The sequence below is a fragment of the Vigna angularis genome, chromosome 8 (assembly GCF_016808095.1).
Source record: "Vigna angularis cultivar LongXiaoDou No.4 chromosome 8, ASM1680809v1, whole genome shotgun sequence".
In the NCBI taxonomy this organism is placed as follows: Eukaryota; Viridiplantae; Streptophyta; class Magnoliopsida; order Fabales; family Fabaceae; genus Vigna; species Vigna angularis.
In genome coordinates this window covers 10328388-10472566 of record NC_068977.1, presented here as the reverse complement: position 1 = coordinate 10472566, position 144179 = coordinate 10328388, and the positions used below count along the sequence as shown (strand labels likewise).

General features: G+C 37.1%; 11 protein-coding genes and 2 pseudogenes across 12 annotated transcripts; 6 read left to right on the top strand and 7 right to left on the bottom strand.

The window, feature by feature from the left end:
• Positions 1-9887: 9887 nt before the first annotated feature.
• Positions 9888-13283, top strand: LOC108344442 (pentatricopeptide repeat-containing protein At3g09040, mitochondrial-like; annotated as a pseudogene).
• A 229-nt stretch (positions 13284-13512) lies between these two features.
• On the bottom strand, positions 13513-17028 carry LOC108344443 (uncharacterized). Its single transcript, XM_017582888.2, has 4 exons — positions 16800-17028; positions 16510-16714; positions 16247-16412; positions 13513-16173 (listed from the first exon to the last, which is right to left on the bottom strand). Exon 4 carries the CDS (start codon positions 15902-15904, stop codon positions 14618-14620), a length of 1287 nt encoding a protein of 428 aa, XP_017438377.1. The 5' UTR covers positions 15905-16173; positions 16247-16412; positions 16510-16714; positions 16800-17028; the 3' UTR covers positions 13513-14617.
• Positions 17029-20713: 3685 nt separating this feature from the next.
• Positions 20714-21684, top strand: LOC128193707 (pentatricopeptide repeat-containing protein At5g47360-like; annotated as a pseudogene).
• Positions 21685-45467: 23783 nt separating this feature from the next.
• LOC108344445 (DEAD-box ATP-dependent RNA helicase 36) lies at positions 45468-47010 on the bottom strand. The gene is made up of 3 exons (XM_017582889.2): positions 46782-47010; positions 46190-46682; positions 45468-45750 (listed from the first exon to the last, which is right to left on the bottom strand). The coding sequence occupies exons 1-3, from the start codon at positions 46922-46924 to the stop codon at positions 45490-45492; spliced, it is 897 nt and encodes a 298-aa protein (XP_017438378.2). The 5' UTR covers positions 46925-47010; the 3' UTR covers positions 45468-45489.
• A 9999-nt stretch (positions 47011-57009) lies between these two features.
• On the bottom strand, positions 57010-60993 carry LOC108343717 (DEAD-box ATP-dependent RNA helicase 36). The gene is made up of 6 exons (XM_052866907.1): positions 60869-60993; positions 59237-59440; positions 59069-59150; positions 57859-57957; positions 57522-57689; positions 57010-57425 (listed from the first exon to the last, which is right to left on the bottom strand). Exons 2-6 carry the CDS (start codon positions 59416-59418, stop codon positions 57252-57254), a joined length of 705 nt encoding a protein of 234 aa, XP_052722867.1. The 5' UTR covers positions 59419-59440; positions 60869-60993; the 3' UTR covers positions 57010-57251.
• Positions 60179-62966, bottom strand: LOC128193321 (pentatricopeptide repeat-containing protein At2g44880-like). Its single transcript, XM_052866905.1, has 2 exons — positions 61086-62966; positions 60179-60997 (listed from the first exon to the last, which is right to left on the bottom strand). The coding sequence occupies exon 1, from the start codon at positions 62922-62924 to the stop codon at positions 61116-61118; it is 1809 nt and encodes a 602-aa protein (XP_052722865.1). The 5' UTR covers positions 62925-62966; the 3' UTR covers positions 60179-60997; positions 61086-61115.
• A 2199-nt stretch (positions 62967-65165) lies between these two features.
• LOC108344446 (uncharacterized) lies at positions 65166-65972 on the top strand. The gene is made up of 2 exons (XM_017582890.1): positions 65166-65781; positions 65899-65972. Exons 1-2 carry the CDS (start codon positions 65166-65168, stop codon positions 65970-65972), a joined length of 690 nt encoding a protein of 229 aa, XP_017438379.1.
• A 9220-nt stretch (positions 65973-75192) lies between these two features.
• LOC128193706 (uncharacterized) lies at positions 75193-76559 on the top strand. The gene is made up of 4 exons (XM_052867787.1): positions 75193-75339; positions 75419-75574; positions 75705-75756; positions 76351-76559. Exons 1-4 carry the CDS (start codon positions 75193-75195, stop codon positions 76557-76559), a joined length of 564 nt encoding a protein of 187 aa, XP_052723747.1.
• Positions 76560-81176: 4617 nt separating this feature from the next.
• Positions 81177-117353, top strand: LOC108343910 (uncharacterized membrane protein At3g27390-like). 2 transcript variants are annotated; one of them, XM_017582351.2, is made up of 11 exons: positions 81177-81403; positions 113372-113780; positions 114450-114558; positions 114647-114842; positions 114931-115067; positions 115263-115551; positions 115812-115918; positions 115992-116136; positions 116226-116421; positions 116544-116787; positions 116895-117353. In XM_017582351.2, the coding sequence occupies exons 2-11, from the start codon at positions 113687-113689 to the stop codon at positions 117130-117132; spliced, it is 1755 nt and encodes a 584-aa protein (XP_017437840.1). In that variant the 5' UTR covers positions 81177-81403; positions 113372-113686; the 3' UTR covers positions 117133-117353. The 2 variants fall into 2 exon arrangements, with proteins under 2 accessions (XP_017437840.1, XP_052722866.1); XM_052866906.1 differs by lacking the exons at positions 113372-113780; positions 114450-114558; positions 114647-114842; ... (5 more) ...; positions 116544-116787; positions 116895-117353 and adding an exon at positions 84560-89662 and having other exon boundaries at positions 81326-81403.
• Positions 99315-99917, bottom strand: LOC128193705 (uncharacterized). Its single transcript, XM_052867786.1, has one exon. It carries the CDS (start codon positions 99915-99917, stop codon positions 99315-99317), a length of 603 nt encoding a protein of 200 aa, XP_052723746.1.
• LOC128193704 (uncharacterized) lies at positions 101574-102878 on the bottom strand. Its single transcript, XM_052867785.1, has one exon. It carries the CDS (start codon positions 102876-102878, stop codon positions 101574-101576), a length of 1305 nt encoding a protein of 434 aa, XP_052723745.1.
• Positions 117354-117432: 79 nt separating the features above from the next.
• LOC108343911 (early nodulin-like protein 1) lies at positions 117433-118878 on the top strand. Its single transcript, XM_017582352.2, has 2 exons — positions 117433-117998; positions 118379-118878. The coding sequence occupies exons 1-2, from the start codon at positions 117617-117619 to the stop codon at positions 118699-118701; spliced, it is 705 nt and encodes a 234-aa protein (XP_017437841.1). The 5' UTR covers positions 117433-117616; the 3' UTR covers positions 118702-118878.
• Positions 118879-128352: 9474 nt separating this feature from the next.
• LOC108345023 (cystinosin homolog) lies at positions 128353-131520 on the bottom strand. Its single transcript, XM_017583579.2, has 8 exons — positions 131338-131520; positions 131108-131240; positions 130898-130987; positions 130667-130791; positions 129910-129952; positions 129420-129537; positions 129284-129333; positions 128353-128753 (listed from the first exon to the last, which is right to left on the bottom strand). Exons 1-8 carry the CDS (start codon positions 131454-131456, stop codon positions 128562-128564), a joined length of 870 nt encoding a protein of 289 aa, XP_017439068.1. The 5' UTR covers positions 131457-131520; the 3' UTR covers positions 128353-128561.
• Positions 131521-144179: the final 12659 nt, after the last annotated feature.

The following is a 144179-nucleotide window of genomic DNA, read 5'->3' as shown; positions in this document are numbered from 1 at the left end:
TGGATCTTAACGGTCGGTTTTGATGTATTAGTGATTGTAGTGTTCGGTTTTAATTCGATAGTCTCCAATGGTTATCTAGAGCGTTCGTCTGGGTGTATAATTGAATTTGAGCGTTCGTTGTTAAATTGGTACACTTAGGTTTCAATCTTGAGCGTTCGAACGATCGGTCTTCATGTATTAGTAATTGTAGCGTTCGGCCTTCATCTGATATTCATAAGATTGAATCTTGAACGTTCGGTTTTGATGTATTAGTCTGCGTTCGGTTTTAAATTTATATTCGTAAACTTAGATGTGGAACGTTCGGTTGTAAATTGATATTCTTTAGTTTGATATTGAACTTTCGAAATTGTAGTATTCGGATTAAATTAGTATTCTCAGGATTTGATTTAGTACCGAACGGTCAGAATGGATTTAGTACCGTTCGGTCAGGTGTTGATTTAATACTGTTCTGTTAAATGGATTTCGACCTTAGCGTTCGGCCTCAGAGTGTTTCGTCTCATAGCGATCGTTAATAGGGAGTGATCGGTCTGGATGATGAATATTTCAGGAAACGACCGTTCGTAAATAGTGCTCGGAAAATAGTGCTTAAGCTTAGCGTTCGTTCGAATAGTGTTCGGTCATAAAGTATTCGGTCTAATAACGTTTGATGTTTTAGTGTCGAGCCTATGAGTTTGATCTTAACGTTCGTCCAGGCAGTATTCGATTTAAGTGAAGTGTTCGGTTATAGCGTTCAGCCGAATGGTGTTCAATCCAGTGTGGTGCTCGGTTTTTAGTGTTCGACATGATGTGGTAGGATCCGATAACGTCCGTCCAAATAGCGTTCGGCCTGGTGTTTGGAAAATAGCGTTCGTTCAGTAGCGTTCGTCTAGCAGTGTTCGGTGAATAATGCTCGTCCAAATAGTATTCTACAAATAGTGTTGAGTCTAAGTGCATTTTCTCTTGAATTGAATCATGTGTACAAATGTTCGGAATATATACTGGGATGTGATGTATGTGAAAATATGTGAATGTATGAAATATGATAAATTACGGTGAGGATATGATTGTAAATGTAAATGATGTATGTGAGTATGAAGTGGACATCTCAGGGAGAGATGACTATAAGTGGTTATGTGGTGTTGTGGTTGTTTTGTATAACTGTAGTGAACTTAGGATCGGTCTGTCTATCCCTACACTCAAAGCATTGTTCATGCTCACATAGAGAAGAACAGTGTCAGTGGTGAGAGTAGATGGAGGTCCTCGTCTATAGCCTTTAATGGCAGATATAGGCAGGTTGGGGATTTACCTTGCTAGTGTTGGAGAGTGCCAGCAGAACTATGCAAGTGTAAAGACGACTGTTAGTTCGACAGTTATACAAATCCGGATGAGTTGTGTGTTGTGGATTTACCTTGCATAGTATTGGAGAGTGCCAACAGAACTATGCAAGTGTAAAGAGGAGTCGTGTGACGTGGATTTACCTTGCATAGTGTTGGGGAGTGCCAGCAGAACTATGCAAGCATAAAGATGTGTGAGTTGTGGTTTAACGAGCATGTTTTAATTGTTCCTTTATATGTATCTATGTATGATGACATGAATCAACTATGATATATGTATAACATGCTTTTTATATCTAGCTCACCCTTGCATTGTTTGTGTTGTGTGCCGTTTGGGTATGTTTCGTTGGCGATGATCATCCACTTGGATGGGAGCAGATGTTGTCGAGGAGATTCCCTTGGAGCAAGAGCTAGAGGATACCGAGGTTGCGGTTTAGACTGTTAGGAATTTTCCTATTCGAACACTTGTAGTGTTCAATAATCTAAACTGTTAAGTTTAAATTTTCACTCCTTTTATTTGGATGACTGTAATTTCGCACTTAAATTACACGTCATATTCTGACTGTTCTCTATATTTGAATGTTGACGTCTTTTTATATAATATTGGTTATTATATAATCGGGATGTTACAATTCTCCTAAGTTTTTGTCTTTTGCTGTGAATTATAAATCTTATAACTGAATGACTAAATAAATAGCCAATAAGAAGGATAGAGGAGAGGAGTACCATCTTTTGCAACCGAACTTTTTTGCTATTTGTTTGAAGAAAGAGCAGGGACTAAAGGTGTTGGTTTTGTTCCTTGTGTTGTTGTGGTAGAGACTTGTGCAGTTCCTTGTATCAGGTGGGATAAATCATTATTAAGAAGGAGCAATATGGTGATATTTCTCAACCTAGAATAGTTCTTTGGTGTAATTAAGCTGCGAATTCAGAACGGAAAAGTGGCTAGAGAATTTCAATCAGAAAATGAAAAGGAGCCTGAGGCCGAGGCTAACACGTTCATAATTGGAAGATTTTATCTGCTGATACATTGTAAAAGAGAGAAAGGAAAGATGTTTCTGTAATGGGTTACTATGAATAATATCACTCTTTTTCACTTTTAACTTCATTACATTTGGGTATTGCTATTGGAGAAATAAATCTAAGATAGATGAAGGGCCTGAAAATCTCGGCACTCATTTTCTTAGTCATTTTTAGTTTCTTCTCTGGTGTTGCCGCCCAATTTGAACGAGTGTTTCCTGCATTTCCAAGTAAAAACACTTGTGTTTTTCATATTAGGATCTATCTAATTTCAGTTTTTGGTATGAGTTCTAGACGGATTGCTTAGAATGCAATATACATATGCATTACAGACCACTTGGTCATGTTACTAACTTAAGCGTCGGAGTGCCTTTGACAGGTGCACGACCGCCCGGCTTGGAGAGCGAGGAGGGAGAGGACGAATACTACAACCAAGACTTGAAGACGAGAGCCCGTTCGGCCCTTCCCAGTGCATCCAGCCCTCAGCCAAGAGCTCGTCAGAAGGCGTCCGTTCGTCACCAAGCGTCCGTCCGATCCGTAGCATGAGATATCATCCGTCCGCCAGTCTTTACCGTTCATGAGTGTTTTAATAGGGTCCCACCAGATCCGACCGAAACATTTGGCGCCCACCGTGGGGCCGAGTGGGTATTCCTCATTGTAGACACAAGGAACCAATGAGCAATGAGGGGCACCTCAAAAGAACGTCAACTTCCATCGTTCAGCCCTTTGCACTCGGCTACATCAACCCAACAACTCAGTCTCCCGACCGTTCGGCCTCAACTCTCGGCCGTCCGGCCTCAACCAAATTTGGTATCTGCCATCCGGCCATTTGGCCTCCAAGGTACGTGTTCGACCTCTACCATTCGGCCATTCGGCCTTAGGTACTTAGCCAAATTTGGCATTCAACATTCGACCGTCCGGCCTCAACCTCTTGGTCGTTCGTCCAAAGTTACTCGGTCGTCCGACATCAACCATCCGGCCATTTGGCCTCCAAGGTACGTGTTCGACCTCTACCATTCGGTCGTTCGGCCTTAGGTACTTAGCCAAATTTGGCATTCAACATTCGACCGTCCGGCCTCAACCTCTTGGTCGTTCGTCCAAAGTTACTCGGTCGTCCGACATCAACCATCCGGCCATTTGGCCTCCAAGGTACGTGCTCGACCTCTACCATTTGGCCGTTCGGCCTTAGGTACTTAGCCAAATTTGGCATTCAACATTCGATCGTCCGGCCTCAACCTCTTGGTCGTTCGTCCAAAGTTACTCGATCGTCCGACATCAACCATCAGGCCATTTGGCCTCCAAGGTACGTGTTCTACCTCTACCATTCGGCCGTTCGGCCTCACGGGTTCAACCGTTCGGTCTCCCGGGCCCCACATACCTTCGTCCATTTGACGCCCCATTAATTTGGCCATTCAGCCTTTCACGCATTCATTTCGGCCATTCGGCCTCACATGCCTTCGGCAATTCTGCCTCCCATGCATTTGGTTCGGCCGTTCGGCCTTGCAGGTGTCCGGTCACTCGACCTCTACTGTTTGGCCTTCTGTGGCCTCAACATTTAGGTATTCGGCCATTCGGCCTCACCAGAACTCGACCGTTCGGCCACACAGGTACTCGGCCTTCAGGCCTCAATCGTCCGTCCTTCAAGGCGTCAAGAGTTCAGGCATTCAACAATTCGGCCGAATAGATTTCATCTACTAGGATGTTCTTCAAGAACTTCTGGGCCACACACGGTCATTAACGTCTGCTAGGAAGTTCTCCTGGGCTACGGACGGTTATTCTCAGAAGCGCTCTCTAGGAACAATCCTTCTCATTCGAGCATCTTCAACTGACCGGTCTACCTTACAGGGTATAATCATCTACTTTCTTTAAACTTCAAATTCGATTACGTCTTCTTCCTAATAAAGAATACGAGAAGATGAAAGCAGTGAGATATATAAACATTATGCCGAGCTATGTCAGGTATGTGCTTTAACCGTGAGAAATATAAACATGCCCACATAACTAGTACTTTGTATCTGGACTTATGTATGAAACACTTACTGTATCGTAGGATACCTGAACAGTCCAACTGTCGACCGGTAAACCGGGCGACCAGAATACATCGATAATCGACTGATAACCCCGCGCAATGACAGACCATCTTACGTATCGTAGGATACCTGAACACTCAAACTGTCGACCGGTAAATCGGGCGACCAGAATACATCGATAATCGACTGATAACCCCGCGCAATGACAGACCATCTTACGATCGTAAGATGGCGGTCGTATATATATATGTCGAGCGTATCAAAGGCCAACGTCGACCCGCAACTTACCCCTTGAACATCAATCGATAAAACGATCATATTATAGCGATCGCATGTGTCGACAGCAATAAACAAGTTGTCGAGCGATGTCGCGACAATTCAATGATACGAGCGACCTTTAAGGGGACGTGTTACGATCGTAACATAGCGATCGCATGTGTCGACGGCAATAAACAAGTTGTCGAGCGATGTCGCGACAGTTCAATGATACAAGCGACCTTTAAGGGGACGTGTTACGATCGTAACATAGCGATCGCATGTGTGGACGACAATAAACAAGTTGTCGAGCGATGTCGCGACAGTTCAATGATACGAACGATCCTTAAGGGGACGTGTAGCCTAAGTTCACCAACGGTCAACTGGTAACCCGGCCGACCATTAAGAATCTGAGATACATTGCAGTCGTAATATGGCGATCGCATGTTTCGATTGCAGTAATCAGTTGGCAAAGCCATACGTCTGGTCAAATTTAGTCAAGTTGAACATACTAAATCCCAATAAGCAAAAGAACAAATAGTTAGTTCCACAAATCACGGGATTAGCTGGCCTAGTATCAACTACGATTTAACGCTTGTCTTTTCCGGAAAGACAAAAAGCTCAACTTACCGAATTTTAAGAAAAACGGTTTGTCTTCATTAGGAAGATAAATATGAAAAGGAGAGGTGGAATAAGGTATGATTTCCTTCTATGATTGAAAAAAAAGAACACCAAAAAGAGATCCTTCTTTCTAACTTGGGCGGTGGAGTGCCTTCGCAGGTGCCCACCCAATTCTCCTGGAAACACGCTGAAAGAGAAGCGGACGCAAAGATAAAAGCACTCTAGGAGGAGAGGGCGCGATTCATCAGGTTCGTATTTCGGTCCCAACTTTTATACTGAAACACTTACCATTGCTTGCTTCAAAGAAAGCGCTGTCAGAGGTACAAATCTCTCCTTTAGTTTAAGTACATGTTGGGTTGATTGACATGTTATATTTTTAATAAGAAATGACAAAGAAATAAATATGAAATGAAGCAGATAAAATAGCATCTTTATTAGGATGTGATATGCATGTTTGCTGCCAAAATGTAGTTTTTACTGCCTTTATCCTTGGCATGCATGCAGGGACCTGCCTTGGAACTTTTCCAAAATGACTCTGAGAGGGAGCAACACTACGCAGATGCTTTAAGCATGAGTTCATATGTTGGAAGTCCCACATCGACTAGAGATAAGGTCAATTCTTAGTTTATAAGTGGATGCAAACCTCACCCTACAAGCCAGTTTTGTGGGGTTGAGTTAGGCTTAAAACCCACTACTAACATGGTATCAGAGCCATGGTTAGAGCCTATCCTAGTGAGTTCTAAGTGGGCATTCTATTCTTCTATTCCACCCGCTATCGGGCTGTTATCGGACCACCCAATTTCTACTATCACGCACGAGATGTCTATACCTCGGTGATGAGTGCATATTTATGCCCACATTTATGTTTGAAAATTAAAATTTTGATGGGATAATTGTGTTTAAATGGTTGATTTTAAGTGAATTTGTGATGATTGGGTTTGGGAAATAAAGAGACGTAAAAAGTAAGTTTTTGCGCATAAATTATTCTTGGATGTTCTAATGTTTATTTGTGCAGCTGAGAATATAAGTTTTATTGGTCCAAATGGCAATTCAAGGCCCAAAATGAGGTTTTATTTGGAAAGTAATGTACAGATGGACCAAACAGACAAGCTTTACCCTTGCATCCCCTAAAATCCCTACATACACTCCTATTTCTGAAACAGGCCAAAGACCAAGTCCAAACACTAAGCCATTTCTACTACACCTCCCTAAGTTTCCTATACACACCCCTCCTAAGCTAGACTCCACCATATCATGCCACGTGTCCAAATCCTCCCCACACAGATCTAGCCAACCGCATCTCGCCACCTCAGCCCTAACCCATGAGCATCATCTTCCACCTTCTCCAACAGAACCCTAGCCGCCACCACCTTCCCGCCGCTCCGCTCTGTCATCGGACAGCCACTGCCATGCCGCCGCCGCAAGCCCAACGCCACTGCCGTGCCGCCGTCACCACCACGTCGCGGCCTCCGTTCATCTTCTCCCTTCTCGACACCAAAGCGCGACATCCATGGCCGCCGCGACACCAACTTCTTCTCCCTCCTTTCCCGCCGGATAGCCACCATCAACCATCACCACCGGCGCATCAACGGACCACCACGGTGCCTCAACCAAGACCGCCGCCACCTTCCTTCTCCTTCGCGCAAGGGTTCGAAGCCACCACGACCGCCATCCGCGAGTTCGTCTTCGCATCACCAACATCTCGCCGTCGTCGCACAGAGTCACCATCCTCTTCTCCACCACCATCAACCCCAAAATCGCGCCTTCCTATTCGCGATTCAAGCTTCTTCGCCACCGGACCTGCAACAATCAACCACACCGCGGTACCATGGGCACCGCCAGCCGCCGCGATAACACTCTCTCCTTCGTCAATCGCAAGGCCGCAACATCCACCTTCATCGCGCCATTAACGGCGACGCCGCAGCATCATCGCCTCCGGCACGCACAGTAACCGTGCTCACCTCCTTGCCGCTGCCATCCATCTTCGAACCTGCAATTCAAAAGAAAAACCCAAACAGACGCAGGCAGAGGCGGAGGGGGAAGCCCTTTCCCCAATTCTGAACCCTAATTTTGGGTAGGAAGGAGCCTGACACGTGTCGAGCTCCCATTGGTGCGTCCTCCTCTGGTCAAAGCTGGTCAATAAGCCTTCTCTGGTCAAAGTCTGGTCAACTGAGGGGCTTTCTTGCAATTTCAGAAACTCAGAAGGGGCTAAAGTGTAGATAGAGGAAATTTCAGGGCATTTGTGCAATTTTTGAATTCAGAAAAGCCAAAAGATAAAATTCAGTTGTTGAATTAATTTAATTTGGGAATATCAACCGAAAATATCTTCCAAATAATGTTATAATTATCTAAATCTTTTAGTTATTTGAAAGATATAAGATAAAAGATTCTATCAACTGAATAATCAGAGTCCAAGCCCAATCAAGCCCTATATAAAGAGACCAAGGACTTCACTTCATTAATTCTCTCAGACTCCTCTCACTTTTCTTTCATCTTGTATTCAACTCCATTCATGGAGAGCTAAGCATTTAGGGCTATTCTGCTGTAATTCCCTAATGGATTCTAAGGTTACGTTAAGTTAATGCAATTGTTTATTTTGATTACTGATTTAAGTTGTTCTCTCTCTATGTCTTTCATCTCTCTATCTTGTTAAAAGCAAAGATTTTTGCATCATAATATGTTTCAATCTACATGCATATTGATTATATGAGTTTTAGGGTTTCTAGGTTTAAATTGAGAATCTACTTTGATTTAATTTAAGAACTTTCATATGATTTAATAGTTTTTACTATCAATTGAGAATGTACTTTGGTTGGTAGTAATAATTTCAACTATAATTAATTGAGAATTTACTTTGATTGATTAACTTTTAACTTGGTTAGGAGATTTAAGAATAGACATGATTAAACACAATAAAATTTGATTGAGAATGTACTTTGGTTGAATTTATTGTGAATAATCTAGAAAGGTTTTGCATTTGATTGAGAATTTACTTTGGTTAAATGCATGATCGCCCTCAAATTGATTAAGAATGTACTTTAATTAATTTGAAACTTAAACAATAATCAATTGAACAATTATCCGTGAATAACCGATGATGAATCTATCTTGGAAAAACAGTGGAATTAGCCTATTTCATCGTAACTGTTTTTAAGTTTCTTATTTATTCTTTAAACACTCTTCAACCATTACTTTTATTCATAAGCATTGCATAACATTAGTAAGAGTCACAGATATTCAAAAGCAATTCCGTGTTCGTTGGGAGACGACTCAAGGTTACTTCAACCCTGTCTACTTTCTTGAATACTACTTGGCAATACTGAAGTTGCCTTGAAAAGTAGTATTAATTTGATAGCTTCAACGACGGCCTATCACTCGGCGTGAAGGGGGTGTGTGTCTACTTTCTTGAATACTACTTGGCAATACTGAAGTTGCCTTGAAAAGTAGTATTAATTTGATAGCTTCAACGACGGCCTATCACTCGGCGTGAAGGGGGTGTGTTGGAAGTCCCACATCGACTAGAGATAAGGTCAATTCTTAGTTTATAAGTGGATGCAAACCTCACCCTACAAGCCGGTTTTGTGAGGTTGAGTTAGGCTTAAAACCCACTACTAACATCATATGAAATTGTTAATGATACTAGCGTTGCGACAGAAATGGAAGCAGCTCTAAAGGAGTATGACCAAGTTGGTGCGGACCTTGGGATCATTCCCAGATCTTGTAAATTCTTTGCCGATGATCCGAGTTGGCTTACAAGATGGTTAACTGGGGAAGAAAAACTACAAAGGATATGATGGGTTATTATTTTGACATGTATAATTTGAACATTTGTTTCTGTACTATTTTAACTCGTAGTTCCTTATACAAAAGACGTTGTCAGTTTTCTTATCATTTGGTCAGGCCTTATATATATAATTAATTTTTCTTTTTTAAATTTGAGCACATTTTTTCTCCATAGGATTGCCTTGGTTATTCCATACTCAAACTGAAGTTTAGTTCTGGTACTTTTACTATACTTAGGTTTTAGTTCTTATAATTTTATTCTAATTGTTTTAATCCTTATAATATATAGAGATGGGTTCTAATGAATTTGCTTTGAAGTGCTATTGTTTTGCTTTTTCAGACATTTTGGATATTTAGGGATGAACGAAACTATTAAGGATGAAATGTTCTATGTTGTTTTCCCTTATTTTAAAGTGGGATACAATGATGCATGCATAGACTGAATTTTTCTTGTAACTGGATAGTTAGGAAATAATCTAACTAAATAGGACAAAACAGCAGAACAGAAAGGAAAAAACAAAATAAATAGGAAGCCTGACAAATAGTTCTTGAACCATCCAGAATTGGCAAAATTAGTATGACAAACTTGTTGTGCTTCTTCTCAATGAAGTGGGACAACTAATGGTATTTTGATATCCCACATAAATCGGAGGCGAGAATATTGATTCCAGAGAGGTTTGGAGAGACACTTTTGTAGAAAAGCGTAACAATTTCATATGACTTTGTTGAAGTTCCTCTTGGACCGAGAGAAAATATCTCTAAATGTTTGGTCCTCTGGTAAACCATCGGAATAACAGTAACATGAGTTGCATTCTAACTACTATAATAAGTGACCGAAAGACGAGAGCCCTTGTTATGAAAATCATGTAAAAGAGACTGAATTATTGTAGCTCACAAAGGGTGGAATGCAAGGACATAAGACAATAAAATGGTTAAAGCTTCCTACACCCTATCAAAAGCTTCCGAAAAATGTTTCCATAAAAAGAGAGTTTTCCTATGCAACTTCGCTTTTTTCGATTTCCGGTTGCAACAACCAAGACGTATCTTCTTCGCCGCGTCAGGGCCGTGTCTAGCCCTAAAAACGGTGTCCGACACCATGTTGTGCACGTCCCCGAAACGTGTCCGTGTCAGCAAAGTGTCGGAAGCGGGGAAGCGCGGCCTCCCAGCCGTCTTGGAGCTTCATAGGGAAGGATGAAATGTCGTCTGTCATTTGGCCTTAATTAAAAACGTGAATAGAATGTTCCATACACAAATTGGATTTTACTTCTAACAGAAGAACAAAAGAGAAAGAATGTGCGGATAGTTGGAAGGGGGAGAAAAGGGAATCAAATCGAATTGATTGATGCGCGTGAGTGTTACAGTGAGAGGTGTGGTGAGAGGGAGAGGCTACCATGGGCGTTGGAGTGTTGAGAGTGAGTGTCAGGGGAAGGCGAAGGGGAATGCCAGTGCCTGGAATTCGCTTCTTCGCATGCACTCCACCCATGGATTGCCCCAAAGTGTCCTTCGATGTTTTGCTTCTTTTCTCAACTCTGGCCATTCCCCTGATCAGTTTACTTTCGCCATCACTCTATCCGCCTGTTTAGCCGCCCTCCATCACGGCTTCCTAGTTCATGCCCTGGCTATCAAGCAAGGTTTCGATTCCAGTATATACGTTGCAAGTTCTTTGATCAATATGTATGGCAAGTGTGCGATGCTGGATGTTGCACGCCAAGTATTTGATGCTATATCTCACCAAAATATGATTGTCTGGAACACCATGCTAGGAGTTTATTCACAGAATGCCTATTTAAGTAATGTCATGGAGTTGTTCTCGGGTATGACAATATGTGGCGTTCACCCAGATGAATTTACCTACACAAGCATTTTGAGCTCGTGTGCATCCTTTGAATATGTACGAATTGGTCACCAGTTGCATTCAACTATTATCAAGAAGGGTTTTACCTCCAATTTATTTGTCAATAATTCATTGATAGATATGTATGCCAAAGCTGGGGCTTTGACGGAAGCTGCTAAGCAGTTTGAGCTCATGACATGCTGAGATCATGTTTCCTGGAATGACATTATTGTTGGTTATGTGCAGGAAGAAGAGGAGGCTGTTGCTTTCAGTTTGTTTCAAAGAATGAATTTGGACGACGTTGTACCTGATGAGGTATCTTTGGCCAGCATACTTAGTGCATGTGGAAATATTAAGGTGCTAGATGTAGGACAACAACTCCATTGCCTGTCAGTTAAGTTGGGTTTAGAAACTAACCTTTTTTCTGGAAGTTCTCTTATTGACATGTATTCAAAATGCGGAGACATTGAAGATGCACAAAAAATTTATTCTAGGATGCCTGAACGGAGTGTGGTCTCCTTTAATGCTCTGATTGCAGGATATGCTCCAAAAGACATAAAAGAAGCTATTAGTCTTATTCATGATATGCTGATACTGGGACTGAAGCCATCTGAGATTACATTTGTGAGCGTCATAGATGTTTGTAAGGGTTCTGCAAAGGTAATTTTAGGCATGCAGATCCATTGTGTTGTAGTAAAGAGGGGTCTCTTATGTGGTAGCGAATTCTTAGGAACCTCTTTGTTGGGCATGTATATGGATTCACAAAGGCTTGCAGATGCAAGCGTTCTTTTCTCGGAGTTTTCTAACCTTAAAAGCACGGTAATGTGGACTGCTTTAATTTCAGGATATACCCAAAATAAGTGCAGTGATGTGGCCTTAAACTTGTATCAGGAAATGCGTGGCAACAGTATTTTACCCGACCAAGCAACTTTTGTTACTGCTCTTCGAGCTTCTGCTCTCTTATCCTCACTGCATGATGGTAGAGAGATACATTCTCTAATCTTCCATACTGGTTTTGACTTAGATGAGTTAACAGGTAGTTCCCTTGTAGACATGTATGCAAAATGTGGCGATGTAAAAAGTGTTGTTCAAGTTTTTCATGAATTGACTATTAAAAAGGATGTGATTTCTTGGAACTCAATGATAGTTGGATTTGCCAAAAATGGTTATGCAGAAAGTGCCCTAAAGGTCTTTAATGAGATGGCTCAATCATGCATTACCCCTGATGAGGTAACATTTCTTGGAGTGCTCACTGCTTGTAGCCATGCAGGGTGGGTTTATGAGGGTCTTCAAGTTTTTCACATCATGGTAAACTGTTATGGAATTGAGCCTAGAGGGGATCACTACGCTTGCATGGTTGATCTACTTGGTAGGTGGGGTTTTCTAAAGGAAGCTGAAGAGTTCATTGACAAAATAGAAGTTGAACCGAATGCTATAATTTGGGCCAATTTATTGGGTGCTTGCAGAATACATGGGGATGAAAAGAGGGGACAGAGAGCGGCTAAGAAACTTATTGAGTTAGAACCCAGAAACTCTTCTTCATATGTGCTGCTTTCAAATTTGTATGCTGCATCTGGACTTTGGGATGAAGCTAGATCTTTGAGGAGAACAATGATGTAGAAAGATATCCAAAAAATGCCCGGCTGTAGCTGGATCGTTGTAGGACAAAATACAAACCTATTTGTTGCGGGTGATAAGTCACATCCTAGTTGTGATGAAATTTCACTAGCATTAAAGCACCTGACGGCACTAATTAAAGACAATACATTCCATGATTTCCTGGGTTAGTTACATGTAGTTATTCTATGTGATTGGACGTTAAGATTATTTGAATCTCATCACTTGAAGGCTGTTTTAAGGATTTGATTCTTCCCAAATCATAACGTGTTGGGGAGTTTATTCAACCAAATCTCATCACGTGAAGACTGTTTGTGCTATAGGTCGTATTTGTTATGACCTTTTAGCCTTGATGTCTGGACATCTACATCCTCATCTACTTTTAATGGGGAACTTTTGTACACATTCTTCTCTGCTTGCATCATGTTCCAAGCGTTGAATGACATCTATGTGTCTTTCAAACTCAACTCTTTGGATAGATTAAACAGTTTATTCTGTAAGTTAGCCCCATAAACAATTATTTGCTATGATTTGTCCAAGGAAGGATTGATGGAGGAGGATCAACAGACCAGGTTAGACTCTTATTCTCTTATTATAATGAATACCTCTATAGGTTATACTTTATTAGAGAGTCTGTGAAGATTTACATTGCTCCTAATTCATGTTAGACACACAATGATATGTTTCTCTCTTTCTTCCTGTTAGAGTTCTTTGCTCTTGTTTCTCATCATCTGTGTCCCTCATTTAAATGATCGTGTATGTTCTGCAATCTTAGTTATTCTAAATTATCTTGTATTTGAGACTGCAATTGAATACCAACACAGTCATTGCTTTTGACATTTGAACTCATGGATGATTATTTTTCTCCCTCTTTTTGCACACTGATGATACACTTTAAAACTGTTTTCTTTTCTCTAGTTGATTTTTCTTATGTTCCTATTAGGTTCCTGGGTTTGGAACCTAACAAGAAAACACTCAAAAGATAGAAACAGAAATAAAAGAATGAGTTTTGCTATTATTCACCGTAAACGAATCTCTTTACAAGGACTGAGTTTGGGAGCATAACCTCCCTCTAGAGAGCCTAACCTCCCTCCTTAGGATGACAAACCCTGTTAGACTACAATCAAACAATCGACCCCCCACTACAATTGATTATTTGCTATTTATACAACCAATAACCCCGCTCTTCCTAACTGCTAAGGCAGTTGGGCATTTAATGTTTTATTCCTTCACTCGTAAACTCTCCATCCCTAACATTACACCCTGCTGCCGAACAACCTTGTCCTCAAGGTTGGAAATGGGAGGCTTGATCTCATGGCTCCTCTTCATCATTGTGTACTCATATGAATGGAACCCTCTAGCAACTGCCCTCCAACTCAGGTCTGGAGGTTTGGGTGGTGGCAATTCCTCCTCCAATGACTTCCATTCTTCTTGGATTTTATTAGCTTCCAACATTCTGGTCACCTCTTTTCCAGAATTATAAGCTTCCACATTCTGGTCACCTCTTTTCCAGAATTATAATCCCTGAAGAAATGGTCTTCGATGTCTTTCAAAGCTTCAAAAAGTTCTCTCCCCTCTGCAGGTGCCTCACGAATGGCAAGGCCCTTCTTTTGTTCGTTGGTCCACCTCTTCACAAAATCCATCCTTCTCTCCCGACCATTGATTCTTCCATCCACCTTTCCCTCCTTAGCCTTCATTCTAATTGTAAGCCCGTTCGGCCAATTACTAAGAGATTGTTTGGACTGTAAGATCGTTCGGCCTTTGAATGTAACTGTAAGACCGTTCGGCCAATGACTAGAAGATCGTTTTGAGTGTAAAACCGTTCGGCCTTTGACTGTAAATGTAAGATCGTTCGGTTCCTCCTGTCCTTTCACGTTCGGATTCGGCAGTTCTTTCCCGTTCGTTTCCGGACCGTTCGGTTCCTTCAGTCCTCTCGGGTTTGCAGCTTGTAGTGCTAACCCGTTCGGCTTCGTCAAGCCTCTCCCGTTGGGTCCAACAGTCTTCTCTTGTTCGGATCCGACCGACCACTCGGCCACTCTCGATCGACCTGGGCTATAGCGCTTGGCCTCCGACCGTTCGGTAACTCTCGATCGGCCTGGGTTATAGCGATCGGCCTCGGACCGTGTCACCTCACCGTTCGTTCGTCTCTAAGACAACTTGTCTTCTATGGCCTCGGACCGCTCGGCCACTCCCGATCGGCATGGGTTGTAGCACTTGTCCTCAGACTGCTCGGCAACTTTCGATCTGCTTGGTTTATAGCAATTGGCCTCGAACCGTGTCACCTCACCGCACGTTCGTCCCCCAGACAATTGTTCTTCTATGGCCTTAGACTGCTCGGCCACTCCCGATCGGTATGGGCTATAACACTTGTCCTCAGACCGTTCGGCAACTCTTTGGAACTCCCCAACATCCCTTGCGATCCGCATCGCCACCATCCATTCCTGCGGTTCATGCTGTTGGACTTGATTCCGGATGTCCTCTTTCAATCCCACAAGAAAATATCCCAACAGTTGCTTGTCCGGTACCCTCTTTGTTCGACCCGCCAATATCTTGAAGTATTGTACATACTCGTCCACCGTCCCCGTCTGTCTCAATGCTGTCAACCGCTCAACAATGGTTCCAAACCTTATCACCAAGGCTTCCTTCAAACCATCCCATGAAAAATTCTTGGCTTTCTCCTTCCAAGCTTTGAACCAGTAGCCAACGCTCCCCTCCATGCTCACATATGCTAATCGTACCTTCTCCTCTTCCTCTACTCCTTGAAATTCGAAGAATCGCTCCGCCCAATTGATCCAGTTCAATGTATCTAATCCTTCGAACACGGGCAGCTCCACCCTCTTTCTCCAATTGAACCACTCACCTTCTCCACCCCCAATTTCGTCCTTGCGTCTCGTACTCCTATTGGCGTTCACAGGCGTCTGACCGTCGTCAGATAGTTCCCCTTGAATGCGGTGTCGTCCCCCCGATAATCGCCTCACTTCTTGAAGATCCTGGCGTGTGGCTGCCGAGTCTTGTCGAACTGCCGCCGTTTTCACCTTCATTTCCTCCCTTGACGACTCCATCTCCGCCTTTCGTCCATGCATTGACGGCTCCATTGCCGCCATTCGTTCCTCCATTCTTCCTTCTAGTGCGTTTAATTTTTCCCCCCTTTGTCTTCGCTCTCGTTCCTCCCCCGAGCTCTCCCTTCTCCTTCTCTGATTCTCGTTAACAGTATGTTGATCTTCATCTACAAACCCTGGACTGCCTTCTAATCCCTTTTCCTGGTTCCACACCCTTCCTCTAAGAACTCGCAAGAGTTCGCTGGTTTCCTGCCGCATTTCTTGCATATTTCTTCTCCATTCTGCTAGCTCCCTTTTCTGTTCACTAATCCTCCTTTCCCAAGAATTGTCTCTTCCTTCCATGCTTCCCCCTTTCTTGACCACTTCTTGATCCATTCTTGACCCCTCTCCTAAGGATATCCGGCAGGTCGGACCAATTGTTAGGTTCCTGGGTTTGGAACCTAACAAGAAAACACTCAAAAGATAGAAACAAAAATGAAAGAATGAGTTTTGCTATTATTCACCGTAAACGAATCTCTTTATCATACGACATCCCTCCGTCTTCGCTAGGAGAAACGTTCTTTTGCAAACTTTGCATTATAGGGTAAGTGTAACTATAGGAAAAATCCTTGGTCAAATCGACACTAGACAAAAGCTTTTTGTACCTGCAATGAGACGTGGTGATGGTAAGAAACTGATGTTGTTAGATGTGGTAAACGTTTTGGAAGGGTTATCTACCTGAGCTCAGTCTTAGAGTGAGCTAAATCAGATTTGATTGAAACATGTGGAATGGTTATCAATTGGCTCTCCTTGATGTTATAGATTGCATGGCCACATATAGCACCAATCTGTCTACGTTTAGTAACGAGAATCAAGTAGTAAGACTCGAGAAACTTGATGCAGCCTTGAAAGGATAGAGAAATTGGTTGAGATATATATAGTACACATGTATATACACATGATGAGACAGAAAGAGAGAAGAGAGAGAGAGAGGTACTAACCAGCAATTCCGAAAACCTTGGCGACGAAAGTGAGGCCGTCAGTGGCTCTGTTACCCTCAGCAATCCGTTGAAGCAAGCTCTTGATCTCCTGGGGTGAATACAGGACGGGGTCTTGGCGGATATTCAGATCCGACGACTCTGATCGATCGATTTTCAACACTCAGAAGAACCTCTTGCTCCGATCACTTCTGATCAGGTAGAACCTCTGCGATTGCGATTGCAATTTCAAAATAGGTTAATTTAATCGGTTGTGTAAAATATTATTGCGTGACGAATGAATGGATAATTACTGCTCTGGTTTCGTAGAGTCTGAACTTCTCGAGGGCGTAAGAGTCCGGGTCCAGTTCGGGATCGTTGGAAGGGTGAACCTTTGCAGAGGCAGTGACAGGGGTTGATCCCGATTTCCCCATCTAGTCTCTTCTATTGTCTTCTATTCTCTATCTATTTCACTCCCAATTTTCATTGTCGCACTCGTTCCCTATCCCATTTCATCTTTCTCCTTTCAACTTTAAATACCCTTCTGCTACGATTCCTGCGGATTATCCCAAATAATCCTAAATCATTACAATAATGATAAATAATACAAATAAATTGTATATATTTATAAGTGTCAACTATAATTGTTTATAATTCCTGGTCCACTAAAATCTAATTATATTTTTTAAATTAAAGTTTCTAAAAACTATCTGTGAGGTCTCGAAAACTTAAACAGCTTCCACCTGTCAAATCATGTCTTTAATGCCTAAAAACCCTGTTCAGATTTTATTAAGAAACGCACCCAAACCCCCCACATTCTGAGCACCATTAAATGCACCGCGCCACACGTGCAGTGTCATTAAAACGCACTCACACCCACTCTGCATGCAACTACCAAGTGTCACTTTGGAACATTCGAAAACGTTAGTTGAATCCAAGTGGCAGCAGGCGAATGGACGCTCGTCCTACGTGGGGAGAGAAATTGATTTTCTGAAAAACACTCTTCCCACTCTTCTGCATGCTTCGTCTTCTTCCCCAAACTCTTGATTCCCAAATTCTCTACCTTCTCTCTAGAACCTCCATCTTCTCTCTACCATAACTCACTTTCTTCTTCTCCGATCCAATTTCAGAAACCGTAGAAGTAATCCAGACGTCCTAAGCTTTCCGTCAAACCGAACAAGTTCAAGTTTTGGATCTGGTAAGTTCGTCCCTTAGTTGTTCATTATTAGGTTTCATGCAAAACCAAATCTGGTTACATGCATTCTCTTTATCTGAATCAAATTTTGATTCTGTAAATGGTTTTAGTTCGCAAGAGTTGAGTGGTCTGAGGATAGAAGTGATAGTGGGCGAATCCAGATTTGCACGTTAGGACGTTCGTTCACTACTGATCCAGGTAAGGGAAGCTTATTAAGTTTAATTCATGTGTATGTGTTGTGCTGTATGAAGTATGTGAATTTATGAAGTATGAAATCTGTATTATTGATCTTTGGTGTATGATCTGGATGATGAGATGATATATGAAATTTATGAAATGTGCTATGATATGAGTAGTTAAATGCATGAAGGTTTATACTGAAAAATGAGTTTACTGTAAGTGAGATTTTAAATATGAAATGCTATGATAATGCACGTTCGCTATCGAACGGTCTTTGACCGTTCGGTATTTAGTACTTCCCTTGAAAACAGAATTCTTTCATTTGGAAAGAATACTGAGTTAGGACGAACGCCCTCTTATATTAGTCTTACGTTTGAGCGTTCGGCCAAACGTAGGTGCTCTGAGTGTTATGTGAGAAATTGAGAAGCTTGGAAAAATACAACTTTATATACTTAGTCATTCCTAAATAATTCTCTTCCCTATGATTACCTTATAAATTTCTAATTCTATTAATATTCCGTATCAGAGATGGGTCTCGACCCAAAGCGTTCGTTATGAGTGGCGCTCGGTCTTATACCGAACGCTCGTCCTTACACTTGATTACCACACGTATGTAAATAGCGTTCGTCCAAACAGTTAATAAATATCTATTACCGCGTTCGGTCATTGACCGGCGGTTAGTATCTTTTATAAATTCGTATCCGGTATCAACATCTAAAAGTCTTGCGATGTCTTTATTCATTTGGATTCGATCTAAAGTTCTTGAATTTAAATTAGGTTTAATCATTCACTAAGTCCCTATTTTCGCATGGAATCTCAATTTCGTCCCTTTCTTTCTGAAAATCTCAATTGGGTCCCAATTTTATGAAAATTGCAACAAATCGATCCTTTCCGTTAAATAGTGTCAAACGGCGTTAAAAAAATTGATGAGTGAATGCTGAGATGACGAACGAGCGCTCGTCCAGCAGCGAACGAGCGCTCGTCCAGCAGCGAACGAGCGCTCGACCACCGAACGAACGGTCGTCCAGTGTGGAACGAACGGTTGTCCACCAGAGAACGAACGCTCGTCGACCTCTTACTGCTGGACAACCGTTCGTTCCACACTGGACGACCGTTCGTTCGGTGGTCGAGCGCTCGTTCGCTGCTGGACGAGCGTTCGTTCGCTGCTGGACGAGCGCTCGTTCGCTGCTGGACGAGCGCTCGTTCGTCATCTCAGCATTCACTCATCAATATTTTTAACGCCGTCCAGCCAAATTAACGGAAAGGATCGATTTGTTGCAATTTTCATAAAATTGGGACCCAATTGAGATTTTCAGAAAGAAAGGGACGAAATTGAGATTCCATGCGAAAATAGGGACTTAGTGAATGATTAAACCTTTAAATTATTCTAAGTATCGTTTGAATCGTTCTAGAATCAGTTCATTTAACTGATTCAAGTGGTCATGACGTCCGTCTTTGGAAAGACGTTCGTTTTCTTTCTTTCAGAAACGAGTACTTCTCTGTATCATGTTAACGTTCGTCCTCATTATGAAGGGGACTGAACGCTCGTCTTTTTATGAAACTAAAATGGAGTATGAAAATGATGTTAAGTTGGAAAGTTATTGAGAATGAACAGTATTTGAGGTGGAACTATGGTTGTGGAATTTGGACGAGCGTTCCGTGGAGGAACGACTCTTGTATTGAATATTGGGAATTGTATAGTATGACTATGGTAAAGCTACTGATGGCAGTTCATCCTGATGTTCCGTGAGTGCTCGTCCTCACATAGAGGAGGCCAGGTCATATGTGGGAACGGCAGGAGGTCCTAGTCCTTCTGAGTACTTTGGACTGATAGGGCTAACTTCGGGTGGCAGCTGATGGACGTTTCCAGTTACTACATCACCTGGGTGCAAGAACGCCTGTAGATACATAGAATCATACAGTCCGGACGGTTTGTCTTATGAGAGTTTTGAATGATAGTATGTATTGTGATATTAATATAAATGCTGATATGTTGATGTGTATGAATGACTTGTGAATTAAATTCAATAAGCTTACCCTGTGTTATTTTTTCCTTGTGTTGTCGTTCGTACCTGTATGTCCGTCTTGTCTATGCAATGATCATCCCTGTGGATGTGAGCAGACGGAGAGGCGTTTCTTGAAGAAACATTGGAAGAAGAAAATTTGGAGGACGCCAATCTGGTCGAAGTAGAGGTTAAAGCCGAGCCCTAGAGCGCTCGTTAAGTTGTAGCCTTTAGTTTTTCTGTTTAGCTTTTTGGACGTTCGGTTGAAGTTTGTAAAACCGTTTGTCTTTAAACTTTGAAATACTGCTGTATGGTATTTATCTCTGTACTTAAGCATGTCCGATTTTGGGATAATTGTTATTAGTGTAAGATTGTATGGTTTAACTGTTAATTGTAATCAATTCTAAATTATGGTTATTACTGTATTTTGGGATGTTACTCTATCTAAATAATATATACTTTAAATTGTTTACATAAATAAAAAATTATAGATTTTTGTCAAACTAAACAATAAATATTTAGTATCTTTTGATTTTTATCCAGAGGATGTTTGAAAAAACCATTGAATTTGGAAGCGGTGTGAGAAGGAGGAAGGAACCAACTCAACTCATTTCTTGGCTGATGGAGTCTCGTCCTCACATACACAGGCACTGGTAATCAAATCAATTAGACCCTTTTCTGTTTCACGCAACCTTCGTCGTTCTTCCTTTTTCTTTCTCGTCCACTAACCCTATGCCCCAATTTGTAAAGTTTCGGCTTTTCTCGCGTTGCGACGCACTCAAAACTCTTCCTTTCTCCACCCACCGAATGGGCATGGTCGATACCCTCTGTACCCATCTCCACCAAAACAATGGCAGTGTTGAGAACTCATTGTCCAAGGTTAAGCCTAAACTCGATTCTCAATGTGTCATTGAAGTCCTCAATTCCTGTCATCCCAAGCGACATTGAAACGGCTGAGAAGTTGATCGGGGAGATGAGTTTGAACGATCTTTACCCTGATCTTATTACGTACATGGCAATAGTGGAGGGATTATGTGATGTGGGTCGCCCAGAGCATGCTTATTCTTTGCTTAAGGTTATGAGAGTACATAGATGTTCAACCAATTTGGTCCTTTTATCAGTCATTTTAAATGGCTTGTGTAGGTCTGGATCTATGGAAATGGCATTGGAGTTGTTGGATGAAATGGAGAAAGGTGGGGATTGTCGTCCAAATGTTGTTAGTTATATATCTGTGATTCAAAGTTTCTGTAAGAGAGGTCAGTGGACGAAAGCATTGGATATTCTGGATAGAATGAAAGCTTCGGGTGCCATGCAAATCATGTTACTGTTTTTACTTTGGTTGATAGCCTTTGTGTTGAGGGTCGTGTAGGAGAAGCTTACAAGTTGATTGATAAGTTTGTGGTGGAACATGGGGTTTCTTATGGTGATTGTTGCAGTTCACTTGTGATTTCATTGATAAGGATTAAAAAGCTGGAGGAAGCAATGAAGCTCTTCATGGAAATGCTTTCTGGTGATGCCAGACCTGATACTTTGGCATCTAGCCTTTTGCTAAAGGAGCTAGAACGCCAGTTTGCGTGGGCGTCACTACGAGTGCAAAAACGTCGAAGGGGTGCTCAGCGAGAAGATGCAGGATCAGAAGAGCGAAGGCCACCATTTTTCCACTCCCAGTCTCGTCAGCAAGGCGGTATGCAACGCTGCTGCACGTGTCGTGGCATTCGCATTCCGAGCTCCCGGCACGTACTAACGACCCACTCTGCCAAGGTCATCGAACGTCTTGCCGTCTGTCGCGGCTTCGTCGAGGTCTTCGCGACCGTGCAATGACATTTCCATTAACTTTAACAAAATTAGGGGTGAAAAACGAGTCTGGACTCTCATACTAGTCTATGAACCCCATTTTTTTAATAACGTTTACAAAAATAATAATTTAAAACGTTAGTTTCTGTGTATTATATTATTTAAAACATAAAAATATATAATAATATTAAAACTTAATGTATATAATAATTAAGTTCTAATTACTAATTATAATAAAATAATTTAACATGTAAAAATAATAATTATTTTGATTTATGGGATTATTTATAGTATTTTATGAATATGTTGCATTATTTATAGTATTTTTTCATTTAGGTGGCATCTTCTAACTTACAACCAGTTGTTGGACTTATACAGTATTCACGGACTCATAATTTCTTTTTGTGCATCATACTTTTTTTTCGCATGAAGATCTCTTATTTATTTTTTTAATTTATTTATCTTTCTCAAAAATTTTTAATTTGGAAACTTTTTTCATTGTATAAGTCGAAACTTAAAAGTGACTTATATTCATCTTCTATGAAAAAATATTTTTTTTCATAATTTTTTTTTGTAAATTGTGTAATTTAGAAGATACGTTTGAAGTTCGAATTAAACCATCTAAAAGTTATATTTTGATTAAAAGGATGCTTCTAATTTTCATAATTAAAAAATATTATTAATTTTTTTGAATTATATAATTCTAAGAATATCTTCTTATGTAAATTTAGAAGTCACTGTGAGTTACATAATTTAGACTTATTGTTGAGAATTATTTTTATCTTAATGCAAATAATGAAAAGAAGGCTGTGGAAAGAGATGAGGAAAAAACTAGCAACCTAACATAGAAAATGATTGAAACTAAGGACAGTTTTGTCTTTTACGCACTACATGAAAATGCAGGAATAAATCATGGGATGCAAAAGAAATTTGTTATTGTATGTCAATGTGGATATAACACTATTGGGCCGGAGGTCCATAGTGTTTTTTTTACATGTTGCTTCTATATCAAAAACTTTAAAATACAGAAAAGATATTTGAAAAGTTTAAAATGGAGTTAATTTGCAAAAGTAATTAGTATACTTATTTTATAAAATGAAGAGTGATAAAAAATATTTTTAATATTTTTTGAATTGCAATATAAATTATATTTAAATCAAAACAGAAAAGTTATTAAAGAAGTTATAGTAAATAAGATAGTGAGAAAAAAATGTTGAAGAAGAGCTCACACTGATAAACAGTGAACTCATGATGAATATGGTAATTATGGATTAAAAAATGTGAATTATTATGCATTTGTTCCCCACAATGGAAAAGAAGAAAAAGTTAAACGATGATTTATCCTTCAATGAATGAAGCTTCTTGGATTATAAAACTTTAATAGATTAGTCTTTGAAAAACAATTATTATGGGCACAATTAAATAATGGTGAAGTTACAAACAAATACAAGTATATTATTGGATGCAGGGAGGAACAAGAGACAAATTTTAATAATTAGATTATATATTAGGAAGCATTTCTTTTTATAGGGAAGATCGTAGATATTATTTTAAACATCTAACATTTAAAATAATACTCACTACTTTTATGTGTCAGTGACAACCTTTATAAATTTACTTTAAAAATTAGGTTTAATACGTATTTTGGTCCCTCTTCTCGTAGGGTCTGTTCAAATTGGTCCTACTTTTTTTCAAAAGTTTACTAAGATCCCACTTTTCGCAAAAACGATGCACGTTAGTCCTTTTTTAGGTTTAATACGTATTTTGGTCCCTCTTTTCGTAGGGTCTGTTCAAATTGATCCTACTTTTTTTCAAAAGTTCCCTATTTTGATCCCTATTTTGATCCCTCTTAGTGAACTTTTCGTATTTTGGTGAGCTGTACATTTTTCGTTGAGGTGAACTTTTGAGGGATCAAAATGTACAGCTCACCAAAATACGAAAAGTTCACTAAGAGGGATCAAAATAGGGAACTTTTGAAAAAAAGTAGGACCAATTTGAACAGACCCTACGAAAAGAGGGACCAAAATACGTATTAAACCTAAAAAAGGACTAATGTGCATCGTTTTTGCGAAAAGTGGGATCTTAGTGAACTTTTGAAAAAAAGTAGGAGCAATTTGAACAGACCCTACGAAAAGAGGGACCAAAATACGTATTAAACCTAAAAATTAATATTTTTATTAAACATATCCATTTTATGAATATTCGTATAAATTATATTTCAAAAATAAAATAAATTTGAACGAATCGTATTACTGATTAAATTATCTTTTAAGACAGTAATAATCTTTTTTTTTTAAAATCAGAGAATAATTTGTTTTAAGATTGTGTAAATATTGAAAAAAAAAATTCGTATCTTAGCCAAGACTAAAGCAAATTACGGTGATCATTCAATATTTAATTGTTTTTTCTTTCCTAAGATTGACCTAAAATGTAATTTTTATGCATATACTTGATACCGAAAATATATTAAAACCGTAACAAGACATAAATAATACCAACAAAGTATTAAACATATATAAAAAAGGGACCATAAGAAAATAAAAATATTTGTTAACTAATTTTACTAGTCAATTAGGTATACAATGTTTATAAATTTGATCCACTATTAAATGTTAGTAAATCATAATTTCTCGAATCATGTTGATAAAATAGTTTGACGGAGTATACTTTATGTTTCTTTGAATAGTGATAACAGTAACATTATAAGAGAAAATTAATAAGTAGTTAATAAATAATATTTTAGTAGTTATAAGAAATCACAAAACGTATATTATGATATATAAAATAAATAAAACATTAATAATATTATTTAAAATCCTCAATAAAAATGAATATAAAATTAATATATATTAACTACTCAGAACATGTATATAATTATATAAATAAATAACTACTTAAATTATTAAATAATAATAATAATAATAGTAATAACAATAATAAAAATAATAAAAATGAGGGAGGGCCAGTGTCAGACCCAGTAAAATCCAAGCACGTCCCGCTTAGTGGAATTCACGTGTCAAGAGGGGAAATTGACACTCAGATGACGGACGTCAGGTGTCAAGCGAAGGGGATCCGAAAATCAGTTAGTGGATGACAGGTGTCGACAGGAGAGTGTACATCCGTTGGACGTGGGGTAAACAAAAATGATTTTTCTGAAAACCCTGCCCACTCTCCTCTGCATGCACCCTCTTTCCAAAATCTGATCTTTCATTTTCCTCCTTCTTCTCTCTAGAAAACCCTTCCTTCTCTCTACTGTAACTTACCCTTCTCTACTCCGATCACCGTTCAGGCACCGTGGAAGCATTCCCGGCGTCCCAAGCTTCATCTTGAACCGATTGAGTTTCCAGTTTGAGCTGGTAAGTCTTCTCCCCTTAGTCGTTCGTTCTTTTGTTACATGCAAACCACATTTTGGTTTCATGCAAGGGTGTAGTCTAAGTTATCTTGGTTTCTTACTGTTTGGTTTAGTTTGGAAGAGTTTGGTTGAGCGTTGAGAGTAGAAGAAATCTTAATTCCGTGAAGTAAGATTTATTCTGAAGGACGTACGTTCACACTAGAGGTAAGGGAAGCTTATCTAATTTAATTGTATGTTGTTGTACGCTTGTTGAAAATGAATGCATGTTGTTGAATAGGTGAATGTATATATCAAGTATGAATACTGACATGATGGTTGATATGAATGGATTTCATGAACGTTCGTTTATTTAATGAGTGGAAATGAAATATGGTTGAGTTATGCATGATGTATGAGTTATATGAGATTTATGTGATATGAATTGTTTGAAGTATGAAAGTTGAATCTGATAGGAATGTATAAAGTTATGAAAATATATATATTAAGAAATGATTGTTGGAAAGAAATAATTCTGGTATGAAAGTCTCATATGAAAAAGTACGTTCGTCACTGAACGGTCATTGACCGTTCAGTTTTCCTGTTAAACATAGTAAAAATGGGATTCTTTCATTTGGAGAGAACCCTAGTTGAGGACGAGCGTCCTCGTGTGGTAATACTTTGTTTGAGCGTTCGGCCAAGCATAGTTGTATCCGAATATCCCTTGATAAAGTAATATATATATATATATATATATATATATATATATATATATATATATATATATATATATATATATATATATATATATATATATAATGGTATAATTTCGTCGTTCGTAAGTGTTCGGTCTTATACCAAGCGCTCGTATTGAACAGTGCTCGGTCTCATACCAAGCGCTCGTACTAAGTAGTGCTCGGTCTTATACCAAGCGCTCGTACTGAGTAGTGTTCGGTCTTACACCAAGCGCTCGTATTCGTTTCTTATATAATCTATATTGATGAAAAATAGCGTTCGTCCAAATTCAGTAAATCCTTTTACTATGTTCGGTCATTGACGAGCATTAGGTTTCTGTAATTAAATTATTCTAAATATGATTCTTTAACATCTTGATGTGTCTACATTCATTTGGATCCGGCCTAGAGCCTACGTACTTACTCTATTCTTTGAGTGTGGGTCTGAACTCATGAGAGTCAGTTCATTCAACTGATTCACGTGGTAAATAACGTTCGTCATATAGGGTATATTATTGTAATCGGTCTTATTCTATTCTGGAACGAGAGATTTATCGGTCTCGTTCCTACGTTCGTCCTCATTACGAAGAGGGCTGAACGTTCGGTATTTTATGTCCTTGGAATGGATGATGGAAATGATATTAAAGTGAAAGATTATAAAAGATGAATTTGAGAAAAGTGATAATGAAAGATGGAATTGAGAATGATTATGTATGAAATAAGAAGAGAATGTGATATGAATGAAAGGATGTGAAGTTGAACGAGCGTTCCAGGGAGGAACGACTCTTGGATGAATATTGATATCGTAAAGTATGAATATGGACAAAGCTTGGCTGACGATTCATCTTGATGTTCCGTGAGTACTCGTCCTCACGTAGAGGGGGTACGTCATGTGTGGGAACGGCAGGAGGTCCTAGTCCTTAGGAGTACTTTGGACGGAACGGACTAACCTCGGGTGGCAGCTGATGAGAATTCCAGTTACTACATCACCCGGGTGCACGAACATCGTAGCTACACGAAATTCATACAGTCCGGACAATCGGTCTAGTATCAGGGTTTTGATTGAATTGTTTATTGGAATGTATTTGACTGTGCTTGTATATGAAAATGTATGTTATTACTTGAATTAAATTACAGAAGCTTACCTTGTGTTTTTCCTTGTGTTGTCTCGTTTGTACGTCCGTCCTTGTCTTAGCAATGATCATCCGTGTGGATGTGAGCAGAAGGAGACGCTCTACTGGAAGAGACGCTGGAAGAGCAATATCTGGAGGAAGAGAACCTCGTGGACGTTGAAGTTAAGGCCGAACCGTAAGACGTTCGGTTTTGTACTTAGTAGTTTAGCATGAAGTGACCGTTTGGTCACTTCCTTTCCTTTTGTTATCTGACCGAGCGGTACTTTGACCTTGTAAGTCGTTCGGTCATGTTTCTCTTAATTTTGTACAGTTAAGTTGTAATTCTTGTAAGGTCGTTCGGCCATTGTAGTACACTCTTTTAAATGTTAAAACTGACCTGTGTTATTATTAATCGTAATTATTCTATTATATGATTTTATTACTGTATTTTTGGGATGTTATATATATATATATATATATATATATATATATATATATATATATATATATATATATATATATATATATATATATATATATATATATATATATATAAAGGGAGAATAGGAGAATTACTTTTATTGATAAAATTGGGGAATCCAATTTCATTGGGTTTAGAAATAACCCATTAAATATCAAGAAAAGATGAGATAAGTTTAGGGTTTCTAAAAATCATCAATTTAATCAATTATGAAATAAAATATCAGATAAATTGATTAAATGAATAATGATTGTAAAAAGGTTCATCAAGGCAATAAATCATTTTATTTATTAAAAAATTTGAAGAAGATGTATCACATATAAAATATAAAATAAATAACAAGATATATGCTATCTAGTCGAGAATGGGACAATTAAAGTGAGGTCTCCTAGGTGAGGCTTAGACTTTGGATCTAAGACACACTCACCAACTACTCAATTTTAGGTTGTGAGACTTCTTTGAGTCTAGTTACAAATGAGGGAAGAGCACTTGTGAACTCTAGCACCTCACTTGCTTGGATTTGGAACTTACAACCAAAGAAACCAAAGGAAATTACAAAAGAAATTTGGTAAATTGTAAGAAAAAAATGCGAATTGGCTAAGGAAAGATGTGTGCAGCTTTGGCTTCTCAAAAACAAAGAGTGACTATGCTTAATTCACACCAATCCTCTCAGCTGCAAGTGATCACTCAAGAACACAACTCTGCACTTCCAAAGTGTGCTGCAGCAAGTGCCGAGACAGCAACCAGTAGACTTGTTGTTGCAGAGTTGTCACGGTTTTCCCATCCAAAGTACCATCTTCTTGTCTTTGCTCCTCTTCATTGAACCTTCTTTGATGCTTCCAATTGTGATACACCTTCTGAGGTATAAACCACCTACCCAACAAGCCAATTAATCACTGAAAATATCACCTCAAGTGCTGTAATTTTTCACAACCAAAAGACAGCAACACCAGGAAATTTTTCAAACAGTTGGTGTGCAGAATGTAGAAAAAATCGAAAATCAAGCAATGAAAGGGTTTTCAAACACGGTGGCACCTCAAATAGATCCTAAGAAGGGTTCTAGATCAGATTTAACACACAAGAAAAGACTTTAGATCAGAATCACACACGAATTGGCTATGTATTGAAAATTGACAAAACTGTTTGATGAAATGCCTGAATGAGTTGCACCAGATTTCTGCACCAGATTTTAACAGCAAAAATACTATACACTTTACTTTCGAAACTGATGATGCAATGGTCCTAAGTGCCTTTTAACATATGTAATATCTCTTTTGAATTGTTATCTTGATATTTTAAATGGACCATGGCTTTTACTGCATCTAAACGTGATGAATCAAGCAAACTAATACAGTGCAGAAATTGACAAAAACCAGCACAGTTTCTCACCAGAGTCAATTTTCAATGCAGGAAAATATACCAAATGAACAGTACTGCGCCTAGTTATTTTCCAATGATTCAAACATGTTTTGATGATGAATGATGACTTGTTGGAACTAATTGGATGCATCAAAACTATATAAAATAGAAAAATCACTACTGCAGTACCAGATTTGAGCTAAATTTAACAACTAGCTGTTAGCAAAATGATGAAGATGAAGTTTTGATGATGTCCAAATCAAGTCAAGAGAAATCAAGATTCAAGATGTTATGAAGACTTGTATTGCTATGGAAAGCTTTTGTAATAATTATGGTTTAATATCTAGGACTTAGATAGTTAGTAGTTTTATGTATGATTCAAAAGTGATGTAAAAATAAGCCAAACAGCAAAAACTGTGCAGTGCTAATCGATTAACAGAGGGTGTTAATCGATTGTTCCAGTGCGCCATGAAGAAGCCCAGCATTGCAGTGTTAATCGATTAACAGAGGGTGTTAATCGATTAACGTTAATCGATTAACAAGGGCTGTTAATCGATTAACACAGGAGCCGTTTGAAAAACTAGCTGTTTTAAGAGCCGTTGGACTATCCGTTGGGGTGCTAATCGATTAACCACTGTAGCTAATCGATTAACACAGTGTGAAAGGCTGAAAACAAAAAATGGAAGAGCTTTTGGATGAGTCTATAAATAGACTCTCATTTCCTCTCAAGAAGAACAAAAAAAAGACACAGAAACTCTTCCCTTGTGCTCAAATACTCAGAAATTCTTGAGACTTGTGTGTTCTTGTTCGGCTTGTGAAACTCGTGTCTGTGGAGCTGGTGAAGTGCTGCTACGGTGACAGAGGAAATAGCCGGTTCATCCTTGGTGTGTCTAAGGAGGTGTTCGGAAGAGAATCATCCTTCGTGAAGTATTCGGAGGAGGTGTTCATCCTTCGTGAAGTATTCGGAGGAGGTGTTCATCCTTTGTGAAGACTCAAAGGAGGTGTAGTTTCATCTCTTGTGGTATCAAGAGAGGTGGTTTCTAAACTCTTACAAATTGTTTCTTTGTGATTGTAATTTGTAATTGTTTTGTGATTAGTGAATTGTTTATCTTGCTTTGAGATAAACGACTGGACGTAGGATTGGTAAGATCCGAACCAGGATAAAATCATCTGTGCAAATTTCTCTCAACCTTACTCTCTTTATTTGTCTTTATTAATTGCTTGGTAAGTTTAATTGAGTAGAAATTAAAAGGCACACGTTCGTATTAAAAACCCTCTTGGTTTGTTATTCCACGCTAACCATTCCGCTGCAACCGCTTCTGACAATTGGTATCAGAGCTTGCTTTGATAGTCATTCAAATGGCGGGATCACATCAAACCTTTGCAGAGGGTGCTTCTATCAATAGACCACCACTATTCACAGGTGAAAATTACGCATTCTGGAAGGTAAGAATGCAAATTTTTATGGAATCTATTGATATAGATATTTGGGATGCTGTTGCATCTGGTCCTTTTGTTCCAACTAACAATATGCAGGAACCAAAGCCCCGTGACCAATGGACTGCTGAAGAAAAGAGAAAATTTGGTAATGATGTAAAAGCTCGTAATATTATTTCATCTGCTTTAACTGTTGACGAGTTTTACAGGATTTCTATTTGTAAAACTGCACAAGAAATGTGGGAAGTACTTAAAGTAACCCATGAAGGTACAGATGATGTTAAGAGAGCTAGAAAGAATACCTTAATCCAGGAATACGAAATGTTCAAGATGAAGCAAGGGGAAACAATAGTAGATGTTCAAAAACGCTTCACCAACATTGTCAATCATCTCATTGGACTAGGGAAATCTTTCGATACTGATGAGCTTAATATAAAAATTCTGAAATCTTTAGACAGGTCTTGGCAACCAAAAGTGACTGCAATTTCTGAGTCACAAAATCTGAACACCATGACTATGGCGGCACTTTTTGGAAAGTTGAGGGAACATGAACTTGACCTCGGAAGACTAGATGAAGAAGAAGCAAAAGCAAAAACTAAGAAAAAGAATCTAGCCTTGAAATCTGAGGTTGAAAGAAGCAAAGGTAAATCGGAAGATGAAGACTCAGACGAAGAAGAAGAATTGAGACTCATGATAAAAAGGCTCAACAGGTTCATGAAGTCTAAAGGCAAAGGAAAATTTAGATACGAAAAGAAAGATAATCCAGTATCTTCCTCAAATTACCGATGCTATGGTTGCGGAGAAAAGGGGCATCTAAAAGCAGACTGCCCAAATCAAAAGAAAGGTGAAGAAAAGAAATTCTTCAAGAAAAAGAGAGCGTACATCGCATGGGAAGACGACAATGAGACCATTTCAGATTCAAGCTACTCAGATGAAGAAGCAAACATCTGTTTAGTGGTAAACGACGACGCTGGAAGCCAAGTAAGTACATCTAGCGATTCTGATAATTCTAGTCAAATTAGTGAAAATGAATTGCATGAAATTTATGCTGCTTTAATAGTAGAATCTGAAAAATTAGATAAAGCCCATCAAAAATTGAAAAAGGATTTCAAAAATTTAAAATTAAATTTTGAAAATATTTTTGAAGAAAATAAAGAATTGAAAAATAAAGTTTTATGTTTTGAAAAGGGTAAATTTACTAATAGTGATAAATGTGCATCTTGTGTTAATCATAAGAAACTACTAGATGAAACAACCTTAGGAGAATGTAGTAAAAATAATGAAAATAAGGTTGTTAAAAATAAGTATGTTCCTAGAATTAAAAATAAACACAATCATAGAACCCGTAGAACTTGGGTAGAAAAAGGAACAACTTATAGGAACACAAATGTTGTATCATGCTTTTATTGTATGAAAAAGGGTCATACATCTAACAAATGTAAAATTAAGCATTATGGTGTTCCAAGTGGTAGATATATTTGGGTTGTAAAATGAATTCAAATTTTTAAATTAACCCAAAGGACCCATACAAAATAGTTGGGTACCTATTATTTAAAATTTAAAATTTCTTTAAAACAATTTTGTTTTAATTTTTTGAAAAGAAGAATTAAGAAATTTTATGTTTTTATATACAAAGCATATATAGTTTTCAAACGGAAAATAGTTGAAATAGAAGAATGTGTGCATGTTGTCTTTGATGAAATTGTAGACCTTGAGGCAAAACCTCTTGAGTCATTTGAATTACATGCAGACAATGATGAAGATTTGTAGAAGCAACAAATGAAGTGAAGAATGATGACAATCCTCAAGATGAAGATCGAAACAAAATGTGGAAACAACCTAGAGGATTCTCATTTGAAATCAAAGGCATATCTAAAGGGGTGCTTTATGTTTCTATGTTTTTATTAGTATGTTCCCTTTATATTTCATTGCATGCTTACCTCTTTAAAAATTCAATAAAATATATATTGTTTTTCCTTAATATGCATACATGCTTTTATTAAGGGGGAGTATATTTTCTAATAAATTTAGGGGGAGCTATACTACATCACTTTTTAATAATGATCAAAAAGGGGGAGAAATATTTAAAGTCTTAAACTTCTTTCTAAGTTTACTAACTATTGTTTCTTCCTTAAGTTGTATTTTAAATACAGATTATTATCAAAAGCTTTAAATCAAGAAGGTTTTGATCATCATCAAAAAGGGGGAGATTGTTAGCAAAATGATGAAGATGAAGTTTTGATGATGTCCAAATCAAGTCAAGAGAAATCAAGATTCAAGATGTTATGAAGACTTGTATTGCTATGGAAAGCTTTTGTAATAATTATGGTTTAATATCTAGGACTTAGATAGTTAGTAGTTTTATGTATGCATTCAAAAGTGATGTAAAAATAAGCCAAACAGCAAAAACTGTGCAGTGCTAATCGATTAACAGAGGGTGTTAATCGATTGTTCCAGTGCGCCATGAAGAAGCCCAGCATTGCAGTGTTAATCGATTAACAGAGGGTGTTAATCGATTAACGTTAATCGATTAACAAGGGCTGTTAATCGATTAACACAGGAGCCGTTTGAAAAACTAGCCGTTTTAAGAGCCGTTGGACTATCCGTTGGGGTGCTAATCGATTAACCACTGTAGCTAATCGATTAACACAGTGTGAAAGGCTGAAAACAAAAAATGGAAGAGCTTTTGGATGAGTCTATAAATAGACTCTCATTTCCTCTCAAGAAGAACAAAAAAAAGACACAGAAACTCTTCCCTTGTGCTCAAATACTCAGAAATTCTTGAGACTTGTGTGTTCTTGTTCGGCTTGTGAAACTCGTGTCTGTGGAGCTGGTGAAGTGCTGCTACGGTGACAGAGGAAATAGCCGGTTCATCCTTGGTGTGTCTAAGGAGGTGTTCGGAAGAGAATCATCCTTCGTGAAGTATTCGGAGGAGGTGTTCATCCTTCGTGAAGTATTCGGAGGAGGTGTTCATCCTTTGTGAAGACTCAAAGGAGGTGTAGTTTCATCTCTTGTGGTATCAAGAGAGGTGGTTTCTAAACTCTTACAAATTGTTTCTTTGTGATTGTAATTTGTAATTGTTTTGTGATTAGTGAATTGTTTATCTTGCTTTGAGATAAACGACTGGACGTAGGATTGGTAAGATCCGAACCAGGATAAAATCATCTGTGCAAATTTCTCTCAACCTTACTCTCTTTATTTGTCTTTATTAATTGCTTGGTAAGTTTAATTGAGTAGAAATTAAAAGGCACACGTTCGTATTAAAAACCCTCTTGGTTTGTTATTCCACGCTAACCATTCCGCTGCAGCCGCTTCTGACAATTGGTATCAGAGCTTGCTTTGATAGTCATTCAAATGGCGGGATCACATCAAACCTTTGCAGAGGGTGCTTCTATCAATAGACCACCACTATTCACAGGTGAAAATTACGCATTCTGGAAGGTAAGAATGCAAATTTTTATGGAATCTATTGATATAGATATTTGGGATGCTGTTGCATCTGGTCCTTTTGTTCCAACTAACAATATGCAGGAACCAAAGCCCCGTGACCAATGGACTGCTGAAGAAAAGAGAAAATTTGGTAATGATGTAAAAGCTCGTAATATTATTTCATCTGCTTTAACTGTTGACGAGTTTTACAGGATTTCTATTTGTAAAACTGCACAAGAAATGTGGGAAGTACTTAAAGTAACCCATGAAGGTACAGATGATGTTAAGAGAGCTAGAAAGAATACCTTAATCCAGGAATACGAAATGTTCAAGATGAAGCAAGGGGAAACAATAGTAGATGTTCAAAAACGCTTCACCAACATTGTCAATCATCTCATTGGACTAGGGAAATCTTTCGATACTGATGAGCTTAATATAAAAATTCTGAAATCTTTAGACAGGTCTTGGCAACCAAAAGTGACTGCAATTTCTGAGTCACAAAATCTGAACACCATGACTATGGCGGCACTTTTTGGAAAGTTGAGGGAACATGAACTTGACCTCGGAAGACTAGATGAAGAAGAAGCAAAAGCAAAAACTAAGAAAAAGAATCTAGCCTTGAAATCTGAGGTTGAAAGAAGCAAAGGTAAATCGGAAGATGAAGACTCAGACGAAGAAGAAGAATTGAGACTCATGATAAAAAGGCTCAACAGGTTCATGAAGTCTAAAGGCAAAGGAAAATTTAGATACGAAAAGAAAGATAATCCAGTATCTTCCTCAAATTACCGATGCTATGGTTGCGGAGAAAAGGGGCATCTAAAAGCAGACTGCCCAAATCAAAAGAAAGGTGAAGAAAAGAAATTCTTCAAGAAAAAGAGAGCGTACATCGCATGGGAAGACGACAATGAGACCATTTCAGATTCAAGCTACTCAGATGAAGAAGCAAACATCTGTTTAGTGGTAAACGACGACGCTGGAAGCCAAGTAAGTACATCTAGCGATTCTGATAATTCTAGTCAAATTAGTGAAAATGAATTGCATGAAATTTATGCTGCTTTAATAGTAGAATCTGAAAAATTAGATAAAGCCCATCAAAAATTGAAAAAGGATTTCAAAAATTTAAAATTAAATTTTGAAAATATTTTTGAAGAAAATAAAGAATTGAAAAATAAAGTTTTATGTTTTGAAAAGGGTAAATTTACTAATAGTGATAAATGTGCATCTTGTGTTAATCATAAGAAACTACTAGATGAAACAACCTTAGGAGAATGTAGTAAAAATAATGAAAATAAGGTTGTTAAAAATAAGTATGTTCCTAGAATTAAAAATAAACACAATCATAGAACCCGTAGAACTTGGGTAGAAAAAGGAACAACTTATAGGAACACAAATGTTGTATCATGCTTTTATTGTATGAAAAAGGGTCATACATCTAACAAATGTAAAATTAAGCATTATGGTGTTCCAAGTGGTAGATATATTTGGGTTGTAAAATGAATTCAAATTTTTAAATTAACCCAAAGGACCCATACAAAATAGTTGGGTACCTATTATTTAAAATTTAAAATTTCTTTAAAACAATTTTGTTTTAATTTTTTGAAAAGAAGAATTAAGAAATTTTATGTTTTTATATACAAAGCATATATAGTTTTCAAACGGAAAATAGTTGAAATAGAAGAATGTGTGCATGTTGTCTTTGATGAAATTGTAGACCTTGAGGCAAAACCTCTTGAGTCATTTGAATTACATGCAGACAATGATGAAGATTTGTAGAAGCAACAAATGAAGTGAAGAATGATGACAATCCTCAAGATGAAGATCGAAACAAAATGTGGAAACAACCTAGAGGATTCTCATTTGAAATCAAAGGCATATCTAAAGGGGTGCTTTATGTTTCTATGTTTTTATTAGTATGTTCCCTTTATATTTCATTGCATGCTTACCTCTTTAAAAATTCAATAAAATATATATTGTTTTTCCTTAATATGCATACATGCTTTTATTAAGGGGGAGTATATTTTCTAATAAATTTAGGGGGAGCTATACTACATCACTTTTTAATAATGATCAAAAAGGGGGAGAAATATTTAAAGTCTTAAACTTCTTTCTAAGTTTACTAACTATTGTTTCTTCCTTAAGTTGTATTTTAAATACAGATTATTATCAAAAGCTTTAAATCAAGAAGGTTTTGATCATCATCAAAAAGGGGGAGATTGTTAGCAAAATGATGAAGATGAAGTTTTGATGATGTCCAAATCAAGTCAAGAGAAATCAAGATTCAAGATGTTATGAAGACTTGTATTGCTATGGAAAGCTTTTGTAATAATTATGGTTTAATATCTAGGACTTAGATAGTTAGTAGTTTTATGTATGCATTCAAAAGTGATGTAAAAATAAGCCAAACAGCAAAAACTGTGCAGTGCTAATCGATTAACAGAGGGTGTTAATCGATTGTTCCAGTGCGCCATGAAGAAGCCCAGCATTGCAGTGTTAATCGATTAACAGAGGGTGTTAATCGATTAACGTTAATCGATTAACAAGGGCTGTTAATCGATTAACACAGGAGCCGTTTGAAAAACTAGCCGTTTTAAGAGCCGTTGGACTATCCGTTGGGGTGCTAATCGATTAACCACTGTAGCTAATCGATTAACACAGTGTGAAAGGCTGAAAACAAAAAATGGAAGAGCTTTTGGATGAGTCTATAAATAGACTCTCATTTCCTCTCAAGAAGAACAAAAAAAAGACACAGAAACTCTTCCCTTGTGCTCAAATACTCAGAAATTCTTGAGACTTGTGTGTTCTTGTTCGGCTTGTGAAACTCGTGTCTGTGGAGCTGGTGAAGTGCTGCTACGGTGACAGAGGAAATAGCCGGTTCATCCTTGGTGTGTCTAAGGAGGTGTTCGGAAGAGAATCATCCTTCGTGAAGTATTCGGAGGAGGTGTTCATCCTTCGTGAAGTATTCGGAGGAGGTGTTCATCCTTTGTGAAGACTCAAAGGAGGTGTAGTTTCATCTCTTGTGGTATCAAGAGAGGTGGTTTCTAAACTCTTACAAATTGTTTCTTTGTGATTGTAATTTGTAATTGTTTTGTGATTAGTGAATTGTTTATCTTGCTTTGAGATAAACGACTGGACGTAGGATTGGTAAGATCCGAACCAGGATAAAATCATCTGTGCAAATTTCTCTCAACCTTACTCTCTTTATTTGTCTTTATTAATTGCTTGGTAAGTTTAATTGAGTAGAAATTAAAAGGCACACGTTCGTATTAAAAACCCTCTTGGTTTGTTATTCCACGCTAACCATTCCGCTGCAGCCGCTTCTGACAATTGGTATCAGAGCTTGCTTTGATAGTCATTCAAATGGCGGGATCACATCAAACCTTTGCAGAGGGTGCTTCTATCAATAGACCACCACTATTCACAGGTGAAAATTACGCATTCTGGAAGGTAAGAATGCAAATTTTTATGGAATCTATTGATATAGATATTTGGGATGCTGTTGCATCTGGTCCTTTTGTTCCAACTAACAATATGCAGGAACCAAAGCCCCGTGACCAATGGACTGCTGAAGAAAAGAGAAAATTTGGTAATGATGTAAAAGCTCGTAATATTATTTCATCTGCTTTAACTGTTGACGAGTTTTACAGGATTTCTATTTGTAAAACTGCACAAGAAATGTGGGAAGTACTTAAAGTAACCCATGAAGGTACAGATGATGTTAAGAGAGCTAGAAAGAATACCTTAATCCAGGAATACGAAATGTTCAAGATGAAGCAAGGGGAAACAATAGTAGATGTTCAAAAACGCTTCACCAACATTGTCAATCATCTCATTGGACTAGGGAAATCTTTCGATACTGATGAGCTTAATATAAAAATTCTGAAATCTTTAGACAGGTCTTGGCAACCAAAAGTGACTGCAATTTCTGAGTCACAAAATCTGAACACCATGACTATGGCGGCACTTTTTGGAAAGTTGAGGGAACATGAACTTGACCTCGGAAGACTAGATGAAGAAGAAGCAAAAGCAAAAACTAAGAAAAAGAATCTAGCCTTGAAATCTGAGGTTGAAAGAAGCAAAGGTAAATCGGAAGATGAAGACTCAGACGAAGAAGAAGAATTGAGACTCATGATAAAAAGGCTCAACAGGTTCATGAAGTCTAAAGGCAAAGGAAAATTTAGATACGAAAAGAAAGATAATCCAGTATCTTCCTCAAATTACCGATGCTATGGTTGCGGAGAAAAGGGGCATCTAAAAGTCAATGGAACAGTAAGGAAAGCTCTCTGTTCAGTGCTGGAGAAATTGTAACAGAGAAGGCTCTCTGTTTTGGTTAGATAGTATGGAATGTTGGCAGCGGATTGAAGTGATTATGGTGAAGTGAAATGGAAGTTGGCTTGAGGGAATGGTAGGCTATCTCAGGCGGCTTCCACAATGGAAGAAGATAGCAATGGAAGAGCAAGCAAGTAGAGATGACTTTTGGATGAGAGAAAATTGCAAAGTGCAGAATTCATCTTCTATATATTTCCAAAAGTGAAATACATGCTTAGCCCAGGAGATTATATAGCTAAATCTCAAGTCCATGCAATGCTTATGCATGTGAGGTAAGTAGATCCATAAAATACGGATCAAGTGCCACCTCACCCACATGTGCAAAGTGTGATGGCTTTCTAGAAGCCATATTATTCACGTGGCTTATTACATAGGCGCATAAGGGGAATTAAAATAAGCTAATACTACCCCTTAGGCTACTATGCACACCCCCCCCATGTGCCAAAGTCCACTTTTACCCTTCTCCATGTTTTGGCATCTTAAAAGCATCTTCTAGATCTCCAATCTTCCATCCAAAGATAGAAAAGAGGGTTTGGCCTTTGGGAGAGTACTCATCTTGTAGCTTCTTGATCATCCCTCTTGTGATAGGCCCAATGGTGCTAGGCCTTCTTGTATCATGTTGTCTCTTTGGTGGTTGGAGCCCTCAAGGTAATGCATGGAGCACTTAAGGTGATGGATGGAGCACTTAAGGTAATGGAGCACTTAAGGTAATGGAGCACTCAAGGTAATGGAGCACTCACCTCCTCCCTTTGCTGGACTGACACAGAGGAGTAAACCATTTACTGGGAACAGTACAGAACGAATATTAACAAAGTAAAAACTATACGTGAAAATAGACATCCAGACGAAACTATGAAAAAAAATTGCACAGAAAACGGATAAGAATTGAACAAGACACACAAGTTGACATAACATTCACGTAGTACTGGACTGACATAGGAGAGTAAACAAATTACTGGGAACAGTAAAGAATGAATTTGAACAAAGTAAAAACTATACGTGAAAATAGACATCCAAAAGAAACTATGAAAAAAAATTGCATGGAAAACGGATAAGAATTGAACTCGAACGAAGACACACAAGTTGACACAAAATTCACGCAGCAACCAGCGAAAATTTAAATGGTTGAGATGAAATTGGCTCAATTGTTATTTTTCATTTAACCTTCAAATGTCCCAAAAAGTTATCCAAAAATTTCCCGTAATTAATAATGCAAAATAATAAGCTCAGATAATTCAAATTAATTAAAATAAGAATTTCCGATCAAATTACGAACAATTAGCAAAAATGGAATAATACCGGACATTTTAACACAATTTCCTGATTAAATTCGGTACAATAAGCTAAGTGAAGTTGACAAAATATTGACTCATCAACGCTCATAGTATTTTGGCCGACCACTAATTGGTCGAGCCATTTGGACGAACGTGCGTTCTGCAGAATTCAGCAGAATCGCACTAGATTTTCCAGAAACCCAGAAACCCCATTTTTTTTTCATCCCTTTTTCTCATATCTTCTTCAACAACACAATTTTACAACCACTCATACAGATTCATACACAACAAAGTCACTCTAAATACGAAATTTGTTCATCAACGGCAGTATATTATAGATTTCAGTACACACATGCATGGTTTATACAATCCAGAGAAAGGATCTAGCTCCCCTCACCTTCTACCCATCATACAATATGTTATATCCCAAGTTAAACCCCTTGCCTTCTACCCATCATACAATATACATGCACCATCAAATATACATATATAGTCTAGTTTTTAACTACCCCAACATGCATACAGTTATATAAATCCTAGTTTCCCCCCCTTACCTCTAGTTCCAGTGAGTTTCCAAAATCCTTTGAGTTTCAAAGCAAAGACCAACAAGATGCCTTCCTTTCCTTGCGTAGCAATAATGCTTCCCACAATTCAAAACTACACTCCCAACCTATGATTTAGCATAGTATCTGTATATTCCTCCACTCTCTCACATAGACTAGAGTTTATATAAGAAAAATGGTAGGGTTCTTATCTAAGTCACAACTCACGTTTTTAATATGCCCCTACTAAACTTAACCATATGTTTCTTTTACTTAACTCTACAACCTCTCCAAAACCAAGCACAACAAAACAAAACAAATCATGGAAAATCTTGCAACACCTTTTGTCAACTACTGTCACGTTCACAACCTCAAATCATGCAAAAAAAAAGAGGAAACACAAATGTTAAATACATCCAAAACTAAGTACTAAACTATGTTTCCTTTCTTATCATAAACATGAAAAGCCAAAACACATAAAAACTTTAGAAAATTAAAATAAAATTAGTACTCATTAAATTTTTTATTCACTTTCTTAATATTTTCATTACACAAATACATATTGTGAGACCTTGGAAAATTAACACTGCAAATCAGCTGTCAAATCACAATTAATGCACCCCACATCACTTGCACAGAACCATTAAAACCCACTCTGCAATCCATGCATGAGCGCCACTTGTCACACTAGAAGCTTCTGAAGTCAATAGTGGGGGTGCAGGTGTCGGGCAGGGGATACGCTCGTCCGTTGGACGTGGGTTGAACAAAAAAATGATTTCTGAAAAACCCTTCCACTACCCTGCACGCACTCATCTTCTTCCTCAGAACCCAACCCTTCATTTTCTCTAACTTCTCTCTAGAACCAGTCCACCTTCTCTCTACTGTAAACTCATCACTTTTTTCTCCGATCACGTTTCAGAACCGTGAGGACGTTCCCTGAGACGTGGGCGTTATTTTGGACCGAACAGAATTAGAATCTAAGCTGGTAAGTTCTCATCTTTGATTCGCTCGTCCATTAGGGTTCATGTGAAACCAGGTTTTGGGTTCATGCATGGGTTATATCTGAGATATCTGATTTTTGGTGTTTAGATTTAGTGGAAGTTGTTAAGTGAACCTTGGAGTAGAACGCTGTAAGAAAGCAAACCAATCCTTTGCATTAAGACAAGTTGCGTACGAATCCGGGTAAGGGAAGCTTATAAATTTAATTTATACTTGTATGTGGTATGATATACTTGGATGCATGAAAAGTATGCTGATTTAACTGTTAGGAACGTTCGCTGATAATGAACATGGCATATGTTGGTTGTAATGTATGAGTATGTTTGATACGTATGGATTGAAGGATGGATGATTACTGTAATGTATGAGTTATTAATGTGATGAATTCTATAAAGTCTGTGAATTAATACTGGATGTGAAGTTATAAAGTATGAATCGTATGAAAATTTTGAAAGTTAATACAGTTGAAATAAATCTGGATATAATGATTTTCTCTATGATAAAGTACGCTCGTAATCGTACGGTCTTATACCGTTCGGTTTTCCTGAAATTGACTTAGAATGGAATTCTTTCATTCGGAAAGAATTCTGATCGAGAACGAGCGTCCTCTTTTGAATTACTGACTGAGCGTTCGGTTCAGCTCAGTTGTATATAAATACCTTAAACTTTAAAATCAGTAACGCTCGGTCTTATACCAAGCGTTCGTTTTAAATAGCGTTTGGTCTTATACCGAGCGTTCGTCCTAATCAATGCTAGGTCATCTACCTAGCGTTCGTACGAATGTAGTGTTCGGTCTTATACCGAACGCTCGTCCTTACCTTTGATCTTTTAACGGACGTAAATAGCGTTCGTCCAAATACTTAGTAAATGGTTATTGATGCGTTCGGTCATTGACTGACATTCGATTCCTTTAAACTAATGATTCTCAGCGTATTCAATTTCTCGTCTTTCTGGTATATTCATCCAATTGGATTTAGCTTAACTTCTTGGTACTTAGAATATTTTGAAAAGTTGTTGTATCACTTTAGAGTCATTTCATTCAAATGATTCGAGTAGCTGTGTCGTTCGTCAAATGATCAGTTGTCGTTTTATTCTAATTGGTGACGAGTCCTTCTCGGGTTAGCGGTTCACGTTCGTCCTCGTCCTTCAGAGGATTGAACGCTCGTCTTTTTAGGAAAGTGGAACAAAGAATGAAAATGTACTTAAGAGGAAGTATTATGATGTGCGAACACTATGAGAACTAAATTTATGATTGTGGAATTTGAACGAGCGTTATAGGGAGGAACGTCTCTTACATATATATATTGAATATTAAATTTGGTAAAGTATGACTGTGGATAAGTTAAGACTCGCTGTCCATCCTGATGTTCCGTGATGCTCATCTTCACGTAGAAGAGGGTAGTTCATGTGTGGGAACGGCAGGAGGTCCTTAGTCCATAAGTTAACATGGGCGACGTAAGAACGGACTAACCTCGAGTGGCAGCTGTTTGGTGTATCCCAATTACTACATCACTCGGGTGCAAGGACGCTTGTAACTACACAGGTTCATACAGTCCGGACGGTCTGTCTTATATATATATATATATATATATATATATATATATATATATATATATATATATATATATATATATATATATATATATATATATATATTACTATGTTTTTCTATATGAAGTTACATGCTGTGTGTGTGAATTGTATGGTTAAATGTATGTGTTGATTGTATGAGTTAAATTATATAAGCTTACCCTTTCGTTTTTCCTTGTGTTGTCCCTTTGTCTATGTACGTTCGTCCTGTCTTGCAATGATCATCCGTGTGGATGTGAGCAGAAGGTGAGGCCACCTTAGAGGATGTGATCGAAGGAGAGAACTTAGTTGAAGTTGAAGTTAAAGCGGAGTAGTAGGACGTTCATCCTTTTTATAGAGTTTAGATTTCGCTTTTGAATTGGACGTTCGGTTATTTCTTTTTGTAAAACCGTTCGTTCTAGACTTCCTCTGTGTACGCTTTATGCGCGTTACTTTTGTACTGAAGCCGTTCGGCTCTTGAACTTCAATTATGATTATAAAGACTGTTTATTATACTGTTAATTGTAATTAATTCTAATTTATGGTAATTACTGTATTTTGGGATGTTACACATATCATAATTAATTATTTAGTAACACAAAATATAGTAAAATAAAAGTATATTTTTATTTTACACAGGTCTTACAGAATAGGAGAATTACTTTTATTGATAAAATTGGGGAATCCAATTTCATTGGGTTTAGAAATAACCCATTAAATATCAAGAAAAGATTGTAATTAATTCTAAAAATCATCAATTTAATCAATTATGAAATAAAATATCAGATAAATTGATTAAATGAATAATGATTGTAAAAAGGTTCATCAAGGCAATAAATCATTTTATTTATTAAAAAATTTGAAGAAGATGCATCACATATAAAATATAAAATAAATAACAAAACATAATTCAAAATGAATTATTTTATATCTTTATATTTAAAAATTTACAATAATGATTTTATACTTAAAAATAATAGATCTTATGTCGTATATTTAAATTAGAGGAATATATAACTTGAGAATTAAACTGTAAAATAATTCTAGAGGGCTTAATTAATCCCTCTTACATGATAAATAGGGTAACCCTAGACACAATATAATCATGATAAATAGGAGAATTCTAGACACAATATAATCATGATAAATAGGGAAACCCTTAACACAATATAATCATGATAAAATATGATAAATATAGTAACACTCCTCCTCAAGCTAGAGCATACAAATTGTATGTACCAAACTTGGAACAAATAAACTCAATTCGAGGACCCCTTAATGACTTGGTCAATACATCTGCGAGTTGGTCGTTTGACCCAATAAACTCAGTGCATATTTCTTTAGTCAACAACTTTTCACGAACAAAAGGATAATCAATTTCTATACGTTTAGTCCTCTCGTGAAACACTGGATTTGATGCAATGTGGAGAGCAGCTTGATTGCCATAATACATCTTCATCGTATGGATGTCACAAAATTTAACCTCTTGAAGGAATTGTTTCACCCATATAAGTTCACATATTAGTGATGTCATTGTCCTATACTCGGCTTCAGCGGTTGATCGAGCTACTACATTTTATTTCTTACTTTTCCATGAAATAATGTTTCCTCCCAGAAGAACACAATATCCTGTAGTAGACCGTCTATCAATAGGTGAACCTGCCTAATCTACATCACAATACCCAGAGACTTGAATGCTTCCTTTATCTTCATATAACAATTCCAATGGTGAACACATGGAGCCTGCATGAACTTACTAACCACTCCAACTGCAAAGGATAGATCTGGCCTTGTAATAGTGAGATAAATCAATTTTCCAACTAGCCTCCTATACTTCTCAAGATCGAAGAATAATTCACCTTCTTCTGTCCTTAATTTCTGGTTTGGGTCCGTGGGACTGTCTACCGGTCTACAATCAATCATGCCTGTTTGTTGTAATATATCAAGAACATACTTCCTTTGGGAGATTACAACTCCATCTTTTGATTGCGCTACTTCAATGCCTAAGAAGTATTTGAGAATCGCAGGCTATTGATGTATTGGGAGATTGAGATGGTTGTGCTAAGCTGTTAGACTTTAAGCTTAAATACTCTTGATATTCATCCTCAGAAAACATAGAAGTGGACGTTTCATTCTTCGAAGTGGAAGTTTCTGTCTTCAAAATATTGGCGGTTTTGAAAGGGAAACCTTGTAAGGAGTACAAATTCTCTTGAGTGTGACCCATCCTTTTACAGTATGTGCATTGAGGACGTCCCCGACCTCCTCGTCCTCCTCCTCTAGTGCCATGTCCTCCTCTTCCTCGTGTGGCAACCATGACAGATGGTTCCACTAGTTCATGCGCTTCTTGAGTTTGAGGTACTGAGACACGCAGAAGGCGAGTGGTCAATGTTTCCATGGAGGAGACCTCATGACTAGTTAGAAGTTGATCTTTGAGATGATCAAAATCGGGATGCAGGGCACGGAGGATCAATACCATATAAAATTTGTCTAGTTTCTTTTTGATATTTTCTAATGGGTCCACTTCCAAAAACATCCTGAGTTCTTTGACAGTAGATTGGGCTTCAGCCATGAAGGATACCATATCATGGTCTGCCATTTTAAGAGATGCAAGCTTGTTCGTAGTGTCATAGAAACGTTGAATATCGTTGGCATAAATGCTTTGGGCTTTCTTCCAAAAGGAGTGACAAGTTTTGAAAGCCCTCAAAGATACAAGAAGTTTGGGTTCCACTGATTGCCATAACAGGGCACACAATTGGAAATCTGCTTGTTTCCACTGATCAACTTTTTCAGTAGGCACATGGCTTCCATCTCGCTCAAGGTGGTCATAATGTCCTTGGCCAAGGAACCACATTTCAACGGCAGCAGACCATGGTAGATAATGTTTTCCATTTAGCTTATCGGAGGTAATTCATGGACTTCCAGAGAAGGAAACAGTACTACCAAACGCCCTTTCTGAAGAAGACGAATAATACGAGCGAGGAACAAGAAAACCCTAAGCGTTTAGACGAACGAAACTATGATAGCGATGGATGACGGTGGCCAGCGACAGCAGACGACGGACAATGGCTGATGACGACGGCAGTGGTCGGACGGTCATCGACGGTGGACAACGTTGGCCAACAGCGAACAATGACAGGCGACGATGGAGTGTGGCGTTGGACAGATATTACGAGACAGAAACCAGAGCGGGATCAACCCGCTCTGATATAATATTTTATAGAAAGGCTTTTTATATCGATATTTTACATATGTTGAAAGTGGCGCGATGACAGGATTGTAAATATCCCATATTGCTTAAGTGATTCAACTGTTTTAAAACCTTCATATGCCTTGTAGACATACATCTTATCTTGGTAATGTTCTTGCAACTTTTGCAGATTACTTGTAGTTGTCGTAGAAAAGACCAGATTTTGTCGATTTTCAGGTAAGCACTGAAAGATAAATTTCAATTCCTCCTGAAAACAAGCATCCAAAACTCGATCTGCTTCATCCAAGACAAGAAACTTCATAAGCATAAGTTAAATATTAATTCATATAATTATGAACAATACCATAGGTAAAAGAGTATAATTAAAATGCTTATCTAAATCTGCTTTAAATCAGGGCATTCATTACCTTGTTTCAGGAGAAAACGGGAGGAATAATTAGGGTTTATGAACCCCAAATCCATTTAATGAGTTCCAGCACAAAGTTGTGCGTTAGATTAAAAGTAATAGTAGAAACAAATCTTTCATTAAACGGTTCATATATTCGAACGCTCAATGCGCAACCCTAAAGAAAAAAAATGCATATATTAAAACTAAGTTTAAATGTTGCCAAAAGAGATTAATTTTGTTTGAAGTTTTGGTTTTAAATCTACTTTTGGACCTATAAATTGAAAACCAGAACAACACCGAACTGCTTATCCAAACGCAGCTCCAAATCGAATTACAAGCTCACTACCTTGGTTCTGGAGAAAACAGAAGAAATATCAGGGTTATCACGGAGCAAGACGTGGATTCTCCCAAGTGTGGCAATGACGAGGTGCGGCCTCGCAACCAAATCCTTCGCCTGCTTGAGCATATCCATGCCGCCTACCACAACCGTGATGCGGAGGTGCACGACAGAGCCTAGAGCGCGGAACTGCTCTGCTAGCTGGAACGCCAGTTCGCGCGTGGCCGTCACTACGATTGTGAAAACACCGAAGGGGTGCTCAGCGAGTCGATGTAGGATCGGAAGAACAAAGGCCGCCGTTTTTCCGCTCCCAGTCTCGTCGATGCCAAGCACGTGCCGACCCTCTAGCATAGGCGGTATGCAACGCTGCTGCACGTGTCGTGGCATCCGCATTTCGAGCTCCTGACACGTATTAACGACCCACTCCGCCAGGCCGAGGTCATCGAACATCTTGCCGTATGTCGCGGCTTCGTCGAGGACTTCGCGGCCGTTTGCGACGGAGCTAGGGTTCATGTAGGGTTAGTTAATAAGGGATGAAAAATTGAATTTAGAGTTGTATGTGAATTGAAGAGATTAAAGAGTGAGTAATAATGTTACCTACCGTTGATTTGATTCTTGAGTTTGAGGAACTGGGAGCGTGTGACCATGAGAGTGGTGGCGTTCTACTTGCTCACTTGCTTTATTTTTTCCACCTCCCACGTCGTCGCCGACGCCGTCGCCATTGCCTCTGTGCGAACACTTCATTCTGTCTATACCCAAAACCCTAATTTCAGAAGGAATTTTTGTTAAAAGTAGACGAAATACAATACCATTTAAAAACTTTACAAATTATATTTGATTTCAAAGGTATCAATTTCTCTCCATATACAAAGGTTTTTTTTTTTATTGTTCGGATTGTAAAGAAGCACTTTGTGATCTTCACACAAGAATAATTTCAATGCTTACATATATTTTTTAAATTAAAATCACTTTATTATTGTAATTTTTTTAATTCAAAAATAATTATGTTTTGTCTTTTCATTCACAATTTATTATTATCATTATGTATTTTTAATATTAAAAATTTACTTCTCATTTATTATAAGTGTTCAATCATCAAAATATATATATATATATATATATATATATATATATATATATATATATATATATATATATATATATATATATATATATATATATATATATATATATATATATATATTAAGGGAGAATAGGAGAATAAGTTTTATTGATCAAATTGGGAATCCAATTTCATTGGGTTTAGAAATAACCCATTAAATATCAAGAACAGATGAGATAAGTTTAGGATTTCTAAAAATCATCAATTTAATCAATTATGAAATAAAATATCACATAATTTTATTAAATGAATAATGATTGTAAAAAGGCTCATCAAGGCAATAAATCATTTTATTTATTAAAAATTAGAAGTAGATGCATCACATATAAAATATAAAATAAATAGAAACACATTATTGAAAATGAATTATTGTACATCTTTATATTTAAAAATTTACAATAATGAATTTATACTTAAAAATAATAGAACTTATGACATATATTTAAATCAGAGGAGTATATCACTTGAGAATTAAATTGTAAAATAATTGTAGAGGGCTTAATTGATTCCTCTTACATGATAAATAGGGTAACTCTAGACACAATATAATCATGATAAATAGGGTAATTTTAGACACAATATAATCATGATAAATAGGATAACCCTTGACACAATATAATCATGATAAAATACGATAAATATACTAACATTCCCCCTCAAGCTGGAGCATACAAATTGTATGTACCAAACTTTGAACAAATAAACTGAATCTGAGGACCCCTTAATGACTTGGTCAATACATCTGCGAGTTGATCGTTTGACCCAATAAACTCAGTGCATATTTCTTTAGTCAACTACTTTTCACGAAAAAAATGATAATCAATTTCTATATGTTTAGTCCTCTCGTGAAACACTGGATTTGATGCAATGTGGAGAGCAACTTGATTTTCACAATACATCTTCATAATATGGATGTCACAAAATTTAACCTCTTGAAGCAATTGTTTCACCTATATAAGTTCACATGTTAGGGATGCCATTGCCCTATACTCGGCTTCAATGGTTGGTCGAGCTACTACATTTTGTTTCTTACTTTTCCATGAAATAATGTTTCCTCCCAAACGAACACAATAACCTGTAGTAGACCGTCTATCAATAGGTTAACCTGCCCAATCTGCATCACAATACCTAGAGACCTGAATGCTTCCTTTATCTTCATATAACAATCCTTACCCGGGAACCTTCTTTACATACCTTAGAATGCGAATGAGAGCATTGCAATGGTCAACACATGGAGCCTGCATGAACTTACTAACCACTCCAACTGCAAAGGATAGATCTGGCCTTGTAATAGTGAGATAAATCAACTTTCCAACCAGCCTCCTATACCTCTCTAGATCGGAGAATAATTCACCTTCTTCTGTTCTTAATTTTTGGTTTGGGTCCATGGGACTCTCTACCGGTCTACAATCAATCATGCCTGTTTGTTGTAATATATCAAGAGCATACTTCCTTTGGGAGATTACAACTCCATCTTTTGATTCCGCTACTTCAATGCCTAAGAAGTATTTGAGAAACGCAGGGTGTTGATGTATTGGGAGATTGAGATGGTTGTGCTAAGCTGTTAGACTTTAACCTTAAATACTCTCGATATTCATCCTCAGAAAACATAGAATTGGAAGTTTCAGTCTTTGAAGTGGAAGTTTCAGTCTTCGAAATACTGGCGATTTTGGAAGGGAAACCATGTAAGGAGTAGCAATTCTCTTGAGTGTGACCCATCCTTTTACAGTATGTGCATTGAGGACGTCCCCGACCTCCTCGTCCTCCTCCTCTAGTGCCACGTCCTCCTCTTCCTCGTGTGGCAACCATGACAGATGGTTCCACTAGTTCATGCGCTTCTTGAGTTTGAGGTACTGGGACACGTAGAAGGTAAGTGGTCAATGTTTCCATGGAAGGGACCTCATGACTAATTAGAAGTTGATCTCTGAGATGATCAAAATCGGGATGTAGGGCACTAAGGATCAATACCATATAATGTTTGTCTAGTTTCTTTTTTATATCCTCTAATGGGTCCACTTCCAAAAACATCATGAGTTCTTCGACAGCAGATTGGCCAATTCACATCACATTGTCACGTATTCATCAAAGTGCATAGGCCATTTAATTTTGGCCACAGTGCCAATTGCACCGTTATGTTTTTAACGTTGTAAGCCAAAAGAACCATGTTGAACATTTTTGAACAAAATATGGGACCTTACTGAACTTTTTTAAAAGGTAGGAGGACGTTGAACAAATACCCCAAAAGTATGGACCAAATGATGTATGAAACCTTATTATTAAAAGCATTTTTTTTATCTAAATAATAAACTCATGTACTCATAAAAGTAAAACAAATTAAACTAAACAAATATTAGGGAAAAAATCTCTTCATTAATTAAAATATATGTATATGTTTTTAAATATTAGATTTCTTGCTTCCATCAGGTTTCTATTAAACCTTCCAAACATGTTCTTCCTGCTCCTATACTTGATGGCAACCTCCTTAGTTAGGTTGGGCCAAAGCTAGAAGAAAAATTTATGGTGAAGAGGGAAGGGTGAGTGTTTGCGGAAGTTGGTGGAAATAAGCAACGTGTTTCATGGTTTTGGTGCTATTATGGATGATGAAGGTGGTGTTTATGATGCTCTAAGAGAGGATAGGCCAACTCTTGTAGGAAGGTAGCTAGAGATGGCTACTTGGGTTTCTCTAACCTAGGGTGACCCTACAAGAGTATTATGGCACAAAAATGGCAGCATAACTTTACTCTATTTCCAAGGTAATTACATAAAGGTGATACACCTCTATTTATAGGCTAAGGTGTCTCCAAAGGGGCAAAAACTTAGACCTAAAAGAGCCATCTTGGCTAGCTTGGAAAGCACGGAGAAATCCTCTCCATTAGGAGAAGGACAAATGGCATAAATCCTCTTTAATGAAAGGGGGACATGTGGCCACTACTTATAGAGAAATCATCTTCATTCCTAGAGTGACATGTGACCACTAATTAAGAAGAAAAATTCTCCAAAGGGAGGGTGACACATGGCATGGACAACCCATCCCTCCTTGTCCATCAAGTTAGATGAAACTTTGATCAGCCCAAAATCACATCCAACTTTGGTCAACATTGGATCTTGGCCCTTTGGTGACTCAAATGGTCAAAACACTATTCTACTTAGCCCAAAATAAATCCTACACTACTAGACTTATAATACAAAGCCCTAATAAATTGTAGACTACTTGGCCCAAATTACTAGACCCAAAGTTATTCTTACTCTACTATAAGTTTCATGATGGCTAGAGATAGCCGAAGAGAGAGAGTATAGGCCCTCATCTTCCACAAATGACTTCAACTAATCTTGAATTTGTTTTGGGTATGCCTAGGGGTATGCCATCAATACTGATGGGGTGCCATGAAAAAGAGACGTTGCTTCATATCTCAAGTTGGGGAAGACAAAGATAGTGTGTGCAAAAAAGATGGGAAAGGGGAGTGTTGTTGACAGTGCAAGCGACGTTATTAGGCACATCGTGAGGCAACGAATTTGGTCAAAGGTTTTAGGGCTAAGTTGCTTTGCTTTGATAGAGAAGATGGCCATAAATAGAGGGAATAAAAATGCTACACTGTATGAATGGTGAGGAAGGAGGTGCACCACCAACGGTTACAAAGTCACCAACTATTATTGTCGTCGTCGGTGATAATGACTAGGTTTTTAGGTGGAAGAGAAGATGACCTAGGTTTCTTTGAAGAAAAGAGAGATGTGTTGGTACAAGATTGTTTAAAAAAACTAGATTGTCTAGCAACCTATGTTTTTAAGTTTAACAAACAACACTCGACGAAATATTGATCATAAGATATAATGTTTAGTGATGACATGTACTAAAGGATAATATTGGATGAAATATATCTAGTATATCGAACAAGATAAACATAAATAATATAATGCTTGAAGTTAACTCTATTTAAATGAAATACAATAGAAACACAATCTATGTAATCGTTGATGCTTAAAAGTTAAACATACAAATATGGAAAGTCATCAAGTGTTTGTCAAGACAAGCTATCTAGGATATCAGAATAACACACTAAATGTTATCAAAAGATGCATAATTATCTGATATCTCGAACATATCCAAGGCACAAGGTACATGTGGTGTCAAACGCTATAAAATTTTCAACACTTTAACAAAAGTTATAGCATCTGAAAAGAAGCTCTTTCAAACATGTCTAAACGATGTACTTGAGGCTAGAAATCATTTTGAAACAAAAGGCTTAAAAGATCATATCATAACATACCAAACGATTTGCCTTCGAACAATACAGTTATTAAAACATGCTAAGATGTGAGAAAATATTTTGAACACACAACATGCTTAACGATCATCAACGTTTAAAACATTTAATGTTGTATGAAAAATTACCTTTTGGCTTGCATGATTTGTTCTTGTTATTTGCACAGGTAATGTCAATACTAAAACTTTATTCAGGAGCGTCACACAAAGGACAAAAAAATGTTAAGTGATAAAAAGAAATTCTTAAAATGTTTCCTCAATCTTTACACTAAAAGGTCGTACAAGCTACATTTGAATGAAAGCACTGTTTTGCTATAACGTAGACCTGAATTTAACTAGCTGCCTAAAAAGCCTATGAAGTCTATCCAGAAGTCAATTATGTGTTCAACGATCATTTCTCAAGAGGATTATATAAAGAAGATTCATTGAAGTTGAAGAAGGTGAAAATAGAAGAGAGAAAAGGAAAAGGAGAAAGAGAACATATTCAAAAAATATCATAAGACAATATCTCTACTCTACCTCAAAGCATATATCGTTTGATGTTCTTCAACATAAAAGGAAGAATCCCATACGTTCACAGATTGTATTGTATTGATCCTCTCTGCACAAGTTATTCAAATTTGTATTTGTAATCAAACACAGATTGTGTTTATATTTAAACACTTCTATTGAGCTAGTCAAGATTAACTAGGAAACCAGGAGTGGTTGACAATACTCAATGTATAAAAAGAGTGGTTATAATACTTGAAAACTATGAGTGGATAAACTCATTATAATCAAGATTGATTAGGAATGATTAGGGGAACCATGAGTGGTTAAAATACTTGATGTATAGTTTCTACTTGATTGTACTCTTAAATAAAAGGTTTAATCCTTTTCGACATCCCTATTTATGTACGAATGTCTCAATTGGGTCCTCGTTTTTTAAAGTGTATCAAAATGGTCCCTAATTTTGAAAATTGATATCAATTGAGTCCTTTCCGTTAAGTTGGCTGGACGGCGTTAAAAAAATTGATGAGTGGATGTTGAGATGACGAACGAACGCTCGTCCACCAGCGAACGAACGCTCGTCCACCAGCGAACGAACGCTCGTCCACCAGAGAACGAACGCTCGTCGACCTCTTACTGCTGGACGACCGTTCGTTCCACACTGGACGACCGTTCGTTCGGTGGTCGACGAGCGTTCGTTCGCTGATGGACGAGCGTTCGTTCGCTGGTGGACGAGCGTTCGTTCGCTGGTGGACGAGCGTTCGTTCGTCATCTCAGCATCCACTCATCAATTTTTTTAACGTCGTCCAGCCAACTTAACGGAAAGGACTCAATTGATATCAATTTTCAAAATTAGGGACCATTTTGATACACTTTAGAAAACGAGGACCCAATTGAGACATTCGTACATAAATTGGGATGTCGAAAAGGATTAAACCTAAATAAAATTAGTGAAACTTCTCAAAAGTTTTAAAAAAGACTAAACATATTTCAGAATTGAGTAAACTAATATAAAAACATGTGTTATTACCTTTTTTATTTAAAATATTTTCCTAAAATAATTTATTAAAAATACAATCATCTAATAATTATAGCAAATTCTCTAACTCGTCCTATAATTCATAAGCAATATTATTTATGTAAAGTTTCTAAGAATTACCAAATTCCAAGAATTTGGTTGGAATGTTCACATTTGCTGAGCTTAGGCAACTATAATTATAAAACTATGAATCTTATTTTTTTGAGATTCCTCACACACACTTATACAATTCAACTTTTATAAGAGTTGTGAAATAATTCATTATTTTCATTTTTATCTAGTTAAATATATTTTTATTTCTAAATTTTGGTATAAAATTAAAATTTATACATATTCAAAACTTTAATACATTTTCTCCAAACTTTAAAAATAAATTAATATAATCTTTTTAATTTAATGTCATAAACAAATTAAAAGTTAAATTTAACATAATACATATTTAACATGTAAAAAAATTATATAATTAAATTAAAAAAAACTATATTCATTTATTTATTAAATTTTAAATTAATATATATCAAAAACTTGAGACAAAATCAATTCTAATTTTGTGTCAAAATTCAAATCATATTCTATTTTTGTTTTTCAATGTTTTCCTCTTCTATAGGCACACCTCTCTTTTCCTTCTTCCTCCACTGGTGTCCCTTCTCTATCAAGCCTCTTCTTCTTCCAGCTCACCACTAGAATCTCTTTATTTTTTCTCCCCCTCTATTCTCCTTTTACAAAATAAATAATACATTCTGAATTATAAATTCGAAATACTAAATCTGTATTAATTCATAAACGATTTTTCTTGATTCCAAATACAAAAACTTCCCTTGGAACATAATCATCATTTACCATTTTTCTAAAACATTAATTATCATAAAAAACACTTTACAAGTTGTGAGGCCTTGGAAAATTAACCGTAAGCCATCTGTCCAATCCATTTAATGCACTGCTGAGTCACCTGTCTGCTCTCATTAATGCACCGCGCCACACACTCAGTCTCATTAAAAACGCACTCACACACTCTGACGCACGCCTGCCAAGTGTCAGTTTAGAACCTTCTAAATTTGTAGTGGAAGACAAGTGTCCGTGTGTGAGAGAACGTCCGTTTGACTTGGGAAGAAAACCAATTTTCTGAAAAACCTTCTTCCCACTCTCTGCATGCAATCGTCTTCTTCCTCAGAACTCAACTTTTCATCTTCTCCACCTTCTCTCTAGAAATCCTTCAACTTCTCTCTACTGTTACTCACCCATTTCTTCTCCGTTCAACATTCAGAACCGTAGGAACGTTCCCTGCGTCGTGAGCTTCAATCTGAACCCAATAGATCCAAGTTCTGTAACCGGTAAGTCGCTCGACTCTGGACGCTTGTTTCTGAGTTACATGCAAACTAAGATTCAGTTGCATGCATGGGTTTAAGCTAAAATTCTTCTACGTTTCTTTTGGTTAGATTTAGTGAAGAGCTTAAGAAAATCGTTGGGGGTAGAAAGCCATATTTGAACGAGACCAAGTCATACTATTAGGCTTACACTGTTATCCAGGTAAGGGAAGCTTAGTAATTTAATTGATACTTGTATGTTGTATGCAAGCATGATATGAACTGAATGTATGAGATGTATGCTGATTGAGTATGCATGAACGAACGTTGTTGTACTGAATGAATAGAGTATATGTTGGTTGAAATGTATGTTTATGGTTGATACGTATGAATATGAGATGAGTTATCACTTTGAAGTATGAATGATTAATGTGAATCATATAAAGTTTGGAAATTTATATTGATATGAAGTATAAAGTATGAACTGATATGTTGAAAATTGATAGTTGAACTAGATGAAAAACTGAAATATGAAATCCTTATTATGATAAAATACGTTCGTCATCGTACGGTCTTATACTGTTCGGTTTCTAATCAATTGCTTAAAAAGGAATCCTTTCATTTGGAAAGAGTTCTGATCGAGAACGAGCGTTCCGTGAAATCCTATGTTGAGCGTTCGGCTCAGCCTAGTGGTACCCATATATATTTTAAATTAAGTCATACTGTACTATTCCCTTATACTTACAAATTAGTAGCGCTCGGCCTTATACTGAGCGTTCGTCCTCATTAGTACTCGGTCTTATACCAAGCGTTCGTCCTAATTAATTATCGGTCTTATATCTAGCGTTTGTCCTAAGAAGTGTTCGGTCTTATACCGAACGCTCGTCCTTACCTTTGATTTCTAAATAGGCGTAAATAGCGTCCGTCCAAATTACTAGTAAATGTATATTATCGCGTTCGGTCATTGACTGTCAGTCGATCCCTTTAAACAAACTGTTCTCAATATAATTAATTATTTGTCTTGCTGTATCTTTATCCATTTGGATTAGGCCTAGAGTATTTGTACCTAAATTATTCTGAACATTGATTTTATATCTCTAAGAGTCGGTTCATTCAACTGATTCGAGTAGCAGTGACGTTCTGCATATAAGTATGTGTCGACTTATTCTGATTGACAACGAGTCTTTTTAAATCTAGTATTTAGCGTTCGTCTTCGTTCTTCAGAAGTATGAACGTTCGTTATTTTATGCCTTTAAAACTGAAGATAAAGATGATGATAAATTATAAAACGTTGAAGTGTGAACACTATATTAAGTGATTATACGATTATGGAATTTGAACGAGCGTTCCAAGGAGGAACGACTCTTATATATATTGAATATTAAATTTTGTAAAGTATGACTGTGGCTATGCTAAGACTCGCTGTCCATCCTGATGTTCCGTGAGTACTCATCCTCATGTAGAGGGGGTATGTCATGTGTGGGAACGGCAGGAGGTCCTTAGTCCATAAGTTAACATGGGCGACGTAAGAACGGACTAACTTCGAGTGGTAGCTGTTGAGTGTATCCTAGTTACTACATCACTCGGGTGCAAGGACGCTTTTAGCTACACAGATTCATACAGTCCGGACGGTCGGTCTATTATATATATATATATATATATATATATTTCGGATGATGTTAGATGTTGAATTATGTGCTTGTGTGGATTGAAATGTTTATTGTATATGTTGTTGTATAAATTAAATTACATAAGCTTACCCTTTCGTTTTCCTTGTGTTGTCTGTTGTCTCTGTACGTTCGTCCTGTCATTGGAATGATCATCCGTGTGGATGTGAGCAGATGGAGGTGCGTCACTTGAAGAAATGCTAGAAGAAGAAAATTTGGAAGACGCTAATCTGGTTGAAGTAGAAGTTAAATCCGAGCCTTAGAGCGCTCGCTAAGTTTTCATTTAATTAGTCTTTCAGTTTTATTATGAACGTTCGGTTAAGGTTTTGTAAAACCGTTCGTCTCTAAACTCCTGTTATTGCTGTGTTTGTATATATTTCTGTACGTTAAGCCGTTCGGCTTTTTGAACCTCGTATCTTAGTGTAAAGACTGCATTGTTTTACTGTTAAATGTAATTAATTCTGATTATGATTATTACTGTATTTTGGGATGTTACACAAGTCATTTAATGTCTTTCTTCCCTTGGCCTCCCGCACTTCAATGGATAGATTATTTTAGTCACTTTTACTATTAGCCATCCTATTCATTGTTTTCACCTCATCCTCCCAAAATTTGCAATAAATGATATAATGCTGAGAAAAACCTTTGATAAAATGTCCACCATCTCACGTTTTTCCATTCACAAACTTGAACTTACGAACTTGCTTAAAAAAGCAAAATACAAAGAATCAACACATTAATAAAACAATTGAATTCACAAAATATGACAATTTTGTTCCACCTGTACAATTTTCTGAAACTAAATCAGCAACGTATTTAATTGGCTACAAAATTGATTGATGACACCCTGCTTCTCAACGGCTAGGAATGTTCATCAGGTTCAAATTCAGTTCTTTGGTCCTTTTTTTCACCTCAAATTAAACAAGTAAAGAGGCAAAATCAGAGCTCAAAATCAAAGGAAGAATATTGCCTTGATGTGTTTAATCTCATCTCTACAAACAGTCAGGAAGACACGAATACAATAACAAACCATTTACCAAAATACCTTTAGCTTCTCTACGTCCACCGGGATACCTCTCTTTTCTTTCGGCTTTTGATTTTAAGCTCTTTTCTTTCCATAATTAGAAATCATGGTTTACTTAAATATACTAATGTACTTCTTACCCTTTTTCTTTGGAGTTTGCTATATCAGCTGATGCCTCTATTCTCTTTTTTTCTGTTTTTTTCCTTCCCCTGTGCAAATTCTTTACTTCTTTGATTTAACTTTTTTTCATTAACAAACCTTTTTCTTTTAGCACTAGTTTTTGTTTCCCTCTCAATGCTACCCATCTTCATTTCCTCGACATTCTTCGCACCGAAAACCTACACAATACATCAAAGTAAACAAGTCGATTGGAAAAATGGCCAATTATGCAAGTCAATAACGGGAAGAGAAAGAAGATATTCGGTGTTTTATACCTCTTTCCCTTGCTCTGAGAATTCTTTATTTTTTTTTCTCCTTTTATTTTTCTTCAACAGTCCTTTCTCTGCAAGCATTTTCAGTTTCTGTTTTTTCCGCTCTTTAGCTTTCTCCTCAAAGCCATCATCTATCATTCTCATTTCTGCTACATTCTTAGCACTGAAAACCTACAATACATCACAGAATTAAGAAGTCAAATAGAAATTTAGAACAAAAAAACCAAACCTTTACATAGCTCATAATTGAAAATGCAAAAATTATTTAGACACAGAAAAGGAAACAAATTAAATATATAATTCAATAGTTAGAACAAAAAATCGCCTTGCAAAAACATACCTTCTTCATGAGAGAAAGCGCCTCACTTTCTTTGTATTCAATCATTTCAAGTTGTTTCTCAATAAGTGCTTCTATTTCATGAATAAGTTCAACATCATTCTGAAAATGTCAAACAAATAAGGAAACCTTTGCAATAAAAATAAAAATATCAGAATCCTAAAATGATTTCATTTATACGAACATGAGTAACAATTGAAAAAACTAACACACTTCCTCCGAAAAAACACAGCAAAACCACAGATCAACAAATATTTTCTGAATATGTTTGAGTAATAACTCCTCCCAATAGAATGGAATTATTTATATTTAGAGGCCACACAACCTATTTCATCACACTTAAAAATGGTTATACATCAAGATATCCTAGACAATGCCATCCACAAGACAAGCAGGCAATTATCTAGAGTATGAATATTCAGAGGCCACACAACCTATGTCATCACACTTAAAAATGGTTATACATCAAGATATCCTAGACACTGCCATCCACAAGACAAGCAGGCAATTATCTAGAGTATGAACTCATTTTTCTAAGGTTTGCACAACACCCACAATCAAGTTTAAAAGTACAGACTTACATCGGTATGTCTGGGATACAGATTGTACCGATTTAGATACTAACATAATTCAAAAAGGAAGAACCTAGGGCATTACCCCAGAATCCATGCAGTTTAAAAGTACCTATGGTCCCCCTATAAATCTCAGAAACCAATTCACGTCAACCATAGCAGGTATTATAGTTTAGTTGGTTAGATTCATAATATTCCTTTAAGCTAAATTTAGATGGTAATGGTCATTAAGTGTCAAATTAGTGAAATGACACCTTTAATAACTTTCAGAGATGCAAAAATTTATCAATTTAATTGTTGAATTATATAACTGTCTATGGTAACATTGTTGATTTCAAGCTTGGGCAAATGAGGAGGGTTGTGTCATGCCCATTTCCATGGCTCACTCAAAATGAATGACGTGCTAATCCTAGGTTTTACCCAGAATAACAAGTTGTATCTCTCGACTATAGTATTAAATGAGTTTAGTCGCCACATCAACACTCAAGTGTGATGTTGCATAAGCAACAGGCCTCTCAAATTTAACAATTTATTACAAACAAAAATTCTTAGGTATTAGGTACAAATTCAGTACTTGCAAACTTCAATTCAAATAACAAACAAATATACAAGCTTTAATATTAAATATAACATGTGCTAACCTGGGTGACAAGGCTCAAAGCCAGTCCACCTCTACCGGCTCTTGCCGTTCGACCAACCCGATGAATATAATCCCGTGGAAACCTGGAGATGAATAGTTGCAATATGCTAATTGAAATGCTTCAAATGTCTATTAAGAAGGTAAAGAAATTGGCACAAGAAAAGGTAACCTTGGAACATCATAGTTGATAACAAGGTCAACTGTAGGAATATCCAATCCACGACTGGCAACATCAGTTGCTAGCAGTACAGAAACCTTTCCTGATTTAAATTGATGAAGAGCTTCAAGCCTCTGAGTTTGTGATTTGAATGAATAAAGAGCTGTTGCTTCTTGATCAAGAACTTCCAGCATTAAACTTAAACGATGACAATCTCTGAAATTTGGAAACATTTAGGAACATCTAAAAACTATTTACAAGAGAATGACAATAGTAGGGTAGGATCACTTTTATTATTTTACTTATCATTGTGTTACCTAACTTTCAGAAATTCTATCATTTAGGATCCTTATTCAAAGGGATTTTCTTTAGCCAATTACAGCAAGTTAATTGACCCTTTGATTAGGGTTAGCATTTCAGTATGCAATCTAACTTGAAGTATAAAAGGCGTAAGTGCGTGAGCATTGTTTTATGACATCACATCAGGATACACTATATAAATTCAAGAACCTATTTACCTCCTTCATTATCTAATATCATATTTCAACAGGAATAAAAGATGAACGTAACTGCTGCCATTTTTTAACTTGGGATATCTGAATACGAATTTAGAAACAAAATAGCCTTTCTATAAAGAAAACAAAAATAGCCAACAGAGTCAATGACCTCATTTTCAGAGTCCTGTCAAATTCATGATAGCAGAACATTGTTCATTTACATTGCAAACACCTGAGCACTAAGATTTGGTCACAGTTAAACAGTTCCAAATAAATGAAATAATGAAATGCATGTGAATCAGGTATGCCTCTCATTATTCAACTAAAGATGTCTATATAAGCTATTGTTGGAGGAAAAAGAGGATGGCAACAAATGCCTAATAATTATTTACCTAGTTGAAATAATAACCGCTTTCAAAATTTAATAACAATCAAATTATATTTTGCACACATAAAGGCCTAAATTTAGCTTAGTAGAACAAAAACAGCTTGGATTGTCAACAAAGCCATGCTAAACATCGGTTGGTGTGGGGAGTTACACACCAAAAGTGAAAGCAAAGCAAGCAATTATTTATATATACAAATTATAGGGGCCATTTTTCATTCCTTGTATACATAGCATATAGTTCTCAACTGTGTATCATAAAGCAGATTCCTATATGAGATTCCTATGTGAGAGCAGACGACAACGATGATGACATGTGTCCGATGGATGAAGATGATTTTTTTATTGGTTCACCAGTAAAATCTGAATCTCTATTAGCTTCTGATGATACGAAGGTGTCAAGTTTGTTTTATTCATCCACTGTTTTAGATGTTTCTATTTAAGATTAGTAGTTTTTTAACACTGGGCCGATCAATTTGCTGGAATAGAGGTGCAATCCTTCAAGCAAGCCTGCCGATGATCATCCTTGCAATTTTAATGAAACCCAAAATTTTGAGAAAAACAGGCCGCACTTATCACTGTCAACCGTTGCAGGAAATTCAACCACCTGAGCTTAATGAATCAAAGGAGACTCTTCATGAATCTGAGTTGGAATCATCTAGTGTAATGTATGTATCTGGTGCTTGATAGTAACTGCAATTTTATGGAGAAAGTACTATAGGTACTGTTTGTATTCTTCTCTATATAGATTTGTAGTTTTACCTCAGGATTCTATCTGAACTGTTGACTGGAATTAACACATGCTATTGTTTGTTACTTTTGGAGTTGCCTCCTGATAATAAAATCCCGGGTGTGTTTCCAACTTGCGCACCATTTACTTGAGTCAGCAGCCTGATTATCAAATGGACAACAAATTATGAAAGGGATACAGAAATACACATGTTGTGACTCTTTCAATTTTCATTTACTTCCTTTTGACCTTTCCTTTCAGCTTTCTGTGTTTCCATTGTCAACCGACTAATTCAACTTTCATGTGCTTGCTTAACTGCCCCAAGGTTAACTGAATAGCCTCCATATGTGAATGCAAGTAATCACCAGCCACAAATTCTCTAAAGCTTCCATCCACCTCAATAACACTGCAAGCAACCTCTTTACTTGTTCCTCTTTTCTTCATCATTTGTTTAACACCCTCCACATCTCTCCACCTTTGCTCCGTAGCATACATGTTTCTCAACATCACATAGTTTCCCGCAACATCCTCATCCATTTTCACCACCTCTTTAAGAACTTTCTCTGCCCTCGATACATCATTGAAGTAAACACAAGCAAAGAGAAAAGAACTCAGTATTATCCCGTTAGCATCATAAGGCATGGCTTGAATTAATTTTTCAGCCTCATCCAGGCATCCAGCTCTTCCTAGAAGGTCAACCACACAACCATAATGCTCAATCTCAGGCACAATTCCAAATCTCTCCATTTCGTTGAACCATCTTCTTCCTTCCTCCACCAAACCACAATGGTTGCAAGCAGATAGTACACTAATCATAGTTACCTCATTTGGTCCAAACCCTTCTTCCATCATCCTAGCAAACACCTCCAATGCTTCCTTGGCACAGCCATTGACTGCAAAACCATTTATCAAAGCATTCCACGAAGCCGTTTCCCTCTCATTCATCTCCTCAAAAACCAATTTCGCTTTCATAATTTCACCACATTTTGCGTACATATCAATCAAAGCAGTGCCAACACGAACAGACCTATCAAACTTTTTCCTTTGGGCTAACCTGTGAATCCAGCCCCCCAAATCCAACGCACCCAAATCAGCCGCAGCGGGAAGAACACACAAAACAGTTACCTCATCTGGCTCCACCAATACCGTCGGCATTTCACGAAACAACTCCAACGCTTCATGAGACCTTCTATTCTGGCAATAGCCTCCAATCATGGCATTCCAAGTAAACAAATTTTTATCCGGCATAACGTCAAACATCAACCTAGCATTTTCAACATCACCATTACCACAATACCCAGAAATCATACTAGTCCAAGAAACCACGTTCCTCTCCTCCATCTCATCAAACAACTCCCTCGCCAAATCCACACATCCCGTCTTTACATACCCATCAATCATTGCGTTGAAAGCAACAACGTCCCGATCCTCCATCTCATCGAAAAGCCTCCTAGCCTCACCCATATTCCCACACCTCGCATACCCCACAATAACCGCGGTCCACGAAACCATGCTCTTTACAGACATTTCATCAAACACCTTCTTGGCATCATCCAAAATCCGAAACTTCACATACATATCCACCAAAGCAGTTGACACGTACAAATCAAAGCAAAGCCCGTTTCTTAAAACCACCCCGTGAAGCTGCGAACCCTCCCGCCTGGCCACACGAGCCGAGCAACCCTTCACGAGCGAGGTGAAGGTGTACCCATCAGGCGTAAAAGGCGGCGTTTTGCGGCGAAGGTCTCGGAAGAGGGTGAAAGGCTCGGAGAACTGGCGAGCCGCGAAGTGAGTAGCGATCATGGAGTTGCAGAGGAAGGTGTCGCGGATGCGGACGAGGTCGAAGAAGGAGCGCGCGTGTTGTACGAGCGCGTGATGGCGCGTAGGGGAGACGACGACGAGGGAGGCGCAGGTGGTGATGAAAGCGGTGAGGAGGTTGAGGTTGTTGTGGAAAGAATGTCGGAGCATAAAGGCGTGGATTTGAAGAAGGGTGGTAACGCTCTTTGTCTTGCATTGGAGAAGGTTTAAGCATCTTCTCTCTGCGTTGCTCCATAGGGTTCTTTGTGGAAGTTGGTATTCATCTCCCATTATTCTTCCTTCTTCTACTTCTTCCTCAACTCTTCCATTTTACATCTTAAAAACAAGGATAAAAATAAGGTGAAAACATTTACATTTCACATATATAAAAAAATATTTTTTTATATTTTTCAAAAAATAAAAAATAATCAAATAAATATAAAAAATTGTGAATTTCTACCGCATCTTGAATCTTCCTATTTAATTCATTCAAGAGTCTAGTCATTATAGCCATAGATGTTTCTTCTACGTTGATTTTCATCAAAGTGACTTTCCATTTCTTGGACATACTATTCAATGGTCATATTTTTTGGAGTAAGATTTTGTAATTTGTTAAAGATCTCCTTTTTATAATAAGGAGACATAAAGAAAGGAGACAAAGACATTAAGTCTAAAAATAACTTTAAATTTAAAAAATATAAAAACAAATTGTTTGTAATTAAAAGAATTATAAATATTTTTAATTGTCTAAACTATTGTATAATTATGCTTCAAACTATGATTTTTATATTCCTTGAATTTCAATTTTTATGGAGTATCGTGAGCCTCGAGAAAATATGTTCTTCCAAATGTTTATTTTTCAACTTTATCATAGGTTATTTAAATTTCAACGTGTCTTCTTCAAGTTCTTCTTCTTTAAAATCAAGATATAGTTCTTTATGACACATGCAAATTTTCCTCTTGCACCCTTTTCGCCTTCTAAATTCTCTTCCAACATTCGTTTATTACTTCCATTCATGTAAAGAACAAAAACAACTTTATACATTTCCAAACAACAACACAGAAAATAAACTTTTTTTTTATTTTAAACAACACAGTAATCACACAATACAAGATGAATTAGTTTCTGGTAAGGAAGAAATCAATTTTATAAAATAAATAGTATATTTTGCAATAATTTTTAATAAATAAAATAAAATAAATTACAAGTAAATTGAATTCAACATTGTTCAACTTTTTAAAAAATAATAATAATAATTCAATTGAGTAAAAAAAATGGTTTAATATCTTATTTTGTCTCTAGTTTCGCTCTAAATGTTAAATTAATCTATCCTTTAAAAAGTGTATCAATTAAGTCCTCACTTAATAGAATTTATGTCAATGAAATCCCTTTCGTTAGATCTCTACAAACGACGACGGTAATTATTTTTCTTTCTCTTTTACATTTTTTTTATTTTTATGTGCAATACAGGTTTTTGTCAGTTTCTTTTTCGCTTCTATTTTTCTTTTACTTTAAATACTCTCTCCTCTCACTTTTTAAAGGATGAAGCATAGGAATTTGGAGTTGCAATCTCAAACAATGTGGCTTTACTATTTCAGTGGCCAGCCTGCTCAATGTTTGCCGATCTTTTGGGCCTCTCTGGCATGCCAAATTCATTTCACACTAGTTTTGAAGCCCAAGGGTAGATTTAATGTTAGAAAGTGGTAGTAAATAAAGAAGTCCTGTTGCAGAGAATCTCCGATATTTTAAAGAAAGATATAGTTACCTTTCTATCTGTACTTTGCCTACCATATGATGTCTAATGGTGAGATGGTATTATTGAATCAGAGAATTCAAGGTGCTACTGTGCTCTGCCTTAATCTTTATATATATATATATATATATATATATATATATATATAGATATATATATGTAGATATATATATATGTAGATATATATATGTGTAGATATATATATGTGTAGATATGTATATGGCCAGGAATGAAGAATGACATTGCTCGTTTTGTAGCATCCTGTTTGACGTGTCAACGTGCAAAGGCAGAACACCAGAGGCCGGGCGGCCTACTGCAGCAACTGGAAATTCCTGAATGGAAGTGGGACAGCATCTCCATGGATTTCGTGACCCACCTGCCACGTACGGTCAGAAATCATGACTCAATTTGGGTGATCGTGGATCGACTGACGAAGAGGGCCCACTTCCTGGCAGTCAATTTGAAGATGTCGATGACCAATCTAGCCAAGCTCTACATTCAGGAAATCGTTCGTCTACATGGAGTGCCTTCAAGTATCATTTCTGATCGAGACACGAGATTCACATCTCGGTTTTGGCAATCCTTGCAAGGTGAGTTGGGAAGCAAGTTGTAGATGAGTTCAGCTTATCACCCTCAGACGGACGGCCAATCTGAGAGGACCATCCAGACGCTCGAAGACTTACTGAGGACGTGCGTCCTAGATCACTTAGGCGTTTGGGATGAAATCTTACCACTCTTGGAATTCACGTATAACAACACCTTTCAGTCTAGCATCGGAATGGCGCCGTTTGAAGCTCTCTATGGTAGGAAGTGCCGAACGCCACTTTGTTGGTTTCAAGACAGAGAGAACGTCCTAACTGGACCCGAACTGATCCAGCAGACGACCGAGAAAGTGAAGTTGATCCAAGAGAGATTGAAGACGTCCCTGAGCAGACAGAAGTCCTATGCGGACAAGCGAAGAAGACCCTTGGAGTTCGCCTCAGGAGATCATGTTTTCCTTCGACTCAATCCGATCACGGGAGTAGGCCGAGTTGTTCGTCCAAAGAAGCTATCCCCCAAATTCATCGGACCGTATCAAATTCTGAGGAAGATCGGACCAGTGGCGTATGAACTAGCCTTACCACCTCAATTGTCGAACCTTCACCCAGTCTTCCACGTTTCTCAACTCCGGAAGTACATTGCCAACCCTTCTCATATATTAGAGTTGGAAAACGTTCAACTTTGCCAAGATCGAACGCTGGAGTTGCAACCAGTTCGTGTGGAAGACAGCCGCATCAAGTACTACAAAGGAAAAGACGTTCGTTTAGTGAAGATGGTGTGGGACGCAAAGACTGGCGACTCAACGTGGGAAGTGGAAAACGCTATGAAGGACTTGTACCCCCATTTATTTCCAGGTAAGATTTAATTTTCGAGGACGAAAATTTTTGTAGTTAGGGAGAATGTAAGGCCTTGGAAATTTAAACCAGCCTCCACCTGTCAAATCACATTTAATGTGCCATAACCCTGTTCAGATTTCATTAAAAACCCACTTCCTCAACTCTACAACTCACGCCAAGTGTCACCAGGAAAGAATGGAAGTCAGTAATGGGGGTGCAGGTGTCGATAGGAGAGACGCACGTTCGTGTGGACGTGGGGAGAATAAAATGGTTTTTTCGAAAAACTCTCCCACTCTGCTGCACGCACCTTCTTCTTCCCAAGCTCAGACCTTCCATTTCTCCTCCTTCTCTCTAGAAACCTCTTCCTTCTCTCTACTGTAACTCATTTTCCTCTACTCCGATCACGTTTCAGAAACCATAGAAGTACTCCCGACGCTGTAAGCTTCAATTTGAACCGAACAGATCCAGAATCTGAAACTGGTAAGTTCTCGACCCTGTACGTTCGTTTCTGGGTTGCATGCAAAACCAAGTTTTGACTGCATGCAAGGGTGTAGTTTAAGTATTTCGTTTTTTTTCTTGTGGTTAGATTTGATTGGAAGAGTTAAGTGGCCGTTGAGGGTAGAAAACGATAGTTGGGCGAGCTGCAAATCTGTGTTTAGGACAAATTGTTCACGAATCCAGGTAAGGGAAGCTTATTGTGATTTAATTGATACTGAATGTTGTATGAACGTTCGTTATTGACTGAATGTATGAAGTATATGTTAATTGACCTATATGATAATGTTTGATATTTATGAATATGAATATGAGTTATCATTTTGAAGTTTGAATGAATGATGTGAATTCTAAAGTTTATAAATTGATGTTTGAGTTGAATTTATGAAGTATGAACTGATATGTTAAATCTGGGATTTTGATAATATTGCTATGATAAGAAATGCCTTTATGATTGTGTACGTACGTTACTGGACGGTCTTTGATCGTTCGGTTTTCCAGTGAAAATGATTTGGTAAGGGATTCTTTCATTTGGGAAGAATCCTATTTTTAGGACGAACGCCCTCTTGTAATAGTATTACGTTTGAGCGTTCGGCCGAACGTAGACAACCGAGTGTTATGTAAGGAATTGAGAAGCTTATAATTATAACTTTGGACACTTAGTCATTTCAAAATTCTATCTTCACCATCTCGTACTACCTTGAATTCTATTTCTATTATGAGTACAAGTCTGCGATGGGTCTCGACCCAAAGCGTTCGTTATGAGTGGCATTCGGTCTTATACCGAAACGCTCGTCCTAGTATTAAATTACCAAACTGGTGGAAATAGCGTTCGTCCAAATTTCTATAAATCAGTATACCGCGTTCGGTCATTGACTGGAAGTCGGCTTCGATAATTAAATTGTTCTCGGTATGGTCTTCTACTCGTCTTGAGGTGTCTTCATCTATTTGGATTCGGCCTAGAGCCTTCCTACTTAAATTATTCTTTGAGTAATGATTTGATTTTCCTAGAGTCAGTTCATTCAACTGATTCAAATAGAAAATGACGTTCGGTAAATTTGAAGTGTCAGTTTTATTCGGTTCTGAAACGAGAATCTCTCGATCTAGTCTTTCACGTTCGTCCTCGTTATGAAGAGGGCTGAACGCTCGTTATTTTATGAAATTCTAATGGAAGATAAAAATGAGGTTAAAGTGAAGAATGGTAATGAACGAACAGTATATGAGATGAAGTAATGATTATGGATTTTGAACGAGCGTTCCAGGGAGGAACGACTCTTGTATGGATGAATATGAATATGGAATTTGTAAAGTATGATTGTGGGAATGATAATGCTGGCTTTCCATCCTGATGTTCCGTGAGTACTCATCCTCACTTAGAGGATGGTAGGTCATGTGTGGGAACGGCAGGAGGCCCGAGTCCTTAGGGGTACTTTGGATAGGGCTAACCTCGGGTGGCAGCTGATGTGATTATTCCAGTTACTACATCACCCGGGTGCAAGGTGTAAGACCCGTATTTTTTAGGAGTGGTGGGCACACGGTGGTCACCCACCTTTTGTATTATTGGAGTGCAATTATGAGGGGAGGGGAGAAAAGGAGAGGGGCATTTTACGGGGGAAGCTTGGCAAAAGAAGGGCCTCATTTTCTTGGCACCAGAGAGAGCTTCCACAAGGAAGGAACTCTTCTTTCCATTTTCAACTGTCCAAGAGCACCCAAGGGAAGCAGTACCAATTTTAGAAGAGCTGAGAGGAGGATCTGGGGTTGGGCTTCTTGTGAGAGTGGAGTTGTTGCAGCAAGATCTGGGAGAAGAAGTAGAGAACTATTGAAGTTGCAAGGAGATCTTGATCTGCACGTCTGGAGGAAGATGGATCACAAATTTTACAAAGGAAGTCTTCAAGAGGTAAGGGGAGTTAGATCTTTTGTTTGATTGTTGATATATATTGTGTTTGATGCAAATCTGGGAAGAAGGGGATGAAAAATTGGGGTTTTCTGGGTTTCTGGAAATCTGGTGCGATTCTGCAGAATTCTGCAGATCGCGCGTTCGTTTAATTTGATGAGCCAAATTGGACGTTTGTTCAAGTTGCTCGGTGGTCGGCTAAAATAAGTTGAGCGTTCGGTCTTTAGTTTGACGAGCGTTCGCGTTCGTAATAAGTGTAGCGTTCGGTATTAGTGCACTAGGCATTTTGAGCGTTCGTTCCTAAATCGGTATTTACAAGACGTAATATTGGGCGTTCGGTATTGGATATTAGTGATTGCAGTCGTTCGTCCTTAATATGGATTCTTAGGTTTGAAACTTGAACGGTCGGTTGTGGTGGATTAAATGAGCGTTCGGTCTTAAGGTGGACATTCTTAGAGTTCGATGATGAGCGTTCGGTATTAAAATAATACTCCTAGGTTTGGAATCTTAAACAGTCGGTTTTGATGTACCTGTGATAATAAGCGTTCGGTTTTGATTCAATAGTGCTTGTAGGCGTCTGTCCTTAAATTGATATTTACAGTTATCTTTAGCGTTCGGTCTTGTTTCTATATTAGCAATTGAGCGTTCGGTTTTGATGAGGTACTCTCGCTTGTGAGCGGTCGGTCTTAATTTGGATTGTAAAGTTTGGATTATAAGCGTCCGTTCTTAAATAATTGTGATTGTGAGCGTTCGGCCGTAAATCGATATTTTAAGTTTGAGCGCTCGTTCTTCACTTAGTATTTTCGGGTAGCAATGTTGAGCGTTCGGTCTTCATTTGATAGTCTTAAGTTTGGATCTTGAGCGTTCGGTCTTGATATCTGTTAGTAATCATTAGCGTTCGACCTAAATCGCGTATTCTGAGGTTTAGATTGTAAGCGTTCGACCTTGATGATGTTCGATCTTTTAGCGCTTGTTCAAGCAATGATGAATTCAATATGGTGTCCAATGGTTTAGCGTTCGGCCAAGGAAATTGATCTTAGCGTTCGGCTTAGAAGTGTTGAATCCAACATTGTGTTCGTTTTTGAGCGTTCGGCCTAGTATGGTGTGATCTCACTGCGTTCGTTCTAGAAGTGTTCGGTCCATATGGTATTCGGTGAAATAGCGTTCGGCCAAATAGTCTTGAATCCAATATGACGTTCGGTTTTAGCGTTCGACCTAATTGTGTTCAGGCGTTCGGTTTCAGCGTTCGGCCAAACAGTGTTGAATCCAATATGACGTTCGGTTTAGCGTTCGGCCTAATTTCTGTTCAGGCGTTCGGTTTTAGTGTCCGGTCAATTTTTGTTAAATCTCTTAGCGTCCGTCCAATTGGCATAGTGGCGTTCGGCTTATAACGCTCGGTGGAATAGTGTTCGTCCATCCAATGATGTGCAAATGGTAATGGGTTTTAAGTTCATTTTCTCTTAAATTGAATTAAGTGCAAAATGTCTGGAAATATATATATATTGTGATGTGATTTATGTGAATGTATGAGATATGTTAGATTTGATGTGATATTATGGGGGTGTCTGGTTATTCATGACTCGGGATAAGGTTTAAAGTAACAGTATAATTCATGGACGTAATTCCATGATCCTCGAGGAGAGGATACATGGTGGTGATTTGGGGTGTACAGAATGATTTCATGGTAGCTCAGTCTTGGGGGTTTTCCTGACGCTCCAATGGTCTTTCATTCTCAATTAGAGAGGATTGATCCATGTGGTGAGGAGTAGCAGGAGGTCCTAGTCTTGGAGGCTTCCAAGATGCTCCAGGGCGCGGAACGGACTAACCTCGTGAGGGTGGTAGGGTGAAACCCATTGGCAATGGCTTTGCAAAGCAGTAGAGGCCACCACGAGTGCATAACCCGCCATAGCTCGGTAATCATTCTAGTCCGGACGAGTCGGTCTATAAAGTAACAAGTCGGGGTATAAAGTAACAAGTATTGTGATGTTAGTCTATCATGTTTGAATGACTTTTGCATGTCGTGTAAGTGGGTGAATTGTGGTTTAATGAGTATGCTCTAATTGTTCTTTTATACGAATCTAAGTATTATTATATGAATTACATATGTTATATGTATAACATGCTTTTATATCTAGCTCACCCTTGCATTGTTTTTGTTATGTGCTGTTTGGGTATGTTTCTTTGGCGATGATCATCCACTTGGATGGGAGCAGATGTTGTCGCGGAGTTTCCCTTGAAGCAAGAGCTGGAGGTTGCTGATGTTGCGGAGTAGTCTTCTTATAGTTTCCTGATTAAACACTTGTAGTGTTTAATCCTTTCAACTGTTCAAGTTTAAATTTTCAGTTTCTGTTATTGGTGAATGACTGTAATTTCATATTTAATTACACGTCATACTCTGACTGTTCTCTATATTTGGATGTTAACGTCTTTATTATATAATATTGGTTATTATATAATCGGGATGTTACATTAATGGTATCAGAGCAGTTTGTCCTTAGGATGACCTGTGAGTTGTGGGTTTGTCGTGTCTTCTCTATGAAGAATTGAGTCTAAATGGTATAATTTACCATTTCCTCCAAGTCTAGATAGTAGATTATTGTTTCCAACTAGAGCTTTTGAGAACAGAAAACGTCTTGATAGGAGTGATGAGGGTGCACACTCATGACTTTTACCAGAGATGACTTTCCTTTCTTAATTTTGAAGGTTTGGGAAAGATAGGGTTGTGGTTCCAGTGTGGTTGTCTTTAGAAATCTTTGTCTTGTTCTTGCCTTTGTGGTAGTGTACTGTGCTCTATAGTGGTAGAGGGATGCAGATTCAAGGACAACTTGATATGTATACCTTCATTAGAATTGGTTAGAGCCTTTAAGGCAAATTTTGCCTCAAAGATAAGGAGATAGAAGACCAAAGTTTAGGTTTCAAAGGATGGGTGAAGATGTTGGAGTTGGAGTTTATAAGTAATGTTTTTGGGGTGAAGAAGTTTTCAAGAATAGAGTCAGAAGGTCAGATACCGTGTATTCCACAAGAAGAGTTGGGTTTGAAGGTTAGAATAAGATGAGCTTTGGGTAAGCATGGGTGTGACAAAGTTTGAGAGATCAGTTTAGTTCAGTGTATCAATAACGTCAGAGGTTAGAAGAAAAGGGTTTGAGGAGCAGTGTGTAAAACATAGAACGGATTTAAGGAGGGTGTAATAGAAGCCGGATCTCCAAGTTGAGGGAACATGAAGTGTGTGAGGAGAATTGGAGTATTATAGGACTGTGAGTTGAATAACCAAATGGAATGGTTAAGCATTAATCGCAATTGGATAATGCATAGTCAAGTTTAAAAGAATGTTTCAAGATTAGTGGTTCGTATAGAATAAATGTTTGATCATTGGCTGAGATGAGAGATTTCAAATGTTGAAGGAAGGAGTACACCAGAATGCCAGTTTGGTAAGAAAGTATAAGGTCAGAGAATTAAGAGCACAGTGGATGGAGAAAGGTTTTAGAATAGATGATAAAGGGTGGTTGTAGTATAAGTTGCTAAAGAGGGTATCGAGAATGATCAGAGAAGTTTGGGTTGGTTGAGATGTTTAGAGTTATGAAGTTGCATGTTGTGATAAAGTTAATTTTCTTTAGGTATGGTTTTATGGTGATGTTCAGTGTTCGGCTGAGTTTGATCAAGAGAGAAGTGGATGTTGAATGATGGATTGCAGAAGGCAGTGAGTTGGTAAGTTCAGATAAGGTCAGAAGATTGATGTTGTTGGTTAAGAGTATCTTGAGGTTTAGAGGATTAAAGATAGGGTTTGTATTTTGACGATTCCGAGTTGAAGAGGGCAATTCTTGAAGAAGAAGGTTTTAAGTTAATCTGGACGGGATGAGTGCAAGAAGAACTATGAGTGATGTGGCGTTTGTGGAGTTAATCTAAGGGTTCAAGTTTGAAGTTTATATGGAGTGGTTTCTTGACAGGGAAGGAAAACGAAGGTGGTGCATCAAGTATAGTTGAGCGAAAGATGGAAGCAAGTGTTATGAGAATTCAAGATGTCTGCAAATTGTAAATGAAGAAGAGATGATGTTGTTCTTTCGTAAGTTTGAGGTGTGATTCAAGGGAGGTTTGTTGTTTCAAACTAGTTCTCTGGTGCTTTATAGTCTTTAATAGAAGCTTCGTATTTCAAGAATAAAAGTCACCGGTTATATATCAATTGTGGATCAAATTAGAAAGTGAAAAAAAAAAGTGTTAGAATCGAAAGAGGTTAGCATGGATATGTGAAAAAGATAAGATAAATCTTTATGGTGTAAGGGTTTTGGTTGGTTTTCTGCAACAAGTATGGGATTTTATAACTTGGAGAAGTGGAATTCACTTTGGAGTGGGGTCTTAGGCAACACCAGCGTCCGGACGGGATGTTACACAAGGGACGCCTGTAGCTACACAGATTCATACAGTCCGGACGGTCCGTCTAGTAATAGGTTTTGGATGCTTATTCATGTTGAAATATTCTGGTGTGTTTGAATTGTTGAATTTCATGTTAAGGTATAAATTAAATTACATAAGCTTACCCTTCGTTTTTCCTTGTGTTGTCCCTCGTCCTTGTACGTCCGTCTTGTCTTCGCGATGATCATCCGTGTGGATGGGAGCAGATGGAAGTGAGCCACTTGAAGAGGCGCTGGAAGAAGGAAATTTGGATGATGTGAGCCTCGTAGATGTGGAAGTAAAGGCCGAGCCCTAGCGCGCTCGTTTGTTTAGTTTTGAATTGTTTAGTCTTATTAGTGGACGTTCGGTTATTTGGTTTTGTAAAACCGTTCGTCCCTGACTCTTCTTAGCTCTGCTGTTTTGTATTTTTGGCTTCTGTATTTTAAGCCGTTCGGCTTTTTGAACCCAGTTTTAATGTAAGACTGTTTTGTTTAATTGATTAATGTAATTAAATTCTAAATTATGGTGTTTACTGTATTTTGAGATGTTACAACTATTTTGTTCATACTATTTGAAGACAACTTAAGATAAATAATTCCCAAGAGATCAAATAACTATACAAGATATACAGAAAGTTGAGATACAGGACTGCGCTACAATCCAGGACAATATTCAAAGTTGAAATCTCATGAAAACAGTAGTTTCATTAATTGAAACAAGTTAAAAATCGATTTTCATAAGTGAAGTCATGAATTTTCCAAAGAACAATGAGAAACCACCGTTACTGCTCCCACACGACCTAGTTGATGAAGACGACGAGCTCCTTCCTCCATCACTGCTCTCCTCCGTCAACTGCAACACGCCAGAGTTTGACGGCGATAGAGTCGCTATTGACGATGCCATAGTGGGTCTCACCAACCTCTTCTTCATCAACTTCTTCTCTGGCCCCACCATTTCAGGCCACACTGCGCCACCATCACCTACTTGAAACACAAAAACACCATGGGAAACTTGTTGGGTGTCGCAACCAGAAAATAGCTGTCAACACCCAATTTCGTCCGGATGGACCAATTGTTTTGTTTTCATCATGAGTGTGAAAAAAAAAATAATAAAATAAAAAAAAATAAAAAAAATAAATAAATAAAAAAAAAGGAGAGCGTTCGTCCTCCACCGTTCGTCCTTTGCCCTGCGCGACCGTTCGTCCTTTGCCCTGTGCGACTGTTTGTCCTTCCCCTGCACGCGAACGTTCGTTCCTTATTGAATACTGTCACAGACGTTCGGCTTTTCGTCCATCCTTGACCACATTCCAACACTCGGCCGTTCGATCTCAATGACACTCGTCGTTCATGTTCAACCGTTCGTTTATCCACAAGCTTTCCAACTGTTCGGCCGCTCGTCCAAAGTCGTTCGGCCATTTGGATTCATGGATGTTCGGCAATTTTCAGCCTCCAGCGTTCGTCCGTCCAACCTTGTAGTGTTACCGTTCGTCTTAATTTTATTCAAAACCGATACATGTTGCTCTCATGTAGAGAGCGTTCGGTCTTGATGTACTGGTGATGACTAGCGTTCGGTTTTGAGCGTTCGTCCTAGTATCTCATGATCTCTGGCCGTTCAGCAAATAACGTTCGTTAGTGTTCTTATTCATCAAATAACGTTCGGTCTTGACGTGTTGAACGTTCGGTCCAGATGTTGTTATTCTCATCTGAACACTCGGTCTCATGTCTCTCTTCAGCCGTCCAGCGTTCAGTTTTTGGGCGTTCGACCCGTTTTGGTTTGATCATCAAATGGCGTTCGGTGAATTGTGTGGTGGGTCGCTCGTCCGAATAGTGTGGCGTTCGTTTTTTTTATTGCACTTTAGTTGTTTTAATAAAATATATAATAACAATAAAAAATAGGAAAATGATACTCGAACAACCAAATTTGACAACATTTGAACACGGCACACGTGTCAGCGTTCGAGCGATCCACGTTTTAAAGAGAAAAAGCTGCTGCATTTTGAGAAAACTTGCTGCAAGTGTGACGTGGCGAGGGATGGGCACGGGCAGCTTAGGGTGTGCGTTCCAAATTTGAAATGATATTCGTAGAGAGAGAAGCGGCGCGAACATTGGAGACGCTCAAACGTGACCTAGACAGAGAGACGAGAGAGTTGGAGAAAGGGTTGACGAGCGAGAGAGAGAGAGAGAGACCGAGTCCTTGCCGGAGTGCCGCCGTTCACTGTTGAAGGCCGTGTCGGAGAGATCAAACGCCTCCAGCCCGTTCCGTTTGACGGCGCCGCAACTCCGACGTCGAGCGCTCGACGCGAACACGGCATCGTGTTTCCTCCGTTCCGGCCCAGCGACCTAGGGAGGTGTTGTAGGTGTCGCTTCGTCCTAGGTGGTTCCGTCCCTGTCCCGGAGTGCTGCCGGAGGTTCGCCGGAGTCTCGCCGGAGTGTGGGTTGTGAGGTGGACCAAAAAGAGGGGTTTTCCGGGTTTTCAGTCCCACCCACACCGTAGGCAATCGTCTCTGTTCCAACCGCCACACCTCGTGTTCACTCAAGGTTAGTTTTTTTTTTATTTCAGTGGAATGAAGGTTTAATACGTGCATGATGTTGTTTGTGGATGATTTTGGTTATGTATGAGCTGTTACTGGATACGTAAAAGATAGGCAGGCAGTGATGTGTGATATCTTGTGGCAGGATAGCGAGAATTTTGTCGATGACGGGATTCAGATTGAGCCTTTCAACCTAGATAAAGAAAGGGAAGAAGGTTATTTTCATGCAGCAGCCAATTTTGTTGAATATGTAAGAGAGAATGAGATTAAGGTGAGGGATTTATGTTGTTTTCTTTCTTTATTTGTGATATTTCATTTGAATTCTGTTAATAAATTAGGGATCCTTGCAGGATGCATGGCTTGATAATATTGAATTTGATCCAAAATATTCTGCATTAAAATCTGTACCAACTAATGATGTGGATGAGGGCATGCCTGACCTTTCTTCTAAAGATATTGCCATCATGAAGAGGCGGATTGCAAATGTTCTTGAACCTGGGGAAACGGTATGTATGTATTTTATCATTCTTAATTTTCTGATTTTTTATTTCTTTGTTCTACTGAAGTATCATTGTAAAATACAATATTTATTTTCCAATTCACTCCAGAGTAGTTGTAGATCATCCATTTGTTTAGGCAATCATTGGTTTTTTATGTGGCCAAGGAGTTGTGGAATTTCTTGCTAAGGGTAGTTCATATCCTTAAAAAATATTATCCAGTTAAAAATATTTTACTCTCAAATCTGAACGTGTAAGGAATGTGTAATTTTGACATTGTGCTTTTCAAGTTGGAACAAATAAATACAGAAAATAAGAGAACCCGAATCTGCTGTTGACTCCATAGTTGCGTATGCAAATTTACTTTTAACTTGAGTTGAGTATGGCAACCCTAAATCGTTATCAGAGAAAGCCTGATAATTGCCATTTTTTCAAAATAAAGGATTAATGGTGTTCATAAAGATAAAAATATAAGAAACAATATTTAAAGTTATATTTGGCTTGTATCTAACTGCAGTTATTAATTTTATATCATGTTCATTTACATGTTCTCTTTATATCTTGTAAATCTTTATTCTTAGTGTTTGGAGAAACTATCTTTGGGCCTCCATATTAGTTAAGTGTTGGATTTTGGGGCAGGTTATTAATTGTCAATTTTTCCTTGGCTCTTCTTTCTTCTTTCTATGATGTTGTCGATATTTAGGTTTATGAGAAGGAGTGAAGGGTGCCTGTTTCGTGGTATTAACTGCTTAATGCTTATGCCTTCTACATTCTCCCCTTTTCAGAAGGATATGAGAAGTTAGCCCGGGCAAAAGAAGGCCCATCAAATCAACATTTGGCTAGTGGAGAAGCCTCTAGCACTGGTGAAGGTGATTATGATATGTTTGCTGACGAGGATGATAACAGTAAGCCATCTACAGATGAAAATAATACAGTTAGTCAATCTTCATCGGACGCCATATTGTGTGGAGGAATTAAGTGTTGCAACATTTAAGGTTGTTACAAAATGGATAGTACGAATGTCATTTATGGATTTCTTATCACTATTTGAAATTGTGATGATTAGGTTTGAATGTACATATTTTTTGTTACAAATCATCAAAGAAATGTTCAATAAATGACATAATCAATGGTTGAAGATCATTTGCATGTCCAATAAGTGTTAAAAAAAATTCATTAAAAAATCAATGTCATTTTGAAAGTTGAACTATCTCTGCAAAAACTTTGCTTCAACTCCCCACTTATTTGGTCTTTGCTACTAATGTTGTTTCTGTACAACGATTTTTACAAAGAATGGTTCCTTGGGCATGGAGTAAAATATAAAGGTGATAATCAATGTCTGAACATCACTTGTATGTCCAATAAGTCTTTAAAAAAATTGGTTCACTTAAAAATCAATGTCATTTTCACAATTGACCCGTGTGTGCAAAATCTTTGCCTGAACTCCCCACTTATTTGGCCTTTGCTCCCAGTGTTGTTTCTTCATAATGAGTTTTAAAAAGAGTAGTTCCTTGGACATAGATTTCAATATAAATGTCATAATCATTGCCTAAACATCATTTGTATGTCCAATAACGATTAAAAAAAAATTTGCACTTAAAAATTAACGACATTTTCTTTGTTGACCTGACTGTGCAAAACTTTTGCCTTAAGTCCCCAGTTATTTAGCCATTGGTACCAAACACCCCTTATAAAGTTTGTGACAATTTTTTCTCTAATATTAAATTTATATTTTCACGTATAGAAAGTTGAAGGTATAGAAATAATTCAAATCATCAATAACTCATTAAATGGATTTAAAATCTTAAACAAAAGATGAACATTGGGGCACCTATTCCTGCACCAAATTCAATAAACTGGCCGTAAAAGGTTATCATATGACGCTACAAAGGCGTACATTAACATAATTACAATTTGCTTCTTAGCTGGGCGAGCGATCTCCGTTAGCTGGGCGAGCGATCTCCGCTCTCTGGACGAGCGTCCACTTGCTGGACGAGCCTCCTCTGCGCGCTGGACGAGCGTCCTCTGCGCTGCGCGCTGGACGAGCGTCCTCGCTTGCTGTTCGATGGGCGTTCGTTATCTGGTCAACGAGCGTCCGCTCGCCGGGCAACGGGCTTCCACTCGCTGGGCACAGAGCGTCCGCGCAGGTTTATTTCATCCTTCTAAGTCGCGCCGGCGCCCCTTTTCTCGCGCCCGAGCGCGAGACTCTCTGTCAAATCGCACCCGGCGCCTTCTCTTTCGCGCCTGGGCGTGAAACTCTCGGAAGAACAGCGTCCTCTTCTCGTTGTTGACAGCCAAATGATGCGCTCCAAGTCTTTGACAGTATCCAATCCTTATTCTACTTCGAAATAAACAAACAAAAGCATAAAAAAACATTTAAACAATCAAAATTATACTTAGGTTTAATCATTCACTAAGTCCCTATTTTCGCATGGAATCTCAATTTCGTCCCTTTCTTTCTGAAAATCTCAATTGGGTCCCAATTTTATGAAAATTGCAACAAATCGATCCTTTCCGTTAAATAGTGTCAAACGGCGTTAAAAAAATTGATGAGTGAATGCTGAGATGACGAACGAGCGCTCGTCCAGCAGCGAACGAGCGCTCGTCCAGCAGCGAACGAGCGCTCGTCCACCGAACGAACGGTTGTCCACCAGAGAACGGACGCTCGTCGACCTCTTACTGCTGGACAACCGTTCGTTCCACACTGGACGACCGTTCGTTCGGTGGTCGAGCGCTCGTTCGCTGCTTGACGAGCGTTCGTTCGCTGCTGGACGAGCGCTCGTTCGCTGATGGACGAGCGCTCGTTCGTCATCTCAGCATTCACTCATCAATTTTTTTAACGCCGTCCAGCCAAATTAACGGAAAGGATCGATTTGTTGCAATTTTCATAAAATTGGGACCCAATTGAGATTTTCAGAAAGAAAGGGACGAAATTGAGATTCCATGCGAAAATAGGGACTTAGTGAATGATTAAACCTTATACTTATATCAACAATTATATACCTTTCATGAGAATTAACACTAAAACTTACTCAAAAGCACAACAATTTAAGCAACAAAAACAAGTAAAATTTACACCTATCACTCCTCTCAGCCAAAGGTGTTAATTATACAACTAATCACCCTGCATGTTTTTATGCCACCAAAGATGTATAAATTGACGTACACATATCACATCTCTTGATATAGTTTCCAACAAAAAATATCACAAATCAAAATTATATTTTAACAAACAACTAAACACACATCCAAATCCACATCTATGTTTGGCACCACTTACTGTAAACAAAGGCTAAAAGATGTCAGCATAAAAATTGACAAACCACACGAAAAGATGATAAAGGAATGTGTTGTACCATTCTTCCTCCATCACACTACACCAACACAAAAACTGAAATTACATTACACCAACACAATCAACTAAAACAACAAATTAGAAATCATAACAAACATTGTCAGCATTTGTTAAACCACGACAAAAAAGAGAACAAAAAAATAATAGTCATTTACTAATTCATATAATTCGTGCCACATAAAACAACATTTTCTAACACTCATGGTACAAGAACAGAACTGGTACCTTAGGCAAAATAAGTGGGTACCTGGGTGCCAGTGTTTGCACAACAAGGCCAACTACGTCCATCACTCTCATTTTGGGGTGTCTTGTTTGTTTTCCCTCATTTTATCTACTTCTAAGTAATCTGGGAACAATTTCGTAACATTTTTTTAACATATTCGTGCCACATAAAACAACATTTTCTAACACTCATGGTACAAGAACAGAACTGGTACCTTAGGCAAAATAACTAGGTACCTGGGTGCCAGTTTTTGCACAACAAGGCCAACTACGTCCACCACTCTGATTTTGGGGTGGCTTGTTTGTTTTCCCTCATTTTATCTACTTCTAAGTAATCTGGGAACACTCATGTTAACATTATTTCATATAATTCGTGCCACATGAAACAACATTTTCAAACACTCATGCTACAGGAAGAGAACTGGTACCTTAGGCAAAATAAGTGGGTACCTCGGTGACAATTTTTGCTCACCACGGCCAACTACGTCCACCACTCTGATTTTGGGGTGGCTTGTTTGTTTTCCCTCATTTTATCTACTTCTAAGTAATCTGGGAGCACTCATGTTAACATTTTTTCAACATATTCGTGCCACATAAAACAACATTTTCAAACACTCATGCTACACGAACAGAAATGGTACCTTAGGCAATTTAAGTGGGTACCTGGGTTCCAGTTTTTGCACACCAAGACCACCTACGTCCATCACTCTCATTTTGGGGTGGCTTGTTTGTTTTCCCTTATTTCAGCTACTTCTAAGTAATCTGGGAACAATTTCTTAACATTTTATTAACAAAATCGTCTCCCATAAAAATACATTCTCTAGGACCCTTGGTTCACCAACATCACTGCTACCAAACCCGAATGAAGTGGGTTATTGGGTTGAAGTTTTTTGACAGCAAGGCCAACTAGGTCCATGACTACCAATCGAACAGAATTACAGCAACAATGTAAGATTAACCACAGAACTTGTATAAAAATGAGTAATAGAACAACACCAAATCCAATCCAAAAACAACATCATCCATGTATTCAACATTCATTCCACTGAAAAATCAAAAAACAAACCAACCTTCAGTGAAGACGACGTGTGGCGGTTGGAACAGAGACGGTTGCCTAAGGTGTCGGTGGAACTCACAGTGCGGAAAACCCCTCTTTTTGGTCCACCTCACAGCCCACACTCCGGCGAGACTCCGGCGACACTCCGGGACAGGGACGGAACCACCTGGGACGAAGCGACACCTACAACGTCTCCCTAGGTCGCTGGGCCGGAACGGAGGAAACACGATGCCGTGTTCGCGTCGAGCGCTCGACGTCGGAGCTGCGGCGCCGTCAAAGGGAACGGGCTGGAGGCGTTTGATCTCTCCGACACGGCCTTCAACAGTGAACGGCGGCACTCCGGCAAGGACTCGGTCTCTCTCTCTCTCGCTCGTTAACCCTTTCTCCAACTCTCTCGTCTCTCTGTCTAGGTCACGTTTGAGCGTCTCCAATGTTCGCGCCGCTTCTCTCTCTACGAATATCATTTCAAATTTGGAACGCACACCCTAAGCTGCCCGTGCCCGTCCCTCGCCACGTCACACTTGCAGCAGGTTTTCTCAGAATGCAGCAGCTTTTTCTCTTTAAAACGTGGACCACTCGAACGCTGACACGTGTGCCGTGTTCAAATATTGTCAAATTTGGTTGTTCGAGTATCATTTTCCTAAAAAATAATAATAAAAATAAAAAATATAAGAAAATAATAATAATAAAAAAAAAGGAATAAAAATAAATAAAGGTAAGTGTTGGTATGTGCCAAAATAAAAATCTAAAATTAGGGATATTGTCCAGAATTTCTGAAAAGTTGTTTAAAAATAATAAAAGAAGACAAAACCAGATGATGTGGAACTCCTAGAAAGCAGTGAAGCAGTGTTGGTATTTCTCAAAAGGGATTTAATTATTTTTGGCTTCACGTTGGCTTTTGGGTTGTAAAACACAAACGGTGGTATCCCTCTTGCACGGCTGCCCATCTTGCAACTCTGTAAAGTCTCTTTACACCACTACAAGACTCTGAATTCTCACCAACTAAGCGGGGGGCGACCTTACGAAAAAAGAAGAATCAGCTGAGAGAGGCACAAGGGTGGTAATAAAAACGGGTCTTCAAGAGGATTATAAAAAAAAAAAGGAGGAAGGAGGAGAGAGAGGAGGCGTTTTTTTGGGAAGAGGAGGCATCATTTGCAGAAAAGAGGAGGAGAACAGAAAGGTGAAGCATCTTGAAGCTGCGGAGGTAAGTCTCGTATACCTAAAACTCTTTGGTCATGCCCAAGCTCATTTATATGTTCATAGATATGATTCCTTTATGCATACGGAGAGATGATTGAAATATGTGTTCGATCAATGTACATGGTTATATTCACTTTCCTCTGTTAATCAAAACTGCACCCAAAATGTAGTCTCAACAAGATTCATCAGTTATAAGTAACTATAGGATACAAGAGTTGTTTTCCCTCAACACAAAAAAGGCTTCAGTATCCATTCACTTATACCCAGAAAACACACAACCTCTCCTTATTGTGTCGGTGACCCCAACCTATAATCTTCATTTTCATCTCCAACACTGGACCTCTAGTACTTGCTATGTCATGGCCAGCACATGATCTTCATCCTTACCTCATGGCTAACATCCGCCTCGTTTTCCTTGCGGGCCTTCACCTCCAGCTCTGGTCTTACCCGCAAGCCACCATGGTCGGGTTTTCAACTAGGCTTTGACTTTCATAACCCAAACACCAAGCCCCATTCGCTCTGGATACAACATTTACCATTCACTTACAAAAAAAAACAAGGGAAAAGCCAACCCATTCCAATACACCACTATCACAGAATCAGCCATCACCCTTTTGCGCTCATATGCATACTCACACCAATACTCATCCAGCTCCTATCACCCTCATTATCAGTATTCACCCACTGCCACGGCCACCCTCGAGCACCTCGTAACCACCGCCCATCATCTTCATCCATTTTCTCTTCATATCCACCTCCAACATTTGATACTACTGCCTAACTCCCCTCACCCATCATTATCCAACACCCACTCCCAACAGAAAACAACAGAAAGCTCCATCACCATTCCATTATCACCATCATCATATTCTCCAAAGTTTTTCATCCCCACACAAAAAACTGAAAATAGATAAAAGAGAAATAGGAGAGCCCATTGTGGTGGCCTCGGTGGCGACAGTTTATGCCTCTTTGGTGGCGGCGTCCATGGTAGAAGGGAGGGATAGGAGAAGTTTGACGCGACAATCAGTAATCAGTGGTATCCGTGGGAGCGATCGGCGCGACGGTGGTACCTTTGGTCTGCGGCTGGCGGCGGTTGGATTGGCGGAAGCGGTGACGCGGCTGAGCTGGCGATGGCCTGACGGCGACACGCGGTGGTTCGGTTCGAAGAGGCGGCGGCCCGCGTGCTCGCGTTGGCAGAGACGAAACCCTCCATGGGTTTCCGTTTTCGAAGTGAGGAGAGAGAGAGGGCGGTGGCGCCGTGGTATCGCCGACGACGAGGTGGTGTCAAGACTGGTAGAAGGTGGCGGCGGCGGTGGACTGCCGGGAGAGGAAAGAGACCTTGGGTCTCTAGAGAGCTGAGCATGAATGTTGGGAATGAAGGGGAAGATGTTAAACTTTTAGGGGTTTCTGGACGAAAAACAATTGGGCCAAACTAAAAAGAAGGGAGAAAAGAAAGATTTCTTCTTGGCACCCCTGCTTTACTTTTCATATTCCTCTCCGTTTGGTTCTAGGCCCAGTCCGTTATTAGAAAGAAAAGTGGTGTAGACACCTCTGTTTTCACTTTCGCCACTTTCGCACCCCTATCTTTGATTGGGTTTGTGACTGTTATATTCTTGGATTTGTTTTTTTTGTTTTGTTTATTTTCTCTGTTTATTGTTTTGTTAGTTTTGATATTTGTTCTATTATTGCTTGTTTGCTATGCTATTACTCATTTGTTAATAAAAAAAATAATCAAAAAATATGTTTTAAAGATTAAGCACATGTGTGATCGCTCGCATCGTCCTTGTGCTAAAAACCTTTTCTTTTTTAATAAAAAATTACAAAAATATATTTTAAAGGTTAACCACACGTGTGATCGCTCGCATCGTCCTTGTGCTAAAAACCTTTCCTTTTTCTTAAATAAAAATTACAAAAATATGTTTTAAAAGTTAAGCACACGTGTGATCGCTCGCATCGTCCTTGTGCTAAAAACCTTTTATTTTTTAATAAAAAATTACAAAAATATATTTTAAAGGTTAAGCACACGTGTGATCGCTCGCATCGTCCTTTTGCTAAAAACCTTTCCTTTTTCTTAAATAAAAATTACAAAAATATGTTTTAAAGGTTAAGCACACGTGTGATCGCTCGCATCGTCCTTGTGCTAAAAACCTTTTCTTTTTTTAATAAAAAATTACAAAAAATATGTTTTAAAGGTTAAGCACACGTGTGATCGCTCGCATCGTCCTTGTGCTAAAAAACCTTTTCTTTTTCTTAAATAAAAATTACAAAAATTATGCTTTAAAGGTTAAGCACACGTGTGATCGCTCGCATCGTCCTTGTGCTAAAAACCTTTTCTCTTTCTTAAATAAAAATACTAAAAAATATAAAATCTACAAAAACTATAAATACTTTTAAACGAACAAACCATATTGCTGGCCAGAACTATGTGATCCTTGATTCTCCATCAAAAATGGAGGTACGTAGGAGCAAGGCTAGTCCTTGTCAGGTTCATTTCCCCAAAAATCCAAAATCATTTCAAAATGAATTTTCAAACAATTTCCAAACCAATTTTCAAGCAGTGTTCTAAACGAACTACGGAACCCTGATTTCTCATTCTGAATGAGAATACGTAGGAGCAAGGTCAATCCTTGTCGGGCCAAAAAAAAACTAAAAAATATTGTTTGTTTCTTTATATTTTTTATTTTAAGGGAAAGTTAAACATTTTGAAAACCACCTCATATTCGTGTATTTAATTAAAGGTACTGCCTTAAGGCAGGCGTCGTAGGGTGCTAATACCTTCCCTATACGTAACCGACTCCCGAGCTTAGAATCTGGTTCTTGTAGACCATGCCTTATCATTTTATGGTTTTCCCGTAGTTTTCCAGAATAAACTATGGTGGCGACTCCAAATCTCTTTCCGATACCACGTTTCTTTGGATCGTCGTCCCGTCGTGATTTTCCGGTTGCGACAGATGGCGACTCCACTTGGGAGATATCTTCTTAGAGAGTCGAGCCATTTAATTAGATGCGCGAATTCGATGTGGTTTTGCTTTGTGTCTTTCTTTCCCTTTTCTCTATCTATGCTTGATATTTGGAATAACTGCAATAACTGTTGAATATTGAACCCTGGGGTAAACAATATGTTTATATCTGCTTGGGAATTTTTCTGGTTGTTTTGCAGGTGAGGGTTTGGATGTGCATGATGTTCTCCCTTCACACACACACTTTTGGCATATCATGAGTGAGGCCCTATACCCGGGTCTGAGGGTAACTTAGAATTAGAGGAGTTGTGTAGCGGTGTCACTCTGGGATGTACTTCCTGTTTGGCTATCGTGAGAACTCCAGCTAGAGTCTGTTCTCTTCATATGTGTTTCCACACCTAGTTGATTACTCGACTGTTGTGGAGATGCTATGAAGGGGACCATAGCTCTAGTAACCTTTGACCTTTAGGTTCAGGGAACCATCCTTGTGAGATTGCATATACTTGACCTTGAACTCAAAACAGTGAACCTTTGTTAAGGCACGATGGGAGGAATATGTACTTCTGTAATCCTCGCGCTGTTCGTTTTTTAATGATATTACATTTCATACCATGCATGTGCTTTGTTTCGTCATGTTGTTTTATTATCATGCATCATATTCATACATCATTTAGTAACGTGTTAATTTTAAAGGAAATTACGGGTACCTACTTGACTTCATACGAGATGGATGTTGACACAAGGTCCGATGCTACACGGCACACCGACTCTTCCGATTTAAGAAAAAAGTATAGTCTAAGGACCCATGTTGAAAATTTGACCGGGCTGATAAACTTAGGCAAAAGGCTTAAGACTATAAAGAGAGAAACCTTTCAGAGAAGATATGGAAATTTGTTGAATTTAATGGAGGTTGAAGTACAAATGCCTGCTATCACAGCCTTGGCACAATATTATGATTCTCCGCTTCGATGTTTCACATTTCAAGACTTTCAGTTGGCGCCAACTATAGAGGAGTTCGAGCATTTCTTGGGTTTGCCACTGGAGGGCACCACTCCCTATCAACATTTAGAGCATCATGCCTCTATACCCACCATTGCTGCCATCATGAAACTACATCCCAAGGAGCTTGAAGATAGGATGATGATGAGGAATCAATTGCATGGGTTATCACAGGGATATCTAGAGCAGTATTTACATCACCTGGATGATAAAGAGGATTGGGAAACTTTCATGGATGTATTAGCCCTCACCATATATGGCATTGTCTTGTTTCCCAAAATAGAAGAATTCGTGGATTACACCGCAATAGACGTCTTCGTGGCGAGTAAAACCAGATCGGAGAATCCTGTAACAACAGTTCTTGCGGATGTTTATGGGACCTTGAGTTTTTGCCAGGAGAGAAAGGGAAAGAAGATTCTTTGTTGTTTACCGGCGTTGTATACATGGATGACAGCGCGCATGTTTAAGGAGATGGTCGACGTCAAGAGTCTATCAGAAACTTTGTCACACCAAAGGCTCAAAGGAAAGGGAGGAAACGATTGGGCCCGATTCCTTGCTGGCTTGAGCGAAAGAAGTATAAAATGGCGCCTTCCTTGGCTCGGAAATAAACGGGCTATACAACATTGTGGTAGCTTTCCTAATGTGCCTCTCATAGGGGCCCGGTACTGTGTCAATTACAACCCCCTTTTGGTGCAAAGACAATTCGGGCATTCCATGAGAGGGGCACCTTCATCAGATTACCTTGCTACCCTGTTCATTTATTACGAAGACGGACATTTCATCGAACCGTTAAGAAAGGTTAAAAGCGCGTGGGAAAATGTTGTTCGAGCAGAGAAGGACTTGAGGGATGGAGTAGTGGATAGCAGGGTTAGTTATCACACCTGGATTCTGGAGAGAGTGAAAGTAGTCAAGTTGCCTTTCAAGCCAATCAAGGATCAATCAGCTAGTGAAGGACCATCCCAAGCCCCAGAAAGTGAAGAGGTGCAACAATTGAAGGCTGAGATGAAAAAAATTGAAGGTGAGGAATGCTAGGTTGGAAAACGAATTACAAAGGGCGCGTAGTGATCTTGTGGATATGAGAAATGATAATGAAGAAAAGTCGCAGGCTTATGATAGCATTGTCAAAAGCCAGAAGGCTGAGAGGGATTGATGGCATATGCCTTAGCCATGGTAAAATTGTGTGTATTTTAGACCTTGTATTAAGGGTCAAATAGTATAGTATTTAATTTTAGGCCTTGTATTAAGGGCTAAGTATTGTATGGTTTGTAATCTTATTTTTAAAGAGTGTGTCCCACCATGGGACATGATGGCCACATGGCAAGCTCTTAGTGAAGACACTTCTTAAAAAGGAAGTGGCCATGTGTCACTTTCCAAGTGGAGCAACTCTTCCTAAAGTGGATTGCCACATGTCACTCTAAGAGTGGAAAGCTCTTGCAAAAGTGGATTGTCACATGGCACTTTAAGAGTGGAGGAACTTTGCAAAAGTGGATTACCACATGAGTGGAGAAGACTTTACAAAAGTGGATTGCCACATGGCACTCTAAGAGTGGAGAAACTTTGTAAAAGAGGATTGCCACATGTCTCTTTAAGAGTGGATAGTTTTTAGGGTTTCTTGTCTACTTAGGAGACACCTTTCTCTATAAATAGAAGGGTCTCCTTCCTTGTAAAATCACTTGATGAATTTGAATGTTATTATGCCAAAATGTGTGCAAACATATCTTGTCTCAAGTCAAGGCTAGAGCATCCCATGAGGTCCCTCTAACCACCCTTCTCTAGAGTTGGCCCAACCTCTCCGGAGATCCATCAAACACCTCCATCCTACCACAAATACTCACCAAAAACATCACCAAAATTTTGAGCCCACCACCATATCCATCGCTTCCGCACAAATTCCACCTCCATAGCTTCATCTTCGTGCTTTGGCCCAACCTAGCTCGAGGAGGACGCTATCATTTGGTATCAAGAGCTTTGGGTCTACAAGAGCTAAGTATCTTGGTCCTTTACCTATCTTTGTGTATTTCTTGTTGTTATTGTGTTGTTCTTTATTGTCTTCCATTGTTTACATCCATATATGTTATTTTTATGGTTCTAGTTTGTTCTTTTGCGGAACCATTCGGTTTTTACCACTAAGTTTCCATATACATGTGTTGTGGCGTGCTTTTATATTTTTTTTTGAGTCTTTCTTCATATATTTGGTTCTGTTTTAATGTCATTTTTGGGTTATTTTTTATTTTTAATTCCATCCATGTTGTCTAGAGTCATGTGTAGTCATTTTTATGTCATTTTCTCTTAGTTAGGGCTTTGCAAAAATCATAAAAAAATATGTCCCATTGGGATTTCGAAATTACAGTATATACATCCATTTGAGTGCTTTTCTATTTCATATTTGAGTTCATGCTTGTCATTAGATCATTGTCAAGTTCTTAGAGTTAAGTTTCTCTTGTGTTTCTTTGAGTTTCATGCTCTATTTTTGATTCTAGTAAGATTTCTTCCATTTTTTTTCTTTGAGTCATGAACTTTGAGTTACACAAACAAATTGTCCAGATCTAATTTGTGTTGAAAAACAAAAGTGTAGACAAAAGTAAAAAGTCAAAGTAAAAAAAAAAGAGAGAAAAAAAAAGTAAAAGTACAAGCAAAAGCAAAAGTGAAAAAAAAAAAAGTTACTTTGACTTGAGACTTTGACATGAGACTTTACCATGACACTTGGAGATGATACTTGGACATAATACCTTGACATGACACTTGGACATGACCCTTGGATATGAGACTTGGACATGACACTTTTGGCAAAATATTGTTTCTGCCTACATTGCACCATTAGCTAAGTGTTTGTAAAGATAAGAAGTAATAATTCTCTATTCTAATTGTTTTTGGTTTTATTCATCTATTCTAGTGCCTTTCTTTAGGTAATTCTTTTGAGTGCCTAGCCTTTGTTTTTAAGCTTTATTTTCTTGATTGTCTTGTTCATTACTCTTTGTTTTGTCTCAACATAACTCCTTTTGAAGAGCTATTGTTCAAATTGGCCCTTGATTTGCATTCTCTTTGGATTCCTACCTTTCGGATTTGGTTTGATATTTGGTGTAGGATATTCTTTGGAGGAAAAACGAAATTGGACATAGTATATTGGGTGATCGGAGACCTCTATGGACCTTGAAACCTTGAGGAAGAGACAAGAAGAAAAGGAGTGAAACACTTTAGAGAGGAACACACATTATTTATTTGTATTACGCATTTTTGAGTTGTAAAATTGTATTGCTTTTGGATTTGTAACTCATAACCTTGTTAGGTATCTTGGGGTAGTCTGTGATACTCAATCCCATATCCTAACAAAGACTTGTAAACCATATTGAAAACGTTTTTAGTTGGTTAAAGTTTGAAGGTTCCAAAGTGCCTTCTAACTTTACCATTAGGCCGCATAGTCTAGTTTAATTGTTGTCTTTATCTGCTTATAATTTATTGTGTGTCTACTTGTGTATCAAACCTAATTCCATTTGAGAAGTTTGGTGCAAGAGAACTTGAGGTAAACTTTGGCTAGGAAAGGCTTGGATTTTAAGTGATCCTTAGTGATTCTCCTCTCTTTCCTGGAAGTGAACTTGAGATTATTTTGCCTCCTTAAATCTCTAAAGGAATTTACTTTTGAAATACAAGTTTGTGTGTGCATTACATATTTTGAATTTTTTTAAGAATGTCTAAGGAACCTTCTTACCAAATTGATAGTGATTATAGTGAAGAGGCCCAACCAAATTTAGAACAAATGGCCAAGGAACTAAAATCACTAAAACTTTGGCAAAAGCAAGAATCCATTTTGAAAGAAAAAGAGAGAGTTGAAAGAGAACAATATCTTGAAACCTTAGAAGAAGAACTTAGAGTTCTAGCCCAAAAACAAGGAAAGGTCCAAGAAGAGATAAAGAAAAGTAGAAGTAGGAGTCACTCAAGGAGAAGTTCAAAAATTCCCACAGAAAACACATACCCTGAACAAGATAGTAGGACTGCTGCACAATTCTACCAACATCCTCCACCTAGAAGGTATAGAAGGGAGAGTGAACAACCACCAAGAGAGATTAGGATAGACCTTCCTCATTTCCATGGGAAAGAAGATGTTGAGGCATACCTAGGTTGGGAAATGAAAGTAGAACAACTTTTTGAGTGTCATCAAATAATAGAGGAAAGGAAAGTATCCCTAGCCACCCTAAGCTTTCAAGGGAATGCCATGTATTGGTGGACTGCCCTAGTGAGAGAAAGAAGACTCTCCAATTCCCCTCAAGTCCAATATTGGAATGACTTGAAGAGTGCTCTAAGAAGAAGACACATACCTTCCTACTACCATAGAGAGCTTATGGATAAACTCCAAAGGCTCCAACAAAGAACCATGAGTGTGGAAGAGTATAGGCAAAAGATGGAACTCTACATGATGAGGGCGGGAATTAGGGAAGAAGAAGGAACCACAATTTCTAGATTTCTAAGTGGTCTTAATCTTGATATTAGAGATAGAGTGGAATTGTTGCCCTATCAAGATCTCAATGATTTGGTACAAATTTGCATAAAAGTTGAGCAACAACATTTGAGAAAAGGTTTGAAAATTAACCACTTTAACTCTAGTGTTAAGAAAGACCATAGGAGGGAAGGTAAGCAAGTGATGGAAGAGGAACCCTCTAGGAATCTATGGAAGGAGAAAGAAAAAGATAGATCAAGGGAGGGAACATCATTACACACTCGTACTAGTGAAATTAAATGTTTTAAATGTCAAGGTAGAGGTCATATGGCATCACAATGCCCCACTAAAAGGACCATAATCTTGAGGGATGTTGACTCATATAGTAGTGAAGAGGAGGAGGAGAAAGACACAAGTAAGGATGAGAGTGAAGGAGAAGATTCCTACCCATGTGATAATGCTAATTCTTACCATTATCTAAGCATGAATTTAAGAGCAAAATCAACTCCTTTCTAGCTTGTAACTCGCTAAATCCCCTCTTTTATCTTAGTTTCATGAATAAATGTGTTTTAGGCTATATTGATGAGATTTCATCTATAATCCCTTTATTTTGTAGTAATACAATGATTGGAAGAACCTCCACGAAAAGTATAAAGCTGAACTAACCACAGAAGCAAGCAGATCTGCACAAAATAGAAGAAAACACAATGCTGCTGCAGAGACTCACGCCGGGCGCCTACTGACCTGGGCGGCGCCGGGCGTGAGGTAGCTGACCCATGGCGCGCCGGGCGCCGGTCTGTCGGGCCGCCGGGCGCGACTTTTTGCTGATGTGGCAGAAACGCTTTATTTAACCCTGGAACGCGAAGGGCTTGGGGTCTTTGGTTCTTTGGAGGTCCGATTCTTCTACTGGAGCTCATGGAGGGCGTGAGGAGCTGCTGGGTTCCTCTACTTCTCTACCTTTGGGTCTCCTTCTTCTTCCATCTTCCACTTTGTAAGCTTTAGGGTTCTCCATGGAAGTGGAGAACCAGATTCGTTTTGTTAGGGATTGTTGTAGCCTATGGATTCTTGTGTAATGGATGATTGATTTGATTATATATATGCCTTTTCTATCAATTGCTAGTATTCTTGTTTCCAATCTTAAAGCTTGCATGTAATAGGAATGTTCATGACTTGAATTTGGGGTTTCATGGATTATGGGGACGTAAGATGGAACCTAGAACTGAAACAAGAGTCCTTGTGGTCATTGATTCTAGGGATGGAAGATGATTCACATGTTGTCTTAAGATCCTAGCTCTTTAATGCGGGTTTGCTTGTTAGATTGTCCAAGGAATTGGAGTTTAATAGGGAAAACCTAGGCTCTTTCACTTAAGGGATTGAGGCTAGAGTGTTTTAGTGGATTGACTTTAGTAAATTGATAGAGAGGAGATGAAAGTGGTTATACACAAGAGTGCATTGGTGAAAACTAGCCTTAGCAATGTCATTTCATACCATTTCTAGTCTTTTCCATTTCCAAGTGCCTTCAATACCAAAGTCCAACCTTGTAATTATGTATCAATTTATCTTTTTGCACATATTCTTAAATGATGAGTTGTTCTTGAGTCTATATGAGTTGTTAATCGCACAATTCTCTAGTATTACGAGTCTCTTGGGAAAACGATACCCGGTCTTACCGGTTTATTACTTGAACGATTCGGTACACTTGCCGAAGCCTCAACAAGTTTTTGGCGCCGTTGCCGGGGACTCGTGTCAATACTAGACTTTTGTGAGGTTTCTAACTTATGTAGACTTGATTTTGTATATAGAACTAACTCTTTTGTTGTAAATAGATTTTCAGTTTTGTTTGGGCTAATTTGTGGCTTTAGCCTAGCTGTGTCTAAGTGTATATGCAGGGAGATGTTCATACAAGGAGGACTGCAGCCTCAAAAGCATCATGAAGACCCTGAGATTGAAGGAATTATAGGACACAAGGAGACAACTATGTTGAGCATCACAAGCTGCCCCAAATTCTTCCTCCCTTGAAGATGCTCCAAGTGCTAAGTAAGATGAAGAAAGGGAGAAGAAAAAGAGAAAGACTAGTCACCACCACCCTTGGATGAGAGACAAAGAACTCAAGCCTAGCAAGCAAAATTTGATCAAGAGGATTGAGTGTTTGAAGATGTCAAGGTAGTGGAAGGGCTAAAAAGAAGAATTCAAGCTATGAGAGTTGATTTGGTGGCTAGAATGTGATTCAAGAGGAGTTGGTGGAAGGAGCACACCAACATCAACATTTGCACTTCATTGAGTAATCCGTCAAGCTAATGACGTTAAACAAGCGCTTTTGGGAGGCAACCCAGTTTTATTACCTATTTTACTTGTGTTTGTGTGATTTTTGTGTTATTTGCATTTTTGGCTTATGTTTTGCATGTTTGTGTAGTTTTGCATTGTTGTGATTTTTGAGTTGTAATGTGTTTTTGTGGTTTGTTTGGTGTGTTTTCAAGTGCTTAAATCTGTTATGACATGTTACAGTGTGTTCTAGGATGTTTTGGTGTGATCTTAAGTTCTTAAATATGATTTGGATGCATAAGTACAGTTTTGAATTGTAGAGTAAAAAGCTTTGGAAATGTGCATTCAATTCACCCATTCATGCATTCAATTTCATTCCTTATAGTTTAGACAAGTTTCAATGATGAAAACATGATATTCTGGATTGATTTGAGTGTGAATAAGGGTCATATACCAAAAATCACAAGTTGGGAAGCTTAATTTCGAAAACTGCAGAATTCTGCAGTTTTCTGCATAATTCACGCCCGGCGCCTTCTGATCAATAGGCGCCCGGCGCAAGCAGCACCTGGCTCAGTTGGCGCCCGGCTCAAGCAGACCTCTGCTCAGCAGGCGCCCGGCTCAAGTAGCACCTGGCTCGGTTCACGCCCGGCGCCTCCTGCTCGGTAGGCGCCCGGCCCCAGCAGCACTGGTTTAAGCACAAAAATTTGTTTTGCTTGTTTTTTTTTGTTTTTGATTGTTTTGCTACTTTCTTTTGCATATTTCTTTTAGTTTGTTTTATGGATTCTTCTCTCCAGTTGTTGACTATGGGATACTAATTTTGCTTTGAGCTTTCTTGTTACATGATAAGATCTTCCTTAGGAATTAAAGAGTCAAAACCACCACTGGCCAACCTTTGAGCCAAGTGTGAGCTGAGCACCCTATGACTTGAAGATTTGCTGCTCGTGTACCATGGCCTGGGGGCCAGGCCCCTACTGATGGGGGAGGTGGAGCAGTTGCGGAGTATACGCTACTGTTGGAGGAAGATGTTGCAGATGAAAGTGAAGCTAGTGTCCTACACTGCTGGAGCTGCAAGGAGTCCATTTTAATCGGTTTTTCAGTTTTAATTTCTTGTTTTATCTGTTTTCAGCTTTTGTGTTTTTGATTTCTTTTTGACTTGCCTAGTGGATAGTTCTTGTGCAATTGGTCTGGTGATTTGAGTGAATCATTTTCTATGCTTGAATTGAATGCAAATCTCTTGTGCTTGCTCTTTATCTATGAGAATTGTTTTGAAAATCTGATTGAGATTATGTGGTTGAGCTTGTTGAACAGAGATTGTGGTTGCTTGTATCTGTTTAGATAGATGCTTGGTTTTAATTGTGATCAATATTCTTGGCATGATGTTTATCAAATTTTGGAACCTTGAGTAAACCTGTGAGATGTTGTGCCTCAGAGTTTATTGTTGAATGCTATTACTTTGGACGCACAGTTGATTTTGCCTAAGTTTCTCTATTTGAACTATTTGCTTGCTTGTTACAAATGATCAAGGCCATCTTGTTCTTCCACCTCTTCTACATTTTGAGCCTAAAAGCCAATGTATAACCTTTGAACCTTAAAAAGAAAACTTTCTCATTCCCGAAACCTTAAGCCTATTGAAAAATCCTTAACCTCCTTACCTTGAGTTGAGATGAACATATATGTTAGAATGAGGAGAATGGTTTAAGTTTGGGGGAGTTCTTGTCAAAAGGGGAGCATTGAGAAAAACAATAAGTTGAGTAAAAAGAAAGAAAAAGAAGAAGAAGAGAAAGAAAAATGAATTCAATGAAAAAAAGAGAGTTGGGAAATAAGTTGAGAGTGGTTTATTCAAATTTGGAGAAAAAAGAGATATTATGCTATATCATGAACTAAATTGTTTGGTCTCTTATCTCAAGGTGCTTTGTTGTCCAGAAAAACCAATTTTTCTTCTTAGCCCAACCACAATACAAGCTTCAAAAAGTCCTTGTGATGTAACTTGCTTGTTGATATGTTTGATATTGTTGAAACGAAAGGCAAAGTTGATTTGTGTAACATTGTGATATTTGAGAGTTAGACACACATCCTTATACACCATTGTGCTTGAGTGAAACACTTTCCTTGGTGAGGATTGGTTCCATGCACTCATTGAAAACAACTTGCCATGTTTATTGATCTATCATTTGCATCTATCTTGTGACTTTTAATTTGTGAGCACCATGATTGAAGTTTAGCTTGCTAAGACTATATTGTCTCTTGAATGTGATTTATAAGTTGAGCAAGCATGATTGATTTTGTTTAATTGATTGAAAGTGTGCTTAAAGTTGCTAGAACATTGTGATTGAATTATTTGCTAGGTGAAGTACTTTTGCTTGAGGACAAGCAAAGTTGTAAGTTTGGGGGAGTTTGATAATGCTAATTCTTACCATTATCTAAGCATGAATTTAAGAGCAAAATCAACTCCTTTCTAGCTTGTAACTCGCTAAATCCCCTCTTTTATCTTAGTTTCATGAATAAATGTGTTTTAGGCTATATTGATGAGATTTCATCTATAATCCCTTTATTTTGTAGTAATACAATGATTGGAAGAACCTCCACGAAAAGTATAAAGCTGAACTAACCACAGAAGCAAGCAGATCTGCACAAAATAGAAGAAAACACAATGCTGCTGCAGAGACTCACGCCGGGCGCCTACTGACCTGGGCGGCGCCGGGCGTGAGGTAGCTGACCCATGGCGCGCCGGGCGCCGGTCTGTCGGGCCGCCGGGCGCGACTTTTTGCTGATGTGGCAGAAACACTTTATTTAACCCTGGAACGCGAAGGGCTTGGGGTCTTTGGTTCTTTGGAGGTCCGATTCTTCTACTGGAGCTCATGGAGGGCGTGAGGAGCTGCTGGGTTCCTCTACTTCTCTACCTTTGGGTCTCCTTCTTCTTCCATCTTCCACTTTGTAAGCTTTAGGGTTCTCCATGGAAGTGGAGAACCAGATTCGTTTTGTTAGGGATTGTTGTAGCCTATGGATTCTTGTGTAATGGATGATTGATTTGATTATATATATGCCTTTTCTATCAATTGCTAGTATTCTTGTTTCCAATCTTAAAGCTTGCATGTAATAGGAATGTTCATGACTTGAATTTGGGGTTTCATGGATTATGGGGACGTAAGATGGAACCTAGAACTGAAACAAGAGTCCTTGTGGTCATTGATTCTAGGGATGGAAGATGATTCACATGTTGTCTTAAGATCCTAGCTCTTTAATGCGGGTTTGCTTGTTAGATTGTCCAAGGAATTGGAGTTTAATAGGGAAAACCTAGGCTCTTTCACTTAAGGGATTGAGGCTAGAGTGTTTTAGTGGATTGACTTTAGTAAATTGATAGAGAGGAGATGAAAGTGGTTATACACAAGAGTGCATTGGTGAAAACTAGCCTTAGCAATGTCATTTCATACCATTTCTAGTCTTTTCCATTTCCAAGTGCCTTCAATACCAAAGTCCAACCTTGTAATTATGTATCAATTTATCTTTTTGCACATATTCTTAAATGATGAGTTGTTCTTGAGTCTATATGAGTTGTTAATCGCACAATTCTCTAGTATTACGAGTCTCTTGGGAAAACGATACCCGGTCTTACCGGTTTATTACTTGAACGATTCGGTACACTTGCCGAAGCCTCAACACCATGCGAGGGAGATCTCCTCATGATGAGAAGAGTTTTGAAGAATCAACCTAGTCCCCAAGTCCAAACCCAAAGAGAGAACATCTTTCATACAAGATGTCAAGTTTTAGAAAACACGTGTTCTCTTATTGTGGATAGTGGCTCATGTTGCAATTGTTGTAGCACTAGGTTGGTTGAAAAGTTAGCCTTAACTATATTGCCTCACCCCCAACCTTACAAACTTCAATGGCTTAATGATGGTGAAGACATGATAGTTAATCAACAAGTGAAGGTTAAGTTTTCCATAGGGAATTATGAAGATAGTGTGCTATGTGACATAGTACCTATGGAAGTTTGTCACATCTTGTTAGGAAGGCCTTGGCTTTTTGAAAAGGAAACCATACATCATGGTCGTACCAATGAGATAACCTTCAACCATAAAGATAGAAATTTTGTACTTCATCCTCTCACACCATCTCAAGTTGAAATAGACCAAGTACAAATGAAAAATAAGAGAGAAAAGGAAAGAGATGACATTAACATATACAAAATCAAATGTTCAGAGTGTCAAAGCAATACACACATGTCCAATGAGTGTCCCAACAAAAGAGCCTTCATGTTAAGGGCCACAAGCTTGTGTGAAGATTCAAAAGGGGTATTCTTTCCATCTTCCTTTAGTAGATTGGAAAGACAAGACCAAATGAGACTTGGTGGTAAAAAAGGAAGTCACTCCAAATGCATATGCATTCAACACAAGATAAGCCGGGACTTAAAGGGAAAATACATAATTGGGTTGATTATTCTAATAACACTTACTTTATCTCTTGTTTTTTGCAGAAAGTTATTTGACCCCGGAGGGTTTTGTTGATACATAAGTTGATCAATATGAAGAAGAGGGTTTTTGAAGAAACTTAAAGATTTGAGGACAAATCCTTTTTAAGAGGGAGGGTATGATGGCATATGCCCTAGCCATGGTAAAATTGTGTGTATTTTAGACCTTGTATTAAGGGTCAAATAGTATAGTATTTAATTTTAGGCCTTGTATTAAGGGCTAAGTATTGTATGGTTTGTAATCTTATTTTTAAAGAGTGTGTCCCACCATGGGACATGATGGCCACATGGCAAGCTCTTAGTGAAGACACTTCTTAAAAAGGAAGTGGCCATGTGTCACTTTCCAAGTGGAGAAACTCTTCCTAAAGTGGATTGCCACATGTCACTCTAAGAGTGGAAAGCTCTTGCAAAAGTGGATTGTCACATGGCACTTTAAGAGTGGAGGAACTTTGCAAAAGTGGATTACCACATGAGTGGAGAAGACTCTACAAAAGTGGATTGCCACATGGCACTCTAAGAGTGGAGAAACTTTGTAAAAGAGGATTGTCACATGTCTCTTTAAGAGTGGATAGTTTTTAGGGTTTCTTGTCTACTTAGGAGACACCTTTCTCTATAAATAGAAGGGTCTCCTTCCTTGTAAAATCACTTGATGAATTTGAATGTTATTATGCCAAAATGTGTGCAAACATATCTTGTCTCAAGTCAAGGCTAGAGCATCCCATGAGGTCCCTCTAACCACCCTTCTCTAGAGTTGGCCCAACCTCTCCGGAGATCCATCAAACACCTCCATCCTACCACAAATACTCACCAAAAACATCACCAAAATTGTGAGCCCACCACCATATCCATCGCTTCCGCACAAATTCCACCTCCATAGCTTCATCTTCGTGCTTTGGCCCAACCTAGCTCGAGGAGGACGCTATCAGGGATTATACATTTCGAGTGAGACAGGATCTAGCGGCCGCGAGTAAGGAATTATCCTTGAGGGAAAATGAGAAGAAGGTGGTTTTAGAAGAGGGCAGGCAGTGGAAACAACTCTATGAGGAAGTCAAGAGGGATAAAAGGGAAGCCCTAAAAAGACTAAGAGAAGCGCAGGTCCAAGTACAAGAAGTGGGGCATCAAATGAAGGAGATGGCTACATCATTTGAGGCAGAGTTGAATCAGGAGCACTGGAAGTTGGCGAAGGCCGAAAAGGAGTACCGGGCCATGTTAAAGCAAATGGAGGATTACATCGAGGAGCAGGAGGAGCGATGGAGGTCGATGGAATTTGAAGAAAGGCATCAGGCCTTGATAAAGCAAATGAAAGAGCACATCGCAGAGCAAGAAATGGCTGTAAAGCACTAGAAGGAAAGCTTCTCTCAGTTGGCTGCTTTGGCAAATGGGGCAATTGAAGACATCCCCAGGATGGTGTCGAATGCTGAAGCAAGTACTCATTTTCGTAACTCACCAACGGAGATAGAATTGTTTATTAATCATTGTAAATGGTTGGTGGGAGAGATGAAATCTTTCATTGCCCGGGCACGGGATTGATGTACATCAGAATTGCTTGTTTTGTTCCTTAGACGATGTAATGGATCAAATTTTCTTTAAATGAAAGATAAGGGATGTTTGTCTGGTATCGGCTTGTGTTAATTTTCCATCAGTATTGTCATCGTCATCCTGTGATTTCCACTTATCACTAGCATTCATCATGTTTTGCATTTTTCATCTTTATCTAATCTAATAAAAATAATCATTAGTACAAGTGAGAAGCCACGACAAAACTTCCACGACATCCTTACAGGACCCAAGCTAATTCAAGAATTATGGAAGATTGGGAGGAAGCACACGAAGTTGTCAAAGCCGATATCAGTCAGCTGAAGGACCAGATAGGTCAGATCCTTACGGCTCTAGAATCTCTTAAGACTACGGGAGAATCCTCGTCAACAAGAATCGAAGTGAATACCCCCCCTTATCCCCCAAAGTTTAACGCTTTGAGCCCATCGATTTCGTTCCCGATGTATGGCCTACCCCCAGGATATACTCCCCCTATGGGAGATTACTCGGAAGCGGAAGATGCGTCTTTCTCTTTCCCCCAAATCATCAATGTACCGCCCATCGGTACTCAGGGCCCTGTCCTAGTTTCGACACCCATGACAGGTGTAACTACGAATGAATCGACCGCAGTTGAAGGAATGCGGGTAACTGTAATGGCACACGTAATGGTCAAGGAGGATCCTTCAGCCGGGGGCGCGCCACATACCACAGTGATTAGGGGGATCGATAGCTTCATTGGAACTAAGAATAAGTTGGAAATTCTGGAAGAAAGGCTTAGAGCTATAGAAGGAGTCGAAAGCTATGGGTTTGGAGATGTGGCCAGATTGAGTTTGGTTCCAGGCTTGAAAATCCAGCCTAAGTTCAAGGCGCCGGAGTTTGAAAAATATAGGGGTAACACTTGCCCTAAAAGCCATGTGACCATGTAGTGCAGAAAGATGGTTGCGTATGCTCATGATGAGGAGCTACTCATTCACGTTTTTCAGGAAAGTTTGGCCGGGGTGGCATTAAACTGGTATACCCATTTGGAGCTGACTCGAATTCGTTGTTGGGCGGACTTGGCTGATGCTTTTGTGAAACAGTACATATACAATACACATGGTGCGCCAGATCGCTTACAGCTGCAAAACATGTCAAAGAAAGACAACGAAACTTTTAAGGAGTATGCTCAACGGTGGAGGGAATTGGCTGCACAGGTTGAGCCACCTTTGTATGATAGAGAAATGGTGGCAATGTTTGTAAATACGCTCCAACCACCATTTTATGAACATATGGTGGGAAATGTATCTTCAAATTTTGCTGATATCATCGTGATAGGCGAACGAATAGAGATCAGGTTGCTAAATGGGAAGATTGGATATGGCTCGTCGGTGGTTGCAACCTTCCCATTTTTCAAGTCGGTGGCTCGTCGGTGTTTGGAATTTGCAACCACCGACGAGCCATATGCAATCTTCCCATTTTTCAACCCGATCTCTATTCGTTCGCCTATCACGATGATATCAGCAAAATTTGAAGATACATTTCCCACCATATGTTCATAAAATGGTGGTTGGAGCGTATTTACAAACATTGCCACCATTTCTCTATCATACAAAGGTGGCTCAACCTGTGCAGCCAATTCCCTCCACCGTTGAGCATACTCCTTAAAAGTTTCGTTGTCTTTCTTTGACATGTTTTGCAGCTGTAAGCGATCTGGCGCAACATGTGTATTGTATATGTACTGTTTCACAAAAGCATCAGCCAAGTCCGCCCAACAACGAATTCGAGTCAGCTCCAAATGGGTATACCAGTTTAATGCCACCCCGGCCAAACTTTCCTGAAAAACGTGAATGAGTAGCTCCTCATCATGAGCATACGCAACCATCTTTCTGCACTACATGGTCACATGGCTTTTAGGGCAAGTGTTACCCCTATATTTTTCAAACTCCGGCGCCTTGAACTTAGGCTGGATTTTCAAGCCTGGAACCAAACTCAATCTGGCCACATCTCCAAACCCATAGCTTTCGACTCCTTCTATAGCTCTAAGCCTTTCTTCCAGAATTTCCAACTTATTCTTAGTTCCAATGAAGCTATCGATCCCCCTAATCACTGTGGTATGTGGCGCGCCCCCGGCTGAAGGATCCTCCTTGACCATTACGTGTGCCATTACAGTTACCCGCATTCCTTCAACTGCGGTCGATTCATTCGTAGTTACACCTGTCATGGGTGTCGAAACTAGGACAGGGCCCTGAGTACCGATGGGCGGTACATTGATGATTTGGGGGAAAGAGAAAGACGCATCTTCCGCTTCCGAGTAATCTCCCATAGGGGGAGTATATCCTGGGGGTAGGCCATACATCGGGAACGAAATCGATGGGCTCAAAGCGTTAAACTTTGGGGGATAAGGGGGGGTATTCACTTCGATTCTTGTTGACGAGGATTCTCCCGTAGTCTTAAGAGATTCTAGAGCCGTAAGGATCTGACCTATCTGGTCCTTCAGCTGACTGATATCGGCTTTGACAACTTCGTGTGCTTCCTCCCAATCTTCCATAATTCTTGAATTAGCTTGGGTCCTGTAAGGATGTCGTGGAAGTTTTGTCGTGGCTTCTCACTTGTACTAATGATTATTTTTATTAGATTAGATAAAGATGAAAAATGCAAAACATGATGAATGCTAGTGATAAGTGGAAATCACAGGATGACGATGACAATACTGATGGAAAATTAACACAAGCCGATACCAGACAAACATCCCTTATCTTTCATTTAAAGAAAATTTGATCCATTACATCGTCTAAGGAACAAAACAAGCAATTCTGATGTACATCAATCCCGTGCCCGGGCAATGAAAGATTTCATCTCTCCCACCAACCATTTACAATGATTAATAAACAATTCTATCTCCGTTGGTGAGTTACGAAAATGAGTACTTGCTTCAGCATTCGACACCATCCTGGGGATGTCTTCAATTGCCCCATTTGCCAAAGCAGCCAACTGAGAGAAGCTTTCCTTCTAGTGCTTTACAGCCATTTCTTGCTCTGCGATGTGCTCTTTCATTTGCTTTATCAAGGCCTGATGCCTTTCTTCAAATTCCATCGACCTCCATCGCTCCTCCTGCTCCTCGATGTAATCCTCCATTTGCTTTAACATGGCCCGGTACTCCTTTTCGGCCTTCGCCAACTTCCAGTGCTCCTGATTCAACTCTGCCTCAAATGATGTAGCCATCTCCTTCATTTGATGCCCCACTTCTTGTACTTGGACCTGCGCTTCTCTTAGTCTTTTTAGGGCTTCCCTTTTATCCCTCTTGACTTCCTCATAGAGTTGTTTCCACTGCCTGCCCTCTTCTAAAACCACCTTCTTCTCATTTTCCCTCATGGATAATTCCTTACTCGCGGCCGCTAGATCCTGTCTCACTCGAAATGTATAATCCCTCTCAGCCTTCTGGCTTTTGACAATGCTATCATAAGCCTGCGACTTTTCTTCATTATCATTTCTCATATCCACAAGATCACTACGCGCCCTTTGTAATTCGTTTTCCAACCTAGCATTCCTCACCTTCAATTTTTTTCATCTCAGCCTTCAATTGTTGCACCTCTTCACTTTCTGGGGCTTGGGATGGTCCTTCACTAGCTGATTGATCCTTGATTGGCTTGAAAGACAACTTGACTACTTTCACTCTCTCCAGAATCCAGGTGTGATAACTAACCCTGCTATCCACTACTCCATCCCTCAAGTCCTTCTCTGCTCGAACAACATTTTCCCACGCGCTTTTAACCTTTCTTAACGGTTCGATGAAATGTCCGTCTTCGTAATAAATGAACAGGGTAGCAAGGTAATCTGATGAAGGTGCCCCTCTCATGGAATGCCCGAATTGTCTTTGCACCAAAAGGGGGTTGTAATTGACACAGTACCGGGCCCCTATGAGAGGCACATTAGGAAAGCTACCACAATGTTGTATAGCCCGTTTATTTCCGAGCCAAGGAAGGCACCATTTTATACTTCTTTCGCTCAAGCCAGCAAGGAATCGGGCCCAATCGTTTCCTCCCTTTCCTTTGAGCCTTTGGTGTGACAAAGTTTCCGATAGACTCTTGACGTCGACCATCTCCTTAAACATGCGCGCTGTCATCCATGTATACAACGCCGGTAAACAACAAAGAATCTTCTTTCCCTTTCTCTCCTGGCAAAAACTCAAGGTCCCATAAACATCCGCAAGAACTGTTGTTACAGGATTCTCCGATCTGGTTTTACTCGCCACGAAGACGTCTATTGCGGTGTAATCCACGAATTCTTCTATTTTGGGAAACAAGACAATGCCATATATGGTGAGGGCTAATACATCCATGAAAGTTTCCCAATCCTCTTTATCATCCAGGTGATGTAAATACTGCTCTAGATATCCCTGTGATAACCCATGCAATTGATTCCTCATCATCATCCTATCTTCAAGCTCCTTGGGATGTAGTTTCATGATGGCAGCAATGGTGGGTATAGAGGCATGATGCTCTAAATGTTGATAGGGAGTGGTGCCCTCCAGTGGCAAACCCAAGAAATGCTCGAACTCCTCTATAGTTGGCGCCAACTGAAAGTCTTGAAATGTGAAACATCGAAGCGGAGAATCATAATATTGTGCCAAGGCTGTGATAGCAGGCATTTGTACTTCAACCTCCATTAAATTCAACAAATTTCCATATCTTCTCTGAAAGGTTTCTCTCTTTATAGTCTTAAGCCTTTTGCCTAAGTTTATCAGCCCGGTCAAATTTTCAACATGGGTCCTTAGACTATACTTTTTTCTTAAATCGGAAGAGTCGGTGTGCCGTGTAGCATCGGACCTTGTGTCAACATCCATCTCGTATGAAGTCAAGTAGGTACCCGTAATTTCCTTTAAAATTAACACGTTACTAAATGATGTATGAATATGATGCATGATAATAAAACAACATGACGAAACAAAGCACATGCATGGTATGAAATGTAATATCATTAAAAAACGAACAGCGCGAGGATTACAGAAGTACATATTCCTCCCATCGTGCCTTAACAAAGGTTCACTGTTTTGAGTTCAAGGTCAAGTATATGCAATCTCACAAGGATGGTTCCCTGAACCTAAAGGTCAAAGGTTACTAGAGCTATGGTCCCCTTCATAGCATCTCCACAACAGTCGAGTAATCAACTAGGTGTGGAAACACATATGAAGAGAACAGACTCTAGCTGGAGTTCTCACGATAGCCAAACAGGAAGTACATCCCAGAGTGACACCGCTACACAACTCCTCTAATTCTAAGTTACCCTCAGACCCGGGTATAGGGCCTCACTCATGATATGCCAAAAGTGTGTGTGTGAAGGGAGAACATCATGCACATCCAAACCCTCACCTGCAAAACAACCAGAAAAATTCCCAAGCAGATATAAACATATTGTTTACCCCAGGGTTCAATATTCAACAGTTATTGCAGTTATTCCAAATATCAAGCATAGATAGAGAAAAGGGAAAGAAAGACACAAAGCAAAACCACATCGAATTCGCGCATCTAATTAAATGGCTCGACTCTCTAAGAAGATATCTCCCAAGTGGAGTCGCCATCTGTCGCAACCGGAAAATCACGACGGGACGACGATCCAAAGAAACGTGGTATCGGAAAGAGATTTGGAGTCGCCACCATAGTTTATTCTGGAAAACTACGGGAAAACCATAAAATGATAAGGCATGGTCTACAAGAACCAGATTCTAAGCTCGGGAGTCGGTTACGTATAGGGAAGGTATTAACACCCTACGACGCCTGCCTTAAGGCAGTACCTTTAATTAAATACACGAATATGAGGTGGTTTTCAAAATGTTTAACTTTCCCTTAAAATAAAAAATATAGCTGTTGAGTGTATCCTAGTTACTACATCACTCGGGTACAAGGACGTCTGTAGCTACACAGATTCATACAGTCCGGACGTCTGTCTAGTAATAGATTTCGTATGATGTTATATATATATGGAACTATGTGTTGATGTGTATTGTGAATGCTTATTTTATATCTTGATGTATGAATTAAATTGCATAAGCTTACCCTTCGTTTTCCTTATGTTGTCTCTCGTCCTTGTATGTCCGTCTTGTCTTTGCGATGATCATCCGTGTGGATGTGAGCAGATGGAGGTGCGATACTAGAAGAAATGCTGGAAGAAGAAAATTTGGAAGATGCTAATCTGGTTGAAGTGGAAGTTAAAGCCGAGCCCTAGAGCGCTCGTTACACTTGTAGTTGTTAGCCGTTTAGTTTTAATATTTAACGTTCGGTTGCTTGATTTTGTAAAATCGTTCGTCTCTGAACTTTTCAATACTGTTGTGTTTGTATTTAACCCTGTACTTAAGTCGTTCGGCTTTGGAAGTTTAATTATAGTGTAAGACTGCATTGTTTAACTGTTAAATGTAATTAATTCTAATTTATGGTTATTACTGTATTTTGGGATGTTACATGCATGTGACATCCGGGCACTGACGAGGGCGGGGAGTGACGCCGGTGCAGGGAGCACGAAGTGCGGGGAGCACTGACAATAAGCGGCTCCTGGCAGGCTTCCAGTGGAAGGGGCACATGGACGAATCGAGCATACACCGGAATGAGAGGGATCTGGAGACTGTATAGGTATGGGACTATACAGTTGAAGGATAGCTTAAAGAGATTGATTTGGCTACTCATATCACCAAATGCATTTGCTTTTGTCGGGACGTTACATGCTACAATAGGGCACATTGATGTGTGATTTCCTAAACCCTAAACCAATCTAATATGACTCTATTAGAAAGTAAAATCACTACGTGCATATGTCCAAAAAAAGAAAGAAAAAGAAAAACATCTGCATGAGCATGCTTCCCTTTCATTATTAATCTCTAGGCCTTTTCATCTTACACCATGAAAACAAATTCTGCGTAATGAAGATGATTTCTACTTTTAAAAACACACACACACACACACATATATATATATATATATATATATATATATATATATATATATATATATATATATATATATATATATATATATATATATATATATATAAATAAATGAATAATCAAGCATCATTAATTCGAATCAATAATTTTTATTAAAAAGTACTTTATTCATGTTAACAAATATTTATTTGTTTACGTTTTCATTACACTATCTTCTTCTCATTTTAATGAAAATATATATACATATATACTAACTTTTGGTATATACTTTTTGAAATGATTTTGGTATGGTGGTTGTATTGTTGGTTAGCACTAGAGACGTGAGTGTGTTGAATATTTGATAATGATGTTCCTCGGAATGTCCTCAAAGCAAAATCAAATGGATCTTCATTAATTCTTCAACCATAACATGAATCACAATTTGCAATCATGCATATTAGACTTAGATACTCATGTACCTTAAATATATAGAAAAAAAGGAGAAATGTTCATTATATCATAAATATCTATTATTGTTAAAGATTTTACATTGATTAGATATAAAATATATGTATAATATATAAATAGTTATAAATTTTATTTTATTCAGAGCAATTTATTAAGTTGAGTTAAATTTAAAATTTACTTTTTAAAATAACTATTACATTCTTAAATTTAAATAAAATAAGTTATACCTTAATTATCAATAATAGTTTTCTTTCTATAATAAATTATTATATATGAAGATTTATATATAAGGCTAATTAGTATGAAACATTGTTTTATTAATGTCATTTAAGAATAAAGATAAATAAGGTAGTTAGGCTAATTAGAATAAGTTATTAAATTTTGTAGTTTATATGAAATATATGCTTTAAATTTTTTTTGAGATATTAATTACTAAATAATCGTAATTAACTTTGTAAAATATTACTTACAAAATCTTTTTTACTGTTTTCAAAACTCTACAAAACATTAGTAGTGATAGGCCAAACTAACTAAAGGCAATTTCTTTCTTTTTTTTTGAAAAATAAATAAATAATGTAAACCATAACAAGTGTCATCTTACAAGCAACAAGCTCAATAATGCTTTAATAATCTACAAGGTGATCCCTTACTTTTTATTTATTGTTTTTCTCTTACTTTTAGCATAAAGGGTACCCTTTACTTATCTAATAGGAATAGTGATTCCTTACCACATATTTGGATAATATATAATACATATATCATAGTCCACCTCTCATAATAAAGCATATAAAATGAAATAACTTAACTTTAATTTCTACGCCAACGATGCCATCTGGATTTGCCCTAAGTTTTAAATTAAAGAATAAAGAGAGTAAAGCCACACTTTGGTACAATTCATATTAGAATATTGCCCAAGAGAAATAGTATAAAGGTATACTATTTAATACACTTTGTTGGAATTTGTTTTCTTTGAAAATCATCATAAAATTAAAATTAATCTCTTATTTAATTTTTTTCTCTTCTGATTTTTGTTTTCATTTTGAAATATTGTCTTTGAAAAACACTTTAATAAATTAAAAGAGAAGTAATAATATTTGTTTAATATTTTTCTCTACTAATTTTAGTTTTCGTTTTGAAACCTCTTTTTTTATGTTATGATTTTATTTTTAAAAGACACTTTAACAGATTAAGAAAAATAACATATATTTTCTTTGTAATTTTTTTCTTCTATCACATTTTTTACTTATAAAAATTATTTTAATAATTAAGAATGAAAAATACATATAAATTATCATCTGTTCTCTAAATGTTATACTTTTACGTATATCAAAATAAGCTCCTTAATTAAGAATTAAGGAGTAAAAGTGTTGAAGTCTGAACAAAAATTATAAAAACTTATGTTATTATTCAAAGTTTATTTAAGATATAGTAAAATAATAAAATGTTATTGTCATACTTTTATAAACAAATGGGCTCATATTCCGAAAGTGAATAATTTTATACAATCTTCCAATTACAAACTACCATAGCGTTAATGTTGGAGAACGTGAAGTTTTTTTTATTAGAAATTTTAATTTTGAGTAAATATAAATATGTTTAATATTTGGAGAGGAAATATTTTCGTCCATCATGGTAAATGATAAAATTAATTGACGATTTTTACTCTGACACGTATAATTATTAAACTCATTTTAATTAAAAAAACAAATTACTTTTTTAATTATTGATACAAAATAAAAATAGTAAAATGTTTTTGAATAAAAGAAAATTCTATTGACACATATGATATATAAAATATGATATTTGTGTCGAGTATAACATGTCTGTGATGTGTTTATATATGCATTTATTTTGAAAATAATATGATATAATATGTGATATATGTATATTGAAAATTATATAATAATTCTTAAAACATAATAAATATAATATATGATTATTATTGTAACATCCCAAAAATACAGTAAACACCATATAATAGAATTAATTACGATTAATGATAAACCAAATCAGTCTTAAATAACGTAAGCAAAGGTTCCGGCCGAACGGCCTTACAATAAGTTAAATACAAAACAACGCTCGACCCAAGCATGCCTGACCGAACGGTTTACAAAACAGAAATACCGAACGGTCAATTAATCAAAAGGGGTCATTCTAAAATCAGTACAATAAAAAAAATATCTAATCTAAACAGCTAACCGAACGTCTACTGTTCGGCCTTCATTTCAACATCTACGAGGGTTGCTTCCTCCAAATTTATTCTTCCAGCGTTTCCTCAAGCAACGCCTCACCATCTGCTCACACCCACACGGATGATCATTGCATAGACAGGACGGACGTACAATGACGATCGACAACGCAAAGAAGGGGACACAGGTTAAGCTTATTGAATTTAATTCAAGTAAAATCATTCATTTCATAACACATTAAACATATCAAATATTTCACAACATATAATTAAATCAATCCCTTAACTCAATCAATTCCTGATACTAGACTGACCGTCCGGACTGTATGAATCTTGTGTAGCTACTACGTTCGTGCACCTGGGTGATGTAGTAACTGGAAACCTTATCAGCTGCCACCCGAGGTTAGTCCGTTCCGTCCAAAGTACCCATAAGGACTAGGACCTCCTGCCGTTCCCACACATCATGTACCCCCTCTACGTGAGGACGAGTACTCACGGAACATCAGGATGAAACGTCGGCCAAGCTTTGTCCACATTCATACATTACAAATCACAACTTTCATTCTAGAGTCGTTCCTCCCTGGAACGCTCGTTCAAATTCCACAACCGTTTATTCATCACATATACTGTTCATCATTTATAATCTCTCACTTTATTTTTGTTTTTGTCTTTCAGTACAAGTACATAACATCACGAACGTTCAGCCCTCTTTATAACGAGGACAAACGTGAGAAACGAGACCTAAGAAATTCCCCCGTTCCAAAACAGAATAGGACCGACTACAAGATAGATGGACGACCTGTATTAACATGGGTTCTCAACATGGTCGGTCGACACAGATGGACGACCTGTATTATCATGGGTGATCAACATGGTCGGTCGACACAGATGGGCGACCTGTATTAACAAGGGTGCTCGACATGGTCGGTCGACACAGATGGATGATCTGTATTATCATGGGTGATCAACATGGTCGGTCGACACAGATGGTCGACCTGTATTAACAAGGGTGCTCGACATGGTCGGTCGACACAGATGGATGATCTGTATTATCATGGGTGATCAACATGGTCGGTTGACACAGATGGTCGACCTGTATTAACAAGGGTGCTCGACATGGTCGGTCGACACAGATGGATGACTTGAGGTTCGGTTCGTGGAATATCAAGGTTGGCCAACTTGTCGGAAGGACCAGTGGCTATAGTTCACATACAGAAAACCAATGATAATAAACGACTGAGCACGGTAGAGAACATTATTGAAGTTAGACCAACAATATTTTCATCTAGAGATTATACAAGAAAAGAGTATGAGCGCTTGGTGTAAGACCGAGCACTACTCAGTACTAATGATAGGTATAAGACCGACACTGCTCATTATAGGCTCTAAGTAGAAGATCGACATTCTCATCCTCAACCAGAATTCTTCCCAAATGAAAGTATTCCATTTCAAAAAAGTTTACTAGAACACCAAACGGTCAAGAACCGTTCAATGCTGATTACTCAATATCGTAAAGGAATTTTATACTCAAAATTTATTTACTTTCAAACTCATTTTATTATCATATATCAAATAATCACATATCACAAAATCATGCTTCATACAACTTCGCAGAATGTACATGCATCACAGTCAAAAGCATACGAATTAAATTGAATAAGCTTCCCTTACCTGGATCAATAGTGAACGTCCTAAGAGTGTGATTTTTGACTCGTCCAACTATGGCTTTCTACCTCAACGATTTTTCTTACGTTCTTCAACTAAGTCTAACCAAAAGAAAATTCAGAGAACTTAGTTTATACCCTTACATGCAACTGAATCTTAGTTTCGCATGTCATCCAGAAACGAGCGTCTAAGTCGAGAGACTTACCGGTTTCAGAATCTGGAGCTGTTCGGTCCAGGATAAAGCTCACGACGCAGGGAACGTTCCTATGGTTCTGAATGTTGAACGGAGAAGAAATGGGTGAGTAACAGTAGAGAGAAGGAGGGAGTTTTCTAGAGAGAAGGTGGAGAAGAAGAAAGGTCAGAGTTTTGGTAAGGAAGAAAGTGAATGCAGAGAGTGAAGTAGACTTTTCTGAGATTCAAATTTTGCTCCACAGTCGAGGACGAACGTCCCCTCTTCAGCCGACACCTGTTTTCCACTAACTGGTTTCTGACTCCCCTCGGCATGACACCTGGCGTCCGTTGTTGAAGTGTCGCGTTCTCAGAGTAACACACAAACTGCATTGCACTCCTTACTCCAGACCCCATGCAACGTGACACCTGGCGTCCGTAGGTGAAGTGTCACGCTCTACGGTTGCCACGTACGTTGTTGAGGTGTCTCGTTCTCCAGCTGCCACGCATACTCCAGCGTACGTTATTTTCCAGGGTCTTACAATTATTATGTAAGTCTAAATTAAAATCATATGTATTAAATTTGTTAACATAAAGAATTATAAATTATTATCATCATAAAAATATTATTAATTTATAAATTAGATACTTCATTGATTAAACCTTAATCTGTTGAACACGAACAAGGGTACATGTTAAATATATTAGGCATAGATACATATTCACCCAAATAGAAGTATTGGTCATAGAAAGAAAAAATAGAAATAAATATGATTCTCACCAAATATAATTTATTCACACATTTTCCAATACAAGATTGACATGATAGAATTCATGATTTTATCTTATATAAATGAACTTATGTAACATCCCAAAATATAGCAATAAATCATATAATAGAATATTAACAATTAATAATAACTCAGATCAGTCTTAACATTAAAAGAGAGTACGGTTATGGCCGAACGACCTTACATAACTTTCCAACTAAAAATGTACAACATAAGTGAATTTTGACCGAACGGTTTACACAACCAACACCGAACGGTCAAACAAAAGAAAGAAAAAGGATGATCGAACGACCACCTTACCAAAAACTACTCTACTGACCGAACGTCCTATCAGCATTCATAATCGATACATACGTTCAACCATTCATCAACATGCATTCATTAACAACGAACGTACAACAACATACAATTAAATTAGATAAGCTTCCCTTACCTGGATACGTGATTGAATGGCCTAAAAGTAGGTTTTTGGTTCGCCCGACTACAACTTTTTACCCTCAACGATCACTTAACTCTTCCAACTAAACCGAACCACATAAAAATAAAAAATAACTTAGACTACACCCCTGCATGCAACCAGAACTTGGTTTCGCATGTAACAAAAGATCGAACGACTAAGGGGAGAAAACTTACCAGCTCAAACTTGAAACTTGTTTGGTTCAAGATGAAGCTTGGGTCGCCGGGAACACTTCTACGGTTTCTGAAAGATGATCGGAGAAGAGAAAAGGTTAGTTTTCTTTGAGAGAAGATAAGATTTCTAGTGAGAAGGAGGAGAAAATGAAAGATCAGATTTTTGGAAGAAGAAGGGTGCATGCAGAGAGAGTGGGAAGAAGGTTTCAAAAAATCATTTTTCTTCCCACGTAAAACGAGCGTCCACTCTTCTGCTGACACCTGCATCCCACTATCTGATTTCAGATCCTCGTTTCTTAACACCCGGCGTCAGTGTAGAGAGTTTTGAGTGCGTTTTTAATGAGCTGACAAGAGGGGTTTTGGGTGCATATTTACGAGGTCTGACAACTTATGAAATAAAGAAATTGTTCATTTCTCTTTGAAGAAAATCACAAATTTAAATAAACTTAAACTTTTAGGAGAAACTATATTTAATATTCACAACGAAAACATAACCTAAAATTGATTAAAATAATCAAAATATGTTTATTGATTGAGATTTTATTATTTAGAAAGTAGTTGTAACAATCTTAAAATTTCACTAAGTACATAGGAATGTCATTAATACGTGATAATTCTAATTGATAAAACTACGTATAATTTAACAATGTCAATTAAGATCATTACAAAGCAACAATTGTATTACGTAAAACTCTAACTTAATTATTTAATGTCTTTCTTTAGATATAAGTTCTATCAAACTCAAGTTTAAGCAATAGAACATCATAACACACATAATAACGAGTCACACTAACTCTTATCATTATAACCTCTTTTTCAATTTTGCATAATAACATCCTTTCACAAATATTTCATCACAATTATGTTGGTTTACGATTATAAATTAGTATATACAACTCATTCACTATCTTTCCCTGTCATCACTATGTTTAAATCTCATTTCTCCCATTCACTAATAGATTAAACACATCACAAATTAACACTAGAATCATCAACATTATCATATTTCAAATTCCATTAATCAATCCACTCATACTCGCATTCAAACACATTCCAAAATACAAAATTCTTAAATATAATCCCAAAACAAATACTCATTTCATGAAAATTAACAACTTTTAAATCATCAACTCCTTTCATGAAACATAAACCACTTATAACATATATATAACATAGAGAGAAACACATAAAAATACATAACAGATAACATACCAAATATTTTCCTTCATAATTTCAATCTTCATATCCCAAACTTGTTACTATTTAAATCTTACTAGAAATTACAAATTTTCGATCTGTCTATCTTTTAACTCCCCAAAATCTCATACTTTCAATGCTCAGAATAATACAAGTTGTCATGATCTTTAAATTACAATAGTGCAATTTTTATTCATTTTACTACAATTTCCATAACTCACATCTTAATAACCTTACCATCCTACAATTATGCAAATACCATAAACACTCTCACAATTTAATAGCACACAAAACATAAAATATCCCAACTTTTAAATTCAATCCCAACTCTCAAAAATTTCAGATTTGTCATTATTCAAAATTCAAAATCAAGATTAATTAATTCAAATAATTAGTTTTCCTTATATATTAAAGAGGAACTCATTAACATTTTGTGATTTAATACTTCAGATAAAAAAGAAATAAAATTTAATATTATTAAATTATCGATTATTTTAATCTCATATATATATATAATTATTAAACTAAATTCAGCTATTTAAAAAAAAAGGTAAAATATCGAATACAATATGTAAGTGAAAATAAAGACATTAAAACGACTTTTATTTTGCTATATCCTATGTAAACTTTTTGAATAAACAAAATCAAAAACAGAAAACGTTTCCACCAATACTTTTCACCGTCAAGTATCCACAAATACGCGTTATATATATATATATATATATATATATATATATATATATATATATATATATATATATATATATATATATATATATATATATATCACGCATATTTTTGCAGAAAATGGTCATATTAAATTGAATAAAATTATGATAAATTAATGTAAAATCTCTTTCAAATATTTTCTTTAATGATGAAGCATAACCATAAATTATTGCGTCGCTCTCTAATTCACTGTTCCAATTCCTGCGAATAGATTCGGTTCATAGGAACTGTTGTAATAATTAATGTAAAAACTAACGAACTGCGTGCATGTCATATATATATATATACATATATATCAGCTTCAGGTTCAGGTCCCATGTAACTGTGTTTTGTTGTACCATATTCAAAGTGGTCTCTTACTTTTCCTTTCGCAAATCAAAACAAATCGCACACCACAAGTCACCAAATCACACACTCTTTGCTTTGCTTTAGGCCAAAGTTGAGCACAAAGGAATATGAGATGCTCAGAATAAAGGAGTGTTGATTAGAAAAAAATAAAATGAATGAGAATTTGGCAAAGCATCATGTGATGGATGCTCGTTCATAAGAAGAACTAACTATATTCATAACTTTTCCTCTCATTTCAGGCATAACTCTCATGATTCTCACCATTCTCAAAATAAAATATGAGCACAATCCCACCGTACCCTTTTCAAATATATATTAAGGCTACAGCTCAAAGTTCTAAAATAGGGGAGAAAATGCGGTTTAAGATTGACCCACCTGCTGGTTTCTGCAGCTATGGCAACTCGCAGAATGAAGAGTGATTTGGGTTTTGGTGCTGAGATAGCCAGTTGTGATGACAGAAAACTGGTTTTTTTGATCTGGGTGTGTAGTTTTCAATCATTATCATCTTTGAAGTTGTTAAAGTTTGAATCTTTTTGTACTCGAGGGGCTGAGCAATGGAACCTCCAACAGGATTTTGGGCTTCAATATGGAACTTGGTTTGCTTTCTTCCTTTCTTCATCGGTCTTTGGCTTCTTGGCAACATCAAAGGTGGAATGCCCATGATTATTTTTCCATTTTTCTGAGTTCGTTCAGCTGTTTTATATATATATATGTATGTATGTATGTATGCTTTGATTGAGAAATACTAGTTGAACTTAAAAGAGATGGAATTTCTTGGTAACTGCCTATGCAAACTTTCTTTTGTTACAAGTTATTTTAGATAATTATTCATTTTAATGTGATGGTTTTTTCCTTTGACAATGGACATTTGAAGATTTGTTCGTAATATAGCATGTGTTCCATTTTATTACATATTTGTAGGAGATTTACTCATTTTATTTAGCTGGCGACAAATACAGATTGAATGATGTTTCCATGATTGTGTGATATTAACAAGAGAAAACAATTAAATTCCATGTTGATGATCAATCTTTTAGTTTTGTTCATTAAGCACAACAAATTTTATGTTACTGGAAATTAAAGAAAAAAATAAAAGTAAACTATTTAAACTACATGACAAATAAGTATGTGGTATTCCAAAGTTTCAACCATGACAAAGAATTTAGCAGTTTATTTTTCCCTCTAAAGAATATATACAATAGTTGTTTTGTTCTCTCCCTCCCTTTTCTTACACAATCTATCTGTTGTTCTAAGTTTCCGCTTCAGGATTATGATTTATCAAGCTCACTCATTTTTCAATCTGTACTATGATTTCAGGTGTCATTTTGTGCCCACTGATATGCTTAATAATGACAATTGGCAACTCAACTATCATATGTGGTCTTTGGCCGATACATTGTATTTGGACATATTACTGTGTAGTTAGGTGCTTACCCTGGCTCCAGTCTCTCAAATTTGATTTTCTCATTGTTTTAGATTTCTTATTGTTTCTTGTATTGATTTCCTTAACTCAGATCAGAAAAATTAGGACCTGCACTGAAGTTTGTTGCATGCACATGTCTACTACCAATGGTGTTGATTTTATGGCCATTGGTTGGCATTGTTGGAAGTGTTATAGGTGGAGCAGCCTATGGATTCTTTGCACCAATATTTGCTACTTTTGAAGCTGTAGAGGGAGGAAAAGAGTACAAACTTTTCCATTGTTTCATTGTATGTTTCATTTTTTAGGTTATTAAAATCCTCGTTAATTTTGTCCTTCTGTTGTCACTCAATACAGAATTTCATATTGCATCTTCAGGATGGAACATGGACCACTATAACAAAGACCTTTGATATTGTCAAAGATGTGAAAAATGAATGCTATGATACTTATTTATCTGTTATGGATGACCTCTTTCAACCAAAGGATCCAGATGGAAACTATTATGACATCAGGTTTTGTCATTACATTCTGAGTTTGGTTTTTGTTGTACCATTATGTCTCTAATGAAACATACCTTGGAATTTGTTGTAAATGCATCCAAATCTTTGGTTTTAGGTAACAGGGGGTTTTATTATACTGTGCATACCTATAGTATGTTGTAAATGATGCAAAGGTCTTCTAGATTGACAAAAAATGTTTTGATGCAGGCTGCAATATCTTCCTGGAGCTATTGTGGCTATGGTTCTTGGGGTCATAGTTGACACACCAGTTATATCTACAATTTCTGTATGTAAAGGCCCTTACATGCTTTTTAAAGGGTGGAACCGTCTTTTACATGATCTTATAGGTCGTGAAGGCCCTTTCTTGGAGACAATATGTGTGCCTTTTGCAGGCCTTGCCATTATTTTGTGGCCACTGGCTGTTGCTGGGGCGGTTCTGGCATCTGTGTTAGCTAGTTTCTTTCTGGGTGCCTATGCAGGTCTTATCACTTATCAGGTCAATCTTCATACAAGTTTTAAGTATATCTATTGAGATTACAAGTTTTAAGCATGATATGTTATGCTTATCTTAGCCTTAATCAAGCTGCATATATTAAAATTTCAACTCGAGATCACTAACTAAACTTGAAATAATCCACACCCAGTAGAGTTAATTTTGTAACAGAGTTAGATTTAAGTCTATAGTCTAAAATGGTATTAATTAAAGCTTATGTTAAATTAATCCAATAAGTATTTGTTTCTTTCTAATGTTTGCAGGAGTCTTCTTTTTTGTTTGGCCTAAGGTACATTGTTGCAGCTGTGTCCCTTTATGATGAATACAGCAATGATATTCTTGACATGAAAGATGGATCCTTCTTCCCAAGGTCTCTTTCTGCTATGCTTTCTATTTCGTGTTGATGATGTGAGTTGTAGTTAATGCAGTTGATTGTTTGATAGGCCACAATATCGAAAAAAGACTGAATTGAAACCATCATCAAGGACACTTCTCCATTCAAATTCCCTCACAAAAACAAACTCCTTTACAAAGACACTCTCTCGTGCAATATCACTGAAAAATATACCCGAGTTCAAACCATTTGAGGTATTCTTTGCTACCGAGTTCTCAAATATCAATTTTTGTATTCATGTTATGCATCTGTACTAAATAAACATTCTGCATGAGTTGTGTAGCTGTTGGATGGCTTGTTCAAAGAATGCCATCAACTTGGAGAATCACTGATTTCTGAAGGGCTAATAACACATGAAGACATACAAGAAGCAAAGTTTGGCAAAAGGGGTAGAGTCATTAGAATTGGTTTGCCAGCTTATTGCCTTCTCCAAGCTCTTTTTCGTTCTGTAAAAGAGAACTCCTCTGGTATATTGATAAGTAAGGGATCATTGTTGCACTACTAGTAATCATTTGTGTGCGTGCTTGTTTAATTTTCATCTACTGTTTGTATAAAGTAAGCATTTTCAAGAAATAATTAGGCTTACACTTTCTCCATGCAGGTGAGGATACTGAACTAACTACATCAAACAAACCGAAGGAACAGTTTTTTGAATGGTTCCTTAATCCCCTTTTGGTCATTAAAGAACAAATCAAAGCTGAAAATCTTAGTGTGTCAGAAGAGGACTACTTTGGCAAATTAGTCCTCTTCAATGGTGATCCCACCAGGGTAGAAAAATCATTTATTGGCCGCAGAGTCCCAGAATCTGATCGCAAACGTGCTGAACTTCATGCATTGGCAAGAAGGTACATATCAAACCAAATCAATTTGGTTGTTTTGTTATAACTATTGCACTAATTTTCCACTAAGGATTTCTCCCCTCATTTTTTTTTTTCATTTATCTTTCGCAAAGACTTCAAGGGATCACTAAATTCATCACAAGGTTCCCTACCTACAAGAGGCGTTTTGATGTTATCTTAAACACACTATCTGATGAGCTTGCTGAGAAGCATGGTGCTTCCAAAATAATCAGATCAAAAAGTGCTTTTCCTCGGATAATAAGTTTGAGATCCTTCAATTGCCAAACATCTAAATCAAATGATTCTGAACAGGAGTCTGAACATACAAGAGATTTGGAGACTTCATTATAGCAACATCGTGTTATATTGTAACATACTTTTATAGCCTGCAAAGCAGATGTAAATCATTACTTTTTCTTTTGTTTTAGTGTCAGTGATAGTTGTCGACCCTTTTGTGTTCATTTGTTTGTTCTACACCTCATACCCGTGCTCATTCATAGATATGACAGAAAAATGTAGCAACAATATGTGTGTATATGGCATTACTCAAGAAAAGTGCAATTCCCTTTTCACTATTAGATCAATTAGTCTACTTAGAAAGGTAATACGTGAAGTGAACATAGAAAAACAACACAAGTAGCACCTTAACACAATGCTGAATATGCCAATAAACTACCATGACCCATGATCCGTGATTATAGCATTTTTCTTCTTGTGTGTATTTCTGCTTCCCCCACTAAATTTCCTATCTGAACTTTCAACCGTGTTAATTTAATTGAAAATTCAACCCAAATTAACAGTCAAATTAATCTGCAAAATTCGAAGGCTCCAAGATATGATTGAAAATAACTGTAATCACCCACTACTCCCATTTCTCGTCCAACTCACTCAAAACCAACTTCGCCACTCTCTCGATCTACATCTATATATAAGAAACCCTTTTTTCCACATTTCCTACTACACCAAAGTGTGCTATTTCTACCACAAACTTCTGCATTCACTCTCCTATTGCCTCATACTATCAATGGCTACTTCTTGTTCCACTTCCCTATTAGTGTTTCTCTTTGCCATTTTTTCCACTCTTACATGTTGCTCTGTGGCTTCCAATGAATTCCAAGTTGGTGACTCAAATGGGTGGGCTGTCCCTCCCCAAAATGACACCAACTTCTACAATGAATGGGCTTCCCACAACAGGTTCCACGCTGGTGACACCCTCTGTAAGCACTGCATCTCTCTTTAAATCCCCACTCATAATTAGTACAAAAGATTTTAACTTCCAGTCTCATTGTGATCTTTAATATTGTAGAAAAGTACAAACAACTATGTCCACCACATTGTGAAACGTTGTCACACGCTACAAAATCCTTAATGTTGTGGCTACAATCGTCATCATGAACCAGTTTTCAAAATCTGCATGACACAAATTTTAAGAACCTTGGTACTGCAGAAAGTTGTAGAAATAGAAAGTCATGCTAAAATGTGTTACAGTTTTGATAGCTACCTTTAATATTGTGGAAACCAGAATGTTTAAGAAACTCTTGAAGAGGTAATTGGTGCAGGTGTTTTTTTTTATAGTAGTTTTCTATTTTAATCGCAGGGTTTAAGTACAAGAAGGATTCAGTGATGGAGGTGGATGAGGGGGATTACACACACTGCAATGCCACACACCCCAAACTCTTCTCCAACAGTGGCAACACCAAGTTGAAGCTTGGCCACCCAGGGACCTTCTACTTCATGAGCGGTGCTTCAGGGCACTGTGAGGTGGGACAGAAGATGATTGTGAGGGTCATGGTGGATGAGTCTCTTCCTCAACATGCCAAGTCTTCTGGCTACCATATTGCAATTTCTCCAACTGGGCTGTCTCAAGTGCTCTTCTTTCAGTTTCTTTTGGCATCTTTCTTAGGTAGTTTGAGTAATTAGGAAATTCAATAGGTGTGTTTGGAATGGAATGTGTAATGTGTTCTTGTTCATATGCTTTTATATAGTTAAGCTTTTGCATTGATTTCAAATACTGTTTGTAAAGGATACAATTTCTTGCTATTGTTGAGCAAAGAAAATGAGAATTGAAACAAGGAATATTGTGTCCTTTACCAATGAAGTATTGGATTTGATGAACCTTCAATTTGAGTTGCCAAATTATCCATGTTTATAATTGGTTAGTAGAGAGGATGAAGCTTCAATTTGAGTAGCCAAAATCAGAAATTTCAATTGTGTAGTAACGGTTATTTTATGAAGAAAATGGTGTACTAATAGAGTGTAAAAGTTATCATCAAATACTTTCACAGCATATGCAAAAGAATTTTGAACTCGTGAAACAGATTAGGGCTCATACAAGAGTTATTAAGCCTTGTTATGTTGGATTTGTCTTTGGGTTCCCAGAGGTAAAGAAAACAGAATATTTTTCTATTTCACTATTATTACGTTTAAAGTTGTGATAAATATTAGTCTATGTAATAATTTTATACATATAAAAATTAAAATTTTTCAATATGAAACTTAAATTATAAATCCATGTTGTTGTAAGTATGATTTTCAATTTTATTAAAACCAAGTGAAATGAAGTTCTGATTCATTTTATTAAAATTTTATTTAATATTTTAGTATATTTTGAAAATAGACAATATGTACAAAAGCGAAACATCGACCAATTTTACATTTATATATGGCGCAAAATTTTGGAACTAAAACACTACCTGATTCAGGGGAATGTATAAAAGGAAAAAGTGCAAAATATGGAGCAATCTATTTTCATTGAAACCAAAGCAAAATTAAATATCTAAAACAACACTTAACTGAAAAACTTAAAACAGCTTCACCTAAGCAGTGTTTTAAGTAGAATTATTCACAGTAACCAATTGATTGCTGAAGCATGAAGAAATGAGAAACAGTGGTGTTGGACAGTTTTCCCTGCTGCACAAACTGTATTTCACCAACTTCTTTGTGCACTCATCTTTGTTTTTTCAGCAACTGTTGGTATTGTGATCTTGAGCTATTGAGTTCATCATATCAAGATTTCTTTTTCTGGAAGGATCAGTGAATCGAATCTCTTCCACGCTACTTTCCTGTTTAAATACATGGATTCCATGTTTTATTAAGGTTTGGCCTAAACTCACATATCGACACGTAACCTCTGCATGGTTCCATTCGTTTTCCACAAGTTCTTCGTCTAAATTATTTTTCAGTTTTGTCTCCCTCAGATCAAAAGCACAAGTACAATCATCCATCATCTCCCAAGTTTCTAACAAGTGTTTCATTGTCATTGATGTTTATCAATCACAATACTCTTCCACAATTTTGTTGTTATCGTTATGATACGCTTACTAGACCATGCGCGTGTCCAATATTCGTGAATGTTCTAGAGATCATTTCTAGATCTTATGCAAACGGCTCCACTTGACACTCATATATGTGATTTCATTAAGTGTATGCTGCAAATCATACACCACTCATAAGGATATGAACATCATTTAAAACTTTGTTTAATTACAAAGTTTAACTTCTCAATAATGCAATCTCTAGCACTTTCACACACCATAGGAATGGACATATTTGATTTAAAATCAAATTAGTGCTATCAGAACTAATAAATTAGTTTACGAGTAATGGTAATATTTTGTGTATGTGATTTTGATATGTTTTTTGGTTAGTCACCCTTGCCTGTTGTGGTGGTGGTTCCACCTACAATGATCGTACTTGTACGAGAATATATGATATTGTAGATGAGGCTGGAATGGAGTAGTGACGAGAGACGGGAACTAAATAATTATCAGGGTTTTATCTTTAAAATTCTTTTTTACTTTTTGAATATTTGACTTTTAAAAGGATATGTAAGGTTTGAATTGTGATGATGTATTGACATTTGATACAATTATGGTTTTGCTTCTGTGGTGTTGCTTTAAGAAAAAAAAATTGACGAGAACAATTTTAAACAATTTGCATATTATTTTCTTACACGTGGCATCCCATTAGGGGTGTTACAACTTGGATCAAATTGTTCAAACTTGAAAGCTTTCTAAGTAAGTAATTCAAGATAATTTCCCTCATTGAATTCTTTCACCTTGTATGTTCTTTTAATCCCATGACATTTTAGCAACTATTTGTCTCGAGTTGTTATGATGACTCCACTGCCTAGATCAAACCAATGTGGTCTTCCAGCAAGTGACTGTAGTTGTTCCTCTTTGTCAATATCATCTAGAATAAATTAAAAAAAAAAAACTTCTTTTGTTGGAGCATGTGCTGTATTACAGAAATCTCCCTTTTGACAATTGTAACTTCATCTCTCAACCATTTTTAAAAGAAGGTTGCTTTAAAGATGTAGTAATCCATGTTTACTCGAAGTTTCTCTCACAATTTCAGGAAAACATATATCTTCAAATTCGTGCCAAGGTGACATGACTTCATTATATGAAGAAGCCATGTTCGCTATGGACAACTTAAGACCAATGCAAGTGAATTTATATACCATTGACACGACTTGTTTATATATAATAAAGTCATTAATGTCATTTTAACTGTAATTAATTTGCACTAATCAAAGTCATGCATACTTGACGCGATTTTAGTATTTAAAGTTAGGCAAGGTGGTATTTTCTAAGTAAGGAGGAAAACAATCTTTTGATGAGAATGAAGTATATTAAAAGTTTTATACCCAGATCAATATTAGTAGGAGGTAGTTGGATCTTCTTACAATAGCAACAATCAAAGTCAGAGTATAATGAATTTCTAAGTAAAGTGGTTCACATGGGACAAAGGTTTGACCTTAAACATAAGGTGGAGGGTTTCAAGTGCCATAGGGAGAAGCATATCATTAAGATTGTTCTTATAGGGAAGGACAACTAGTAAATCCATAATACAGTCAAGAAAGAATGGAGGGGAAAGGTCTTGAGTAGTTGGAAAGGTGTTTTCAATATTTGATGTTGAAGTTGTTAGTACAAATGGTTGCATTGAACATTTATGTTACATAAATGATGGTTATGTTAAGCATTTTGGTTTGGTTGGGGCAACACAATTTTTTGTGTTACATGCACGAATAAATGTGTTGGATTGTTTGCAAGTGAGTTGGAGTTTGGAAGGGTGGTTTTGTGACAACTTCGATCAATGGAAGATTGCTTTGGTGTGTGGCATGCCTTATGGTGGTCAAAGGATCTAGATTCAAAGTTAATTTGATTAATTTTCCTTTGCAAGGTTGGGACATCATCTCGAGGATGAATTAATTGTTTTTCGATCTCATTCTGGCGAATTGTGGTACCAAAGAAGTGTTGTTCCATGTTTAAAAAAGGGTAAGTCAATGGTTGTTGTAGTGAATGTGAATTAAGCTAAAAGGAATGGGCAGAGTGTTATATAAGCGAGTGTTATTTGGCAAGGGCTAGTGAAGAACAAACACAAATAATCATACTTGTGGAGGAGTTTTTGGATGTGTTCCAAAGTAGATCAAAGACTACCGCCTAGGAGCAGTGAGGTTCATTATTGCATTAATGTCTGAAGTAGAACCAGTGTTAATAATTCCTTATTGGTTGGTTCTTGAGAGCATGGAGTAGAAGTAGATGGAAGAGTTGTTAGAAAAATAATGGTGTAGCTTTTTGTCATCGTGGTAAACTGGAAAGTTAGTAGATCTCGAAGTAGTGTGAAGAGAGTTTTTCGGGATGTTGAAGAAGAGTTTGATTGACACTTTGGTGTTGATCATTTTTGGCACAAGAAAGTCTTTAAGGTTAACCTTGAAGTGAGAAAGTAATAGTAGATGCTTAAACAAAAGAAGGATTCAAGTCGTTGGTTTAATAATGAAGATGTTAGAGTTGGTGAAAAGTTCAAGGAATAAAGCTTGCAACAAAGTTGTATGCGAGACTTCACTTAAGCAGTCAATAGACTATAGCTAGTGAGTGTTTCAAAATGTTTGGGAAAGGGTAAATAAGACAATCCTAGGTTGTGAAGTACTCTAGAGTTGCTAGGTATTGATCACGCTAGTGATTTTTAAGTTGAACCAAGATGTTTGGGATGTGTACAAATTAATGGTTTGGAAAATGAAGATTAGAATGCCAAAATAGGTGTTTTTCATTACAATAGTTGAAAGTTCTAGTTTTTGAAGTGGATAACATTGTTTTTGACTTTGTTACTCATTAGCCAAAATCAATAAATGAGGCATGATGTTATAGGGGTGGTCGTGTATAGGGTGACCAAGAGTGTTCACCTCTTGTTAGTATGTTAGGAGTCCTGTGTGATCAAGTTAGTTGAGCAATATTCCAAGGAAGCAATAAGGTGGTGTGAAATGATAACTAACATATATATTGTTTTAGAATGAGACCAAGGTTATCTTTAAATTTTGGTAAAAACCTACAAAAGGTGTTGGAGAGCGTATGGAAGAAGAGTTCAATATAGTAGATACAAATTGTTTGTTAGGCGTAAATGATCATTCAAGCTTTAGAATTGAGGCTGAGAATTACATTTGGGGAGTAATGTCTAAACCAAACTACATTAGTGAACACTATATCATTTAGAAAAAAGACAAGGTTTTCAGTTAGTCAAGATTTTAGAGACGGTAACTCGATCAAGAATAGGTAGTTGTTATAAGAGAAAATGAGGAGAGCGTACCTTTATTTCTACCTGATGAATGAATTTTCGAAGATGAAAATTTTGCTTATTATGAAGAATGTAAAGATCTAAAAAATGGAATTTTAGAAGTGATAATGATTTAAAAATAGTGAGACTCGATTATTTTAATATTAAAAGTTTTAATATAAATAGTTTGGGTTATGAATGAGTTTCATTATTTTAAAACACACTATCTCTTTAAAAACTATTTTTCTAGAGTTCTTTGACTTCTCTCTAAGATTTATTTCTCTCTACTCGTTTGATTGAAGAATTGAGACTCTAAGATCGATCCTTGAAGTGATCTCTTCAATTTAGACTGAGTAGTTTCTCTGTTTACATAAGTTGAGTTTCAATCATTTTTCTTGGTCTTTTGTGTTATTTGTTGCATACGAGTCTTCTTTCAATTGCATGTGTTTTTTTAGTTATCTATATGAGTCTTCATTGATCACTGATCATAATAGTATGTCTTGATCATTCTTGTGATGTTTTTATGTAGATAAAACATCGAACAAGTTAGGAGGAGCTTCGTTGGTTAGAGTCTTGTGAGGAGTTGGTCATGAGAGATGCTAAATGTTTTTGGTTTGCATGAGTTTAATAAATTTGATGGTCTACATGTTGTTGTTCTAATATAATTGGAGATGAAATTTGATTGTTATTTATGAATTTTGTATGTTTTGAGTGATTGTCATGTTTGAGTGATTTGGTTGATTTTGTATTGGTTGAAGGAATTATAATTTGAATATTTGAACCAATTGGTAAGTGCTTTAATATTGAAAATTGTTTTGGACCAAAATACTAACTTTATAGTGTAAGCAGATAAGAGATAGGTGTTGAGACTCCTTTGATGGAAGGCTACGATGACACATAATAGTTTTTTATTTGCAGTAATTATTCTATATAAAAGTTTTCGAAAATTCTAAATTATATATATATATATATATATATATATATATATATAATTAAATATAGTATGGTTGTAACATCCCAAAAATCCAGTAATCACCATATAATAGAATTAATTACATTTCATAATCAAACAGTGCAGTCTTACACTAAAATTTTCGTTCAACAGCCGAACGGTGTTAAGTACAAAGTTGAATTCAATTTAACAACATAAGAAAGGAAGTCAGGATCGAACGGTTTACAAAACCTATTACCGAACGATCTAAACAAAACAACTAACATCCAAAATCAACCGGACGATCTAAGGCTCGGCCTTAACTTCAACGTCCACCAGGTTCTCCTCTTCAATCACTTATTCCAATAAGGCGTCTCCTTCTGCTCACATCCACACGGATGATCATCGCAATGACAAGACGGACGTACAAGGACGAGACAACACAAGAAAACACAAGGTAAGCTTAAGTAATTTAATTCACACATCAACATATAAATTAAACATTTCAACAACACAAGAATGGTTCAACATATATATATATATATATATATATATATATATATATATATATATATATATATATATATATATATATATATCAATACGAAAACTATCATTAGACGGACCGTCCGGACTATATGAATCTGTGTAGCTACAGGCGTTCGTGCACCCGGGTGATGTAGTAACTGGGATACACTCAACAGCTGCCACCCGAGGTTAGCCCTATCCAAAGTACCCCTAAGGATTAGGAACTCATGCCGTTCCCACACATGACCTACCCCCTCTACGTGAGGACGAGTACTCACGGAACATCAGGATGAACTGCCAGCATTAGCATAACCACAGTCATACTTCACCAATTTCCAATATTCAATACATGAGTCGTTCCTCCCTGGAACACTCGTTCAAAAACCACAATCGTTTATTCATCTCATATACTGTTCATCCTTTATAATCTTCCACTTTATTATCAGTTTCATCATCAGTTACAGGGACATAAAATAACGAACGTTCATCCCTCTTCATAACGAGAACGAACGATAAGAAAAAGATCGATGATTCTCCCGTTCAGAACAGAATAAAACGAAGAGAGTTACTGTTGGATTTACGAAATGAACCGAGTAAAATAGTTCAAACCAATACTTAAGGAATAAATCAAGTATGGGGACCTTAGGCCGGATCCAATGCAAGAAGAATATTCAAGAGGTTAAGGACCATATTTAGAATAGTTCACATACGGAAATCCAATGCCAATAAATGACCGAACATGGTAAAAGAAAGTATTACTACAGTTGGACGAACGCTATTTTATCAAGATTGATTATTCAATAGTACGAGCGCTTGGTATGAGACCGCGCACTACTCAATACGAGCGCTAGGTATGAAACCGAGCACTACTTAGTACGAACGCTAGGTGTAAGACCGAGCGCTACTTATTATGAACGCTAGATGTAAAACCGAGCGCTACTAATCTTAAAATAAGAGGGTTTATATATAGGTATTACTCTATTTCAGCTATCAGGGTACTACTATGCTGAGCCGAACGCTCAAACATAGTATTTCCACATGAGGACACTCGTTCTTGACTAGAATTCTCTCCAAATGAAAGAATTCCAATTTTAAACAGTTTACTAGAACAAACCGAACGGTAGAGGACCGTTCGATAACGAACGTACATTATCATAATGAGAATTTCATATTCAGAATTTTATCTATTTTCAACTCAAGTTTTCAACATATCAATTCATACCTTATAACTTCATATCAAATATCAATTTACAAACTTTATAGAATTCCACATTTATAATTCATACTTAAATGATTACTCATATTCACATTCATACATATCAACCATCATCATATACATCAAGCAGCATGCATCATATTCATTTCTTCAATCAACGGACGTTCATACAGTAAGGCAACATACAAATGTCAATTCAATTAAATAAGCTTCCCTTACCTCTAGTGTGAACGTACGTCCTTCAGAATCACTTCACGGACTTAAGATTTCTTCTACTCTCAACGCTCAACCAAACTCTTCCAAACTAAACCAAACAGTAAGAAACCAAGGTAACTTAGACTACACCCTCGTATGAAATCAAAACGTGGTTTGCATGTAACAAAAGGACGAACGACTAAGGGGAGAAGACTTACCAGCTCAAACTGGAAACCCAATCGGTTCAAGATGAAGCTTGAGACGCCGGGAATGCTTCCACGGTGCCTGAACGGTGATCAGAGTAGATGAAACGGGTGTTTTCTTAGAGGGAAGGTTAAGAAAACGCAGAGAGAAGGAGGAGAGAAAGGTTCTCTTCAGAAATCGGAAAAAGGGGTTGCGTGCAGAGAGTGGAGCGTTTTTCTGAGAAATTTCAGTTTTGCTTCCAACGCCGAACGAACGTCCTCTCTTCGGCGGACACGTGCTTTCCACTACCGATTCCCAACTTCCCTCGGCATGACACCTGGCGTTCGTTAATGAAATGCCACGTTCTCCGAGTGACACGCGGACTGCACTGCGCTCGTCACTCCAGACTCCATGCAGCGTGACACCTGGCATCCGTTGGTGAAGTGTCTCGCTCTACGGTCGCCACTTGCGTTGCTGAGGTGTTTCGCTCTCCGACTGCCATGCATACTTGTACGTTATTTTCCAGAGTCGGTTATCTCTAAAAGTAAATAACTATAAACATAATATATATATATATATATATATATATATATATATATATATATATATATATATATATTGAGATAATCTATTTTATTTTACCAATCTTATTTTTATATATTGTAAACTGTTAAAAATGAAATGTTACCAATATATTTAATTCCATATTCTTTTTGCTCGAGTTTTTCCTTCTAGGCCTTTAAAGTTAATCTTTCTAAACAAAATTTGTTTGTACTTTTCTAACATTTGAACTTTATTTTCTTCTTTGTTGACCAAATACTTCTTTTCCCAAAATATTCAGATTTATATTCTTTCCCCAAAATATTGACAGTATTTATATGTATTATAGATTTATTTATTTATATATATATATATATATATATATATATATATATATATATTATATCTTTCTCAAATATAACTTAATATTTATTACACGGTTCATGAACTTTATTAACGTTTACAACTTATTCATAATCATCAATTGATCTTACTCCCTTCTATACAACATTAAATGTAAATCAAATAATAAGTGCTTACCAATTATTTTTCAATAATTTGTATATATTTATTTGTAAATGTTCAATTATTTAGTACATAAAAATATTTAATTATTTATTATAAATAATATGCAATATATTTTTTGAATCACTTATTTTATTCCACATGGTCAACATCTAATATAATTCTACACAAATATTAAATGCTAATTTATGTTATATCAGTTAGACTTTTAATAAAAATCAATTTTATTTATACGAGGTAAAATGTAAATAATAAACAAATTATACTTTAAAATATTTAATCAAACTTAAAATATATTAAAAAACCTAAATTGAAACATTGATAAAAATTCATTTGATATTTAATTTTATATAATAAAATACTTATATTAAAATCTAATTATATTTTTATAAAATAAAATTTATATAATAGTATATTTTATTTTTTAGAAAAGCCAGTGCGTCGCACGGTACAAATGCGAAATGCTAGTTTGTAAACAATTACTAAATATGATGGCATCATAGACTATGGATATTACTATATATAAACTTTATGCTTTTGAATTACTTATATGCCTTAACTTTTCTAAATAACATGTTATTCTAATAATTTTATAAAATATTATTATACAATTATATTTATTTTAAAATATAATATTCATTTATATATATCAAAGTAGATATATTGTGCCATAAGGCACTGCATACATATATATATATATATATATATATATATATATATATATATATATATATATATATATATATATATATATATATATATATATATATATATATATATATATATATACATACGGCTGTGGTTTTGGCATTGCTGCTGAACTGTCATCCTTTGATGCACTTATTATACTGCCTAAACATTTATTTCATACGAAGCATTCTAATCCTAAGTTTAATTAAGAAACACAAATCACTGTCATTTTAGGTAATTAATATTGGTTTAATGTATGAATTGAGGACACCATATTACATTTTTCCAATACAGAATGGAAAGTTAGGAATGAATTCCTGAATATACAAAGGGTGATTTGAAGTACCTCACTTCTTTCAATAAATGTTATCTTATTATATATACAAATTTGTATACTGCACGATCCAACTTAGGTATACCTCAAACTTCTGGTGGAGACTGATGTGAATATGTAACAGAACCTTTGATTTGTTGATGATCTATTGGACTTGGACTTTCCCAGATCAGTGGTTGTTTGATTTCTTCAGAATTTTTAGAAGGAAGCCCTTTCTTGTTATCAGGGTACACTACATAATGCTGACACATTAAGATAGAATCATAGGATATTGTTACCTGCAATGGTAACAGAAGAAGAAACAAATCAAAATTCATCGGTCAAGATTAATAAGCTTAGCATCATTTTTCACAAATGTTAAAGCATTTTTTTAGGTGATCTGGATAAGTTTTTTGGCAAACAGTTTTAGTAATGAAAAAGAAAAGAAAAATGAAGTGAACTCCTCCATAAGCAATTAATAGAAGCTCCTTGATAACTGAACTTTTAAACCTAACTCATCCTTAAACTTAAAATTGATAGGCATATATGATAATTTGATAACAGGTAAAACAATAGACTCAAATATAGATTTTAGCACATGACTGGTTTTATGGTACATTTAGTAGATTTTAAACTTAACTCAACTTACAAAACTAGTGTATAAAATGAGGTTTACGTCTACTTATATATTAAAAATTGCTTTTATCTTTAGTCGAGACAAAACTTCCAACAATCTCAAGGTCTAGGATGCAATAATATGTTGAACAAGTTTGAAGAAAGATATCCAATGATTTAGAAGAAGGAAATGGACTAGGATAGGAGTTCATACCAAGGATATAAGTACTTTCCCAATGTTTCCATAGAAGTTCACCCAGGAACCTACATTCAGATAAAATTGAAATTCATTTTACATATTCAAAGATAAAATCTGATGGCAGGGTCAAATTCATAATTACTTCAGAAACCTTGGTCTATGGACTGCACAGCCATTTGTGAATAATTAAATACACCTCCAGAAAAATCAAGTAGAACAGTTCCAATGCTAAATCCATCTGTGCTTTTCCTCAAAAAGTTCAGGAGTGTCTAGATTTCATAAGCAAGTAGCCATTACTCAGTAACTACACCAAATAAGTATCCTTTCCTTACTATTTTTGTTTATCAGTGTTATTCTGTCAAACTCCAAATGTTGTAAGAAATTAACAAGATTAGTATATATGGAAAACACACTAAATCTTTGTCAGAATATCACCAATGACTGAAGCATAAGTATGAAAATCTGAAGTATGCAAAAACAGCCAAATTATAAGTTCATATGCAGGTTTGAAAACTCATTACAAAAAAGCCTGAAATGAGGTCAATTATGCTACAAAATGTGGGAAGCTATTTGCTTGAGTACCAATTTTCTACACATGCTATACATAGAACATGATATGGAAGAGGTTAAGGCCTTCTGACCTGGGGAAAGTATTTGATAAAGGTCATAATTGCTTGAATTATGCTGCAGCATGATTTCCACAAATAATTAGAGGGAAACTGAATTATAGCATAGAGAAAGAACTCTATAATGTTAACAATTATATTAAAATAAAGAAATATGAAGAAAAAGAAGAATATCAACATTCCATTCAAAGGTTCTTCAAGATGCTGATGTTTTGCACTGTCATACACTGAAATGACTCAACATTTCCAAAAGGAAAGCAGACTCAATTTACAACACAGTCCCTTTTGAACAAGTTAAAAACCTCAAAGGTATAGTTGATTCATAGATATGAGAAATAATCACACTTCAAATGTATACTTCCTATAACTCTTTTATATCAGTAGTCATAAATATGTGGAAAGACTGCATACTATTCAATCATAGCCTCTATGTCATAGTTCTGCGAAATTTGTTTAAGCCAAGTTTGAGCTTGACCATTACTTAAATTTTCTATGTTCAGTTGCATCTTTTCTTACCCCAACACATAATGGGAATCTTAGAAAGTGCAAGAGTGAAATAGTGAAAGTGAAAAAGTGCAATAATCAAATATTGAAAACATAATAAAGTGCTTGAGTTGAGAATAATATATTGAAGCCTTTTTTTTGACCTTGAGGAATAAAGGTTTTAAAAAAACAAGATATATGCCTTTATATTTATCTGTATCATTAGAACTGCAAATCCTTGTGAATAGGGTCAAAGAAATTTTTCATGGAAAGAGTAAATGAAACTTACTTGAAGATGGAAACTAGCCAAAGCCAAGATTGGCTCGGCAATGCAATGAAAAAGCAAACAGCAGCACTAAACCACACTGCAACAGCTACTGCAATGGTATAGATGGAGAATTTCTGATTTCCACGCTGCAAATAAACATTCAATATCTCTGAATTTAGAAGAGCAGGAGCTAAAAGTATAGTGATGAGAAGAAAATATAATCTCTTACTAAGAACTTGTGATAATACTTACTTCAAACATAGCAAATTGGCAAATTATAATTAGATGTAATATGACTGCATGACTAGAGAAAGCAACATCGTTAGCTGCAACAGGAATCATCTGCAGTAACAAGAGATTATAAACCAAAATTGCAGAATCAAGTTATTTACATCATTAAATATTAACATAAACTTATGTATGATGGCATCAAAGTTAAACTCTTGGTTAAAAAGAACATACCTGTTCATAACCATACTTCTCAAAATACTGTTTCTGAACAACAGGGCTAAAGAAGAGGGAAGCATTGTATATGAGATATGTACAGTGCTTGGTTAAGCTCAGAATCTGAAAATCCAAACTTAATCCCACCACACTGAGTTTGATCACCAAAACCAACCAAAAGCACTTGAGAATCCACCCCAAAGGAAAAACAGCAACAAAAAATGAGATTAGAACATGAAAGAAACAACCTTTTCCTACGAAAATTCAAGATGAGTTGTGGGTAGCCAGCAACTGCCCATGAAAGAAAAGCTAACCAACCAAATACTTGGTAAGTCACTTCTAATGGAAATGAGTTCCAAGGAACCATTTCTTTGTCTCTGTTTCTGGCACAGAGGAATCAATGTTCTTCTCTTTCACTCGATGACTCAATCTCCACAAACTTTTAAAATCTGATTATTATAATTATAACAATAGCTGTGGAGCCCACATATTTTTAAACTGATTGTTGTAATTATAACAATAATTGTTATACATATATATATATATATATATATATATATATATATATATATATATATATATATATATATATATATGTATGTATTATATTATTTTTTTATTGGTTGAAGTCTTGTATTTCTTAACTAACATAATAATGAAATAAGTAGCTTTCGTTTATAATAATTAATAAAAAAAGTAAATCATTTTTGTAATTATTTATCTATATTTTATCATATTTTTTTCTTTATATGATCAGTTTTTATTTATAATAACATATAAGGAGTTTATCGTATTAGTAAATATAAATTGTTGTATTTTACTCTTAATATTAATTTTAAGTCAAAATATAAAATTCAATATAAATGTATAAATTGGTGATATATGCTCCAATAAAATACCAATGATGATGAGGCGCAGGGCTCAATAATTGGCATAACTTTGTAATAAGTATTGAAAGAGACTTTTTACTTATAATATTCTATCTTGATTTTTAGAATCAAAGTAATTAAATAATATATTCAAAAGTATTGAGATGTTGAAATTACATTAAAAGAAATCTAAAACAAGGAGTTGATGTCGAGATAAAACCATAATAATATTTTATGTTTTGGAATTTATCCAATAATACTCAAGAAAATATTGATGTTAGAAAAAACATTTAAACAATTAAATAAATGTTTGATCAATAAAATCATTTATATAAGAACAAAGTAAAAATAAGAATAGTTATGATCATAAAAATATCAACAAATACATATTCTAAACGTTATAAAGATTATAAATAGAACACAACATAACAATAGTTCTCTCATCAAACAAAACATTAACTCAAAACTTGAGTTAAACAATATAAAACTTTTAACAAAATATTTATATCCTATATAGTGTCTAAATTAAAAGACACATGTATAATCTAGCATCAAAGCATTTATGTCAAATATCTTAGATGATTTCAAAATGAAATCTATTTTAATAAAACATAGGTTTAGAAAATTAAACAAAACCAAAAGGATATGTAAAATGGAAAAGGATTTTGAAATCCATATATATTAACTTTTTACTTTCGGTTTTTATCGTACCTTCAAGCTTCAAAAACATATCTCATAATGACGCTAAATTAAAGACAAAGAAATGTCTTGTTTTTTTTGAAGTTGAAGAAGTTAATAAAAACCTAAAGACAAAAAGTTATCAAAATGAATTTGATTAAGAATAGAGAAATAAAAGTTTGATAAATGGTGGTGTAGGGTTTCCAAAGGATAAAAAACTCTATTTAGAGTGAAACTGTGGGAAAACAAATGACCGTTTAATATTCATTTTTTTTGGATTGGATGTCTCTGTTATAAGTTATTTTTGTAACAGTGAACGCAATCTAAGTTTTTCATGTTTTGGTGGTTAGAAAGAAACATGAGTTTAGTCTCTATTCAATGAGCCGTTTTTGATGTTGTGCGTGTGACTGTTTAAATGCAAATATCTACTTTTCATGTTTTACTTAAAGTTGCAATGCTTATTAATTAATTATATAAAAGTAAACATATTATTTTTTAACTTATTTTTATTTAACATAAATTATTGTTTTTAAAATAAATTCTTGTTGCTGTGCCATACTAAAATAAATTATAAATATTTTAATAGTAGTTCTAACTTGAATACATTATTGTTAAATAAATAATTATTTTATAATTGATTAGTGTTGACTCAACTCATTCTATGTTTAATTGACTTAATACGTTATTTCTAGGTTAAAATCATCATATAGTTTTCATATTTTTATTGAAATTTTGATTGGATTCTGAAATTTTAATTGGTCTCAATTGTAATAAATAAACTCAATTTGTTAACGGTGTATAAATGGTTAATCAAGGTGTACAATAGACACAGTAGTGTGAATTATTTTATTATATAGAGTTGGGGATTATTTTATTATATAGAATTAGTTAATTACATAGCTTTGTTAGCATAAGAAATAGAGATTTGGTGTACAGTGATCATGGTTAATTAGGAATTTCAAAACGAATAAAACAGATGAACACAATCAGCTAAAGATTTTGAAACTGTGTGAAAGAAATTTCAAAACTAACCTAACAAAAAAACGGAAGACCAAGTTGGAGAAAAAGACAACTGATAATTAGTATTTATTGGTGATTTGATTGATAAGTGGTTGAGTCTGTGCTTTTGTTTTCAATAACGATATTTTGATATTATTTAATTGATCTATATTAATATTTATTATTATTATTATTAATAATTATAAAATAATTTGTAAAACATATATGATTCTGGTGCAGATAAATTGTTTCCTATTCAGTGGTTGTAAATTTTGAAGGTGATATAGCATAATCTTCCGATGCCTGAAGCTCCCAATGATAGACAACACAGACCAAATCCCTAATTATTTATGCCCACATGCACCATATTTCTAATTCTTATGGGACCAAGTTATGTAATTAATTAATTCCCCTCAATAAAATAAAATAATTCTCAATTGTAATAAAATAATTTACATTATGTTCATTTTATACTATAATTAACCATTTACAGCGTCTTAAGGATCTGGGTTTATTTTTTATATATTTTTTAAAAATAAATTTAATTAAAATTATTTAAAATAATGCAACAATTGTAAGGACCGAGCGTCCGTCCTTAGCTGGAAAGGGGGAGGAACGGCTGCATCTTGAAGTGGTGAGGAAGGGTTTCAAAAGGGGGCTGCATTTTGGTAGTGGGAGAAGAAGCTTAGTGGGCGGCTGCAGCTGAGGTAGTGGGCGGCTAGTGGAGCTTTAAGTGGGCAGCAGTGGATGGTGGTGGGTCTCCCCACCTTGGAGTGTTCCAGCCACCAAGAAGTGCTCCAAGCACCATCATCACTTACCTTCATAGTGGGATTGAGCACTGAGGATGGAGAAGGGGACGGCTGAGCTGGCACCAGCAGTGGAGTACACCAATTCCTTTCTTCTTAAAGAGAGAACCAGGGATTGAAGGGAGTTTTGGATTCTGCATCTGGAGGAAGGAGAAAACTTACTGCACGTACGGGAGAAGGAGAAGAGGAAGCTTGCTGCATCCAGTGGTGAGGCAGAGAACGTTTGGAATTTCACTGCATTCAAGATTTGCTAGGAGGTCTTCAAGAGGTAAGGGGAGTTGGATTTTCTGGATGTTGATAGTGGTTGCATGAGTAGGATGCTAGAAAATTGTGGTTGTATGTATGGTTGGACTGAAATTGATGTGTTGATTCATGTATGTAATCTTGTATGTTTTAGAATTGAAGGAAATTGGAATTTCATAGCTTTTTAGTCTTTTGGAGAGGAAGTGAGATAGTGATTTTGAGTATTTGGGGTCTAGAGTGTTATTGAGCCTTGGGAACAGTTTCACCCACTGTATTGTGACTTGTTAGAACCATCAAATTGATCAAAATAGGTGTAAAGTGGTAGAATTGGATTTTGGATATCTAAGTTGTGAAAATTGGTGTTTTATGGTTGAATTTGAGTATGAATCCCTTAAGAATTGAATATGGAACGTTTATAATCAATTAGATAAGTTCAATCTAGTATAAAACATGAATTTAGGGTGTTGGAAGTTAATAAAAAGGGTTGAAAATGGTAAAACGAGGTTCTGGCCTCAAATCTGCAGAATTCTGCATTCTGCAGAATTCTCGCCCGAGCGCCCCTGTCGCGCCCAGGCGCCCCAGCCTCTGGAAATGCCGCGCACAGCATCTCGCGCCGGAGCGCGAGATGCAGCGGAACGCGTTCGTTCGAGCTGAATTGGACGTTCGTCCAATTTGCTCGACCAATTCGGCCTTTATTCTAAGTCGAGCGTTCGGTCTTTTCTTCTGTTGAGCGTTCGTCCTTAAGTTGTATGTTGAGCGTTCGTCCTTAAGTTGTATGTTGAGCGTTCGTCCTTAAGTTATATTGAGTGTTCGTCCTGATGAGTGTGGCGTTCGGTCAGGAGAGTTAGTACCGTTCGGTAAAGTTGAAATCATTTGTCCTCAGTTCTAAGACAATCGGCCAATATTTAGGTGTTCGGCAAAGTGATCTAGTTATCTAACTAGGCTCTAAACGTCCGTCTTATATAGCGTTCGGTTGTTGAGGAAGTTTAATCTTTGAGCGTTCGTCCAAGACAGTGAGGAATTCGATAGGGTGTTCAATGGTCTAACGTTCGGCCTAGGTACTTGATATTAGCGTACGGCTCAGTAGTGTTGAATCCAACTTGGTGTTGCTGTGATTATGATCGTTCGGCCTAGGATCTAATAACGTCCGTTCTTATAGTATTCTGGAATTAGCGTTCGGCAGAGAGCGTTCGGTCATTTTGTTAAATTTCTTAGCGTTCGTCCTAGGTATCAATATAAGCGTTCGTCCTGATTGGGTGATCAGTATAATTCATGGACGTAATTCCATGATCCTCAAGGAGAGGATACATGGTGGTGTTTTGGGGTTGTATAGAATGATTACATGGTAGCTCAGTTTTGGGGGTCATCCTGAATCTCCAATGGTCTTTCTTCTCATGTAGAGAGGATTGAACATGTGGTGAGGAGTAGCAGGAGGTCCTAGTCTTGGATGCTTCCATATGATCCAAGGTGAGTAATAACGGATTAACCTCGTGATTGTGGCCGGGCGGGAGTGCCCAAAGTTCCACCGGGCGGGAGTGCCCAAAGTTTCACCAGGCGGGAGTGCCAGAGCGGTAGTGCTCAAGTTCCATAAAGCCATCACGAGTGCAAGACCCGCCATAGCTCGGTAATCATTCTAGTCCGGACGAGTCGGGGTATAAAGTAACAAGTCTTTAGATGTCAATTTACCATGTTTGGATGACTTTTGCATGTTGTATGAGTGGGTGGAATTATGGTTAATGAACATGCTATAATTGCTCTTTTATACGAATCTAAGTATGATAACATTGAATTAACTGTGTTATATGTATAACATGCTTTTATATCTAGCTCACCCTTGCATTGTTTTTGTTATGTGCTGTTTGGGTATGTTTCTTTGGCGATGATCATCCACTTGGATGGGAGCAGATGTTGTCGCGGAGTTTCCCTTGAAGCAAGAGCTGGAGGTTGCTGATGTGGCGGAATAGTCTTCTTATAGTTTCCTGATTAAACACTTGTAGTGTTAAATCCTTTCCATTGTTCAAGTTTAAATTTTCAGTTTCTGTTATTGATGAATGACTGTAATTTCATATTTAATTACACGTCATACTCCGACTGTTCTCTATATTTGGATGTTAACGTCTTTATTATATAATATTGGTTATTATATAATCGGGATGTTACATTAATGGTATCAGAGCAGTTCGTCCTTAGGATGACCTTTGTGTTGTGGGTTTGCCGTGTCTTCTCTGTGAAGACTTGGGTGTAGATGGTATGATTTACCATTTCTTCAAGTCTATATTGTGAGGTGTGTATCTGACTAGGAGTTTTAAGAACAGAAAACGTCTTGATAAGAGTAATGGGGGTGCACACTCATGACTTTTATCGTAGATGATTTTCCTTTCTTAATTCTGAAGGTTTGAGGTGAGAAAGAGTTAGAGTTTCAGTGTTGTTTCCCTTAGAAATTCCTGTCTTGTTCTTGTTTTGTGGTAGTGTTATGTGCTCTATAGTAGTATTGGAATGCATATTCGAGGACGACTTGAGTTGTATACCTTTATTGGAATTGGGTTAAGCCTTTGAGACAAGTTCTTGCCTTGAAGATAGGAGATTGAAGACTAAAAAGTTAAGCTTCGGAGGGCTAGTGAAGATATTAGAGTTTGGAAGTAATGTTATGGATGAAGAAAATTTCAAGAAAACAAAGTCAGAAGGTCAGATACCGTGTATTCCACAAGAAGAGTTGGGTTTGAAGGTTAGAATAAGATGAGCTTTGGGTAAGCATGGGTGTGACAAAGTTTGAGAGATCAGTTTAAGTTCAGTGTATCAATAACGTCAGAGGTTAGAAGAAAAGGGTTTGAGGAGCAGTGTGTAAAACATAGAACGGATTTAGGGAGGGTGTAATAGAAGCCGGATCTCCAAGTTAAGGGAACATGAAGTGTGTGAGGAGAATTGGAGTATTATAGGACTGTGAGTTGAATAACCAAATGGAGTGGTTAAGCATTAATCGCTATTGGAGAATGCATAGTCAAGTTCAGAAGAATGTTTCAAGATTAGTGGTTCGTATAGAATAAATGTTTGATCATTGGCTGAGATGAGAGATTTCAAAGGTTAAAGGAAGGAGTACACCAGAATGCCAGTTTGGTAAGAAAGTATAAGGTCAGAGAATTAAGAGCACAGTGGATGGAGAAAGGTTTTAGAATAGATGATAAAGGGTGGCTGTAGTATAAGTTGCTAAAGGAGGTATCGAGAATAATTAGAGAAGTTTGGGTTGGTTGAGATGTTTAGAGTTATGAAGTTGCAGATTGTGATAAAGTTAATTTTCTTCAGGTATGGTTTTATAGTGATGTTCAGTGTTCGGCTGAGTTTGATCAAGAGAGAAGTGGATGTTGAATGATGGATTGTAGAAGGCAGTGAGTTGGTAAGTTCAGATAAGGTCAGAGTATTGGTGTTGTTAGTTAAGAGTATCTTGAGGTTTAGAGAATTAAAGATAGGGTTGGTATTTTGATGATTCCGAGTTGAAGAGGGCAATTCTTGACGAAGCAGGTTTTTAGTTAATCTGGACGGGATGAGTGCAAGAAGAATTATGAGTGTTGTGGCGTTTGTGGAGTTAATCTAAGGGCTCAAGTTTGAAGTTTATTTGGAGTGGTTTCTTGACAGGGAAGGAGAACGAAGGTGGTGCATCAAGTATAGTTGAGCGAAAGGTGGAAGCAAGTGTTATGAGAATTCAAGATGTCTGTAAATTGCAAATGAAGAAGAGATGATGATGTTCTTTCGTAAGTTTGAGGTGTGATTCAAGGGAGGTTTGTTGTTTCAAACAAATTCTCTAGTGCTTTATAGTCTTTAATAGAAGCTTCATATTTCAAGAAGAAAAATCACCGGTTATATATATATCAATTGTGGATCAAATTAGAAGTGAAGAAAAAGGGGTGTGGGAATCAAAAGAGATTAGCATGGATATGTGAAAAAAAGAAGATAAATCTTTATGGTGTAAAGGTTTTGGTTGGTTTTCTGCAACAAGTATGGGATTTTATAACTTGGAGAAGTGGAATTCACTTTGGAGTGGGGTCTTAGGCAACACCAGCGTCCGAAATTTTTGGGTGGTTCCTGTTTAAGTCGTGTAGTGCAAGAGGAAGATGGAGGTTGAGTTAGAGCAATAATATTTGGACTCAGTATAATCATAGGGAGAACTACAAGGTTGAAGAATCGTAGAAGAGAAATAGAGGACATGTTGGCATAGTCTAGTATAAGTCTTAACAATCAGGAGTGATTTTGGGCATGGTCGTTTTGTGGAGTAGAAAACAGCGTTGAGGAAATGAATGACAAGGCTATTATGCAAGGGAAGAGTTTTCAGAGTTTTGTAAGGTCATAAAAGTTCTGAGAAAGGTTCTTCGAGGGTGATCTTTTGCTGGTTACAGTCATCATGAAGGAAATGTTCTTTTAAGTAAATTGGTGAGTAAGGAAGTATAAGGATCAGAGTAGCGCAGCAGATGATAGTGCTTCTTAGTGTTATTACCTATGGAACCAATTCAAGTTTCAGATCTTGCGGCACAGGAGAATCGAAGTGTGAAACTTGTGATTGTGAGTGACTTCTTAAGATGTTTTTCCTGAAGAAGTTTCTGGTTTACCTCCTTCACATGAGCATGAAGATCACCTAAGGTCAGTGTTTAAGGTTGAGAGTGTGCAAGTGAGAAAGGAATTGTCAGTTGAGGTGCAACCAATAAGGATTGAGGAGAGTCAAAACAAACAACTTAGAGGAAGAGATGTCAGACTTGTCAAAGTTATCTGGAGCAGTGGAACGGGCGACTCTACCTGGGAGTTAGAGGACGAGATGAGAGAAGCTTACCCCCACTTATCCTTTTAAGCCTAATTTTCGAGGACGAAAATTTTTGTTGTTGGGGAGAATGTAAGGACCGAGCGTCCGTCCTTAGCTGGAAAGGGGGAGGAACGGCTGCATCTTGAAGTGGTGAGGAAGGGTTTCAAAAGGGGGCTGCATTTTGGTAGTGGGAGAAGAAGCTTAGTGGGCGGCTGCAGCTGAGGTAGTGGGCGGCTAGTGGAGCTTTAAGTGGGCAGCAGTGGATGGTGGTGGGTCTCCCCACCTTGGAGTGTTCCAGCCACCAAGAAGTGCTCCAAGCACCATCATCACTTACCTTCATAGTGGGATTGAGCACTGAGGATGGAGAAGGGGACGGCTGAGCTGGCACCAGCAGTGGAGTACACAAATTCCTTTCTTCTTAAAGAGAGAACCAGGGATTGAAGGGAGTTTTGGATTCTGCATCTGGAGGAAGGAGAAAACTTACTGCACGTACGGGAGAAGGAGAAGAGGAAGCTTGCTGCATCCAGTGGTGAGGCAGAGAACGTTTGGAATTTCACTGCATTCAAGATTTGCTAGGAGGTCTTCAAGAGGTAAGGGGAGTTGGATTTTCTGGATGTTGATAGTGGTTGCATGAGTAGGATGCTAGAAAATTGTGGTTGTATGTATGGTTGGACTGAAATTGATGTGTTGATTCATGTATGTAATCTTGTATGTTTTAGAATTGAAGGAAATTGGAATTTCATAGCTTTTTAGTCTTTTGGAGAGGAAGTGAGATAGTGATTTTGAGTATTTGGGGTCTAGAGTGTTATTGAGCCTTGGGAACAGTTTCACCCACTGTATTGTGACTTGTTAGAACCATCAAATTGATCAAAATAGGTGTAAAGTGGTAGAATTGGATTTTGGATATCTAAGTTGTGAAAATTGGTGTTTTATGGTTGAATTTGAGTATGAATCCCTTAAGAATTGAATATGGAACGTTTATAATCAATTAGATAAGTTCAATCTAGTATAAAACATGAATTTAGGGTGTTGGAAGTTAATAAAAAGGGTTGAAAATGGTAAAACGAGGTTCTGGCCTCAAATCTGCAGAATTCTGCATTCTGCAGAATTCTCGCCCGAGCGCCCCTGTCGCGCCCAGGCGCCCCAGCCTCTGGAAATGCCGCGCACAGCATCTCGCGCCGGAGCGCGAGATGCAGCGGAACGCGTTCGTTCGAGCTGAATTGGACGTTCGTCCAATTTGCTCGACCAATTCGGCCTTTATTCTAAGTCGAGCGTTCGGTCTTTTCTTCTGTTGAGCGTTCGTCCTTAAGTTGTATGTTGAGCGTTCGTCCTTAAGTTGTATGTTGAGCGTTCGTCCTTAAGTTATATTGAGTGTTCGTCCTGATGAGTGTGGCGTTCGGTCAGGAGAGTTAGTACCGTTCGGTAAAGTTGAAATCATTTGTCCTCAGTTCTAAGACAATCGGCCAATATTTAGGTGTTCGGCAAAGTGATCTAGTTATCTAACTAGGCTCTAAACGTCCGTCTTATATAGCGTTCGGTTGTTGAGGAAGTTTAATCTTTGAGCGTTCGTCCAAGACAGTGAGGAATTCGATAGGGTGTTCAATGGTCTAACGTTCGGCCTAGGTACTTGATATTAGCGTACGGCTCAGTAGTGTTGAATCCAACTTGGTGTTGCTGTGATTATGATCGTTCGGCCTAGGATCTAATAACGTCCGTTCTTATAGTATTCTGGAATTAGCGTTCGGCAGAGAGCGTTCGGTCATTTTGTTAAATTTCTTAGCGTTCGTCCTAGGTATCAATATAAGCGTTCGTCCTGATTGGGTGATCAGTATAATTCATGGACGTAATTCCATGATCCTCAAGGAGAGGATACATGGTGGTGTTTTGGGGTTGTATAGAATGATTACATGGTAGCTCAGTTTTGGGGGTCATCCTGAATCTCCAATGGTCTTTCTTCTCATGTAGAGAGGATTGAACATGTGGTGAGGAGTAGCAGGAGGTCCTAGTCTTGGATGCTTCCATATGATCCAAGGTGAGTAATAACGGATTAACCTCGTGATTGTGGCCGGGCGGGAGTGCCCAAAGTTCCACCGGGCGGGAGTGCCCAAAGTTTCACCAGGCGGGAGTGCCAGAGCGGTAGTGCTCAAGTTCCATAAAGCCATCACGAGTGCAAGACCCGCCATAGCTCGGTAATCATTCTAGTCCGGACGAGTCGGGGTATAAAGTAACAAGTCTTTAGATGTCAATTTACCATGTTTGGATGACTTTTGCATGTTGTATGAGTGGGTGGAATTATGGTTAATGAACATGCTATAATTGCTCTTTTATACGAATCTAAGTATGATAACATTGAATTAACTGTGTTATATGTATAACATGCTTTTATATCTAGCTCACCCTTGCATTGTTTTTGTTATGTGCTGTTTGGGTATGTTTCTTTGGCGATGATCATCCACTTGGATGGGAGCAGATGTTGTCGCGGAGTTTCCCTTGAAGCAAGAGCTGGAGGTTGCTGATGTGGCGGAATAGTCTTCTTATAGTTTCCTGATTAAACACTTGTAGTGTTAAATCCTTTCCATTGTTCAAGTTTAAATTTTCAGTTTCTGTTATTGATGAATGACTGTAATTTCATATTTAATTACACGTCATACTCCGACTGTTCTCTATATTTGGATGTTAACGTCTTTATTATATAATATTGGTTATTATATAATCGGGATGTTACAACAATCATTATAGAGTTTTAATCGTATTTTCTTCTTGGTTCATGTTTAAAGTAATTAATATATAAATAAATAATTTATTAATATTAGAAATACATTTCTACTTTGAAATTAAATAATAGTGCAATTCCATATTTATCTAGAGAAATAAATTTTCATGTTTTCTCTTTCGTTTTACTCTATTAAAATATAAACGTATATAATTAAATATTATATTTTCTTACGAGATGTTAAAATTCTTCTTGTGAAAAATCTTTGTTAGACTTTTTATAATTTTCTTAACTTCAATAATTTTTTATGGTTTAAATTTATTTTTCTTAAATTATTATAAAAAAATTTATTTTATTTTTAAATTAAATTATAAAGTAATTATATACTTTATAATCTAAAATACCATCTCAACAAAGCACACGTACAAGTTATATTATAATATAATGTGAAATTTTATTTGTTATATGAAAAATATTCTATTATTAAATTTTATAAACTAAATATTTTATACTTAATTTAGAAATCAAACAAAAAAATTTATAATAGTTTAAAAGTAAAAATATATTTAACTCATTTTCAATTTGAATTTTGTTCCATTAAAATTGTCAATTTTTCTTTATTTTAATGTTTAAAATGTTATCTAATTTGGTTTAGGGAGAAAGGTAAATAATTTTTTTAAAATCAAAAGTGGTTAATATGTTATGTTTATGTATTTATTTAGATTTTTTTATAATATGTATAATTTATTTATATATGTGAAATGTAATTTTTATCATGAATTTAATATGTTTTTCTATTTTATATATTTTTATTTTAACCACTTTTTATGTAATAATAAATTAGTGTTAGATTTTAGAGTGTAGCAGTTGAAATGTGCAATAACACTTAACATGATTTTATTTAAAAAAATATTGTTTTTAGGACAAAACCAAAACTTGGTAAGTTTTTATGAAACGAAATCATATTTAAAAATTACAAAACGAAAAAGGCAAAGACATTAAGCTTGGCCGAAAATTCCAGTGTCACTGTTGAATGCTACCTTTTCTTAACCAAATAATATCGCAAAAACGTAAGAGTATACGTGAATGTGGTTTAATCGTATTCTAGAAATAATCATAAAAATTATAAATATTCAAAATGGTAATGTTAAAATATAATATTTTTCACAAAACTCAAATTCTAAAGTTTAAATGTATTCTAAATATCTTAGAATATTTTTTCACTTATGCACTAATTCAATGCTCTTTAATTAATAAAGAAAAAAAATCTCTATGATATTTATCTAATTGGATTATAATTATGGTTGCTGTGGAACTAAAGATAAAATAATGGTTTCAATTTATACATTTATTATAGTTATAAGGAGAATATAATATTTCTCCACTCCTCACAATTTCTGTTCCTAAATTAAAGGAGATAATTTATTGGAAAGAAGAAAATAGTCATATTTAACAAATTTCCATCTTGACTTTAACCTTATTCAATCTTAAAAAAATAATTATGTCATCACAATACTATCTTAAAAAATAACATTATAAAATAATATCTGATCTTAATACGTTTGATTTTTTTTTCATATTACATTTGATTCTTGGTCAAATGTATGTCATTTTGTCTATTATAATAAATTATTATTATTTTATTTTGTTATAAACTCAATTTTTCAATCAAATATGTAAGCTAAATGACTTCCTTCGCTGTGCTATCAACTCATATTTTTCTTTTTCTTCTGTAGGTAGATAATGCAATAGGGATTGCAAAGATACTTTTCAACTAATATCAAAGTGTAGTTGTCAAAGATTTTCTTTAGCCAATATCTCCAACATAATCAGAGTTAACACAATCAATAATACTACTAGTATTTTGCCTTTTACCATAAACAAAGACAATATTTATATTACCTTAAAGATATTGAAGTATCCATTTTACAGCTTGCTAATGGTATTTTCATAATATCACGTTACTAACAACATGTGATATATATGGATTGTTAGT

Coding starts and splice junctions, on each gene's coding strand:
- LOC108344443 (XM_017582888.2), bottom strand. CDS start 15,904: ATGGATCAAGAAGTGGTCAAGAAAGGGGGAAGCATGGAAGGAAGAGAC.
- LOC108344445 (XM_017582889.2), bottom strand. CDS start 46,924: ATGAAGTGTTCGCACAGAGGCAATGGCGACGGCGTCGGCGACGACGTG. Junction 46,683..46,781: donor ACTCAAGAATCAAATCAACG/GTAGGTAACATT, acceptor CATGAACCCTAG/CTCCGTCGCAAACGGCCGCG. Junction 45,751..46,189: donor CTGTTTTCTCCAGAACCAAG/GTAGTGAGCTTG, acceptor ATGCTTATGAAG/TTTCTTGTCTTGGATGAAGC.
- LOC108343717 (XM_052866907.1), bottom strand. CDS start 59,418: ATGCTGGAAGTTCTTGATCAAGAAGCAACAGCTCTTTATTCATTCAAA. Junction 59,151..59,236: donor ATCAACTATGATGTTCCAAG/GTTACCTTTTCT, acceptor ATTCATCTCCAG/GTTTCCACGGGATTATATTC. Junction 57,690..57,858: donor CGCTTTCTCTCATGAAGAAG/GTATGTTTTTGC, acceptor GATGTATTGTAG/GTTTTCAGTGCTAAGAATGT.
- LOC128193321 (XM_052866905.1), bottom strand. CDS start 62,924: ATGGGAGATGAATACCAACTTCCACAAAGAACCCTATGGAGCAACGCA.
- LOC108344446 (XM_017582890.1), top strand. CDS start 65,166: ATGGCGCCGTTTGAAGCTCTCTATGGTAGGAAGTGCCGAACGCCACTT. Junction 65,782..65,898: donor GTACCCCCATTTATTTCCAG/GTAAGATTTAAT, acceptor AACCCTGTTCAG/ATTTCATTAAAAACCCACTT.
- LOC128193706 (XM_052867787.1), top strand. CDS start 75,193: ATGTGTGATATCTTGTGGCAGGATAGCGAGAATTTTGTCGATGACGGG. Junction 75,575..75,704: donor TTCTTGAACCTGGGGAAACG/GTATGTATGTAT, acceptor CCATTTGTTTAG/GCAATCATTGGTTTTTTATG. Junction 75,757..76,350: donor TGTGGAATTTCTTGCTAAGG/GTAGTTCATATC, acceptor TCCCCTTTTCAG/AAGGATATGAGAAGTTAGCC.
- LOC128193705 (XM_052867786.1), bottom strand. CDS start 99,917: ATGGTTGCGTATGCTCATGATGAGGAGCTACTCATTCACGTTTTTCAG.
- LOC128193704 (XM_052867785.1), bottom strand. CDS start 102,878: ATGGATGTTGACACAAGGTCCGATGCTACACGGCACACCGACTCTTCC.
- LOC108343910 (XM_017582351.2), top strand. CDS start 113,687: ATGGAACCTCCAACAGGATTTTGGGCTTCAATATGGAACTTGGTTTGC. Junction 114,843..114,930: donor AACTTTTCCATTGTTTCATT/GTATGTTTCATT, acceptor TTGCATCTTCAG/GATGGAACATGGACCACTAT. Junction 115,552..115,811: donor CAGGTCTTATCACTTATCAG/GTCAATCTTCAT, acceptor TAATGTTTGCAG/GAGTCTTCTTTTTTGTTTGG.
- LOC108343911 (XM_017582352.2), top strand. CDS start 117,617: ATGATTGAAAATAACTGTAATCACCCACTACTCCCATTTCTCGTCCAA. Junction 117,999..118,378: donor CCACGCTGGTGACACCCTCT/GTAAGCACTGCA, acceptor TTTTAATCGCAG/GGTTTAAGTACAAGAAGGAT.
- LOC108345023 (XM_017583579.2), bottom strand. CDS start 131,456: ATGGTTCCTTGGAACTCATTTCCATTAGAAGTGACTTACCAAGTATTT. Junction 130,988..131,107: donor AGAAGTATGGTTATGAACAG/GTATGTTCTTTT, acceptor TTGTTACTGCAG/ATGATTCCTGTTGCAGCTAA. Junction 129,334..129,419: donor TGTGCAGTCCATAGACCAAG/GTTTCTGAAGTA, acceptor ATCTGAATGTAG/GTTCCTGGGTGAACTTCTAT.